At 39.5% G+C, this 144,179-nt stretch overlaps 3 protein-coding genes across 4 annotated transcripts in view; 1 reads left to right on the top strand and 2 right to left on the bottom strand.

Annotated features, from left to right (window-relative positions):
• The window catches only part of TLK1 (tousled like kinase 1), a 67,957-nt gene extending 22,542 nt beyond the window's left edge, over window positions 1–45,415 (top strand). For both annotated transcript variants that reach the window (XM_041473179.1, XM_041473177.1), the window contains exons 2-21: window positions 3,359–3,477; window positions 6,612–6,683; window positions 11,060–11,135; window positions 13,672–13,718; window positions 14,097–14,183; window positions 15,262–15,351; window positions 16,188–16,280; window positions 17,479–17,589; window positions 19,264–19,400; window positions 20,713–20,901; window positions 28,186–28,252; window positions 31,827–31,924; window positions 34,998–35,079; window positions 35,340–35,431; window positions 35,518–35,607; window positions 36,225–36,394; window positions 37,681–37,816; window positions 40,255–40,366; window positions 40,644–40,751; window positions 43,669–45,415. In XM_041473179.1, coding sequence (XP_041329113.1) covers window positions 3,364–3,477; window positions 6,612–6,683; window positions 11,060–11,135; window positions 13,672–13,718; window positions 14,097–14,183; window positions 15,262–15,351; window positions 16,188–16,280; window positions 17,479–17,589; window positions 19,264–19,400; window positions 20,713–20,901; window positions 28,186–28,252; window positions 31,827–31,924; window positions 34,998–35,079; window positions 35,340–35,431; window positions 35,518–35,607; window positions 36,225–36,394; window positions 37,681–37,816; window positions 40,255–40,366; window positions 40,644–40,751; window positions 43,669–43,845 — 2,148 coding nt within the window. In that variant the 5' untranslated portion in view covers window positions 3,359–3,363 and the 3' untranslated portion in view covers window positions 43,846–45,415. The remainder of the gene's footprint in view (window positions 1–3,358; window positions 3,478–6,611; window positions 6,684–11,059; window positions 11,136–13,671; window positions 13,719–14,096; window positions 14,184–15,261; window positions 15,352–16,187; window positions 16,281–17,478; window positions 17,590–19,263; window positions 19,401–20,712; window positions 20,902–28,185; window positions 28,253–31,826; window positions 31,925–34,997; window positions 35,080–35,339; window positions 35,432–35,517; window positions 35,608–36,224; window positions 36,395–37,680; window positions 37,817–40,254; window positions 40,367–40,643; window positions 40,752–43,668) is intronic.
• Window positions 45,416–61,130: 15,715 nt separating this feature from the next.
• GORASP2 (golgi reassembly stacking protein 2) lies at window positions 61,131–76,333 on the bottom strand. Its single transcript, XM_041473350.1, has 10 exons — window positions 76,204–76,333; window positions 68,302–68,382; window positions 67,383–67,586; window positions 66,821–66,907; window positions 66,238–66,368; window positions 65,512–65,644; window positions 65,263–65,386; window positions 64,814–64,900; window positions 62,857–62,952; window positions 61,131–62,177 (listed from the first exon to the last, which is right to left on the bottom strand). The coding sequence occupies exons 1-10, from the start codon at window positions 76,264–76,266 to the stop codon at window positions 61,858–61,860; spliced, it is 1,326 nt and encodes a 441-aa protein (XP_041329284.1). The 5' UTR covers window positions 76,267–76,333; the 3' UTR covers window positions 61,131–61,857.
• Window positions 76,334–97,272: 20,939 nt separating this feature from the next.
• On the bottom strand, window positions 97,273–125,409 carry GAD1 (glutamate decarboxylase 1). The gene is made up of 16 exons (XM_041473055.1): window positions 125,283–125,409; window positions 123,460–123,522; window positions 118,100–118,258; window positions 117,152–117,394; window positions 114,393–114,483; window positions 109,746–109,858; window positions 108,249–108,364; window positions 108,073–108,152; window positions 107,814–107,868; window positions 106,724–106,840; window positions 106,501–106,565; window positions 103,126–103,204; window positions 101,367–101,516; window positions 99,923–100,030; window positions 99,162–99,251; window positions 97,273–97,705 (listed from the first exon to the last, which is right to left on the bottom strand). The coding sequence occupies exons 1-16, from the start codon at window positions 125,350–125,352 to the stop codon at window positions 97,532–97,534; spliced, it is 1,773 nt and encodes a 590-aa protein (XP_041328989.1). The 5' UTR covers window positions 125,353–125,409; the 3' UTR covers window positions 97,273–97,531.
• Between the last annotated feature and the right edge of the window lie 18,770 nt (window positions 125,410–144,179).

Raw genomic sequence — 144,179 nt, 5'->3', positions numbered from 1 at the left:
TAGAGAAGAGGCTGTCTATCAGTCTGATGAAATAATGTGGTGGATATCACAATGTTGGCAGTTAAAAAAACTATCAGAAGAAGCATTCAGAATCTGTGGTTACAAGAAATAAAGGAATATAGTTTTTTAGGACTCTCTCATGAATTTCAGGTGGCCCTCCAGGTGTTCTTTGGAAGATAGTACATGTTTGAATGGCAGTGGGTGGTAGCATGCCAGTCTTTCCTTCAGCATCATGGTAAATATGCTGTAAGTACTTGTGTAATGTGATTGGATGTCCCTTGAGTTAGTGAGTTGGCCTTCAGGTGTAGGAAGGTGTAGGACATTAGGTAAAATAAGAAGTCTGGGTATATTTTCAGGACTGTAAGTCTTGTTGGTAGCAAGGCATTCTGTGAGCAGGAGAATTTATAAGGTCTAATGCTTAAAAAAAGTTACATGTCCCTTAAATTTAATATGTAATTTTTATAATTTTAAAAAATTGTCCCTCACATGAAATGCTTTAAAACTGTCAGTACCTTTAAAAGCAGGTAACTTGTGCTGAGAACTGAAGGTACAGAGCTGCTTGTTCTTGATGAAACAGCTGTGTGTTTGGATGTGGATGGTGTATTTAAATTACAACATGTATGAGGAAGGCAGTTCTTGGGATCCTTCCTGGGATTTCTCTCAGTGGAAAAAAGGTTTGAATCCAGCTTTTCTGTCTAGTCCTTTAAATCACAAAGATAGCAGAGTGCATATCGCTTTTCGGTTTTGGATATTTAACAACAACAAAACCCACACCAAAATAAACCCTCCTAACATAATAGCAAAAAAACACTTTGGCAGAAATAGTGAAGAGAATGCAGTGCATTCATTAGTGTGTGTAGGCTCCAAAATTTGAGCAGAAAAAGGAAGGATTATATTTTATCTGTGCTGTGGATTGCCCCTTTGCATGCTACATCACCGTTCTGACCAGTGAGTTAACCCAGGGGTACTGATCTCTTTAGTGCCTTGGTATCTAGACACAGTACATGAGACCTGGCAGTACTTCAGATGAGCCTTAGCTGTCCACAGTGATTGTTGCTTTCCCACATTTCATAGAAATGTAAGGTATGGTAGTGTCTGTTTCTGTAATGTACATATGGTTTTGTAATTGCTGGAGTTACATCAGTAATTTTAAGTGATCACTGAACTTCTGCGGGCAGTGACTATCAAATAGGCTAATAAATCAAAATATTGCTAGACCTGCTTCATTAAAGGGTTTACTTTGCTAAACTAAAATGCTTTTTTTTCATAGTGGCATACACTTAGAAACTTCTGCTTTTATAAAGCAAAATAGTAGTAATTTAAACTTTTCTGACAAATCTGTTGTGATTAGTTCCGTATGCTTTTTCAGAGCAATACTTTCTCATTAAGGTAGAGATTATATCCATACATACTGGGAAAGATATGCTGAACATATCTTCTTAAAAAAAATATCCTTACTGCACAGTCCATTAATGTAAGAAATATTTTTTATGCATATGAAAAGTGTTCATTTTATTATAGAAACCCTTGAAAGCAGTACACAAGCACAATTTAGGGAGCAAGAGTTTAAAGAGGATTCCTGATTATTCTGTACTCAGCATACATGTATACACAAACAGTTTTAAAGCCAGGGAGTTTACAATCTAAAGAATGTAGAAATTGGAGAAATTTTTACTAGGCAAGTTCAGTAGCAGAGTTACAACTGCATAGAAGCCAGCTGCAGTTTTAAACTGTGTAATTCCCTTGTGTTGTTGGAAAAGAGTCCTCCAGCTCTATGTATGGCTGTGTTTGGGTGTAGTAACAAAATGTGGTGTCTCCAACCTGCCACTCACTGTTTGATTTATGAAAAGAAGACTCTGCCACAAACACTTTTCCCAAATGTTTCCTTATCAGGTGCTTATGTCGTGGTGTGATTTTCTTCCATTGGAGGAGGTCTGTTACTTGTTCCCGTGGTAAAGGAGTGCTGATGCCTCCCTTGCTATTATCTGCCTTCCTGCAGGAGCAAGGGCAACTTGAATTAGCCAAATAGCAGAAGCAGTGCTTTCCCTACCAGAGGGGTTAGCTCTATGGCCAGGAGTGGCCAAAATGTCAGAAAAATCTGTCTAGGGCTTGAATACTGAAGATTTTGAGATACCCAAGAGTCCCCATAAGAAAGTGTCTTTTGACTTATTAATAGCAAAGGAAGAGCTACATTGATGCATTGGTTAGAATGTTAAGCTGATGGGTAGAGGTTTATCGCAGCAGTTAAACTTGTAAACTAGTTTTCACAAAAACAGAATTTCAAAAGCTTTTTCTCATGGCACCGTTCTTTGCTGAACTGCTGTGTTGTCCTGTGGGACTGAAAAACACCAGCTTGTTGTGTCTTAGTTGGAAAAAATTGAGGCTATTTTACTATGTGGTACTTGAAGGATGTGCTATTACAATAGTGCATTAAGACTTCGATATGAAATATCTTATTTAAAATAAAGCAACTGAAATGTTTCCAATTGAAGATAAACTGAATGTTCAGGTAGTTGAAAAGATAAAAATACAGAATGCAGTTTGTGTAAATACGAAAGACTTATTTGTCTACATCATCTTTCAGACTCATTAAACAGCCATAAGTGATTTAAATATAAATTAGGAAGCTGCACATCATGTTGCAGCCTACTCATGTAGGCTGAGCTCATCAGAAACTCCTTTTGTTCCTCCATTTCCTTCCACCTTACTTTCCCTGCAGATGCCAGCAGCACTGCTTTACTCCATTTACAGGGCTCTGTTGAAGCCATCACCTCTGCAAGGGACTCTGTTATTCTTGGTTCGTTTTTCATTGCTGATCCTGCTCCTTTTTTCTCTGACCTTTGGACCTCCATGTAACACTGCATTCCTGTGCATGAGTTGAGGACTGTGATCTACCTTCTGATTTTCCATTTTTTCCCCTGTAATTCCTGCTTGTTGATCTTTGACATCGATAGTCTAACATTTAAATAATACAGAAAACAGGAGCATTGCAGAATGTATTGCAGAATTGGGAGGTTTTATGCTGGAAAATACTTTGTTCCTGTCAGCTAGTTTTTAATCTATAAATAATTGCCGGGTTGGCGTATTGCATACTGCAGGCTCTATGTCTCTTACATGCCTCAAACAGGTTCTCGTTTTCAGCCAGAATTGACTAGGCTATTCTGATATGCAGAACTTGCCACAAAATTTTTGTAATTCCTTGAGTGCTTTGGTTATTAGGTAACAGATGGTGTGTCATTGTCAAGTTGAGGGTACAAATCCTTCGTTTGTATAGGCCAGTGGTATGTTTGGCTATTTTGTGAAATGTTCCACTGCAAATATTAGGAAATGTAATGAATTTATATATGTATTTTTTTAGGAGCAATGGATGAACTTCATAGCCTGGACCCAAGAAGACAAGAATTGTTAGAGGCAAGATTCACAGGAGTAGTAAGTGGCAGCACTGGGAGTACTGGAAGTTGCAGTGTTGGAGCTAAAGTAAGTCCTAAGAGCAGTCATTCAGATCTGCCATCTTTGAAATACTAATTTATCTCACACCATCTCATTTTCATATTGTCAACGTGATTTACTTGTAAAAGCATTGGGTTGGAAGAGGCTCTCAGAAAAATTCCTGTCCTTTAGTATCTAAGCCATGATGCAAGACTTCAGGAAGAACCTTATGAACACTGAATAATTACGTTCCATATGTTGTATATTTCCTCTCAGTTAATACATCTGCAAAATCATTTTGTCTTTGTTGCATATTCTGTTCAAGTTACTAACTTCAGCTTCCAAGACTGATTTCTGCAATACTGTTGCCTAGCCAGAAGCACTCCATTTTATATTTGTGCATTGGAATGTTTAGTACTTAATAGGCTGATATTAAAAACTTGTCATGATAATTTTTAAGGCACGTTTCCCTCATGACTAAATTACTTCTGAATTCTGTTTCCAAACTGTTTGCAGTGTCCTCATGTTTTAAGTGCTTTACACAAACTTGTAGTATTTTTAGCTTCCTATGCTGTATTTTAGTTACCAGTATAGATTACAGAACCAAATAGTTCCTGGTAGAAGACATTGATGAAATTTCTGAAGACATGTCATGTATTGATGGCTATGAACAAACTACACAGAATGGAAATTATTATATTGTGATCTTGCATCATAATTTGCTTTGGAGAGTGACATGAAGGTAACTGTCACAAAGCTGTAAAAAGTTGACGAACTTGTTACTATCATTTAAACCAAGAAGTGAGTTAAATAGTCAAGGGAAGAAATGAGGTTGGATTGACACAGTGACATTGATGCACTGTCTAATTGTCTTCTCATTATAATTGCAAAATTGTATATTTGCCATATCTCATGCTTAAAATTAGAAAGAGACAAACACAATGATTCTGGCCTGATTTGTTTATTTATTCCTTGGGTTCGCTAGTACTGCTTACTCCCCTAATTAATTAACTCATTTTAATAGCTCAGGTAGTTGCTCATAATTCATATTACTATTTATCCTTTTTTTTTACTAGATCTGTACTTCTAACTTCATTGAACTTTTACTTTTTGATACAGCTGTTTTGGTTCATTGCTTTGTTGCAAATTTTCCCTCGTAATCTGTTGGCTGCTGTATGTGTAATACATTTTTTTCTAAAGGGATTATCGAGTTTCTTGGGGTTCCTCTTCTTTAAAATTTGATTCCTTGTGAGTCAGTGCTTACCATTTCCATAAATCTATTGGAAGTCTTTTTCTTGTTGTCTGTTGTTCAGCTGATTTCAGCTGTTAGCCAAATTGCATTCCACTTTCACTTTCTCAGTTTGTTCATCCAAGTTAGCCAGAAAAAGAAATTTAAAATAACTAATTTCCTTTTTCACTCTGCCATGGAAAAAATACATATCTTGTCCCTGGTGCATTCCAAGATTTGTATCTCATCCAGTTGGTTTCCAAATGGATATCTAGATGGTGTTTTTTTTAATACTGTCAAATGCTTTGATAAATGTTTGCAGAAGATACTGTTACCACTGTTTCTTATAGATGCAGATCCTCATCTAAGACACTGTTGTTCTTACCTTCTAGTCCTGTGATTTGTTACACCATCAGTAAAACCACAATTACATCAGTTTTGTTTGTATTTCTTTTGTTTGTGACCATTCAGTGTATCCATGCAGATAATGTGAAGTGTAGTAGCTGATCTGGGCTGTGTTTGGAAAAAAATGCTTTTTAAAAAGTACAGTCTGTAGTCTTGGTGGGGGATGTTCGGACAGGCTTATCTGATTCTTATTAAAAAAACTGATAAAACATTTTTTATCTGATGTGCAGAGATAACTGGGAAAATATGAAGTATAAATGCAATATCCATTGCTCTGCCTTCACTTCGAAGGCCAAAATGAGAAAACTTCTTTGTGTACAATCCAAAATCCCCTTGTTCCAGATTCTAATTTTCCTAAACTAGCAAGACAGTACAGAGCTTGTAACTTTAATACTTATTTTTTGAAATATTCTGAGTCATTATATTTTTCTAGTAATTAAATTGAAATGGACTCTTATTTATTGGGAATCCTCTTTTGAAAGGCTATCCTTACCATATATGTTGCTGAAGAGTTTTGGAATTTCTAGGGGGGAAAAAAGCCCATCATGTTGAAGCTTTTTCAGGAAGCAAGATTGGAAATACAAGTGTAGGTTACTGATATTATTGTTGTATCTGACTTGGACGACCAGATACTGACACAGGGCAAGGAAGAGCTACAAACAGGCATTTCTGTACTGGAGACTGGCCTGGGGGTGAAACCATACGTGGACATTTTGTGTGTTTAACTAGCATTTCTCTGCACATTGTAATTCAGAGATGATCTGGTTATTCAGATGTCACAGATGAGTGCTGTCCTGCAAACTGATACTGGGCTGGAATTTAATGCTCAGGAGCAAACTGCCTTGGAACTATTTCACTTCAAAGTATTTGTTCTGCCTTCTTATATAGAAGAGACCAGTCCATCAGTATAAGAGTTTTGGTGGGTTTTGTTAATAAAAAGTCACTCAGCTGATGATGACTCATTAAAATGTCCTCGTGACATGGTGTGTTCATAAGATCTCTGAATAAATCAGCCTTAGTAAATTTCTAAAAAAATATTGTAATTTGGGACTGTATCACTACTTGGGGTTGTTGTTGTTGTTTTTTCTTCCCTCACTAATGTAATTTTATTGTGTTGGGGGAAAATTGTTTTAAGAATGTAGAATAATATTGTCAATAGGTTTTCATTTTCTCCAAGACAGACTAGACTATTGCAAAGATTATTTTTTTAAATCTATTCCATGACAGAAAATTAAAACCTATTTTAATTAACACCTCTTTTTCTTCAAAAATTGAATAATTCTAGTAGTCTCTAGAACTTTCTCCAGTGGTTTTGAATATGCCAGGGTTTCACTTGGCTCAAAAGCAATGGAAATTCAGAATTTACTGTGCCCTGTCAGAATATCCACCTGTCAAACTTCTTATCCCCCTTTCCAGTCACAAGTGCTCTATAGTTAATTTTGACATGAGAGCATGAAATGACTGTTAGTGGTTGTAACTCTGAGTGGCAACAGTGGATTATGTTTTATAATTCTGTGTATAATGTTGAGTATTTTATTTGTCTTGGTAGGCCTCAACAAATAACGAGAGTTCAAATCACAGCTTTGGAAGCTTGGGATCTTTAAGTGATAAAGAATCAGAGGTAAGTGTATGGGGCAGATTCATTATTACCTCAGAATTTTAATGCTAACAGGTAATCTATTTTTATTCTACTTTGATGCCTTATTTTGTGTAGAAGCTTTTAAAGTAAAATGCAGACTACTCAGATAGGTAGGAAAGAGCATAAATTACTGAAAGACACTGTACCTTGGAAGAGGAGCCATGACTGGAAGAAGCGAGTTTCTTTGGATTTTTGGTCATGAAACTAGCTGCTTCTGCTACTCTGTTATCTGTGTAGTCATGGTCTGAGGATGCATACAGCTTTTGGAGCTGAAAATGTTTATATAGTTTGCAGTCTTTTGTTTCATAAGTAGTAAGTGTTTCATCAGCACAGGTAGCTTCGACTGATCTTTGGATGAGTCCTTGAAAATACTCTAGAAACTAGTTTACTGTGTTTTCTTTCCAAATATAAATTTATGCCAAGGACAGGCATCCTTAGTAGACATCGTCTTTATTTGTAACAGCTGCAGTTGTCACTGCATATTTTCTTACTTAAATCCAGTTTGTAATCCAAGAAAAGGATTCATGCTTTTATTAGGTTTAAATGTGCAGAGCTCAGACTTCCCTTGAGTAGAATATTTTCCTCTTAATGATGAGCATTGACATAGTTGCAATAATACTACAGCTCTTTGAATGTAACTATTTCGGGGTCAGTGAGTCCCTCCGACAGTTTTGCCTCTGTGTGACACAGATTGTGTGGATACTCTTTGTAACCAAGAGTGGATTTCTGGCCTAGGCTGGACCCTGTGTGACACTGTGTCATGCTGGAGAGATGGTTATTTGGAATGTGCTGTTGGTGTCATTTTCACGTCAGAGCTTTATGTTGGGGCCTAATTGTTCATTTGCTCAGTCACTACAAGATGCTTCTCTGCTGGGCTGTCAGCAAGTGAATTTAATTGGTTCCCAAAGCTGATACCTTACAAATAAAAGTTCTGTATGGGTGATTTGTTTTTCTTGTTGAAAAAACTCTTATGTTTTTTTTTTTTTTTCCCCTCACCTCTCCCAGCTGGATTATGCATCCAACTACATAGACTATTTTCTTAACCAGAAGATTCTGTCTGCCTGTTGTTTTTATTAATGGCTTTTCCTAGAAATACTCTGGGAAGTGATGCAGTTCTGATGTAGCTGTGGGAATGGAAATGTGCTGCAGTAGCCTGAAGGTTATGATGCATTATTGCAATTCCTTGACAGAAAACCATGTCTATGAGTAGTTGGGTGATCTCAGAACACTGACTAGATGTATAATAAGTTTTCGGTGTAGGAAAATGTTATTTTACAGTTCTATACATGAGATATAGAGGCAAAGCTTTTCCAAGGCATGTGAGTTTGAAAGTCTCTGCACAGTGTTTTAACCTCAAGTCTTGCTTCTGAGTAAGGATAATATTTTGTCTTCTAAATATTCTAAGACTTGTATTCTTAAATAGAAACAGACATCTTTTTCAAAAATGTCCCTGCACAGAAGTCCACTATGCTCCATTGCACAGTGAAAGATGAGTCTTAAATGACATTGAGTAGTGAAATACACTTTCTTGATTCTTCTTCAGAAGTTGTTAGTTGTATTCACTCTATTATAATTGTAATAGCAAGTATGTTAATAAATTTTTACAGTTCTTAAAATTACATCCAGTTACTTACATGCTAAAGTACCATAAAAAGTAAGCTCTAGATCTTAGTACTGCAAACAGGTTGTGGAATTGCTTTGTTGTGTTGGTTTTGTTTGTTTTCATAGCATGACCTTGAAGGTTTCATAGTAACAGTGATGGTAGTATGGAAATCAGACTTACTCACTGGGGAGGCACTGCCATCATTTGACGTTGAAAGTGCATTGTTGTATTACAGTAGGTCTTGGGAGAAAAAAAAAAAGTAGTTATGCAAATCTCAGAATCATTGAAATTAATTTCTAGCAAGAGTGTCAATTTCTGATCAAACCCTGATGATGCATTCATGTCATTACTCTGTGCTTTCATCATGAAGTGGCGCATTAAATCTGTGAATGTGAAGGGAGGACTCAGGGGAAGCTCAGTGAAATTGAAGGGAAAACTATGATCAAGACCAAGATGTATGAGGCTCTGCTAGTATGCCAAGCTGTGTATGACTTTAATATAACTTTACAATCTAGCATTGGGTAACCTTAAAAGTATTTTGTCTTGCTTATGAAATAGTAAGATTTTAATCTAAATCTTGGCTATGTGTAAATACTTTGGCAGCTACAGAAAGTAGCTTCAGTCTTCATTTATCAGGGACATACTCCCCAGCCCCATTAGTCTTCAGTTTCTTGTAATTCATAGGACTCCATTCATTAGGAAGGATTTTGGAGTACATTTTCTAGTGATTGATGTGTGCTGTACATTATCATGCGAATTTTGTGCTTAGAAAAGGGGAACATGACCTTGTTGAGTAACCTCATTAATAACCTCATTAGTGTTCTAGTACTTTCTGGTTTGGAAGGTTAAATTAAACACTGAAAGAAATCAGAAGAGCTTAAGGAAATAGACATTTATGAATTACTTGAGTTTTAAAACTATAAACCTCTTTAAATGGCTGGCTTTACAAGCCACAGCAGCTGGAAACTAGTTTTGGTGGGGGAAATCTTATGTGTTTTGTCATTAATTAGGTTTTAAACTTTTTTTTTTCTTGATATGGTAAGTAAAAATTACTACATTAGAATGTAACTGCAGAATTGAAAGTTGGAAAACAAGAATAACATGCCTGTTTAAGTAGTTTCAATTTAGTTTGTGGAAAGGTAGCTTAATGTTGCCTATTTACCTGGCAATAATTCCAAATTATTGAAGTTAAATTTCTAAGCTATGCTTTCTGCTTTTAGAATCAATAGTCTTGAGGTTACTCCATTTCCATGTGTCAGTGTTGCATACTTTGCTAATGTATGATAGACTGTAGAGGATGCAGATGTCAGTTGGATGAGTTTATTTAAAATAAAATATATTTAATTTAAACTTAATTTACAGCCTGCTAATACAACATTTATGGTTGTAAAACTTCCAAAGACATCTTTATGAAGCTACACACAAAGTCAAAACACATAAAAAATACATGGTATAGGTAAGGAAGACCTTTCTTGTCCTGCTTGTTCTTTTATAGACTAATAATTTTCTAGGGATCACAGGTAGCTTGAAGTGGTTGTTGGCAACATAAATACCGTTGGGTATTAGTAGTAAATTCATGTTTGAACACGAAGATTTTGGAATTGAAAGGTCCTTGAAATTATTTTACTGATGGTTGAAATTTGAATGTTGATATAATTTGCTGTGTTAAGAAAGCATACTTGGAGCACCAAATGACAAATACAATAAAATGAGAAAATGATAGTATCGTGAGAGAATGAAGCATCTTGTCGCGGATCTCAGATTTAAGGACCTGAACTATTAAGGACCTTTGGTTTACTGGTAAAATAGTTCATGTAACGTCTTCTATTCTTTCTCCAGCTATGTATGAGGCACCATGAAGAATACACACACACAGAGCTGCAATATGCTGAACAAGAGCCGCTTTTATTATTTAAATTGGGGAGACTAACTGGTTTGAAACCTTAGATCAAAGAGGAGCAGATATAATTTAGGATGCTTCTGATCACAGCCCTTTCTTGTTATCTGTGTTGTACATGGTGATTGTAATTTCCAGGCAACTGTATAGAAAAATTTATTCCAGAAATATTAACAGATCTGTATTTTTTCACTTACCATTGATATTTTCTTTTCCTTGAGATAAAAGTATATGGGGAGGACGACACTTTCTAAGTGGATAGATATTAACATTTTGAGCAATTTTTGCTTTCTACTTTTTCCTCTTTTTCTTTTTTAATTCTCAGCAGATTCTAGAAATCTATACAGTTTTTATTAGTCTGGAAATATCTTCTATACTTATGAAAAAGTGTAATATTATTGGCTTCCTGTTGAAGTACTGGAACTTTGTGTTTATGCTACAGCAGTGTGTAGAAAACACCATAAAAATCAGATTATTTCACTTAAGTATTAAGCTTTAAAACATGCACACTAAAATACAGAGATCTTGGTAAAATATAAACATAAATGAAACAAAAAATGTGTGTTCATAAACCCTGGAATGAATGAAAAGGAGTAATTGCTTAAAAATTAATATGTGGAATTGCCTTTTGGCAAATATTTTAAGAATTACTTCTCACTTTCTTAAATACTTCTTCTAGCTTGTACCTGATTGACCAAAGATCATATTGTCTAATTTAACTACCATCTGAAATTGCATCCCTGCTGAATTGTGAAATCATGTTTTATGGATGAGAATTTAAATTTATTTCATAATAATACAGCAATAATACAAATAAATAGAGCCTATGTTGCATCATGTTCTTTTTGTTGCTTGTAGACTCCAGAGAAGAAACAGTCAGAACCTTCCAGAGGAAGAAAAAGAAAAGCAGACACTCAGAGTGAAAGCAGCCAAGGTAAATTAAAATGTAAATTGACTAGGTAGTGATTGCATGTAATACAGTTTTGACTGTGAGCCTCAAAAGTTCTGTGTTTTCGCTTACAACAGTAAAATGGCTGTTACGTTTTGGATTGTAAGTTATGAATTCTTTTCACCCTCCCATTTGTCACTGGAAGGGATGGGGAAGTAAAACATGAATGGGACTGGTAATTACCCAAAAGAATCATGAGCTACTGCATGTGTAACTCACAGCTATGATACAACTCTGTAATCTTTTTAAGAATTAGAGCAACTCTTCTCATGCAAAATACCTTGTGGTTTGAATTTCTTTTCAGTAGATAAGGGGGAAAAAGGATTACTGATTACAGTATCTGGTGCTTGTTTTACAGGTGTATATATAAGAACTTAATTTTATTCTTCCTTTTTTGTGGAAGATTGTAGTAGTTTAGAGGGGTGAGGAAATAATGATGAGACTGTTTTCTAATTTAATATTTACAAACTTTAGGTTTTGCCATTCCTCTCTTTTGTGTGACTTTTGGGTGAGAACTGGTGGAAATTTAACCTCAAGACAAAAATTCATCAGAAGGGGAGCTGAAATAGTTCTGATAACATCTGTTGCAGCTTTATTCATTCTAACAGCTAGAAAATGTCACTTCAGATATAAAGCAATGCGTTCCATATCTGGAAGTCTTCATGATGCAGCATGCTATTAGTAGAATAATCATGTTGTTTGATTAAAATTAATTTCTTTCTAAGTGTTACTTTGTAGACACCTGCTTTGTTCAAAGAACCTGAATGAATTTTCCTGTTTTCATTGTTCTAGTACTTTATCCTTCCTCTTACTAATGAGTGTTTAAATTAGAGATGATGGAAATTTTTGGGCCTTTTTAATATAGAAAACATGATTATAATATCACAGTTCTACTGTCAGCAGCAGTAAAACTGAGTAGTCTGCACTGCAATATTCTCAAGGAGCTGGCCTAAGAAACTGCAGCCTCTTGGTGTGGTACAGTACAGTTGAAGCACAGCAAAAATTCCTGTTGTATTGGAAAAAAGAAACAGGAAATCAATCTCTTGTAAGTTGCATACCCAGGATATTGACTATGTAATATGTAAATTAATCCATAAATGTTGAAGAAAAGGATTGTTTAGAACATAGAAGTAATTGGAAGGTGGTATAAATCAGTGTAAATCTATTCATAATTGGCTGTGCCAAAATAATTTGACATACTTCTTCAGTGCAGAGCTCTGTAACATGACATCAAATAGATTTTTCTATACTGAAGAGGAATGCAGTCTGTCTCCTTCACCTGCATGAATGCAAATGTGATAAAATGATATATGAGAGTTAAGCATGAGGACAGAAGTCACTAGCAGAATTACAGGGTAGGTAAAGAATTGGCTGGAGGGAAATAGCAGCAATACATGCACTGACTGGGTAACTACTGGAGAAGTTGGCTGTGTGCTGTTCTAGGTCTTGGAATTATTTTATCTAAATTTTTCTGTTAAAAGTCTTGACACAAAAAGGGCTGCCAAATGTTTCTGGTTTTTTATGTTACTTCTTAGTGACACAGCATTATGCAGCAGTGTCAGTACAGAGGTATATTGAACTAGAGAGAATTCATCAGGGCTGAAACAATAGAAAAGCTTGAAAATGTTTGCTAAAAACATTTGGAAATATTTGGAAATCAAATTTATGGATCTATGAGTAATGATCTCCTAATATATTGCAAAAATTTCTTTCTATAAAGTAAAGAGCTTTGAACAGTAGTCCATTTCCAGGATGTTTCCTAACAGGTTGTCTGAGTTCTACAGGAGAAAAGCCTAGTCTTAAGATTTGTTGGTCATCTTAGGGCCAAACAGAAGAAAACAGTTGTGCATTGGATAAGATTTAGGTGCAGTCTCTGGAATGCCAGAGTCTGAGTCAGGTCCTCCTGTTGAAGAAATAGAATTCGTGTTAGTTCTCCTGCAGTCTCAATCCATTTAAGATAAATTCTAATCTCAGTCTCTGGTGTTTTATTTCCCTAGTTAACACTGTGAGTTACCCAATTCATAATCAGGTTAAGAGGACTGAAAATACTTGTCATTCCCTATGCCCTCACTGTTACTGGCACCTAGGAAAATCCTTGGGCAGAATATTTGGGCATAACAACTCACCTGGCATATATAATCTTAGTGGACTTGGTCAATTTGATACTTTGAGGTAGTCCTTGAAAAGGAGAGGGACTTAGAGCTGAAGCTTTGATCTGTAGGATGACAGGTGAGTTTTGTGTTATCTTTAAGAGGTTTAGGGTTTCTGTAAAGTCTACTCTAAACTGGTTTAGGAATTGTGGGTGACTTAATATCTCATTTCTCAATGAATGGAATATGCAAATCCCTTGGTTTTGGCAATCCCTCATTACCTGTAAAGGGACATCACATATTACCACATCAAAGAAAACCAATTAACAAGTGGTAAGATTTTACTATAATTATTTTATAGGTAAAAATGTAAGACACCTCCACAAGTAATTTATTTAACCAATTCTAATGTATTACTGTATTTATTGCAGGAAAGAATATTGGGGGACGTGGTCACAAAATTAGTGACTATTTTGAGGTAAGAGTTTTGTAACATTTACTTTGGTTTTAAGTTTTCTTCTAAAATATGCTTTCAGCTTTTTTTGGATGCTACAGCATTTTTGGTTGTAATGGACAGGCCTCTTGAGAAGTTAGTTTTTTTTTCTTTATGTAACCTGAGTATTAAACCTTGAAGTAGAGATGCAGTCATCTCTTGTTGGAGCCTTAACTAAAATACAAAAACCACTATCTTTCACACTGTTCTTTAAACAGCTAAAGATTGCACTGATAAAAATAATACAATCTGATTTACAAATTCTGTGTACAGACGAGATGTAGAATGTACTGTGTACATTCAGGAGATGTATAATGTATTTTGAGAAGATTGACTAATTGGAGGTCGGTGTGTGCTCTACAGTACCAAGGTGGAAACGGCTCGAGTCCAGTGCGAGGCGTGCCTCCTGCAATCCGCTCTCCTCAGAACTCACATTCCGCTCCTTCTTCTGTAAGTCTGGGAACTTCATAACTGCAGGAGATAGTTTGATAGCCTAAAAATAGCAAAATTGAAAATAAGCTGTATTCAAGGGGGGAGTTTTCAAAGGAACGAGTCCTGGGAAAAAATTTGTTCTTCCAACAGGAAAAAAGAAATCAAATTAAGTATTAAAACTAAATTTTTCTATTAACACTGGGTCATTTTTTCTTAAACTTCTTTTAAAATACAATGTAGTTATATAAAACGTTGAATAAATGTTAAAGTGTTGTGTGTCTATTCATAGGCCTCACACAAAAAAGGGGAGTTTTTTTGTTACAAGGAAACTTGGACCCCTAGCTTGGGGCTTTAAAAACTCCAGTTTTGATAAATTGTAATTTTTTTCAATAATTGATACCTAATCTGCCTCTAAAATTCTCTTTGGTTGTGCTAATTCATTTTTTTCCTTCTCATAAGCACAATTTCAGTGCTCAGCATACCAACACGCTAAATGGCTGAACGAATTTTGCCAGTTACAGAAAAGATTTGTTTTCTCTGAAGGTAGACCTCAGCTTTTATTCCATGTGCTTTCAACTTCAGGCATCCTCTTGGTGTTGCCAGTAATATGGAGTGTAATGCAGATTTTGGAATTCAGCTTGAAAAAGGTCTCATTCACACAAACTACGTTCATTAACAGGATTTGCTTTCTGATTTGCACTAGCTTCCCCTCTCAGGTTCTCCCATGAGAACAAAAGATCCCAAAAATAACTCACATTATTCTTGAGTTGTGAAAACTCAGAATCAGAAAAATAAGTCTTTGTAAGACTAACATCACCTTATGTCAGTCTTGTATTGTCTTAAATCTTTCAGTCTGTTTCCCAAAAGTGACAATCTTAGTTTTCTCAGAGAATATATTGCATCCTTCCTGAACGGCAAGTGGTATGTAACACCATACTGATAGCTCTCAATGCAGTGCTCCAAGTAGCAGCTTGTGTACAAAAATACCTTATTTCTCTGTTTCTTTGAGATGTTCCTGCCAAGAGTTGTACCAAGGCTATGCTCATAATTAAGTACTGCAGCTGTATCTAAAATACTTTGCTTTCATGCCTTTCAGGTTCGACAGAATAGTCCTTCTCCTACTTCATTAGCTTTTGGGGACCACCCTCTCACACAACCAAAGCAGTTATCTATTAAAATTACTCAGGTAACTTTTTGAGTAGATCACTTTAGATTGCATAAAAAAAATAGTTATTTTTATTTCTTTGTCTTTTAACTTCTTATCAACTCTTAAAGACTTTCAAAAGCTTTGCTTTTTAAAATTACCAAAGTATTTTTTGGTTAAGTTCAGCGGCTTGTAATTTAAATATCTCTAGTGAGTTTTGTATTCTGCACTTGCTCAGCTCCCAGCATGGCTCTTCATGATTGCACAGGTGACCATGGCATTGGTAGGTTTTTGCTCAAGATTTTAGCTGTTGTGTGATTTTAGAAGTAGAAGCTGCTTTTTCAGGCACTATTTGAATTGACAGCTGCCATTGTCATACTGCATTTAAAATCCGACATTGAAGAAGAAAAATTAGATGGATGAGATGGCAATCAAAATGATCAACACAATTCTGACATGGCTTTTAAAAGCTGAAATCAACTGTTTCGTTCTCTCTGCCATTTCTGATGTGATCTGTTCTTTCATGTTAGTCAGAAAAAGGCTGCTTCACCTGTTGACCAATACAGAGAAATTAATTAGTTGGTGTTTATGTTCTTGCTCCAATTTTATGCTTTTTTCTGAACAGTAACTTCTCAGTTGGTGATGAAATCTTTTAATACTGTTAATGGTTTGTCCCAACTGTTCACAGTTGTCCTCATGAAGAGAGAAAGTGATTTTTAATAAGAACCTTTAATGACACTTCCAAACACCTGAAAATAAGATTTTTCTGGTCTTGTTGAATGTTTTAAAGTAGTTTATTTCTCTGCCTAATAAGAATACAAAGAATAATGCTGTAGTTGTAAAAGGAAAGGATAAATATTTAAAAATGTTCTTTCTAGACTGATCTCACAATGCTGAAATTAGCTGCACTAGAAAGTAATAAAAATCAAGACTTGGAAAAGAAAGAAGGTCGTATAGATGACTTACTCAGGGTAAGTGTTGGACATAAGTAAAGGTATTCATTCAGAACAGAAGACTGAATAGGAGGACAATTTCTTAGATTTTTAAACAATTACTTAAAAAGCTATAACAAGTTGTAATTTTTTGTAATTTTTTTCTTAAATCTAAGAAGTCTATGTAATGAAATGTATACATTTTTTTCAGCTTTGATTAAATATGTTTCTAGACTTCTGAAGGTGCAAAGAAAGCCAATGCCATTTGCAGGCAGTTGATTAATTCCTTAAATTCCTACTATAATTGACCTAACGGGTGGGTTTTGGGGTTTTTTTTTGGTTCTAATTGTGAATAGCCATTATCTGTGGAACAATTGTTGGCATTTTCAGAATGGAGGTGATTGTGACAGAAATAAATACAGGCAATGAATAGCTACTTTCAATACGAAAACTATGAGACCTATTTTCAGAAAAAAAAAATCTTAATGTTTATGCTCTTGAAGGAAACACTGGAGAAGGGATATACAGAAATATGAAAAATGAAATAAACCTGTATTTCACACTTTGTAGTCTGTTTATTGTTTGTATGTGTACATACATATGTACAATACATAAAAATATTACCCCATGCAATGATGTGCTATGAAATTGTATATGTAGATTGTTTTAACACATGTTCAGCAATATGGGATAGACAAGCCTAAACTATTTTTAAATTTTTTAAAAATCAAAATAATATTGTTGTGGGATTTTTAAGATAATAAGTTAAATATAATTGGATCACAGGGCATTTGTTACATTTCCTGCATAGATCATTGAAACTTTTATAATTGTGAAAGTTTTGCTTTCTTTTAAATTGAAGATGTTAGGATTCACATGACTTGAAAATCATATATAGAGATCTGATGCTAAAATTTTCCAGTTTGAATGTAAGTGGAGCCCTCAGTGGAAAGCTGAACGTGAGAATGGTACAGAGTTTTTATTTATTCTCATTACGCTGAATGCTCTGTAGTACAGAATGCAGGACAATGTAAAGAAAATAAAAAAGAATCAAGGCAACCGTCTATAGATAGGGGTATATCTGTGAAATTAATTTTTTATTTAAATAAGTAGGTGTGTTTACGCATGTATGTTCCTTACTTTAGTTATGTGAAATAAGATACATTTATTTTCTGTGACAGCTGAATTAAAACCAGTATTTCAGTATGTCTCTTCATATTTTGTCTATATTTATTAGGCTAATTGTGATCTTAGAAGACAAATAGATGAACAACAAAAATTACTTGAAAAATACAAAGAAAGGTTAAACAAATGTATTTCAATGAGTAAGAAGCTTCTAATTGAAAAGGTAAGTTTACTGCTCTTAAAATCTTCGTGATAAAAGCTGGGAGATTGCTGTAAAACTCCGTTACGATTCCTTCATTTTGTCTTCAACTTTTTCACATTTGTCACTTGAGATTGAAACTTTGTATCCATGGTCTCTATCTGGCAATATTTTTATGAACCTGAATAAGATAAATCAAACAATTAACCTTTTTCCGATTGTGGGAAATGTACCTTTTTTAATTTAAGGATTTACCCATCATAAGTAATTCAAAATAGCAAATCATGAAAGTTAGTAATTTAATATATGGCATATTTTCTGGAAAAATTGTAAGATCGCAGTGGATAAAAGAATTTTTGAACATAATCTGTTGTGAAGAGGAGATGGATAGTATCTCTTTGTGAGACTCTTAAGTGGCTACAGTAATTTTTAATGTAAAATGATAAAATGCCATGTTAGCTCAGAATTAATTGAAAAAAAGGAAATGAAGATGACTGCCTATTAATGAAATAATCACTTTTTAAAAATTTCACACCAATTATATTTAAACTAGTAGCAATTTATTAGACCACAAGGATATCTTGTTTCTCTCCCTCTTCTTTGAAATAACCTATTTCAGAAAAATCTTTAAAAGTTAATAACAAATCATGTTATTAGAAATTAAGGTACAAAAAAGTTTAAGATAAACAGCCCCAGTGCCTTCCCTAGTGCTAGCTGCTGGATCCTGCTGTCATACACAATGGCACAATGCGAGCCATTGGAGGATTCAGGAGAGTTTTCTCACTAGCATGTCATAAATAAATTATTGCAGATCTTTTAAGTTCCAGCATGAGGGGAGTGCAGGGAATGCATCAGATCTGTTTGGCAGGATAGTAAGTGTGTACCTTCAGACTGAGAATACCACAAGGGATGTTTCCTGTGAAAGGCCCTTCTTCAGTCTAGAAGTCTGTTTGTGAAAAGAGCCTTTATTCTGACAACTTCTCAGTTTTTGTGTGTGTGATTTTGGGCCATAGACATTTGTTATGAAGCAAGCATTTGTAGCAATCAAAAAGGTTTCCTTGCATTAGGTGTTCATAGTGCTCTTTCTCTGAGGGAGAGCAGGCAGGCTCATTTGGTTGTCACATCCCAAGGATGCTTGTGGTGGCAGTGCTGGTTCTAAGAGCATCTGCTTCTGTCACTGCAAGTGAATATCTGAGTGCAGTTAAGCCTGCCCACAGTGTGTTGCCACACAGGGGTCCCTGCCCCAGGTCACTTGGTACAAGTACTAACGTGGATGCTCTGTCAAGGAAGTTTCCAGGCCAAGTATAGGAAGTGCTTTCTTTATGATATCTGAGTCGGTTCATTTGTTGTAGTAGACATGTACAGATAGAATCTTAATTATATCCTCTATGATGCTGATACTCTAAATAAAGTGCTTTTTTTAATGATGAAGAGCAGCAAACTTTATAGGGAAACAGCCAAACTCAGGGGGGTTTTTGGTGCATAAATTGTCCTCTAGTACTGGTTCTGGCAACTGCAGATGCTTGAGTTCTGTAGAAATTAGAATAAATAGGGTAAATACTGCAACATATTTTTGTTGACTCTCCTCTTATTCCTGCCTTAAAAGGCTGTTGGAGGAGAAAAAAACCCTAAGTGTTTTATTGACTTTTTGAACACTTTAGTGTTACTAAATATGAAATTTTTTTGTTGTTTTCTTAGAGCACACAGGAGAAGCTGGCAAGCAGAGAGAAGAGCATGCAAGACAGATTACGCCTGGGGCATTTTACAACAGTTCGTCATGGTGCTTCATTTACTGAACAGTGGACAGATGGCTTTGCATTTCAAAATCTTGTGAAGTTAGTCAATGCTATGTTCTTAAAGTTCTCACTAATTATTACTTCCCTCTAGTGGACTTTTTTTATTACTAATGTTCTAGGATTCAAGCAGCTTTTCATATGTTGTATTTTGCTTTGTCTTTTGAACTGAGAATAAAGTAAAGAACTCCATTAATCAGGTGAGGGAATGCTAAGGTTGTGTGCCTTCAAAAAACAGTTTGGTTCCACTTTGTTTTAACCATCTTTAGAAAAGCATGAATGTAGGCATAATAAATAGGCAGCACATAGTTATTCAACTCAGCTGATAGAATTATAAAGGTGAATCAGAGATTTTTCAGGAAGCTAACCAAGTATCACTGGTGGTTATTGGGACAGATGAGATCTGAGAAGTTCTCACTGATCACATAGGTGCTACCTGCACATCCTCATGGCAGCAGTTTTTTCTGGCATCCAGCTTCTTAGAGCTGTGAAGGATCAGTGATAGATCTGACAGCCTCAGACCGGGTTTAGTGCAAGTGGATGGGGGAGAGCAACCACCTGGAAAAGAGCTGCCATAGCAGGTATTTCAGCAGAGATGGGGCCAGGGAAAAGGGCTCTGCAAGAGTCTCAGAGATGGTCTGGGAAAATAATTATGCAGTGCTTCCAAAGGAGTTCTTTGGTAATGAGTCTGATTGATTTGAGATACAGATAGATTTATAGATAGAAGAATACATATATTTTAAGAAGTAATTCACCAAGAGTTTTGTTTTTGAAGGGCAGTATTTAGTCTTAGCATTATTGGATTGCCTGGGGCACTGTTTTTCTAAACAGTGTTAAAAACAGTCTGTAGGTGTGTTTTGCATAAAAGCTGTAATTGTTTGCCATACAACCAAACTGGTGATTTATTTGGGAATGGCCAGATCAAATTCAGTATTTGACCTATAAAAATCAGGTGCTCTCTATTGATGCTGTCAGGGAGTGGTTTTTATTGTACAAAATGTCTACCAGACCAGCTCAGATAGATTTTTTTTCTTTTTCTAGTGCAGAAGTCATGCATAATACTTTGAAAAACAAAGCAAAAAAAAACCATAACAAAAAACCCCACAAAACCCCAAAACACCTACAAAAAACAATCCCCCTGAAACCATCATATATTTAAAAAGTAAATTGTGCCATAACTTTAGCAAAATTTTTCCACTTGATGAAGAACACTGGTGTTCATTCTCCTAGGAAACATTTTCACATGTTCAGTAAGTTTTTTAAAATTTCTAAATGCCTTATCAGTTAAAAAGATAGTTCTTGAAAAAATGCAAATTGATGAAACTTTAATAAAGCTTTTTTTTGGGGTTTACAGGCAGCAAGAGTGGGTGAATCAACAAAGGGAAGACATTGAAAGGCAGAGAAAGCTCCTGGCCAAGCGAAAGCCTCCAACTACAAATAATTCTCAGGCACCATCTGCCAATTCTGAACCCAAGCAGAGGAAAAATAAAGCTGTGAATGGGGCAGAAAACGATCCCTTTGTTAGACCCAATTTACCACAGCTGTAAGTTTAACATTTCAATCAGTCTTTTACATAAATTCTGAGATATTGTCTGTGTGTGTTCTATTCAAATAACAGCATAAAAAGACACTCGGTATATTCAGCAGCTATATTCTCACCAAGGACTTGCTGATGCTGGGGAAATTTGCACCACTGTCTGTGAAGTTGTTGTACAATTGCACTGTCTATGGAGTTGTTGTATAATTTATTTTTGGTAAAGTCACCAGAGAAGGGCCCCTTCTGGGGATAGGCAATGTTCCTTATGTTATCCTGATCTAGAAGTCTCTTTATCCTGGCTTCTTAGTCTTCTAATGTCACTGACACTGATTGAACTTTCCTTTCTCCACATTGGTTTAAGAGCTTCTCTTTTAGTTGGAGATTATCATTTTCCATATAACAGTATCTAGTTGACAAAAAAAAATCTTTTTTCAGCCTTTAGTATGTGAAGACATGTCTTACAACAACTGGAAATATCTTTTCTCTCCCTCTGAATGCCACATCCTGACACCAACTGTCAGAAGTTACTGATCGCATTTCATGTATTGACAGTGTTGTAATTTTTTGTCATTGAAACATAAAAATTGAAAGTTCTTAAAGAACTCTGTTTTTTCTGGGGACATTCTTTCCTGCAGACAAAAAGGTTATAATTCAAGGCACACGAAGTTGTGTTCTTGACATGTCATTTGAATATTTTATGAAATTGCTGCTTCAAAGTATTGGTTACTGCCCTTTAGGCTAAGATGCTGCAGCTGATAGTGTATCTGTTCCTAGTTTATTTTTAAGTAAAAAGTAAATAATTAGGCTTTAAAAGAGTAGTAAATTAATCTGTGTTACTTTGCAGAAGTAAGCTACCTGTATTAAGCATAGTCACTTGCCACCTCTCACATGTGGAGGCAGTAATTTATACCTGGGGGATGGAGGGTATATAAATTGCTCTGGTTAGATCTGCTGAATAAATACATTTGGACCATCCCTTTGAAGACAGCTGCATGTGTTTTGCATAATGCCTCATTCTTAAAATTCACGTTGTGAAGTTGTTTTACTGTGACAAAAATACCATGAAAATACAGTAGTTAGGCTGGCAATGTAAGCAAATCTTGGTTAGCATTATTCGTATTCTGGTAGAGAGCTGAAGAGACATTGTGACTCATTGTGACTTTTTAGTAATGCTTAGTGCCTGTGTTTCTTCTTAGACCATAATTAATACTTCAGAATAGTACAGTAAATATTGCTGTTGTGTTAAAAATATATTGCTGTGTGTTTGAAAGTAATCCCTCCTGTTATTAAAAGTAACATTTAAGTAATGGAAGATACATGAAAATTTACAGAAATTTTTATTTGCTAACTTTTGGCTGGTTATACTCCCATAATCTTATTGCTCCTTTGAGAGATGATGAAATATAAACTGGGGGAAAATACAGACAACATGTTCTAATTTTTAAGTAGGACAAGATGAATTCCTGGTAATAAACTTCAGAATATTTTCTGGTGTTACATGGTGTTAAATAATTTCCAATTTACTAAAGACTGCAAATTTTCATTTCATCTGGCTTAACCAGTTACATGTTAAATGACACATGAAAATGCTTGCTTGTTAGGGAATCGTCAGGAGAACAATCAAAATTGTCCTTTTGTATCTAATGCTAGCAAAAATATAAGCAGTAATTGAATCAAAACTGTTTTGCATTTAACTATCATAGTTTGATCATTATGTAACCTAGATATGAGATTACTTGCCTGTATCATAAGCTTATAAATTTTGTTTCAGATCTTTGAGGAGATCTGTAGTGCATCCTGAGGTCACAGAGTCATTTAGCCACATTACGCTCTTAAGCCTTTACTTGAAAGGAGTTTTTTGTATTTAGAATTTGTTATAACTCTGAATTGTAGTATTATGTGTTGACTCCTTGCTGCTTCTCAGTACACAATTGTTTTGTGTGTCTTGGTAAGACATTAATTATCCACTTCCATTTTAGAGAAAATTTGTCATGTGCTCTATGTGATTCTCTCCTATTATATTGCTTATCACTGTTTCTGCATTACATTGACTGTAATGATCTTAATTAGTATAGTCAAATGGAAAAGGTTCTGTTTTTATGAGGCATGAGGAAATGCAGAGCTGCTTGAGATTAATGAGCTAAACCAGTAGTGGATTAATACAACATACATGCAAGTGATCAAGCAAGTTTATTTAAAACATACAAACAACTTGATAGGGTTTGTTACCAATAGGTGTCTTTACCACTGCATTGTTTGCTTTAAAAAATATATCCAGCTTCTGGAACTGATGAGACAAAATGATTTACAGCTTTGTAACAATCAGGAGTATTGAAGCTTTGTCTGCCAACAGGTGTCAACTATTTTGAAACAGACTGAAGGTGTTCCCTGAGGCATTCTTAATAAGGACATTTTTTTAGTTTAGCTGAGTTTACGGTGGTCTCTCATAGGAATGTAAAAGCAGACTTTTTGCTCTGAAGTTATTGTTATAAAAGTGGCCAGTTTGCCAGTGTCTTGCGAGTGAATGGTGGCTTGGTGCTTCCAGTAACATGGAACACACAAGTCTAAACACTGTCCTGGCTTTCCATCATTCTTCTCCTTTTTGTGGCCTAAGCCAAAACTAAAAAGCAGTTTCAATTTTGAGAGTTCTGATTTCTACTGAACAAAGTAAATTTATTAGTCTTACGTGAAAGGAATAAATTTAAATATATTCAAAGAAAAAAAATTATTTGAAGTAGAGGTTGCCTTTATAGCCCTGGAAAAAAATCTGTTTGAAAACTCTCTTCTAAATTTTTTGGAGATGTGAGAGAGGATTCTTTAAGAGTATAATGCAAGTCCCCACCTTTTGGAGCGTCTCTTATTTCATGAGACAGCAGTTTGTAGGAGCAATGTTTTATTTGGTTTAGGTGGTGGAATCCTTCTTCTGCAGCTTCAGCCATTTCAGTTGTATTCACTTCCCTGTCATCTCTTCAAGTGCTTCCCAGTTCCTCCATGGTGGCCTGCATGCGTCCTTGTCCAAGCGTGCAGTTTGGAGTAGGAGAGCAGAGAGAGCTGGCAGGGTTTGTTACTGTGGCTGAACAAACGCATCATAGCAGGAGCATTCTGTTCTGTATGGAACAAATAAATATACACTTCTTCAGGCTGAAGTGCCAACAATGTGTCTGGGCTTTACGGGATGACTAAAGACAGCTCCTTTCCTGAGGCAGTCTATTTCTAAGGCAAACATGGAAACAATGAGTGAAAAGGCATCATGAAAGTTTTTGACTTGGTTGGAGTTTATTCATCCTTGTAGAAATTTAGGGAACTGGAGTGAGAATAAGCTTGGACCAAAAGGGAAGAGCTTCAGCAATTGTAGCCAGAAAACTTGTATTGGATGTGTATATGGCTGTTTGGGAGCACGGCTGCATTCTGCTGTGCCTGTGTATCCAGGATGATTTTCCAGCAGGGCAGCGGTGGGAAGAGAGATGCTTGTAAACTAAATGGCTTGATCATGGTGAAAACCAAGGAACACGTGGCTAGTTTGGGTTTTTTGTCTTGTCTGTACCCACTAGTAAAAGAATTTTGATTGTAGAAGGTTTTGCCTGCACTTGTGAGGAAGACGTGAAGAGAAGACTAGTTATGTCAATGGATGTATATTGTGTCAAAGCCTTTGAAATTTGGTGGTGAAAACATAAGCTCTGAAAGGCTTATTCTTTCTAATTTAAAAAAAAGTTTAATTGGTAATCAAGTCTTTCAGGCCAAGAAATCTATCAACTTTCTTCCAGCAACTAGTAAGAGAGGTGCATCGTGGACCTTTATGTCACGGAAGAATCATGCTACATACACAGAAGATGTCCAGTGCATTTTGGGGAATTTCCAGAATTTATTGCATGTGTTTCAGAGTTTATTTGGCTGCAAAAAGCAGCCAAATTAAAATTACTAAAATACAGCATTTATTGCACAGTAATTTTGTGCAGAAAAGATCATGGTCAGGACCAGACTGTTGCCATATTAATTCATGCTACCTGTTCCCAGCTGCCCTTCTTCCCCAGTGCTCCTCAGATTAGCCCCAGGCCTGACTATCCAGCTTAAAATGGCAGCCTTGTCTCTGGTTGATGTCCCTACCCTGTGCTCCTCAAACTTTCTCCCTCCATGTCTGATGAGACCTGTCTGTCTCAGGTGATTAAATGAGCAACCCCTTCTGCAGGAAACTATGGTGTGTAGTAGGTGCCTTGGATGGTGCTCTGAGCAACCAGATCTAGTAGATGGCAGCCCTGCCCATGACAGGAGGGTTGGAACCGGATGATCTTTAAGGTCCCTTCCAACTCAGACATTGTGTGATTCTGTAATTCTGTTTTCAAAAGGTGCCTCCAGCATGCCACTGCCCTGCAAAAGGTGTGGTGAGTGGATGCAGGTAGAAAGTGGTGGGCTGATGGGGGCCAGTCTGTAGGCTGGTAGGATGTTTTCAGACTGTGCAGTGAGCTGGTCGCCTACAGCCAGAAAACAGACACTGTTATCGGCTTACTGCTCTTAGTTGTGTGCTATTTTAATACAAAGTACACTGTATTTTTAGATAAAGACTAATAGACTCCTAAAAAAAAGTGTTTCTGAGTATGAGAGAATAAGGTTTTGTTTTTGAGAAGTAAATGAACAAAATCTAAAGTGACTATATGTATGTACAGCTCTGTATTTTATATGCCTTTCTCCAAAATGTGGTGGTCAGTAATGACAGTTTCAGATTGCTGTGAAACATGCTGTGCTTCTAATAGTGTTAGATTTGTAAGGAAATAGAAAAATGGAAAACAATCATTTATTGGGTTGTGGCATAGAGACATGGAAAGAGTGACTTTGAATCTTAATGTTTTCAATATGACATCCAAAGTTGTGCTCTGTGCTCAAGGGGGCTGTTTCAGGACTTTCTGAAAGGCGATACTTGCTAGAGCGGTCTAGGCGCTTTGTAACTCTCTGTGGACACCTCAGGTTTTATAAAAAGGACCAAATTTTCCATATTATGTTAGTTTTTAAGGGGAGCTGTGGTTTTAGGGCTCTCAGTGTTCACTGAAAGTTCTGATAAGTCATGTCACAAACTTCATATTTTGAGTGTGTTTTACTGGTGATTCAGCTTTGCAAAGCCACCTAAAATACTCTTTTTCTTGAGGAAGACAAACTTTACTATCAGTATTTCTGGAAACCTGTAATTTATAGTGTAGACAAGAATCTGGAAGCGACAGTACTCAACCTTGTAAACATTGGCATTGGTCTTTTTTGACTGAGAAATTAATCCACATTAGATTAGTTTGCTGTTTAATGGAAATACTGAAAAAGTGTTGGGGATATTGTTTTCACTCATGTAGCATGGTCTGCATTTCTTTGACAGTGCTAGTAGATGTATTACAGCAGGAATTGGAGCATTTGTTTCTTATGTTTCATGCTGCTGCTTGGACTGTACTAAGTCCAAGTACATTGCCAGCTTTCCTAGCTATGGAGACAGCCCATTTTACATTTGCTTTAATGCCTCTTCTTTTAATATGTAGCATACGTTGTCTAAACCCAGAGGAGATTCTGCTAGGAAAAGAATTTAAATGTTAGGTCTCAAAATCTGGTAGTAAGAGACCTTTTGCCTTTCTCGGAGAGGCAAATTTCCTCCCTCCATTGCCTTCAGAGTGTTTGGGGGTGTCTATTGACTGTAATACAAGATTGCTTTGAATTCCAGTAAGAAAAAAAAAAAAAGGCAGGGTAACTTTGTATGACATGTCTTAAAAGAAACGATTGCTTGCCTCTCACATTCTGACAGGATGTGATGATGGGTGCTTTTGTCACCTGATCTGAGTGTTTCCTATATGTTACAGACCCAGGAGGCTGATGAAATAACTACAGTCTTGTGAGGCTCTTTCCAATTTTTTGAAAATTTAGATGGTGTGGTCAAAAAAACCCTCAATAATTTCACTGAGATGTGGTTGAATCAGTTTTCTGTTCTGGTCAAATAAGAAAATGGGCAGCAAAATTCGGTATTCATAATAACAGGAATGGAAAGGGCTCTAGGAAAGCTTCAGAACCACCAGATTTTGTCTGAAAAAGATGCACTCCTTTATCAACAACTTTTGAGATGGGATAAGAATACAGGTGTTGGAATTCTGAAAACTGTGGTGAACTTGAAGTTTAAAAGGGAGGAAGAAGTCTCATAGTCTATAAGATTTCTGCAAATTTTGTTGAAGTTGGTTGTTATTAGCTGTAAGAGAAATCTGAATTAGTGTCCCTCATCTCTGGGAAGACTGCTGGTGATTCTCAAGACATTCTAGTCCTTAGACTTGCAATATAAACAGCATGTATAGCCTTCTAACCACCTTGCATAACGATCTGCCCAGCTGATAGTTAAACCCACAGAAATACGGACCTTGTGAGGACATATTATACTGGGAGTTTTAGCTTTATATCATGCAACAAGTGTTAGGTCTAGGCAAAACAATAAAAAGTGTAATTCTAATTTCTTTTGTAGGGATTTATGTGAACCCTTTCAAGGAGGCCATACCTCTTTCTGCTTCCACATCCCCTGTTTCTCTTCCTCATATGTGCATGGTTTCCTATCTGGAACTTTAGTCTCTTGGGTTTATTTTTTGGGTGGTTTGTCTTTTTTGTTCATCAGATGGATACTGCATGCAATCAGTTTGCAGGTCTGTGCAAACAGTCCAGATTCACTGCATGGTAACTGACTTTATGTCAGTATGTATGTTGAGCAAGTCTATAGACAATGAGGGACTACTGAATTATTTGTAGCCAGAAATTGCTGAGAAAAGGAAGATGCAAAGAGAACAAGCAGGAGAATCACGTGTTAATTCAAAGCTGAATTTATGGTTTCATGCAAAATGTAGTGCCAATGAACTTGAAGTGTATGGTTTTGCACTACTGTCTGTAAATCACAGCTCAGAAATCCAGTGTTATCATTCTTGTCTAATTTCAGAATGCATTAGAGTTGAGAACCAAGCAGTGGAATAGCATCAGCTAAAATCTAGGATGGTGATATGATTCAAGATGCAGCTAGGTAATTAACAGGCTGTCTGGAAGAAGCAAAATGATTCAGTGGGAGAGGCAGTTAATATTGCAGAATACCAAATATAGGCATTCTGCAATATTATCTGTAGGTATGTTTTGACCCTGAAATGACAATCCAAGAGGTTCAGATGGTTCAAAAATGTACTTCTAGTGACTTCTAAATAACAAGATACTGGATATACGGCAGTTTTAAAGTAAAAATGCTATTGTTTTGTTTACCACTGTATAAAGTTATAATTACATGATTGTTTCATTTTTCAGTTTGACTCTAGCAGAGTACCATGAACAGGAAGAAATTTTCAAGCTTCGATTAGGACATCTCAAAAAGGTATGTTTTTTAAATCATGGCCAAACCCATAAAAATTAGTACTGTCAAAATGAAGAGATAGGTCATTGGGAGCTGTCTGATTAAAAAACCTAGTGCTGAAATTGCTGTACTACTTTATACCTAATAGTGGCCTACCTTTTGTTTCTGTTTATTTAACTTTTCATAAACACTGGGATTACAGGGGAGCAATAATGAGTCCATCCAGTGTAACATTGTCCTGGCTCCTTAAATCCTTCTAAGAGTGCTAACAGTGATGATGCCACCAGTCCTGCTCTTCCCCTTCCACTTTCTGAGCTCGTTTCACAGTTCAGTGAGCCAGCCAAGTTTGATGCATGGACTCTTTATTTTTGTTTTGTGGCCTTTAGAAAGGTACAATTCACAGCATTCTGTTTCTGAATTAACATAACATTTTCATTGTCTGCAGTGTTCATTTCAGTTGTTATCAGGTAGCATGTTACCTATCACAAGAGAATATAATTTTCCTACTTTTATGGAAAATCTCTTCTAAATTATTTCTGCAGTCAGATATTTTATTCTTGTTTTTGACTTCTGAAAAAACTTTTTCTTGAATCCCATCATTCTAATAAATCTGTGTAGTGAGATTATTATATGAAGAAACTGTTGTTCATTCAAGCAAAGATTTAGAGGAATAACCTGTAAAATGGAATGGCAGTTGATGCAGACAGAAATATTTCAACAAAAATGAAAGAAAAGGACTTCTGTGTGCTGAGTAGTAGTTCCTGAGTTGTTGGGTCAAAACAGGTCATAGTGTTTTCCCCTTGAAATGTTGCAAGTCTGTTTCAGGCCTGTTCTCTTCAAATGTACAAGCCACCTGTTATAAATCCTACTGTAATAAACTGAACTGGGCCCCTTGAGAAAGCTGCAGCTGTTTCTAAAGAATATGACAGGAAAGTACTTGAATCTGTAGTAGGAAATCTGCATATAATTTGCTAGCACTGGTGAAGTAGACTGCTCGCATTGTTCTTCATTGTTAATGGTTTAGAAGCTCCAGCTTCACATAAATTCTGTTAGGAAATTCTGTAGGTTTATTTTCCATGCTTTAACTTTATGGAAGTCTAATGGCAATTTCAAATGATAGATGAAATAAACTGTTACAGGATTATAAAATACCAGAATTTTGGTTTCACCTTGAGCATCAATGCTGGAGTACTTTGCAAAAGATGGAAATTCCTTGACTAAATGCCAGGGGAAAAACAAATGTTATTCTTAAAAAATCATACTTGACTATATCTGAAGAAAATAATAAAAATACATTATAATTCTTATGTGTGGTACATGTTTTGTCATTAACTAAGAACATTGGTTTTGTTACCTTCATTTTACATGGCTGTATTTCTTCCCTGAGCTTCTTTGCTATTTACATTTCTTTTCTTCATTCCTTCAGCATATGCTGTTTTGCTGACTGCTCCTCTTCCTTTTCACTTTTGAGATGCTTTCCTGATGCTCTTATTTTTGGTGCCCTGTACATGCTGCCACCACCAGTTTTCTTTTCCTACTGCTACCCAGGAAATTCTTTTCCAGCTAGTTGCTTTGGTCCTGGAGAGAGGCTCTTGTTTTCTCACTTCCTTTTATATAGCAGTGACCTGAGGCAGCTAAGCTGGTTTATTCTTGCTTAAAGGTATTCACAGCCTGAGTGTCCTAAATAACAGCTGGAAACAATGCAAGCAGCCAGTTCTCTTTGGACTAACATTGGCCTATGAACCACATTTTGAGAACCACTGAATTGCATAATATATGAACAAAAAGGTCCAAAAGAGGCATAACTGATGGATTTTTTTTTGTTAGCCTTTGGGAAGAACATAGACAATTGTGTGTATAAGTGTGTGGCCTTTTGTGAGGGGAGAAGGACTGAAATTCTTTATAAAGGACTAGTGGGTTATGAGGAACTGCCTGTCATTTCAGGGTATTTAGCAGAGTACTGCAGGGATATGTGCAAATATAGAAAAAAGGAGTTTAACATTATATAAAAAGTCAAAAAACAACTCTTGACATTGTATCTTAGGAAAATGGTCCACCCAGATCTGCTGGCAGATCAGTGCTACTTAGTACAGTTTTTAAATTATTAGGAATTTGATTTTCATTTCCTCCGTGGAGGTTCATCTCATGTCTTGTTTTTGGATGAGAAGTTTTTTCCATCTCTTATGGGGATGGTTTCAGGGTATTCACTGAAATCATCTAGTCCAGGCTCCTCAATTCATTGGATAGGTAGTCATTTAATATGTGTTTTAGATCATACAAATACAGTTGTTGCTTCAGTATATGGGTTTATGAACGCTATATCATTACAGCATTTACTCTGTACCTTGCTGACTTGTGCCTCCATTCCCTTGTGCCATGGCTTGTTGCCCTCTTGCTTTTACCAGCACCACTGGGTTGTACAGTCAGAGAATAAATTGGATTGGAAAACTGATCTGGCTTCTTTCAAAAAACAAATATATAAATTTTTTGTGTGATGCTTATTTCTTTTTTTCTTTTCTTTCTTCTGATTTTTTTTCTTAAAGAAATGATTGATTAGTATTCCAGTTTGGTATACCATGTGGCTGTGCAAAAGGCAGTGCCAAAATAACAAGAGGTGGTGATGGGTGCTGCTACTGAAAAAATATGTATCAGATGCCAGGCCTTTTTCCTTTTCAGCTGAAATAATTCCATAATTATGAGCTTTCTGATATGGACTAATTTTGTCTCCCCTTTCCTCAAATTTTCAAGTTCTAGAGGTGCTAACTCTGAAATCAATATAACCCTGTCTACAGTATCTTTCAATGAGTATGTTTCTCAGTTTGAGTATAGATACATAAGTTTCCACAAATTAGGCATCATGAAATCTTTATGATTTTAGAGGACCTGAATAAATAATTATTTCATTGTTTCCTAATGCATAGAATAAAGATGAGATAAAATTAAGTGCTGAAATTAGTTAAGGAATGTGCTCCTACCTGATACGCTTCTTTTGAAGTTGCACTTAAAATCTTATGCAATACACATTCTTCATTTGTAATTTTAATAAGATACAAATGGAAAAATCTTTTCTAATTAGATTGGTTTTGGTGTCTTGTATCAGCACCTTAAGCATGTTTCTGCTGTAATGATGTGCTCTTTTATTCTTTTACTTGATTTGCACTTCAGCCTTAAAATCTTTTACGTGTCTTTTCTTTATCTGTTGGTTGGTACAGAATCTATAATTGCCCATATCTCAGTTTTTTTCCTTTTTTTTTGTACATCAATTTCAGACCGCTTCCCAGATAATTTATCTCCTTGGCTGAGGTACAAAACCCAGCTGCCTCTCATTTCAAATAGCATCCCTGCAGTGCAGAACAAAACCATGAACATCCCATTACCTGTAGGTTCATGAACAGAAAAATTTCTTGAAACAGGCTTTTGCCTTATCTTTCTGAATTTTTCTGACTTTAAGAGAAAAGCAGTGCTTTCTTCTAGTTCAGCAGGGTTTTGTAATGTAATGTTCCTCCATCACCACTAGTATTGATGCAGGGGTAAAAATACCCTTTTCAAATGGGAAGTAAATGAGCTTTTTATATTTCCTTCTTTTCATTTGCAGGAGGAAGCTGAAATACAAGCAGAACTTGAACGTTTGGAAAGAGTTAGGAATCTTCACATTAGAGAACTGAAAAGAATAAATAATGAAGATAATTCACAGTAAGAGTCCTTACTGTCTTAATTTTGCATGTCTATTTTTAAAGTAATTCTCTAGTATCACATTTTACCTATAGAAGAGACTTGTTCATCATTTTCTTTTGCTTTTCTATGTTTATATGTGTATTTTAAACACCAATTTATTTAACCTTAACTAAAATTTCTTATAATTTGGTAAATTTATTATTCTTTTTGTTGAATATATAAGAAAAAACATACCTACACAGCCTATAATGAAGAGCTGAAACTTGCTAGACCACATTACTAAGCTGAAAAAAGCCACTTGTGAGATAACTTAATGCAGTTCACTTAGTTGATAATAATGCAGGAGGTTTGATGCACCACCAGCAATTTTGTGCTGCACTTAAAATTAGATTTGTGTTTATGGCTCTGTGATTTCATTCCTACTAGGTATAGGTACCTAGCAGGAGAAAGCCATATTATGTTGTTAGTTTGTATTTCACCTTGAATGGCAGTGTATCACAATGTTAAATTGCTACATAATATGAACTGCTACTGTGTAGTTTTGAAAGTAATAATTACATAACTTCATTAAGTCTGTTTTCCATCCTGACAAATTCAGGCACTACAGTTTCACCAACACTTTCAGCTGGCACTGTTGATTGAAAGGAACTGGTTCTGCCTCTCCCTGGCTACATAGCCCTGTTTTCTTTCACATGCTTGCAATGGCATTTCTTTACTGAACCAATGCTGGAAATCAATCCAAATTAAAAACAGCTCCTGTGGTTTATTTTTCTGGATTAATTTTAATCCAGGATCAATTTCCTGGTCTAGTTCTTTGCCCAGTTGCAAAAATGTTTATACTGCCATGAGGAGAGAGGGCAGTGCAAGGGTGGAATGAGCCAAGGGGAAGGATGTGATGGGACTCGACTTCTCACTTTCTGCACTAGAAAATGTTTATGAAGCAGTAGCCTTAAACCTTCAGTATTTATTTTTTACTTTTTGGACACAATAGAATTGTGCGTAGACTAAGGCTTTTAAATATGAAAAAGGTGTGAAATTGTGTCTAACTGTTCTGATGGTACCTTCCATGCAGTAATACAGAAATTATTTGTTACCATGTGGCTTTAGTGATAATTGATAGCTAAATTGTTCTGTGTTTTGGGTATGAAGAATAATGGGTGTTGATACTTACATATTGATGGCAGAGTATTTTCTTTTTTAAAAAATCTATATTTTAAAATAAAAAATACAATATTATTTTAAAATAAATGTCCTACAACAAATAAACAAGCATGTTAAATGACAACCTTTATAAATCTTCAGTGTTTGCATTAGAACAGGTTTAGTTTTTTTCAAAAAGGATCCTTCAACAATAAGGAATAAATGGCACAGAAAAATTACAGGATTTGACTATGAAAATACTGCATATGTGGGGCAAAGAATGTCCAAATTACAATCACAGTTGAAAGCAGTCACAGGACATGGACAAGCTTCAGTCCATGGTGCAGCTTCACTGCTCATCATCTGCAGTCAATGCTGACCCATTTTATGGTACAGAATGAAAAGCTTTAAACTGTGTGTTCATGTTTTTGTGGGAGTTTAGACAAGTATTTACCAAGTGGCCAAGGCACAGCTCCTAGTCCTCATGTAGGGGAGAGAAGCAATGGAGAAATAATTTAGGTCTGTAGCCCCTGCTGTCTTTCCTAACATGTCTTGGTGATGTGGCTGTTTGGTAAGGGAGAGAGTTCTCAGCCAAAGCAGCTGCTGGATTCTGACTCAAATCCTGTTGGGATTTCCACTTCCATCTGTGGTGTAAAGCTAAGCCCATTTTCTGGTTCTAGCAACGAGTCCATCTACTCTTGGGTAAACGTGTATGTCTACAGCTGCACTGGAATAATGGGACAAGTTGGGAATGCAGGTTAGGGCTTCCCTGCCTTCGGAGCCCACATGGTGTTGGGGTGCAGGTTCTGAGCCATGGAGAGCCACACAGAGTAGCAAAAGCCATGGAGAGGGAAGGTGGTAAGATTCACAAGATGGGCCTACTAGAGGAGAAAGACTATAGAAAAAGAATTGGGCTACTGGTCACATGACATCAAATGCCTAATGATGCTGCTTCTAAATTTGTTTTTCTTCTACACTGAATACATTATTTACTGTCTATGGTTTCTTTAAAAAATATTTAGCATTGAAGTGTGCATCTTTATAGTGAAGAAAAAAGGAAAGTTTTATTTCTAAAAGGGGTACAGTAGGCAAGAATATGCATCTTTTCTCAAATGCTTGACTACCTATGACCATACTTCCAAAACTGTAGAGAATATGGAAGGATGGGATGAGCTATTGGCAGACTGGCCCTAAATTCTTCTTTAAAGTTTTCTATGGAATATAACTGGCTGCTTGCCTTAGATTTTGTCCTTGTCTCATTGCTGTACTAAGAATGTGATGAATATTCAGATCCCTCTGATTGGATGGAAGCATGTATTTTGTCTCCTATATATTTTAGAAGAGAGGGTATGGTCCTTTTTCTTGGTCTGGCAGTATCATTTTATATTTAGAAGAAGTGTTTTCATTTTGCTTTTGCTTAGGTGTGAGCAGATAGTCAGTTCTTTTGTGTGTTTTCCCCATATTGCTGTTTCTGATTTAACTTCCTAGTGTTATATAAAATCCATTTTTTTTTTAAAAAGAGGTAGTAATATCTAGTCATGTTTTGTGTGAAATTGGAAGAATGTCCTTGTTGTCTGTTCCAGAAAGTTGAAATGGAGTCTTCTCTAAAATTCGGCACAACAAAGAGAGACCTATGTATCACATGTTTAAATTTAAGCATGCTTTTCTTATCCTCAAAAAAACCCCAGAGAAAAATAACAAAACGTTTGCCAGGGTTGATTGTTTGTTTGGATGTTAGTGTTGTGGTAGTATGTGTAAACTAAATAATCAAAAGGTATTGATCATGTTGTACAGTTTTGTCGTAAGATTTCATGTGGTGTAATATTGCTCAGCATATTGTATGTTATTTCTAAAAAGAGAACTTTATTTTATGAGTAATACTTAGAAATTTGCATTTTAGATGCTACTTGTCTACCTTAAACAGAATAAAACAATTTTTTTTTCTTTCCAGATTTAAAGATCACCCCACATTGAATGAACGGTATTTGCTACTCCATTTACTTGGCCGAGGTGGCTTCAGTGAAGTATACAAGGTAGGGTTTGTTGAGTCTGATAAATACAATTTTTGAGCCATGTACATTTAATTTGGGGGGAACAAAATGGGATCTTATTAAGTAGAAAGACTGTAATGGGCTGACCAGGCTTCGATTAACCTGTGGAGGAGAGGTAGCATGACAGTAGCCTTGTCAATAGATTTGTGAATTACATGCCTTCTTTTTTCCTCACTTTACTGGGTGTTATTTTTATCACCTTTGGTTATAACTTTGCCATATTCATGCATTTCTTTTTTTAGGCTTTTGATCTTTATGAACAAAGATATGCTGCTGTGAAGATTCACCAGCTTAACAAAAGCTGGAGGGATGAAAAGAAAGAAAACTACCACAAGTAAATACTAATTACTTATGCTTCATATGTTAAGCTTAATAGCATTTTGTTGATTGTAGAAGGCTAATGTATCCATCTTCTTTTAGACATGCCTGCAGAGAGTATAGAATACACAAAGAACTGGATCACCCCCGAATAGTTAAACTGTATGACTACTTCTCCCTGGATACAGATACGTAAGTAGAACTTGGCGAGGATTTTAGTGCTGTATATTAGATAAACAGAAATGAAGAGTATTTGAACAAAAATAACGTATGCTCTTGCTTTCAGCCAAAACATTTTAAAAAACCCCAGACTAGTTGCAGAATTTTGTCTGCTAAATATTGCAGGCTTTCTATAAGGTGATGAAGAGAGTGTTTTGCAATGCCTGACTGGCATTAAAAGGCTGCCATACCTTAGACAATTTTCCAAGACTAAATGGCATCAGGAGCATTACTAGCCTAGGTATAGCCCCTGGTGACTGGGCTGTACGTCTTTGCATGAAATTGTGACATCTTAAGGGATAGTTAAGGCATTTTGATTTTGAGAAATGTGTCTACTATAAATAAAGAGGCTTTTCTTAATTTCTCATCCATATGGATGCATTTTATCTTTTAGTGTGAATGTTCTGATTTATTTAAGTTTTCATAAGCTAATAGTTACACCATGTGTTCTATGAACAATTTCATTCATGTATTTTAATATTCAGACAGCCATTCTTAAACTTGTCAGAATGAAACTAGGTTGTCATGTCTGTTTCTGATTGTGCAGTATGATACATTCTTTCATTTTGTGTCTCTGAATTCTATCCAAGGTTTTGCACGGTTTTAGAATACTGTGAAGGCAATGACTTGGATTTCTATCTCAAGCAACATAAATTGATGTCAGAGAAAGAAGCTAGGTCCATTGTAATGCAAATAGTAAATGCACTACGGTATCTCAATGAGATCAAGCCTCCTATTATACACTATGATCTTAAACCAGGTAACTGAGAAATGTTATGATTGAAAATGTAATTTATTTTTTATCCTTTATTTTGTTTGTAATTCATGCCTGAAAATGCCAGAGTTATCTTCTGTGTGTCAGGGTTATTGCAAACAACTGGAAGAAGTATGTACTTTTCTTCAGAATTTCATTGCCAGAATCATCTGCCTTTTCTGTGGAAAGTGTTTGTTACCACTTTTCTACTTTGCATTATTTTGATTTGAATTTGTAGGAAAAAATCATATAGCTAATAGATACATGCATTGGTAGTTAGCAGTATAAACAGATAAGATCATTAGTAGGCTCAGTCCTGTCTGGTAATTGTGGAATGCTGATGTGTAATTAATTTTTCCCTTTTTTTTTTTTTTAAACCTGTAAATATGTAATCAGTCACTTTCAGCATCCCAGTATAAGCATTCCAAAACAAGTCTTTACAGAGAGTTTTCTTTACAATGAATAATAAGTATGTTTATAAACAGTATTTGTCTTGATGCCATTGTCTTTGTTTTACCATCTTGCATGAATGAAGCTTATATTCTTCATGTGCTTTAATCTGCTACACTTCCAAGTATGGGGTTTGTAAAGTAATTCTTAGTGCCAGGCTGTTTGCTTTCTGTTCTGTAATAAACTGTTCACACAGGTTTATTTTGTCTTATGAAATTGTACAGAATGTATTCTTAGTCTCATTATATTTTTGTTCTCAGAGGAATTTCATAAAATAATTTTTATATCAAGAAATTATTGTACAACTTTAACACATGGAGTAAGATTTGTAGGATTGCAGCAATTTTTTGGCACAATTTTGTGACATATGCAGACCCTGAAAACTGTAGTGTAGGGTTTGTTCTGGCAGAAAAATAATGAAAGAAACTTATTTGTAACTAATATACAGCTGCATTCTGATATTTCCTCCCTCCATTTTGGTGTTTCTTTGCTGGCCAACCAGCTCCCAAATGAGAGAGCCATTTCAGATCATCATGGTAACCTAAAGAGTTGCTGAAACTGCACAGAAACTTGTCATACTCAAGTTACTCCAGACTTGAGGATGTAAAGATTATGTAAATGTATCTCAGTATCAAGCGTGGTGCTAATAACACCAGGGCTGTGGGTCTGGTCATGGATCCATTTTAACCCAGGCTGGTTTATGGTTCTGAGTCTTTGGTTCTGTAAAATTGTCACTTACCCTTATGAAGTTAGATGTTCTTGAAAATTGAACCTGGTTTTGAAAATAAAGCATTCTGTTAGCTTTTTTGAAGTAATTTTTCTTTTCTTTTCCCCCTGAATAGGTAATATCCTTCTTGTAGATGGAACAGCATGTGGAGAAATAAAAATTACTGATTTTGGTCTGTCCAAAATAATGGATGATGATAGCTATGGGGTGGATGGAATGGATTTAACTTCACAGGGAGCAGGAACTTACTGGTAAGCCCTGATTGGATTTTGCTGTTTACACTTTGGATCATTGTTCGTATTTTATAAATGTAGCCTTATAAAGCCAATTTGGAGAGACAACTAGGACTGAAAACATTAACATGGATGGCAGACAAAGGTCTTTGTGCAGTACTGTGATGTTCATATTCCCAAATGTTAGAAGAATCTAACTTAACAAGTAAAATAAGAGAGTGTGTGTGTGTGTGTTATTTATTTATAAGTATGTATAAGTAAATGTGGAGATGATCACTGATTTAGAAACATGGTAACCTCTGAAGAGGAAGGTATTGTTTCTTTGGCTGCTGGAGGTTGAAGACATTTGACAGGGACATTTGATGATTAAGTGTGGGTGCTTAGTACTTGGAAATTGTAGAACAGGTATTACCAGCAGGTAATGTCCTTACGACAAAAGAGTATTCACTCTTCCTTCCTAAACATTAATGACAGCGCAGCAGCTGTGATTTATTTTTTGTGTATTTGCATGCTTATCCAAAACACTGGAGTTTTACAGCTGCCAAAGCATAGGTATGACAATAAGCATTTCATTGCTTACAGAAAATCTGTTTTTAGAATCCCTAAAGATGCAGATTCTTCATGGCACTGTAGCTCTTTCAGCCTGGGTATGTGATGGCTGTGTCAGGGTGGGTGGATTAGAAATCCTGTACTGGGCAGGTTGTTACAAGTCATTTGCTCTACAGAGAAGTCAGTGTCATTCCCATTTGCTTTGCACCTCTTCCCATATTCAGGAGTTGTATGTAATAAAGTTTTTGCCTTTTCCTTCAGAGGTTTTAGAAAAAGAAACACATACTCTTCCACAAATGCCACTGCACACATGCTGTGAGATAATGATTACTCAAGTTGAAGCATTTTAGAAGTGTTAGGTTTTTGCTGCTCTTTTGAATGCTTTACCTATTTAAACACCAGTTTAAATGTTTTATTTTAAGAATATATATCAGAAAAAATTTGGCTTTTGGATTTCATCTAGAATGCCTCAGGCACTAGTGATGCTGCAAACTTAAAAGTAAAAAAAGATCTGTAATCATTATAGATTCATGATGAATCTCTGCATTTCCAATTTATGCTTTCTCTGAGCCCAAAATCTTCATTAGGGAGGGAAAAACTTAGAGTGAGTTTGAGGTTGGGAATGAGTCTGTTCAGAGTACATTGCACAAACTGTCAGCAGCATAGCCCTGGAAGGGATTTCCTCAGTCACTGGCTTCAGTTACCTGCCTTCCCAGGCAGTTAGGTTATATAATCTCTTTGGTAAACTTCTAGATGTTTATATTAAATTTAGTTCATGTTTTGGCCCCAGTAATCTAATTTGAAATGTCTTCTGTAACCTCAGTCCTCTGATCATTAGAAACCTAATCCTCTAATTTGCAGACTGTGTATGTTTGTGGCCAGTTTATACTTGTTTGTTCCTGTGCTATCATTGTCCTCCCTCATGTAAGTTGTGGCCCCTTCCTAGTACTTGCACCTTGGTGGTTTTGTAGCCTGCACTTTTTTCCCTCTAAACTGTAGGCTATCCATTGTTCAGATCATTTTAGTAACCTTCTTTGCATTTGTGTCACTTTAAGATCAGTTGTCTTGATTGTTGTAATCAGAATTGTAGACAAGTATTCCAGAAGAAAGTTTGTGATACTGTTTAAAATTGTTGCATTTTCATCTCAAATTTCTGCCTATCTCCATTTCTACAAATATTTCTTCAAAGTTTCTCTTTAAGTCTTATATGTTGTTGATGACAGAGTGCCTGTTCTGTAGTTGCCCTAGTAGTTTTTTTGCCTTTTTCAATTTTAAGTATTACAGTCAATAATACGTGACTGCCCTTAAATTAATACATATGGAAGGTTTTGTTTGCTTTTTAAAGGAAGTTCCATTTCATCAGTTATTCTGTAATTCAGGAATGGCATGGGAACTTCCTCAACTTCCATTAAGCAAAGTTCTCTTTCTGCAAAATATAGATACAGAAATAACAATCACCTTTATCTATTATATACACGTCTGGGTAATGTTACCATTTTTACTAAAAACTTGGGTAAAGGGTCTTTAAGCTATATCTGCATTTTCTTTGATTCCTAACCAGATCTTGCTGTAAAATACCCTATTTGGCTTTCATGTTTTCTTGCTTTGATAGATGGCTTCATATTTAACCTGGGGTCCCAATTTAAAAAGAGGTGATAATTGGCAGTTTAGGTAAAAAATGTTTGTATTTGTGCTTGTGTTAGACCCCTCTATTTGACTAACTGTATAGAAACTGTAATATCAGTTTTGATGGGTTGCAAGGTGTTGGAATGCAGATTTTAGGACGGGTGTACAATTGTCAAAAGCTCAGACCTGTGTAGGTGAGGTGTTTGTACACTTTGATAATTGAGCACTATAGCATCTATGATGCCATACTTACAGACTGAAATGCCTGTTTTGTTTTCCAGGTACTTGCCTCCAGAGTGTTTTGTAGTTGGCAAAGAGCCACCAAAGATTTCTAATAAGGTTGATGTGTGGTCAGTTGGAGTAATTTTTTTCCAATGCCTTTATGGTAGAAAGGTAAGGAAAGCTTTAGAAAATCTAAAGAGTTTTAGTGTAGGTGCCTGTTCTCACTAGACTGTAAAGACATGAATCCACATGGAAAATTACTTGTGTTACTTTTTGGCGGTGTACATTGATTTTACAAAAAATTATAAAATCTTGCCTGTAACCTTTTTATTTGCAGAATAGTTGGCAGTTTGTATTAACACTGAAACAACTTACTATAGGATAAATATTTATGAAATCAAAGTAATTGGATAAATCTCCTGAAAAAAAACATGTGCTTGTTTTGCAGCCATTTGGCCACAATCAATCACAGCAAGATATCCTACAAGAAAATACAATATTAAAAGCCACAGAAGTTCAATTCCCTGTCAAACCTGTTGTAAGCAATGAAGCCAAGGTAACTTTTACTCTAATCTCTGAGTAAAACATTCATCTTAAAGGATTCAGCTGTAAAATTGTTGTTAACCCAAGAATGCTGTGAGACATAATAACTAAGTATGTAGAAAAACGTACTTGAGCGCTAGTATTTGGATGTTTTTATTTAAGCAACCTTATTCTGGGACTTCTTAAAATCACATAATTCAAAGCAAAACTATATATATATGTATGTATATATACACTCCAGAAATTTGCAAGTGGCTTTTAAGTAGGCCACCTCAAAAATCGTCTGCTTTACTTTTTCTCAGAGGACCTTATGTGTCTCATTCAGGCTGTCTTACTAGAAGTTCTTGTGAAATGCTGCTGCTAACAGTAGCAAGCTCTTTCTGAAAATAGTGGATGTAATTCTCTGCAGCCTTATTGGCTAGAACTACTTGACTACCAGGTACCTGAAGGATATGACCTCTAATACTCTTCCCTTTGAAAGGTCGTACTATGTGTGTATTAACTTAAATCTGAGTTTAGAAACATGAATTCTTGAGAATAAGAATCTAGAAGACATTTTGATGCTGATTCAGGAAATAAGACTGCCAAAATAGTTGCTCTGACACAAAGGTGTCAGTTCCTCCGCACAGACTGGCTGTTCAGAAACAGATTAAGGTGGTTTCCCAAATGATTACTGCTGTGAGCATCTGTAACACAAATCCAATTCTGTGAAAGTGGAAGAAAATATTGTATGTTGCTTGCTTGTAAAATCTCTCCCAGTTTTTGAAAGATATATTCATGACCAGATGCAATTGATGTGCTCTTTGAGAAAAAAATGCCTAGATAGTAGAATGCTTATTCAAGTTTCAGCAACTAATTAAACATACTTAGATTAGGGACACACCAAAAATTTAGGAATGTTAAGACTCACCTTCTAAAGATTAAAAGGAAAGGAAACATATTTCTAGAGGCAGTAACTTCCCAACAAAATAAGTCTTTTGGGTACAATAAGTCTTTTGCTGTTACAAGTGGGCCATATTTTTGTTAATTGTATTTTCTAAAAGTGTGAGAGAGTTGCAGTTAATGTTATGAAAAACTGTTTGAAGAATTGTAGTTAGAGTTGGGGGGGGAGGGGCGGGTTTTGATTGAAGTTTTTGTTTGCTGTTGATTTTTCACTGGCATTTGAAAAAACTATCCCTTGAATGCAGTTGACAAGCATGCATCATGTTGCTGATACCTTTATATAGTGAGAGTTTATATCTGTGTCTTTTAACTTTGCATTTCTTGTCATTAATAGTTTTTATACAGAGGATGTTAGGAAGGAGTAGACAGTTCAGCATGGAGAATTGGCAGCTTTTTGTATTTTCTGTGTATTTGCATGCTCTGTTTGTTTGAAAGACTAAAACTTCCAGTATTCTCCACTTACATTAACCATTGTCATGATAGCTATGAGAGAGAGGGAGAAATTATTCTCTGGTGGAAATGCTATAAAACAATTTCAGACTAACTTCTTAATGTAGACCATTTACAATGACTGTGTAGAATCCAAGTTGTTTTTCAGATTTATAGGCCTGGCAGTTGGAAAAGAACAGCTTGTAAGCTGAAATTCTGATTTGGAAAGCACAGAGATTAAATAAATATGGAACCTCAAATGACATTGTTAGTTAGTTTTCAGACTGTAACTGTCCTTTGATCCTCCTCACTGTTTCCTGTTTTGTGCAGTGGTCTCCTTTGCTTCACACTAGTGTGGCTACAGTGCCACAAACTGTGAAGTGTTTTAAAAACATTTCAGACACAAACTGTTACTCTGAGGATCTTGAGAATAACTGTTTTACAGTTCATTGGTTTTGAAGGATTTACTGTGAAGAATTTGATTAAAATCTGTAATATCCAAGAACATGTGAATATCTACTAACAGATGTGCATGATTTTTATATTGTACCTTGTTCATGCTGGATATGCAAATGTTAGAGGTAAATTCTAGCATGATTCTTTGGAACTTGTATCACAGATTTTCTCCTTTTATCTCCAGTTTTAATTGGAACAAAGAACAAACAGCTGAACAGATTTATCAAAGAAGACATATGTAATTCTTTTAAATTAAGTTCTAAATTAAGTAATGATGTGCTAATCAGTTCTGTAGCAATAATAAGGATTTTCTATCATTAAATGTTGAAGCCCAGGCTCTCAGGAGACCAAATGTTCTGTGTGTGCTAGACATAAAACTTGACAGAAACTTTCAGCACAAAATGATTGGCATAGGTCATATGGACCTAAATGTAGGGATGACAAAGTGAATTTAGCTACAGAGTTTTTAAATTCATTAGGTAATTTTAAGCAGATGTGATTGAGTTTTTCATGGGAAGAGAGTTTCAGCAAGGTAGTGGTTTCCTAAATGTTCTTTATGTAATGCCTACTGAGAATGGCAACGACCAATGTCAGTTTCACGTTTTGCTATACCCTGTCATGGCACATGTGGAAATGCTTGTTTTCAAAAGTCAGCTAAAGCATTGAAATTCTGTCTCTGCATCATCCACCTATTCTTCCCCATTCAGTGGTTTTAGAAGCTCATTGGAGAAAGTAGAAAGGTCTCCTTTTTCAATCCTCTGACACTTGCTCCTGGTTTTTGTTTGTTGAGGCATAAAACATGCAAAAATCTGATCAGGTGAGGTGCTAATGTTTTACTTGTAAATATAGTTCCTAAACATGGAAATAAATATTTGAAGTGTGATTATTTGAAGCCAATTAATTTGCTGATTTTTTTCTTTCTGCCATGATGTTACATTATTCACTGGGCTCAGCAGCAAAACGTTACATTGTCATTTGAATTGAATTATTTAAGAAAAATAATTTGTTTAGAAGCTAGTTTATCCAGGAGGACTTGCCTATTTGCCTGAAAGCAAATATAAATATTTGGAATGTTACTGTAACTTTGTACATTTCTTTCCTAGGCCTTTATCAGACGCTGTTTAGCATACCGAAAAGAGGATAGATTTGATGTCCACCAGCTGGCTAATGATCCTTATCTTCTCCCTCATATGAGGAGATCAAATTCTTCAGGAAACTTGCATATGACTGGCCTAGCAGCATCCCCTACACCACCTACTTCAAGCATTATTTCGTACTGAAATTTCTCCAGCTGAGGAATGGGATGATATCTTTGTTTAGTTTTCAGATGCAGACTTGAGCTTGAAAGCATTTGAGTGTTTTTACACAGGACGAGTTTGATAACTGTGTTTTCAGACTGAAGTCCTCCTACATAGTGTCATTTGTATGATTGGAGTGGATCATGGACTGTGAATAAATGTGCCCTTCTGAGAAACACCGTTAAACATTGAAGGATGAAGGATGACACTTCCTGTTACAAACTAACAGGTATACTGTGTTTAAGACTGAAGAAAAGGTTTTTAGTTTTTTCTGGGGAACATTGTAAATAATCTTTTTAATACTTTAAAGTACATTTGGTGGATACTGGAAAGTTCTAACATGAAGGGTAGTTTTTCATTATTTAAATAAAAAAGGGTAGTGAGCAAATTTGAAAACACAGGAAAAATTTTGTGCCTGGTTATGAAGTAAATGAACTGCCATCTTTCCAAGACATTGATCTTTCAAAACCAAAGTAAGGAATGTGAGATGGTGAAAGATAATGTTCAGCATCAGATTTCTCAAATAAAATTGGAGTATTTTATTTGGCTACTCAGGCTTGTACCTCCAAAAATGTGGTGGTGTTCCACTGAATTTAGATTGGAAGGGTGATATGGAATTCCTGGTACTTACTTCTCAAGTAGATTGCTAATTTTGAAATCCATTCAGTTTTTTTAAAATACTATACTTGCTGTAGTATTGAAACTTGTGAAACCTTCCAGGCTTCTAATAAAAGCAAGCAACAGTATGAAACCAAATGCAAACAGGTCATGTATAATGTTCTATGCAGGAATAATGATAAATTCCCTTCTAGCTCTACTGTAAATTGTTGTACAGATGTCACATTTTCAGTTAAATTTCAGCAACTTATTCCTGTACAAATGTTTAAAGTATGGCTTTTTCTAATTGGATATTGTATTTTTTTTAAGTCTCCCTCAAGGCGCTTTTAATTGCTGCTAAATGACGTTGCTTTTACTTTTACAAGAGTCAAATGACCTCCTTAAGGTGCGAGTCAACTGTAGAGAGATGGAGCACAGGCAATCTGTTAACAATCAAGGCATGTAAGGCAGATCTGTGTTGGCAATTTACAGTTCTTTCAGTCAGTTTATTGCGTTCTCGTCCTGCAGAGCGCATGGATAGTAGATGTAGAAGTTGCTCATGGTTATTCTCTATTTCTGGAAGTTCCTATCAACAAGGAAATGTTTCTTGTGGCTTGTACAGATATTTTAAAATGTGAAACATTTTCTAACTGCCTTGTATGGTAGAAACTTATTTTTCAGAACAGTGTATCTCTCTCCTGTTCACTATTCTTTTTACTATCCCATTCTTGATGCTGAATACCTATATGTAATTTTGTCCATGTTGCAGAAAGAGGAGGCTGTATTACCACAGGTTTTCATTTAGTATTGTACAGTTAAACTGTTGCTCTTGTTTCTGATGTTGCAAGCCATTTTGTTTTCATTGTATATAAAGAAATGTTAACTGTCTCTTTAAAATGCTGCTGAAATTGTAGAGAATGTAGCCAAAACAGTAATAAACAACAGGCAGTTGAAATTTCAAGGTTTTCATTGTGTGTTTTTGCATTTCAGCACAGGGCAAATCACATAACCGTATCAGTGAGCAACACAAAAATATTTAAAGCAAACTCTTCTTAATTACAAACAAAAGGCCAATAATACAATAATTAATTTAAGTAACATTGGAGGTGAAAGGGGAAGATTAATGAAACTTTAAAAATCTGTCATGATGAGGTAACGAAAACTTAATTTGATTGAACAGACTGCACAGTAACAACTTGTAAGTATTTCAGTGGTTCTTTTTAAAATACTGATCTGTGGGATAACATTAGCTCATAGAATTATTAGAAAATTAGACTCAAACAGAATACTGGGACTCCATCCTTTCCACTCTCTACAGCACAAGACCGAGTGCAGAGTTCAAGGAGAATGTGCTATAGCTCTAAGTTCACATTAAATTTCATTCCTTCTTATTCTGCATGTTGATAACTGAAATTGAATTGATGGTTTTACCACATGAAAATACGCTGGATAGTGGGAACTGTTTTGTTTTGTGGAGGCTGGTCAGTCTTTTGACTTTCTGAAAAGAGCCTTTGACGCTTTTGGCGGGAAGTCGGGAAATGCGTGGAGGCACTGGAGCAGCACGGCCCGGGGAGCTCCGCGCTGCTGCTGCCCGCCTGGCAGCCTGAGCAGGAGAATGCGTGGTTTAAAATCAGCAGCCCCGAAAAGGAAAGCACGTTTTGGAATGTAAAGCACCCTGCGTGTTCCTGCTCCAGCTTTGATGTCTTCCGGATTGTAGGAAAACCACAGGTCTGAGGCGGGGTCCCCAGCCTGGCCAGGCAGGACACGGCACATCCAGCCTGGGGAGGGGATGCAGGACCCCAGCAGCGTTGCAGCTTCAGCCGTGCCCTGCATTCCGGCCCGGCTGGGGCTGGGGCTGTGGGGACACAGGGGCTGTGGGGGGCACAGGGGGCTGTGGTGCACAGGGGCTGTGGGGGGGCACAGGGGCTGCGGTGACACAGGGGCTGTGGGCGCACAGGGGCTGCAGTGGCGCAGGGGCTGTGGGTGGCGCAGGGGCTGCGGTGACACAGGGGCTGTGGGCGCACAGGGGCTGCGGCCCGCGGGGCCTCTTGGGCAGGTGCAGCACCGCCCCTGCTGCCCTGTTGTGTGGAGGAACGGTTCGGCGAGGGAGGGGAGTTGCCAGCAAGGTGAGAAGGGTCTTTTGCTCTTTTATTATTCTTCAAAGAGCGCTCAGGACTTGGTGCTCTTCTCCAGAAGTGGGATATTGCATTGGGAAGGGAGACTGGAGAGCCTGGCCTGGCGAGGTAGGGACCTGGGCAGTGTATCAGGACAGGGGGGCCTCAAAATTTGAAGCCAATGTGGTAGTGAGTGTCCCTGTATCGATGTCTAAAATACTTGAGTCTCACAATTGCTATTGCATTTTTTAAAACTTTTTTTTTCTCTGTGTCAGCTACAGCCAGAGTGAGGACTCTGGTGTCGGAGCTGAGGGCTGCAGGCAGCAGGGACTGGCGCTGTTGGCCCTGCACAGCCTCACGCTGGTGAGCCAGCCAGCCCAGCGTGTCCATCTGCCACCACATCACAGGGACCAGGGCGCTATCGGGTCCCAGCACCAGCCTGCCATGGGCCTCAGGGTGTAAATACCCTTCCTGAGGCCTGGACCATACCTCCAGGCAGCCATGGACTGTAGAGTTGAGGACTGTGTTGCCTTTGTAGGAAAGGTAAGGCTGCACATTTTTCAGAGAAATAATGAAAGATCCAGAAATCTCGTGTCTTTGTGATCGCAGATTGGTGAAAGGAGTCCAATGAGATATACATAGAGCTCCCCAAGTCACCATCCTGGGGGTCTGTCTGGCATTGCATACCTGCCACCTGAGGCCAGTGTGTTTCTAAGCACCCCTTCCACAAACAAAGCAGGTTTTACTCAGTCCTTAAAGCTTCCTAGGCAAGGATCCCTGACAAACTCTCTGACCTCTTCCAATACCTAAGTTTGCTTCAAGTTTATTTATATCCTGACAAATTTGTCCATCTTATTCTTAAAGATGCCTCTCAGTGGTGGCTGCATTACTTATCCAAGTGATCTATTATATTCTAGTTTTTCCTAGCATCCTGTCTTACTGCTCTTTAAGCCTATTATTTCCAGTCCTGGGCACTGTGGCACAAAAACCAGTTTCCTGCCATGTATATTGCGTGAGCTTTGCTTTCTATACAGTCACCATGTATTTAATTTTGAACTTCATGTGTATCTTTTGAAATTAAGATTATTATCCTCTGAATAAGTGAGGTTCTTGCAGAATAATTTCAGGTATTCAACTCCTAACAGAATGTTTGAGAAACTTGCTGTTGGAGAAATTTGATTTTTCTTTTTTCTGGAAGAAATCAAGTCACCTTGCAAGTCACCTTTTCATTGTGCTATGTTTCCCAAGCTAGTAAAATTCTGTGTGTAAATCAAGGAAAAATGCTTTCCCTAGAAATCTTATTTTGTATCTAGTGTCTCGAGAGCTAATTGGGTATCATTAAGAAATTACAGGATGTTTAAATTTCAGAATCCCCTTGTACCAATCTGTGGGTATCATTTTCTCATACAAGGCACCATTCAAACACACCCAGAGACTTCCTCTCTGAACAGTGAAGGACATCAAAGCCACGTTTGCTGTGTCCTCAGAAGATGTGCAGACTGCAGGTCAGCCAGCAAAGTGAAACGTTTCCTTGCTCTTGTATGAAAGTTATGCCATGGTATTCAGCAGAGCACAGCTCTGCAGACCAGTGGAACAAGTGGCATGGCCTCATTCCTGTTTCTGTAGTTTTGCAGTTGTACTTCCAGTGTGAAAACCAAGCAGTCCCTGGGCATCACCCTCGTGTCTGCTGTTACTCCTGGGAAACCTGTTCACCCATATGCAAAGTTTGAATCGTTCTGCAGGTGGCCTAGGGTTGTGGCTTCCTGTTATTTGTAGTATTGATGTCCAGGGGGGTTGTGCAATTTCTCCCTTCTCCAAATCTGGAAGGACAATCCTTAGCAGAGTTATTGTCTTCAGTAAGGTCTGGGAGCAGCCATAGCTCAAAGAGGTGTAAGCACTGTCCAGCGTTTCAGTGCCTAGAAGGGCCTGACAGTACCTCACTGAATCAATAGAATATTTTTGATGTTGGAATACTGAAATATTTATAGTTCAGGACAGAAGACATGTTCAAACCAGCTTCTTCTAAATGTTGTTCACTAATAGAGAACTATGGTAGTTTAAAATATCAGTGGTATATGGCTTTGTCAAAGGCAGTGTATTATGTCAAATACCTTGGCTGTATGTACAAGCATGGGGTTATTTTTTTTATGGTTCTAGTTGAAGGGATAAAAATGCCACACACATCTACAAGTTAAGGGCTTTTATATAATGCATGCAAATATCGTATTTCACTTTGTAGTACTCTTAGGTGGGATCTGGCAATATGTGTCTCCTATTGCTCAAATGAATTTTAACTTAAATTTTTATATGGTCTGCACACCTTCCACTGCAATGGAATAGTGGGAACTGGGGCTTGTAGAGAAAGCTGTGATCCTGTGATACTTCAATATATATCTTCCAGCCCTCAGACACTGGCCTTGCAGCTCCTAGAGCAGCTGGTGCTGTGTCCAGCAGTGCTGCACTATGTCACCATGCAGCCATGGTACATCATGTGGGGAATGAAATGAAAAATTCTCCTGAAATGTGCAGTGGTTAACAAATGGATGGATGGCAGAGAGTCCTGTAAAAATCAGTGTAATAGTGAGGTGATGTGGGCAGGGCCTTCAGAAACACTATTTTAATACACAGAAATGTATTTTACAGCATGAGTTCTTTCCTATTCATATCCCACTAATGCTTCCAGAAAAGAGTTGTCAAAATGCAAGACAAAGACAGGAGAGATGGTTACTTGTGTTTTGTGTCTAAACTTGTTGGGACACTCATGGGTTTAGCAGGCCTGGAATGAAAGCTGGAAAAATGAGCTGATAGTCTGTTGGCATTGTCAAAATCTTTCAGGGAAAGAGCACCTGCTTTCCTCTGTGCATTTGTGAGCAGATCCAGTAGATCTTTGCTTGCCTTCATTGGTAGAACAGCAGTTTCCACTGAAACTGATAGAACTAGCAAAAATTTATAGGACTCAGAGAAGCAGAACAGGCCCCATGCTCCCAGAATTCTGGCATCTACCTCCTCTGCCCTTGGGCCGAGCACGGCAGAGGAACAGGACTTGCCAAACAGTCGCATACACAGGGCTGACCTAGCGAGATGCTGCAGCTTCTTTCATTCCCCTACATTTGTCCCTATAAAAAGCCACATGAAGAGCTGTTGCACAGCTTTGTATATTTGCATAATGTACAACTTCCTTCATGGCAGACGTAATCACCCGAACCGCCACACAAATTGGTTCAGGCTTGCAGCTGTGGCTCATTGGCTGCTGGCTGAGCTCTCCTCACTGATTTGAGCACTGCAGTACCCTCCCTGCATGCCCTTCTATTGCAAAGACAATAAGTACCCCATTAGTTGGCAAACTGTGGATTTGGAGCATCTGTTCCATTGGTTAAATGTCAATTCATATACATTTATATGATACCACAAAATCCTCATGCTTCTTGTAAGGGTTACATAAGAATATATCAGGTGCTGAGCTGATCTCATAAATTGTCTTCTTAGAGCTGTCAGGTTATTTTATTACTGAGCCCAAATGCATTCCAATCTAACAAATTACCATGTCCTAAAGGTTATAGTCCTATCACTCAATTGACAAAACCTTTACATGTAAAATAGAAGAATTATTCCTTTGTCATCCTTTATCATCTGTCAGGATTCCTGTGTTTTTAATGACCCTCATCCTTTTCCACTTAAATCAATACTTTCATATATTGCTAAAAGGAAAATCTTAATATGTAGGTAGTACATTCAACAAGACATGGTCCTAATGGTGAAAACTAAAGATTTGATGTCTTTTCTCCTTATCTCAGAGGCCACTGAGAGGAGTTCAGCTGAGTTATGTTGCAATAGCTCTTTCTATGTGGAGGAATGTTTGACGCGCTCTGTTAACATGAGGCATCACGTTAACATGATGTGTTAACGGGAAGTGGGAGTGAGTGCTGGGGCCATGGGGAGCAGGGGGGAGACACTTCTGGAAGTGACAGCATCTTAGCTTAGTGCAGGACAGGTCTTCCCTTTCATGGCAGGCTGTGCTCCTCTGGAGGCCCTGGAGGAGGAAGGGCTTCCCCTGAGGCAGGCCTACCCCCACAGCTGGGCTTGGCTCGCTGGCTCTCACTCATGAGGAGCACCTCTCCTAATGGGGACACTTGGCTGGCTGTCCTACCAGTATTCTCAAATTTTCAGTGTGTGGACATCTTGCCAGAGATGCACAGATTATTTCCTTCTCCAGGCATGAGAGTCCAACCAAAATTTCCAAGAAACAACAACAATCACAGCAGCCACCACAGAGGTTTAGGAGCTTACCAGCATATAAGCCCTCAGTGCCATTTCTGCCTGATTGTCTCCAGGGGGTAGGAGTTATGAAAACCCACCATCCTTTTTGAGCATTCCTTGACCAAACAAATGCAGGAAGAACCTGGTGTTCTAATTATTCCACATCCCAGGTTTACTGTTAAAGTGTAGTTCCTCTACGTGCTGCATGAATTCAAGCATCTGAAGCTCAAATCTAATACTGCATCTATGTTCATTATCCTTTGGACACACAAATCTGAGGTGACACCGAGCATCAAATGCCTTTCACTCTGTGACTAAGCAATGACATCTGTTCTTGGAAGATACATACCAATTGAGGATGCAAGTGTAAAATGCTTTCATAAGTGCAATAAACTTTAGTTTTGAGGGCAGTAAAATTCTCATTCAATAGTTTTTATATGTGGTTTGATTAATAGTATTTCTGAGTGAAACAGAACCACTGATAAAGGATTAGCAAAAACTGAGGCCATGGTAAGAGACCATGTTTGCACTCTGCTTTTAGAAATGTTGATGATGTTTTCAAATCTTTGTCTTTTTACATGTAGCTTCTTAACTGAATTTTTAAGCAGACCTAGAAGGAAAACAGGTGTTTGCATCTTTCCTCCCCGCCCCATTCCTTCCTTTTAGAACAGCTGGTGCAGAAGTGCTTGTTTAAACCCCACCTTTCTCAAATGGAAGACATCCTCATTGACATTTTGGACAGTACTCTGCACATGGACTAAGAATAGGCTCCTTCTCAGTGAGCAGAGATCTGTCTCTGGGGGCATTTTCTTCAGGGAGTAGGGGAGTGGGTCTCCTCTCTTTCTCAGCTGAATCCCTGGGTAGAAGTCACAGATTGCTGTAGTTTATTGTGGGAGTGGGAAGCTTCTGGAGCTGTGTTGTGGCCTGTGTGACAGCACCTTTGATGGATTTGCTGTGGGAGTTGAGAACTTATTGAAGTGTACAAATTGAAGGGCTTGTGTAGCCAACACCTTTGTGGAAGTATATTGCAATTTAAGGGTTTGTTAGCCAATACCTTTTTAGTCTGAACAGTGGTGTGGTTGCTACAGTTATGGCAACTGTACAATAAAATGTTCCTGACACCTGGTCCAGTGCCTTTGTTCAGCGTGATGAGTTTATAATGAACATCATGATAGGTCACAACAAGAAGCATATGGAAAATATACTGCCTCTGCTTTGTTAAGAATATAGAAACCTGTAGCAGGCACTCTCTCCACAAGTACACACAGACCCAGCACAGGAAGCTAAGTCACTTGAGACCTCTGGGCTCTCACAGCAGTGCAAATATAAAACATAAGCCATTGCTTAACCAACATTTTTCACTTGTAAGGGATGAAGCGTCAGCATCTTTTCTATTTATGACTCAAGCAGACAGGTCCTTAAAACTGTTGATCTCATAGGAGAGAGGAGTATTAGATGTGAAGAGGATTACAACAGGGGAAGCAAACACTTGCCCTTGTGAATTTGTATGAACTATATTTAGAATTTAAATCCAAGCATAATTAAACAGTGCTAATGAGACAGAGGGACTTATCTTCATTTGGTGTATAATTGGTATCACTGATTTCCTCATTCATTTTTTCCTAGTTTTAAAGCCTTCTTGTTCCAGTGAGATTAGATGGTAAAAGCTACCCTGCAGAGAGAAAGTATGTGGCCTGGAGCTAAAGTTCAGTTGGAAGCCTTTTAAAAGATGATGCTTTCTTGATAGCATCGATAACTGACAGCAAAGACACCTGTGAACATGTAGCCAACAGTCAAGCAAGGCAATCTTTGTGCAGTGTACCCTTGAAAAAAATGCACACAATTTTACAAAGACCATAATGGGGAAGAAAAGTTCACCCTTTCCAGTGAGGGAAACAAAATGCAGTAAGAGTTTTAATAGTTGTAGGTATATAATCCACCACTATTAACTGAACTTTTAATTCCTTCTCAAGAATATGCTCCAATTCATCCAGGAATGTGAAGCTTGCATAGGAACTTTTGGTGACATTTTGTGGCGGGCACACTGCAGCAGGTCTGGGTGGAAGATGGTAATGATCTTGCCCAGCTTAAGTAGCTCTGAGCCCAAAACCAGAACAGCAGCCTCTGTTTCAGCAACTCTGTGCCAGTAGCTGATTATATTTCTGAGCAAAGGACAATAGCTACCTGCAGCTGCAGGGGCTTGACTTTTTTTTTTTTTTTTAAGCTAGTCAAAGCCAGTAAAGAAGTGGGTGCAATAGGCAAAGTCAGGTTACCAAAGTTCCATTTTTGCTTTTCAGTTTTGTCTTTGGTTGGATTCAGGCTCCTTTTAATTATGCCTCAAAGGGACACCAATTTTTTTGAGGGTTTAAGCCACATGTGTTGTTTCAAGCCATTTCCTGAGGGGTAGCACAACAATGACTATGCCTGTACATTTCAGTGCTGCCATGCGTGCCAGGGTGCTTGTGTTTATTGGCTGACAGAGGTGCTCAGGAGCATGAGACTTTGCTGTGCATCACATCCTAGTGGGAGTACTTGCAGCCAGCTGGAATCTGTTCTCAGTGACTGCCTGTAAAGATTCTTCAAACCCTCCTCCCTCCAAAGTGACCACCACTAACCAAATGCCTGTCCACCCGCTGAGCCAAAGAGTTCAAAGAGGAGCACTACAGTGTCTCTGAGTAAGCTCTGCTGGATAGGAAGAGGATAGAGTGAGATGAATCCCACAAAAACAACAAATGTTTTTCATCATAGTCCAGTAATTCAGCACAGACTTATCCTTTGGACTGCTGAACCCAAGACTTTGTTTTGTCCTTTTCTGGAAGGGGATTTGAACACTTCCCTGCTAAGACTGCTATGCAGATTAATCTGAAACATAGGAATTGTTACGAACATTTGGTCTCAATTTCCCTTTGCTCAGTTTCACTGGACCACTCTGACTATGTCACCCTCTTAAATACCCCTCTTTCTTTTGGAGTCTGTCTCTTTTTACTACTTAGTGCCCTGTTTGCTGTTCTATAAGGTGGGATTTGCAGCTGTACTTCCTGTTCCTCGTTGCCTATCTAGGCTATTCAGTCAGCCCTCTGGCTACTTACTGACAGCCAGTAATACTGGGTTTAACTTTCCAGGGGAACACATCATTTTATAAGTTTTCTGCACCCCAAAAATACCTTCATCTGCTTATATATTTCACAGAATGGCATGTCTGCTCTTGCTGCTTTTTCACAGTAACAGTCCAAGTGCCCAAGCTCTTAACGCTGCCTTGTGGTTGAACAGCATTGAGAAAACACCACTGGTAACCAGAACTGAGAGCAGCAGCAAGTACAGCTGCTCCACTTGTGAGCAGTCAAGAGCCACAGCCACTTGTCCACTGACTCCTGCTGAAAAGATGGCCTTTTTTAAAAGCAGGATTTCTTTCTGACTGAACTGTGAAACAGAGGTCCTGACTGTCTACAGTCATGAAAAATCCCATGACTCTCAAAGTGTCAGAGACTGGAAACTTAAAAAAATTGAGGTCTTATCACTGCTTTCTGCTGCCTTAAACATAATTTTCAATTATATTCCTTCTGAACCATCTTAGCTTAACTGCTGAGGAGTCCCACTGTCAGGGTTAAATAGATGTTTTATTTACTGCTGAAGGTGGATGAAATAATATTCACCAGCTCTGCCTCATTGGCAACCATGTGGTGTCAAAAGGTGCCATATGCCCAGCACTCAGACTGCTGCAGACAGGAGGCTGGGGGCATTATTTATTATTTGCCTAATCAATTTAAATACTGTATTTCTTTCAGAAAGCACATTTCTAGTCTTTATAAGGAGATATGTACCAGACTCATCAAGCAGCTTTCTCTAGTGAAGTGCATCTTCTGTTTAAACAGCCAGTACTCTGCTTGCACAGCATATGGGGCTAGAAGCAAAGACCTTGCACTTGGAGTGCACTGTGCTCATGAGCTTCTCTCAGCATCACAAACTGTTGTAAAGGTTGTTCAAGTTCAACCCCAATAACAACAATTTTCATTTAATACTTTTGAAGAGTTCTCCTTGGAGGGAGTGTGGTGCCTCTCCTCCGGCACGCATAACAGTGTGGGCAGAGCCTCTGGAAAACTGCTGCTGTGCCTTCACAGTGACAACACGTGGTGTCTCAGGTGGCCGGCGTGGACAGTGCCTCTCTCCCACCGACTGACTTGGGATCCCCTGGCAGGCCAGCCCACATCTTCCACAGAAGGGCCCTGAGGTAAGCACAGGCTGGGGCTGGATGGGTGGTGACCAGAGTGTGCAGAACATGCCAGGCACTGGATGTGGGTGGCAGCTTCTTTCTCGGGAGTTCCAAGGAGAAGCAGTTGAAAATGCACGGGCACTCCTTATACGAGGATGGTAAATGAGGAATCCCCCTAAGAGGTGACAGTAGGACCCCTCTGCTCCATGGAGTAGCCAAGCAGAGTGCCAAATGCAGTGATTAGTGAGAAGACAGCCATCTGGCTTCTGTCCTTTAACAGCTCTTTCACCATCTCTCTTCCTATACACCACAAGAAATTTTCCTGTATTTTTGGCAACCCATTGTAGCCTGTGTGAATCATACTTCAAGGTCCAATCTACAAATGACAGGTAGAGTAAGGTGAAGAGAGAAAAAGGGGAGGAAGATGATAAAGTGGGCGAGAATCTGAGAAGCCTTCAGGCCTTCTCTTGAAGTATTACCTCGGTAGTGCTGGTTATGGCAGCAACCACCAAGGCTGCAAGTCTTTAGAGCAGGAGCTAGTAATGTCCTTACTGAGGGAGGGTGTTGAGTTGTCAGAGGCAGAGGTTTGTAGACTGACAAGTAGGCATTGCAAAGACAGGAATAAAGGCTGACACAAGTCCTTCTGCAAATTGATGAGGGTTTGGGGAGCAGCCTATACTGAACTCCAGCAGTGCATATGTGCAGGTAAGGATGCATGAGTACTGCCATATGTCAGTGACATATGGCAGCTTTCATGGAGTGTTTGAAAAATATTTGGTTCAGTTCCCCACAGTCCTTAATATTTTACCCTGAATTCCTCCAAGTCTTTCTATTCCTTTTTGATGCATACTTTTAGGCTAAAAATATTGTGAAGCACAACGCAATCCATAAGTACATTATTTTTGTTACTCTTAGTAGTCAGGGATGAAAACAGTCAGGAACTGGGTTAGGAACAGTAAAGTCCTTTTAATTACTTAACAGTTAGTGCCCAGACAAGTGTGGTTTTGGATTGGGGGCTTTTTTGTCTTCTCTCTGAAGAGGTATTAACAGTAAGATAGGTAAGAAACCTGTTTCAAATAAAAATGCAGCTTTGAAACAACGGTAACTGTTTCACAAATTCAGTAATTTCTAGTACATGGCATGTTATTTGGCAATACAAATACTTCCAGTTGCTTTCTTTTTTTTAGAAGTTGTAGTTGCTCTGTTAAAGGATTTACCCAAGTACTGTTTATATTTAGAAAAACATCTCCTATTGTCAGGCTTCTGAGTCTTAGTAAAGCATGTCACTGCCTGAGACCACACTTTTTCTGTTCCCCATTTCATGTGAACACATATTTATTTACCTGAGGGCATAAGCGGTGTTGTGAAATAGCTCTTCATATCTTTTCTTACACTTCTAGCTTTTAGTGTCATAGCTGATAATAATTGACTGATGACTCAGTTAATACTGAGCTGCTGTTTGCACAAATGGCAACTTTTGTTTACAAGTTCTGATGTTTCTTAAAGAAGTTGCACTATTCCTCTGAGCCGCCTTCAGTTCCCTGATTCTTTCTTTCATGTGTGTAAGCACTGCTGTACGGTATGTGCACAGCTCCAAGCCCATGCAATGTGTAGGTGCTTTGAAATGCCTGGATGGGATGTTTAAAATCTTCAGTTTGATTTTGAAGACCATTTTGAGATGGCAGCAAAAGGGTCACTGAGAAGTCTTAGCTATTGAAGTGTCTGTCTTCTCTCTGTGTACAGTACCAAGAACTGGAAGCTATTTCTATTATGGAAACTGAGAATGTAGTGGGCTTTCCTGAAGATTGGCTATTTGTCTCCATCATTCATTTAGGAGCAAGATCACTGGAATGAACGGTTTTTTCTTGAAACCTGCCAGCAGAGGATGTTTGCAGATGAACTCTGAGGGGTGGGAAAAGATGTGTTCAGGAAGCAGGACCTGGGCATTGCTATAATGTCCTTTCTGCACATCAGAAGGTCCAGATGAGCCAATCCTCAGTGAGTCCCATTACCTCCAGTGCCCCTCATCAAACACAAAGCTCATGGGTTTTGCAGCTTGAGTTCACTCATGTTTCCTATGTTTTCAGCTTCTCTTGGGGTTTCATAGCTCACCTAACCTGCAAGGGCCATGAACAAAGTATGTGAATATGCAACCACTTGCTGGCAGAGCAAACAGCTCTCAGACAAGAGGATTGTTATTAAAACGTTGTTTTGTTGGCAGAATAGGCTTTCGTGGTTGCCCAAGGTGAGCCTGACCTCTGTGGTTGTTGAAGATCTCTCTTGAGGGTGAGCTGAGCAATGCTGGAGTGCAGCTTCTAAGATGGATTAACTGTGAACCTAACAAAGGAAACAGTTCAAAGAGAGTAAAAACTTTACATTGCACAACTAAGGATGAAACATAACTTTTGATCCTGTAGGACAAAATTTCCAAGACTGAGAATATGATTATTTGATAGGGTCACAGTCATCTTGTCAGTGCAGAGCAATGTCTGCAGCCTCCTCCTAGGATAGAATTCTTTCTTTCCAGGTGCAAGAAGGGCAGCAGAGAGGCAGGCATGTGGCCAGTGGACAGAGACTGCACTCCCCTGCTGTGAGTAAAGTAACAAAATCACATACACCACCTCACCCCTTCCACCCAAAGCAGGACCCCACATGACATATTCTAGCCTTTGAACTCAGTCTTGATGCAGTTTCACATGCACAAACCCAGAACTTTGTTACTAAACGGAAATCATGTGCACAGGCTGTTCCTAAGAAATACCAGTCATCTACCCAAGTAAAATTCTGAATTGCTAACTGCTCACTGGCCTAAGCATAAACATGAATTGAGGTTCAGGAAGAGGTGTTTGTTCCTGGCTCAGCTCAGTAGCTTCTAGCCACCATCTGCAAATCTCTTAGATATTCCATAAAATAGCAGATTCCTATCCTTTAACTCTTTTGCCAGGACTGCAGGGCAGAAGTGCTGGAGATTCACATGACCTAAATGAAGTTTTCTCTTTGATTGAGGCCACGGATTTGGGTTTGTTTATTTTGAGATTAGTTCTTGCACTTTAGGTGTTTAACTTTAAAACTGTGCTGTGACAGGTGTTGGCTCTGACTGCAGCTAAAAAAAACCCAGTTTCTCCATGGATATTACAGGGAAATCAGTTTGAAGATTTCCATTTTTTGACCGATACAGGTTTTTACTAGGAGGCGCAGCACAGTGCAAGACGCTGTGCTGGACTACACAAATATATATTAAGCCTTGGAACTACCATGAAGAATGTACAGAATAGGACTACAAGAAATAGTTATGAACCACAGACACTTAAAAATGAAAAAACACTGCTGCAGTCTAATTCTTGCCTAACATTACAGGATTCAAATCTAAAATGAAACAGATTCTAGGTGTCTAAGCTAAGTGAAGAACCAAAAATCTGAGCTTGGTGCCAGCTAGGCCTCTATGCTACAAAGTGATTGTGTACACTTGTTTGACTAGTATAGACAAAACCTGTGTATAATCAGGGAAGACACAGTGCCACAATCAAACATCCCAGATCCTTATCTTGCCCCCTTCAACTTAATTCCATAATTAGCACTTAGATCACAGAGAGGTTGGAACTATTATCCAGGCCTCTCCTTCAGCATTACAGGATCTCAAACAAGTCCCTGCCTGTAAGGATTTGCTTTCTTCAAAACTTTCACCCAGTCCCATGGTTAACTTAAGTCAGCAAACTGCCAACAAAACTCTGAAATTTAGAAATAGCTTAAGCTCAGCCCATTTCTGCCTTCAGATCAGTTGGTTTACAGTTCCCAAGTGCCATCATTCTGCATCCAGCTGGCATCCATTTGACTACAGTTGCTGCTGCTGGGGGGGCAGGAACCAACCACCCTCGTTGCTGAGTCTTAGCCTGTAAATTCAGCTAAAACAAACTAGTGCACGCCATCTCGTGGCCCTGCACAGCTATTTCCCGGGAACGAAGGGAGCTCCAATTGCGGTGAGGTTTGATGCGGACAGGATTTAAAAGATGGCTTTCAGAGGTTCAGACACAGCCCCACCTTCTGACCCGCCCTCCCCCAGCTAAGAAACGTTCACCATTAGTGCTTTGTCCACACTCCTGCCTTGACCTTGCAGCCCGAGCAGCTGTTTTCTGGAGCAGCAGCAGAGCATCAGACTGCAGAAGGCACTTCTTCAGCACATGCTGACATGGCTGTCACGGCAACCTCACAACAAATCCAGGGTGCCAGTGAACACAGCCCCCAGACCAGCTTTTGGTGGAGCAGGAAATTACCATATTCATTTTAGAGTAGGTCACACACATGTAAATAATTTTTAATTACATGCAAGGTTGGGGATGTTCATAGTACATTCATTTCATTTGCTGTCAGGACTTGTTAAAAAACTCCATGTGTCAGTGCTTTAAATAAAGCTAATGTGCCTTTTCCTAATTGTTCATTAACAGCTGAATATATGCCCTCATGAAAATAAGGTTACATCAGCTGTCAGTCCTTTGGTGTATCTTAAGTTCCTATTCCTCCTTACTCTCTCTTTTTGGTGGGAAAATCAAGTCATTAAGAGACCCTTGCCAGAAGTGATTAAGGTACAATTTCATCACATCAAGCTGAGGGAATTAGATAAAGAGGGACAGAGTACAACAGTATGACTTCAAGGCCTCTGTTTATATTTTAAGTAATAAATGTTCAACTTTGCAATGTTTATGACTTTTTAGCTGAGAGATTACAGCTTAAATCTGCACCACTGAATCATTTCCAAATCTGAAGTCATATTTTCTTCAGCAGAATTGCTGATGGTAACACTGCCTTACTTCCACTGCTCTCGTAGCTGTCAAAAGGCTGGATTTATAGTCAGCAGCAAGGGACTTAAAATAGCTAACAGAAATGTTAAACTTCAGACTAAGCATCTTCTTTTGTCTGCTACTAGAGACAAGTGCACAAGACCTATGAAAGTTTGCAGCTTGCTGTTGCAAAGCACAGAATCATGCCAGAGAACACTGTGCCATACTGCAAGAACAAAAACTTCTACCCAAGGACTCTAGTTAAAAACATCTGATCACAATCAGCAACTGCTCTAAATTTGGTTTGTGATAAACATTTTCACTCTTCTTGCGTTGGAAGTGTGTTGGAACAAAGTTGCAGGAAAGGCTGTTAGACCTGTGAGGCTCAATGAAGTTTGATACCAACATACTTTCTCCGTTAGAGGAAAGAAAAGAGGGAACATCCTTCTTCTCATATCAAGGTTTAATTCTGAGGTATACGACACTGGATTTACAAAGGTAAATAAAAATACATTCTGAGAAACAACAAGTGCCCTACTTAGCAAGGCAGAGGGATTTCACACTCCAAGCAGCTGAGAAAAGAAACTGCTTACAGTATGAAAAAGTATTTGGGGTCTGTCTTTGATGTGGGCTTTTGCCATAACAGATGATGAGAAATGCACAGCAGCGGGGCAGAGGAAAGACAAAGACTTAGGTGATAAAGATAAGACAGGACAACAGGTATTAGATAAGGCTTCCACTTGAACAAATTATTTGAGACATTATCATTATGATCAGAAGTCAGATGCAACTACTGTTCCAAACACTGCTCAGGCAAGCTACATTGCCAAAATTAATTACACAGCTGTTGAGACAGACTTCAGCTCGAGCCTGCTGATGATATGGGTAAGTTTGCATATGCTTGTAGCAACCACATACAAATGAAATCTCAGTAACACAGAAGGACTGGAGTGGTACAGAAGAGTTTTCCACATCAACTGCACCTAATAACAAAAGTGAATGCTATCACCTGGAGTACAGTGCACATAACAGTTTCTACAAGTGCATCATCTACAGTTAATATGCAATTTTTGTCCTAAATATGAATTTAAAAAGCCAAGTATGAATCATATGCAGGCAGATTTAATGACTCATTGCCGCAATGGATTTAAGCACAAGTGCTGATCCTGCCTGCCATTAAGTTGTCTGGCATTCCCCCTTGGAACCACTCCTCTGGAAGCGGGCCCTTTCACAGATCTGTGCTCCGGAGAGCTAAGCTAAGAAGTTAAATGAGATTTAAAGAATTAAAAAAAAAATATTTTGTCACACAAAGAATAAAATTCCAGGAATTTATTGCTATATGTATGCTTATTCCATTAATTCATCTTACAGTAGTCATGAAGTGCCAAATTGTGTGCTACATTTAACATTCCATGTATTCCCTTCCAAATGCTGTTTTACAGTGGGCGTATGAAACAACTCAGCAGTGGTCACGAAACATGGCTTGAGCATCTCTCAAGAGCTTAAAGACAAAGATTTGTGTACAAGCTGAATAACAACATATCATTTAACAGGCCACTCAGCAATTTTAACAGAAATATCTTTAGGTGGAAGTTTTGCAGCATTAAAATTCACAACTCAGACTAAACATTCTCATCCCCACTGTAGAAACAAGATACTTGCAAAGAACAAGAACTATGGTACGTAAATGTCACACGCAGGACCCGCTTCATTTCTGTCAGAAGCAAAAATTGCTAATTATAAGAAGGACAAGCCTAGCAGGGTAAAGCTGTCAGCCTGTATTAAAAACATACACCTCAGAGTTTGGCAGTGGAACTCTGTTTACCACCTTGACTTTTTTTTGGTAACATACAAGTTTTTCCCCCCCCCCCCCCCCCCCCAACTTTATAAATCCCCTTTTATTTTTATTATACCTCCATATTATTTACAGGACTTCTAAAGATTAAGTACAAACTAGTATGAAATTAATGATAGCTTGCTTTTCAAATATGTATCCCATGGCTAAATAAATACCAAGCCAATCCAACAGAGTGATTTGGAGTTATGATTCAGAAGCTTGTGTATCTGTGATTCCAGTTGTTTTTTCATTAGCTGCAGAGGATTCATTTGATCTGTCAACAACAGTTGCCCTGGAGATTGGAGTAGCACTATCCAAGGTGAGTGCAGAGGTCTCCTCTACATTTTCAGGACTGCCAGGGTTGATGGAAAAGCTTCCAGCTTGAGTGATAGAGGGAAGCAAATCTGTAGGCACTGTAGATGCCTCTGTGACCAAAGGAAGCATAGGAACACACTTGGGTGGCACTGATAGAGGTGTTATTCCCATTAGATGCAGAGGTGGCAAGGGGGGAAGGGGTTGCAAACCTGAAGAGAAAAAAGGGGAAAAAAGAAGGCAGTGAGCTGCTGCACAGCAAGGACAGCTCAAATGGTGTTTGTGCAGCACTGACTCAGCAGGCTCATTTTCAATTTTCAGATTTCAGAATTGAAGAATCAGAGTAAATTCAAGGTGGCTTGTACCTCCCCAGAAGACTAGGTATTTAATGCATTAGCACTGATGACTAGGTTTTTCTGGCCTTCACTGAAACTGTCAGAAACAAGAAGTTTAAAAAAACCATATTCTACACAAGCTTCCAATATATTTTTGCTTGCTCCATGAGCACCTTCAGCAGTTTTGCTGAATTCAAAACTATAAATCTAATATTGGTTCATAATTCTGGCATTTAGTTCAGGGAGCTCCAATCCCCTCATCTATCTTACAAGGAAACACTTCATATTTTTTTTTACCCAAAAATAATATACTTTTACTTTTGGCACAATCTCTTCTGAGATATAAATCGAGTAATAAAAAAATGAAACACCTAAACACAGACACAGGTTTAGAATTAGTTTATCTAAAGACATATTCCTCATCTACCAGATCTGGGCACTAACATCCACCCCCATCTCAGGTAAACATTTAATTTATCCCCTTTTCAGGACTCCCCTAAATGGGTCTAAATTAGATAACTCTAATTACAGGGTTTCAGTTTGCAGAAGTACATACCAGGCTGTATCATTTCTGGAACAATCTGTGGTGCAGGTAAATTAAGTTTGGACAGATCAGTCAGGTTAGGAAGCCCTGCTGGTAATGGCATCAGACCTAAGAGAAGAGTGGAACAATTACAGCTGAAAACTTAAAATTGTCTTTTTCTAACTATTTCTTAGATCTTGTTGATAATTTAAAATGTGCTTTAAATCTTGATTATAATTTTTACATGGAAGAATGCCAATTCACCTGAATTTCAGCTTTTAAGCTGCACAATGAGAACAGATACCTACTGCAGGAAATCTGGACTAGCAAATACATAATCCCAAATCTTTCAGATTTTTCTGAGGAAAGCAGAATCTTACTTCAGAATTAGAAGGTTTGCATTCCAAGTTCAACTTTCAACAAAGGTGGTTGTTTCACCACAGCACTATACCAGAAGTTCTCCATTCCCAATTTGAGTGGCAAACAGTAATAATATGATTACATAGACAGTACTCCCTGATCCCTAATATTGATCACTCTATTATTAGTCTTTTCTACTTAGTTCATGACTAGAGTTAATTACAAAAATGTATATCAAAAGGCAAGACAAAGGAACTTTCAAAGTCAGAAAGGACTGAAAGTAGAAGAGAAACATACAATGAATGTGACACATGCCCTTCCATCACTGTGTTTGCTAGGGAACATCCTTCTGCTCCTGAATTTTCCACTTTAGAAGAGCTTTATTTCTGGGACAAGGGCTCTATTTGTACTTTGCGTTAATTTCAGAAGAGGCTAATTCAGAAATAAACTGTTGTTACTACAGTATCAAGACAGAGACGAGAAAAGTCTTAAAGCAAGGCCACGGTATAGAGATTTTGATTAAAACCCAGCCATCTTCACCTACCCATGAAGGCTGACATAATCTGATTCAAAGAGCTTTCAGGTCAGCTATATGCAAATTTTTTTTTTTTTTAATCTGAAAAAAGCTGAACTTCAAACAAATTCACTTGAACTTTAAGCCTCCAGTATATTTAGTAAGAACAATTTCACTAGAATATCCATGCAAATTGCAAGAAATATTCTAATTTGCTTTTAAAAAAGCCATGATCCTCTTCAGAGAAAAAGGTGAACAGAAACCTTGTATTTGCAGAGCTTAGGGAAGCGGTGGATTAGGCAGCTGGGGAAGAAAAGGACGGTAATCTTTTTCTTCCTAGATAAAATAGAAAACTACTAACAAGTTCAGCTGCTGTGAGAGTTCTCTGCCCTTGTTTGCATGCACTGAGCTCTAGCGCACATCCTTAGAGGCTGTCCCTCCGAGCTTATGTAATGGATACATCTTTATCTACTTGTCTTGTAACAAGCAAAACATAAAATACAGCTCCTTCGGTGTCCTGGAAGGCACAATTGAGTCCTGTACCAGCACACCAATGCCACAGCAAAATCCTATACAATCCTTATTTTACCCCTTGTGAATACTTCTGGAATAGTAGTGTTTGAAATGTTCATTATTATCAGGAAACAACCATGCTGTAGAAAGACTCTTACTTGTATTATACCAGTTTAAATTCCTATATAATTCAGAAACAGTAACTGCAACATAAATTCTATACTGTTAGCCCTGTATTTATACTAGAACAGTGATCAAGCTGAGTATTTAAGATGGGTTTCCTAAAATGTTGCAAATAGCAAAGCAAAACCTTCCTGAGAAATCCTGAATACTACATCCACTGTGCAGGGAACTCTAAAAGGTAAACTTGTAACTCTTGTTGCCAGGTCCCCCCTCTGTGCTACAGACATGCTGTGAACATACTGCAAGAAAAATAGTTCTTTCTTCACAGCGTAGAGGTTGCACAGAGAGAGATCTTACATGAAATGAATAAGCTGTATCAAGTTACACCTTCCCCAAAAAGCAGTGGAAAAGGCAGCTCTCTTCCCTTGCTCCCATAAGATTTTTGTTTCCGAAATGTTTTAAGATACTTTACCTACTCACCTGGTAATGTAGTTGCTGGGTTAACTGGTGGCACAGAGGTAAGGGACTGACTGACTTGTGGTGGTAATAATGGAACTGTTGGAACACCTGGTGGGGTACACAGGGAAACAACATTGATTTTAAGCATACAACACTTCCTCTTCTTTCCCTAAGGAGTACAAATAAATAATTGCTCATAGGAGTATTACTATTAGCCTTAATATTAAAATGCTGATAAGCCAAATAGTATTCTAAGTAATACACATGGTATTTTTAATAGAAGCTGTTTGCAACTACTTTGCGAGCAAGTAAGGCACAAATCCAGTACATTAGCCTTTTTTGTTGAGAAAAATTTAGGAGAAAGTTTTATTCTCTCTTCAATTCTGTCTATTCAATTAATTAGAAACATCTGTGAGAAGAAGAAAGTCAGAAAAGCCATGCACTTCAGGTCAGTTCCTTTCAATACCAACCTGTGCTGAGAACATTACTGACAGTAGTTGAAGGTGAGCTAATAGAAAGTCCTGACAGACTCTGCTCAAGGCCTGCTGACCCAGGAGGGAGGGTGGTTGAGGGATTAACTGATGATAGCTGAACCTTATTGATAGAGAAAAGAAAGTTCCATCATTAGGGTTTGTTTCTACACAAACCAAGAGAGGCAGAAAAGCAATAAACGTCACCATCCATTTTTACCAAGCCGAAGGAGAGGGACCACAACTTACCTCTGTGAAACCATCTTTGAGGGGACTGAGAGATGCACTAGGCAACTGTCCTGGGAGAGAAATTTTCTTTCCCTCTTCAAATGGGCGAGTAGGTATCCTATGCAAATATCCATAACCAATGCCACATCCTAGGCTTTTAAAATATGAAGATTTTTAAGTCAGGTAAGTGACTTTACAGCTACAGACTATAGCAAGCAATGCATGAACAACTCAAGACACCAACAAGTTTCGAGGTAAATGCTGTACAACCTTCCCCTCCTGCCCCCACACTGCCTCACTTTCTATGGAGAAATAAATAATACAAAACATTGAAAGGAAATTCTGTAGCTTTAGCAATAAATACTCAGCACAAAATAAAATTTATTACTATTTAAACCAAGCAGCTATACAGCTTGAAATTGAACTCTCAGTTCTTACTTGCAATGCTGTGTTCTGGCTACTCACAATACTTCAAGGATATACCACAAGCTAATGACTATTTGGAATTTAATGCAGAAAGAACCATTGCACTTTATGCACTTCTGCACTAGCTAATTTACTGATTTACACCCCTCTTATTAGTAAGTGTGTCTGAATTTCAAGTAAATACATAATTTATTAGAGGAGAAACACTTTTGATATAACAACATCCTTTCCTTATCTTTGTGGAAAAGTTAAACCCAGCAGTTTTCAGGATGGTGCTGTAAGAAAGTTGCCCCATCTCCCTGTAACACTATGTCTCCTTACCTGCCTTCTCCACCCCAGGCAGAATTTGGAGTAATCACCACTTCCCGACAATTATCTGTGTCTGTGTTGTACACATAAAGTTTCAATGGCTTTGCTTCATGTGTTTCAATAAGGGAAAAGAGATCTTCAGACTGCAAAAAGATAAAAATGAGTAAGGGCTTTCTTGTCCTTATTTTATCATTTGGCATTAGATCGATCATCCTAGTCCTGACTTTCTGTAATGGACTCTGGTAACAGCCACGGTGCAGTTTTTGCGGTGCTGCTGTTTTATCAAAAGGCCAACTTTAAAATGTGTTCTGCTAGCACAACTCAGAAGACGTGGCACAACCCAGATTTGAAATCTGCTATTCAAAAAATTAATTTTAGAGTACAGAAGCTTGTATCTGACTTCATGAAGACATTTAAGAGCCGTTCTTATCTCCAGGACTGCCTTTAAGAAGAGGCACCATGCCAGAGCTCCTTCCTCTTTGCACCTGATTTCCATTCACACTGAAGAGCGACAGAGCCAGGGATGTTTCAAACTGCCCTGGTACAATTGTGGTTTTAGTTTTTAAAAAATAAAGACCTTATTTTTTATACTTACCTCATTCATGACAGTATCTGCTCCAATGATATAGTCACTATGAGGTCTAAGTCCAGCTAATGCAGCAGGAGAATTTGGCTCCACTTCCTAGTTTTAGGATGGAAAGTTACGAAACACTATGTAAGTGTAAGGGTATAGCAGAACAGACAGATATGCACTTCACACAGGCTCTGTGTCAGACAAACTGGTCAAGTTTGCAACACAGTAACGAGCTAATGAAACGCTGGCTCCATGGCAGTCCCTTTCCATATGGTTCTGGTGTTGTACCAAATACAGCACCTCTGAGTATTGTACACACCCATTCATTTAAATACAAGACTCGACAATACAGTCACAAATATACATCCATGTGGGAAATGAATTTGTAGAGAATTCTCAAAGCCTGACAGAACGCTCAAAGAAGGTTCAAAAGTCTACCCAAACCCCAATTCAATCAAAGCCAGTCTGATCAATGGGACCAGTTTGATCTCATGCTTTGTTACATTGAACATCCCGTGCAAGTTACTTTTCAACAGGAAGGCAGAAACACCAGTAATGAGAATACTTCCAAGTCCATACGTACCAAGACATGCCAGACGTTTTCATTAGCCCCATCAAAGCTGCAGAAGCGAATGCTCACTCCCAGCAGGCCCTGCCCACCCCACATGTTGCTGGGGGTTACGGATGTTTCTCTCAGTTCTAGTGTTTTGCTACTGTACACAAGCATTTTTACAGGTTTTTCAACGTTTGCTTTCAGCAGGTCCTTGAGAGTGTCATTGTCTTTATTCTGCAAATATTTAAAAAAGAGCTTGGGTAAGTGTTTGACAGAACAAGCATCCAGTTCTACAGCAACACTTGTATTCCAAAGGTGCTACACTGCACAGTTACCAGAACATGTACTAACAGCTGCTTTGTAACCAGCTTCCAGTCCCTTCACAATTCTACAATACAACTATGGAAAACCCCTGGGACTTCACAGTAACAGGTGATACTTTCCAAAAATGAAAACACTTCCGACTGGTTCAGAGGCTTTCTTAAATCCAGGGATACTGGCACAGAGCTTCCCACAGCTGGTTTTTTCCACTGCTATTATGGTCTGTTGTTTGACAATAGCTCTGCTTGGAAGCTCCCCCTGTGCCTCCTGCCCAGCCAACAGCTCTGACAGCAGCTTTTCATCAACCTGTTTGGTCTGTGTGAAGTTTGTGAGTTCTTGTGGAAGCAAACAGAACTAGGAGGGCACTAGCATAAACCATGAGGGGCGAATCAGCAGGCTTGGTACAGATGTCTGCAGAGAGCATGTCTGTCTTATCCTCCAGCTGAACTCAACTGTTCCTACAGGGTGAAGGAAATCAATTCCTGGTGCAGTTTGCCTTCCTCACTTTTAAAGTAAGAAGAAATATTTTATATATATTTAAATAAAACAAATCAGTTGTTTTACCTATAAATATCCAATTCTCAACACATTGTTTCTATTAACAGTTATAAAATAGCAATGCACTTACCAATCTTGAACCATTAATGGACACAATAAAATCAAAGAATGGCTCCAATCCAGCTCTATGCCCCGGTGAGTTTTCTTGTACCTAACAAATTTAAACAAGAATTTAGTAAAAGTGTTCCAATGCTAATTCATAAATTAGAATTATATTTCTGCTTTTGCCAGGTGTGGTTCTAGAAGCTACTAATGTTTGTGTATATAATTTTAAAATATTCAAATACAATCATATAATCTATAGAACCAAAAAATCCCTCCCTTAAAAAAATAAAATACAGATATTTCAAAAGAATTATCATTTATAAATTGAGGAATGACACAGCAGTAGCCACTCCCTGGGAAAAGCAGTGCTTAACAGTTGCATCAGATAAGTTTTAAGCATTTGTTTCAAGAAAGAAGATTATAGTGAAAGGACGAGGTTAGTGAATTCTGAAAAGGTTGGTTAATAAGTTCTGTCTTTCCACTCTAGTACCAACACTAGACCTTGTTTTTTATCTTATGCTTACTAAAGGAATAGGAGAGTCACATCTGTAAATAGCACAGGCTGTTATCTCGTGATTAAACATCACCTGGTGACATTCTTGAGACACAGAGGGCATCTGTACAACCAGTGATTTCATTAATAAAACTTCAGGATGCAGGAAAAGAGACATGCAATTTTGCAGCCGTGGCTGCTCAAGTCAGACAAGGCCCACTAAGACAAGGCCTAAGTTTTGGATACACACTACTCACAGAAGCTAAAAGTATGCTTTTAATTCCAAATGGAATAACTGAGAGACATTTTGCCAATGTCATTTTTTCACTATTGCTTGCATTGCTGACAATGAAAAGTAACTCTAAACATGGCTGTCAGATTTTTCCTACAGCTTTTTTGGTGAGTACACTCTTCTTCTGAGTGGAAGCTGATTCATTTTACCCACTGCCTTTTTCTTTTGTGTACTACAATCACCTTCCAAAAAGATCTAAAAAACCATTACCCTTTACAGTGCGGTTCCTTACATTACATATTATTCTACCTGACAGAAGTGGTAAAAATGTATTTGATTGTTCAACACTGGCCTGATTCTGCAGGAACTGAATTTTCTTAATATGACTTATCTAAAACAAAATATTCTAAAATGGAATTTGAAAAGTGCTTGATTACTAATAAAACTGTTCTTCTAGAATTTTATTTATCTCGGCCCAACACGTTCACAAAATCAGAGCTTGGAAAAAAACTCAGATTACTTGTGGGTAACAGATGCCCAAAGCTTAGAACATTAGTCACATAATCTACAGCTGGAATTAGTGATTCCAGAGTCACATCACACACATACAGATTGCTGTCCAAGATTTGTAAGCCAGCAAAAAGTATGAAATCAACAACATCCCAAAGTAATAAGAATCACTGAGGCAACAATAACATCCCCAAAGTCCACATTTATAATTTCTAACTAGGACTTGAAGTGTGTCTGTAAAAGTGTCTCTTCGAGGTATCTGTAGGATCCTTGGAAATAATTTCCCACAGCTGAGGTACAGGTATTCTCCCTCTCCAAGTATTAAGTATGTGGAACCACATCTCCCAGTCACAAATATCCTGCAGTCCCTCTACGAGATCCAAACTACTGTCTTACACAACCTGTCTGTTCCTGATGCCTCTCACCAAGCACAGCCAGAGATCAGACACCAAACTGTGCACCAGGTAATAAGGTAAAAGTATAAGCTAAGCTGCATGGGGCAGACACCCTGGTTCCAGCTGCACAGAAACTCCCAGCACATTGTGGACGTGGCTCTGGCACTTGTGGACTGTTTCCAGAGCTCATTTAACTGTAGATATTCAAACTTGCAATAATGTATGGTTACCTGAGGAGAGCCTCCACAAACAGAAACTTTAGCTTAGGACAAAAGCCACAGAGAGGCTAAAATTCACTATATGAATTATTCTTCCCAAATGTAGAAGCATTTACTTACATTGAATACTCGAGACCTCCCCGTCAAAGAGAGGTTAAACAGTTTTGTGAAAGGAGAATCAAAAGACTGCTTTCCTATAGAGATGATCCATAATGGTATTCTCAGACTTGCAGTTTCTCTTGTAATCAAATCATTCAAAACATCCTCTCCTTTCCTGGGTTTGAGTAGCGATTGTAGGACGAGTTTACACTGTTGTTCCCTCAGTTTAGGGAAGTGACAGGAAAATAACCTCTTAATCAAATCATTCAAAACATCCTCTCCTTTCCTGGGTTTGAGTAGTGATTGTAGGACGAGTTTATGCTGTTGTTCTTCCCTCAGTTTAGGGAAGTGACATGAAAATAACCTCTCTCTCTCTCTCTTATTTCACCATCTATTGCATAGGTCATACAGGAACTTACAGTTTGTGTTTTTAATGAACCTGATATGCATGCTTTATACCAAAATTAAATAAATCAGCGTATGGTTCCAGAACTTTCTGGGGAAACAGATTTAAAGACATAACATGTGTTAGTTAAACCTCAGCATTAAAAATCAGTACATCCAGCATAACGCATCAGATTTTTGGGACTGGATATATGTCATGGCCTTGAAATTATGAAAGGCCAGACTTCATCTCATTCAGAGATTTTCCTCCATTTCTAAATTAACTTCTCTGAAATAAAAAACCAAATCATACCGAAATCACAACAAGCCTCCTGCATTCTGACAATATCCCTCCCTAATGACCTCCAAGGGATTATATCCTGAACACTGTGAGCCAAGAGTGGCCAGTATTCCATAGAGCAACTTTTTGAAGTAAGACGGAGTACATACAATAAACGAGAACTACATATGTTCAGCATCCATCAATGGCAAGCTCACTGACACCTGGGATGGATAAATAATTTACTCAGAATTTGTGTTCTGCCCCAAACTGATGAAGGGACTGAGAGAGTTTACAAGTTCCAAATGATTCGTTTGCAGAAAGTATCTTCAGATGTTGAACTCCTTGTCCCAAACCCATCACAATCCTGAACACCTCTGCATGGTTTGTTTCTAAGTGGGCACGTAAAAACTACCAGGAAGCTGTAGCTGAAAGGAATCAAACCCTTATAGTTGTGCCAATCACGCCTCAGAAGCAGGTATGCGCATTCCTTCTGTCATCCTGCTGTGCACAGGTTGTCACAAAGTTTCCTATTTCCTTGGCCTACCTTCACTGATGGAAAAGCACCTGGCAGTCCCAGAAATGTCACCCAGAAATTCTGAGTTCATTCCCCATGAAAAGTCTCCTCCTTAAAGAAGTGATACACTCAGCCCTGCACAACAATGGCACTGACCCCATGCTGGTTTTGTCACATTGTCTTACTTTCAGTCATTACCTGCTCAATTCATCACCACCACACAGTGCCAAATGCACAATACAGCTCTCTGCTCCCAGCTCTGTGGCCAGGATTCTCTTCCAGGAGCTACAGTAACAAAGGATAACCAGGGACCTTAGCAAATACAAGGACACAAATTATTCCACCTCTACTAAGGATGAAGATAATAAAGATTCCATGGATCCATACATAAACTCTGTGCCTCCTGAGCAATTTGGCTTTATGCAGCTTTGCTGGGTGCCCCAAGTAGCTATTTAGTAACTTGCCTTTGTAATTGAATAATTGCTGAGAAATAACCAAGTAATGCCATTTACAACAGATGCTACTGCAGGCAAGGTACCATCCCCAGCAGCCTGGGAAGCCTGATTCTCTCAAAGCCAGCTGTTATTTCAGAAATGCAAGTCACAGACCCATATGGGTAAATGCCATGATTTTCTAACAATAGAGACAAACAGTGGCACAGAAAATACAAAGAGACTGTAGCAATGCAATGCCAGAGCTTTTTAAGAGCAGATTAAGAAAACCTCTATGAAATGCTGAATATCAGAGGGCAGAAAAGGGCCTCACACAGTGCTGCAGGGTTTCAGTTTCTCACCAAGATGACAGCAGGGCTGCTGAGTACATAGATCACACACTGATTTCACTTTTAATTCACTGTCAAGAATTAAACAGGAAAAGGGCTTCAAGGTCAATACACCAATTTTAATTTCTAGTACTGAAAAGACTTTCCTGTCTTTCCACATAAATACACGAAAGTTTTTCTTTGCTGAACACTGTTCCCAACACTACCATTCTATGCCTACACAGTACACATTACATATTTTAAGTTTTAAGTCTGCTCAGCAGCAAAGTGGTCACAATTTGAAGCCCCAAGAGAGCAGTGCAACTGCAAATGAAATTAGGCACTGAAATGTGCATTTTTCAGAGGCAGATGAAGGTTCTGACCACTTCTGAAAGCCAGCTACCTTATATTAGTTTGTAAACTTCCAGAAGCTTAACTTCAAGCATTAAATACACAACTTCCAAGGCTTTCTTTTTTCCCCACATAAGAAACTCTTCCCAGTATTCTACTTTATTCGCAAAGAAATACTGAAAGATTTTTTTGTAGTTCTTCCACCCACTCCATAACTGGCAGTAAAATTTCATTATGTATCATATATAAGCAATTACTTCTAGAGCTCTAGAATCTCTTTGATTTCTGTCAGTTATTTTAATACATTACATTGTATACCTGTATTTAATTTCTTGATGAAACACCATCAAAAGAAAAAGCTTTGTAAGTTTTCAGTAAGAAAACAGATTCTATTTATGTATATAACCTTTTATTTTAGCACAGAGAATTTAACTCGAGCTTTTAAAATGTGAACCTCCCTTAAAAGATCATTTCATGCAACACATTTATATCACTATTAAAAGAAACCAAATCCCATAAACAAGAGAGGGAAATCTAAACTTTGGGCACTGCTGCTTAGTATCTTTTAGGGAGAATGCCACGTAACATGGCAGCATACAAATTTCTCACACATAAGAATTCTTACATAGAATCTTACAATAATTAAGTTTGAAAAAGACCTGTATGATCATCGAGGCCAACCACTAACCCAGCATTGTCAAGTTCAGCATTAAATCTAACCCAAAGGCCACATCTACACATGTTCTGAATGTTTTCAGAGATAGTGATTAAACCACTCCCCTGGGCAGTCTATTCCAATACCTGGCCATCCTTTCCTAAAATCCAGTCTCTAAATCTCTCCTGGTGTAACTTGAGGCTCTTTCCTCACTTGTTACCTAAGAGAAGAGGCTGACCCCCACTTTGCTGCACCCTCCTCTCAGGGAGCTGTGGAGAGCCATGAGGTCTTCCCGGAGCTCCTCTTCTCCAGGCTAAACACCCCCTGCTCCTTCAGCTGTCCCTCACAGCTCTGGAGTTATGCTCCAGAGCTTTTTTGGATCTGGGCCAGAGCCTTCAATGTCTGTCTTGTACTGAGGGGCCCAGAACTGGGCACAGCACTCGAGGTGTGACCTCACCAGTGCCCAGTACAGGAGGACAGTCACTCTCCTGTCCCTGATGGCCACATTATTCCTGATCCAGGTCAGGATGCCACCAGCCATGGCCACCTGGGCACACACTGGCTCATGTTCAGCTGCTGTCAACCAGCATCCCTGGACCTTTTCCACTGGGCCACTTTCCAGCCACTCTGCCCCCAGCCATTGGGATGTTGTGATGTCATCTACTAGCTGAAGAAACTGTATCAGCCTGGGCAAACTACAGCAGTTTCACACTGCTGAGCAAGAAAATTACTCAAAATTTTCCTTCATTCTGTTTTGAAGAGCAGAAACAAACACATACTGAGTAATACACAGAGTCAGCCAGTTGGTCTAATCAGCCACACACCTTATGTTAAAGGAAACTTGAGGAGAATTGCTTCAAACAAATGACTCATTACTAGGTCTACTTATGAAGAGACTTGGGCCACAGAACACTTGGCAACTTTTTCTCCCTCTTACCAAAAAAAAACCCAAAAAACCCACAATAACCACCTACATTTGAATGTCTAGAAACCAACAACGCAACCCAAAGCAACTTCTGCTGTCAAGTATGCATATGATGAAATTCTTTTCCTTTGACAGCACCTCAGCCCTGGAGGGTTCCTAATTCCCCTTCCAACTGCACTGCTGATAAAGCTCACAATGAAAGCAATATGGCACTGAATATCAGCAGAAGTAACCAAAAGAATTAAGTAATCTGCAAATCTTACACTGAAAATTAATGATAGTAGTGTTCACTTGTTGCATGTATTTCTGTTCCTGTTTGAAGTGAGCAGAGAGAGAGACTTTTTACTAGTTTGGTGGGGAGACAGCATGTACAGTCTACAAGTCTCACTGTAAAAAACCTGTAACTCACACAGTCTCAGTCTGCTTATCCCTCTGGCAACTTGTGCTTGGCTCCTACAGTCACACTGAACAACGTAATCTCTTTGTTTCATGGCCATTTAACACATATTTTCATTTATCTGCCTTACCCAATTTCTTCCAGTAATTGAAAAATTTTTCTGACATTTCTCTAATTTTCCCACATGTAATGAAATCTTTTAAACAATCACTTTACATTATTTACAGAAGTTTGGTGTTATCAAAGAAATCTGATCGTACTCGGATTAGATCTGTAACACTGGAAGACTACTGCTGTTTTCCTTCTACCATTCCCATTTACTTAAAGTACTGAGCTCAGAAGGAAAATGTACTTGAGAGTAAATCAGAACAAAACAGTTTTGCTTGACCCCATGTTCTACTGAAGGTCAAACCACGCAGACAGAGCACTTGTAGAGCTCCTCTAACAGTGCGAGCCCAACGCTGTCTGTAACAAACTTACTACAGCATGGCAACTGGAAAATCAAACTTGGAAAAACTACAGAGAGAAATTCTAGTCACATTGATGCATGCCACATGCATTTCAATAAAATCATCCCAAATTATAACTGTAAGGCTGGGATCATGATGCAGCTTAAGAAGCCTGTCCACAGACAAATAGTGATCACTCATTATTGTGGCATCTCAGTATATCAGTAAGAAGACAAGGCAGTGAAAAACAGAGATATCAGTCTTTTTATGACAGCAGGCAGGTCCTTTCCTGCATTTAATATAAATAAGGATGTCTTCTTGGAAATCAACTCCTTTAATGTGCACCTCTCAATTACATTTACAAAGACTGGCAATCAAACACTGTAATTTTGGGTCATAGCAAAAACATTACAACAAAAAAGTGCCTAAATGAAAACAAAAGGCACCAGATCCAAGCAAGATTACAAGAAAAAGGCAAAGGCACCGTGCTGCGGGCAGGGACTGACTCCAGCAAGGTCCCTGTACCCCAGCACAGCCTCAGATTCCACGGCACGACCTGGGAGCCATTCTGTTCACTGAAAGCAAAAGGAAGGACTTTCAAAAGGCTGTTCACAGAACCTCAAGAGAGCAGCCTAATAAGGTATTTTGTATTTCACAAACAAAGTTTTGTGGCCACAACGTGAACAAAACCAGTGTACCTATGAAAAGCAGTACTTTCAGTGGAGTTGCAGCCCTCAGTTGTAGCTGCCCTGTGAGCACCGACAGCCCCGAACTGCTGCGGGTGCCAGCAGCTACAGCCCAGTCCAGCCCATGATGCAGCGACCAGGACGAGCCTGACGCGTTATCCCGGGAGCGCCCGAGCGCAGCCCGGACCCGCGGCAGGGCTGTGAGCAGCGGCTGCTGCAGGAGAGGCCGCCTCGCCCTCAGAGCTTTGCTGCCCAAACCCGGCATCGCCTCCCATGCGCCAGCCCCGGCCTGCTCGTACGGAGGCACAACCTGGCGGCACGACCCGGCCCGGGATTTGTTTATTCTGGACCAATTCTTTCTCCAGACTTCCCCAATCCGGGAGCGGCAGCGCGGGCCCGGCGCACCTCAGCGCTCCCACGAGCGGCGGCGGAGCGCGGGCGGCCCCGCTGTCCAAGCGCGTCCCCGGGGCCGAGCGGGGAGCCCCCGGGCCGCTCCAGCGCGGCCCCACGACGGGATAGGCCCCGCGCCCACGGGCTGAGTGTCCGGGGCGCCCGGCCGGGCCGCGCCGCCCTTACCCGCAGGACGTGGTAGCCCTCGGTGCCGCCGCCGGGGATGTCGATGCTCTGCGAGGCGCCCATGGCCGCAAACGCGCCGCGACGGGGACGTGGCACCGCGCGCTGCCCCCGCCCGGCGCCGGGCGGGCCCTACGGCGGCCGCGAGGGGCCAGGCCGCGCGCCCCTGTCTGCAGCCGTGCCGCCCCCTGGCGGCCCAGTGCGGCGGCGCCATGCGTGGGGCGGGGGCGCCCGACGGTGCCAGGCAGGAAGAGTCAATGGATTGATTCGTGTCAGTACATGAACAAGGTGTGCTGGGTGTGTGCACAGAGCATAAAGGTGGCAGGTCACAACCTACGCTTCCTTCTCTACTCCCACAGCTCCGAGCGCCGCTGCCCCTGCGGGGCCGAGCCGGGCGGGGCTGCGGGGCGCGCCGGGAGCGCAGGAACCGTCTGGGAGCGGGAGCGGCAGGAGCGGCGGCAGCGGCGGCAGCGGCAGGAGCGGCGCGCCGGCTCAGAGCAACGAGAAATGCTGCCCAAGGGCCGAATTTTGAATTAACCCGTTCCAGGCACGCACCGCACACTTCAGCGCAATAACGGGGCCGATCCTCGCTGCCGACCTGTTGGAGCGGGAGAGCCGCGGGCTGCCGGCCGCGCCCCACGCCGGCAGTGACATCCTGGCCGGAGCCAGCCATGACATCCTGGCCGGAGCCCCACGCCTGCAGTGACATCCTGCCCGGAGCCAGCCATGGCATCCTGCCCGCAGCCAGCGGGATGCCTCGGGGCAGCCGGAGAAGGCGGACTATCAGGGAGCACTCGGTGGCTATCAGGGAGCACTACGAATGTCAGATTCAGATCTTCCCTCTCCCAGTTCTTTGTTCCTTTCTCACAGCTTGCCCATGCAGACCAGTGCGTCCTGGTTCCGATCCTGCGGAGGTTCAGATAAGTGACCTCTTTAAGGAATGCTGGTGTCACCGGTGTTTTAGTGATGCAGAAACACTAGTTATTAGTGAACTGCAACACAGCGTTAAAGATTCTTAATGGAATATGGAAAGGATATTCAGATTAGCGTACTTCACTTCTTTTGGACTCATCTCCCCTCTGTATTATCATAGTGCTTCACTGCTTAGTATTAAAAGCCTCTGTTCACTTGGGATTGACCCAAGTGCTGCCTGCAGAGGTGAGCGACCCCTTTCCACCCTTAACCAGCTCACTGTGCTCAGCTTTCCACTGGAGCAGACAGACAGTGTTTCTCCAGGCACTCTCATCAGGCATGGCCAGTTCTGGACTCCACAAAATAGACACTGCAAAATACCTATTAGAAACCATGTCATTGAAAACTGTAGAGAAAATGTCTAAAATTTTACTTTGGAAAAATAGAAAGACCTTTATAGTTCTGCCCAGCAACACCAGGACCAAAAAGAGTATCAGTGTTCTGCCATTAAAAAGTTGTCACTTTGATGAATATGCATTTGAAAATCTATGATGTGAATACTAGCATTTCACACACTTACATTTCGCCTCTGAACATGTAAACAGCCTTAAAACTGGGACTGGCCAAATTACACAGTGCTGATTTTATGAACTTATCATCTAATTACACGGTTCCCAGTAAGTAGCAAAGCCAAACCCACCACATTCAAACTCAAAGGAGAAAAACACCCTGTCTTTGGCAGTAACACTTGTATGGCTGAACTCTGCTCCTGTGACCATTGAGAGGTGTCTGAGGGGCTGAGGAAGAGCACTCTGGCAGTTTGCAGCAGCTATTGCATCCAGCTGTTTGTGAAAGGAAATACAAATTATATCTACTCTGACTGCAATTGCAAGAGTGAAATGCTATCAGAGGGGGAATGCCCTTCACATTTCCTGAAGGGGCTGGTGGTGAAGCAAGGTAACAGATATTTCAGCTCCTTGAGTCTGCTCAGACATTACACCCTGAGATCCAGTCAGCACCATTGCACCAGCAGCCAGTTTGTCTTATTTTCACAGCAACAAAGAAATTCTGTTTCCCTCTTCCTCAGGAGGTCTGTAGACATTTCATGCCTGCATGTGATGAACTCAAAAATAGGCAGCTATGTTTTGTTTTAACCATCCACCAAGAAAAAAATTAACTCTATCCCAGCCAAACTGGGACAACCGCTCAAGTCAACCCTACAGAGAAATCTGAACCTGGCCCCTCCCTGGAGACATAAGCCACATACATCACGGCAAAACCTGGAATTCTTTTCCTTAAAAACTTTTGCCTTACCACAGCATCTCAGCTCTCTATCAAAGTGCTGTGACCCTTTCTGGGATGGTTCCACTCCAGCAAAGAAAGATGCTACCTAGTTGTCCATCAATTCCCATTAAGGGCTCAACTGAAGTACACAGGTTTATTTGAAGAAATATCTTTGAATTTGATCCAATGTTCTGTGGCAAAAGACTAGTCTAAAAAAAACCAAATTTTAGAACCCTCTTAGATAAAAAAGACAAATCTTACCTAAGAAATAGGGAACAAGATTGCCTGAATGTATCACTTAAGACCTAATGACAACAAACCCCATTTGCAGAAATTAACTAACAAATATAACCTACCTGTTCTTTTACATTTGTATCTCAGCAGCTGCATTTCAAAAGTAATTAAAGTTAATGAGCTGTGCTTTATGGTAGAATCATGAAAACTTAATTGGAATAATTAGTTGTGAGATAGCAAGTGCATCTTCCTGGCTAACAACATGTCATCATTTGATAAGAATAATAATGAATTTAATAAATAAAGCAGGGCCCTTCTAATATGCTAATAAAATAACAAAGTAGAAGGCACACATGTGCAAATGATGAATTATTAGTTTGGAGACTGCTCACAATTGTCTGAGGAAGATGGATGGGGAAGTGGCCTTCTTGAAACTGTCAGCTACAGCTGCTGGCTAAAATCCAGTTTGCAATAGATGAAGCAGCCACGCTGACCTTTGCAGAGGATGTGCTGCAGATGCCTCCAGCGGGGCCAGCATCCTTCTGCAGAGCAGGATATGCAGTGGATGAAGAAAAGCAACTGTGCTTTCTTTTCTTCTCCTTTAACCCTTCTGTATTATTGGTGCTGGGCAAACAGGAATGAAAATGGACAGAAACCCAGGCATGTGTGGCAGGAAGGGAGCTACAGTGAACAAATCAGTCTATTTGACCCAAATCACTTAGAGGCTAAGACAGGCAGAAAATTATGATTTATTGCAGAAACGGTTTTAAGCTCAAACATAGACATGCACACCACAACAAAAGCTTCTGAGGAATTATTAAGAATCAGTAAATAGAATAATTTTAATTAATGGGTGCCTTTAAAATTAAATTAAGTGAATACTGCCAGAGTCATGGGAAGGCCTACAGTAATAAAAGGGATTGTCCCAGTACACAAACACTAAAGGAAGGCTACGGTTTCAGGTGGAAATAGAGAAGCAGTGTGCAGTGACTAAGAAGCAGATGGGTCATAACATAACTCTTAGTTTTATCCCCTAATCAATACATTACCTCATTAGTTTCAGCTCTTAATGAATTGCCCGATATGAGGAGCTGCAGTTCAGAATAGCTGCTTGTTGACTCCAGTCCCAGCAGAGCAGGACTGGGCTTGGTAGGAGCCATAAAGAGTCTATTCTATGTCTAACAGCAACTCATATGTTAGCAGTTCCCAAGGAGACATTATCTCCTTTGCAAGCACATGGGGAACAGCCTGCTGCTGCTTGGGAGGCATCCACCTGCCTGTGCACCCACAACACTTAGAACTTCATAGTAACAAAAGACCTAAAGCACAGGCCCTTCAGCTGTACAAAACCAAAAACGTAGCTCTAGATCACACAAATGGCTGGTAAAAGCCTGCTGACACAGAGAAGCCATACACCCATCCACTGGCTGCAGGAGTATTCACAAACACTCCCCATAGTTTTAGACGATGGAGACCAGGGGCAGTAGATGCTTTGGAACTGAGGCAATCTGAGGAGAAATAAGATATCAATGGTCAGTGTACATGCAAATATCAGGGGGTGCGAGACTGAACCTGTTCTTGACCTGCTGCTGGGAACAGCTGTGAAAAGATCAGACCATGTGTGAATGTTAAGATAAATTAACAGTGAAGCACTTTGAAAGGAAGCCAAGCATTAGTGAGTCTCTGACCAAACAAGAAACCCTGAAACTCAGCAGGCTGTGGTTAAATACTACAGTCTGATGTTCTAAAAGTTAATTAAGTACAGAAGTAATATGGGGCTTTTGTAAAGCTGGTTTCATGGTCATTAGTTGCTATGCAGCTAAACAGGGAATGAAGAAGGCACTAGCTGGACAAATTGCTCTTAGGCAGTTTTTCCAGTGAGAATGCTGCAGGGCTGGTTCTCCCTGGTGCTCCACAAGGCAAAAAGACCATGCCAAACTCCAAGAGCCTAGTCTTGACTACTTGACATTTTTTACCACTCTAAATATCTATCAATTTCCATTGCATTATGGCAGATTTACAGTAATGCACAAGGGAGGGGAAGCAGTTTCACTGAGACAATTAAGAGCGACTTGTATCCAGCAAGGAAGGAGCTGGAGCTCATAAACCTTCAGCTGAAAACTCTACATTGGTGCTATTGCAACACGCAGCAATCTCTTCTGCACTGGGAGGGAAGGGCCACAATGTCTCAGGATCAGCCTGAGCACACACATCTCTGTGAGGGGAGTGCTCTGTGGCACATAGCTGCCAGAATTGCTCTCTGCTTTTTCCCCAGAGCTCCCAGCATGGGCACATGTTAGAGCTGTAGTCAGTGTTGTCATGCTCTGGTTATTATCAGGAACAGTTCCTCTGGCTGCTGTAATTTGCACCAAGGACTGCAGATGCCATCAACGGATCAGAGAATTGTAAAGGTAATCTACAGCTCTCTTCCCCAAGTCAGCTGAGACCAGAATCAAGGCTTTTGTTTCAGAAACCAGAAACTCAGCAAAACTAATTTGTGGAGGTCCTATTAATAGGACACAGGAAATTACCTAAAGCCTTCATTACTGTAACTCGTAAAAGCAATTGACTTGGCTGTAATACAGTTAAACTCTGTCTTCCCAAAGCTGCTGAAGACCCAGTAGCTCTGAGTTAGACACTGGTAAGTACTTTTCCCACAGATCTGAATGGCACAGCTTTGACTATTAAAGATATTATAGCCATAGGTTTCTGACAGAATGGCTTGTTATACAGTTTTTGCTTGCTACAGGGGTTTCATCTGAGACCTTAAGACTGATTAAGCTCAAAAATAGCCATCTTCTGCTACTAAAAAGCTTTGAAAATGTGTGCCTGAATATTGGAATAAGCTTAGTAAAATCAATATCCTCTCTTTGTTGCCTCCATAATTACTTTAAACTCAGAACCCTTACTCTAGCTTGTTGTCCCATTTCATACAGACATCAGCCACCAAAATCTGGCCTGAAGCATAGTTAAGAATTTTTACAGATTGTGTTATGAAGAGGACACATAATAGAGGAGAATAACCTTTAAACAGATGTATTCACAGTAAAATATGTGCTGGTGAATGGTTAAGAGAGGGCACAGAGTTTATGACAAATGTCAGAATGTTTCAAAGATGCACTTCATTATTAACCAGGAAATAACACAATGTATGTGAAAGCACTGCTAAAAAAGAAATGCAGTCTGTTTAAAATGTATTGAGCTGAAAACAGGGTTCATTATAGAAACACAGATAGAATCTTAATTATAGAAGCAATTGCATAGACTAAGGTTCTGGCCACCCAATTTAGGAATCACAATGCAAGTATTTAAGAGGCTTAATGTGCCTGCTACTATTCAGCTGTAGCTAGCAGCTGGCTTTGGGAGTACTGCAGCTAGGGACGTTGTGAAGAAAGGTTCATAATGAAGGATCAATTAAGTAATTTCCAACCAATTCATTACATGATACTTACATGTGTTGTCAGTCATTTTTGACCCAAGTGGTTAGCCTAAAATCTGGAGTTTTGGAAACTGCTTATACTAAGAGAGTTTGTTGGTAGTCAGAGATTTGCTGCTGCTCTCCTTTTTATTTACTGAGGATGTTTAAAATCCTCAGTAAATAAATCTAAATACAACAAATCAAATGAGAATTTCTTTTGCTCACAGAATCCATTCTGCAGTGTCTTGGGCGCTCAGTACTTTGTATAGTGATGTGTACTATTTCAGCTTTAGTTCTATAAAGCATTTTAAATTATTTTATCATTAATTAAGAAGTCAGCTAACATTTTGCTTTATCTAGTTTCTCTAGAGCCCTTTATCTAAAGTACAGACTGAAACATTAATGACAGATGTTGGTCCATGTAAAAAACCCCAAAACAAAAAATTTACTTAGGAGTTTCCCAACTCAAATTTTACAGTTTAAGATAAAAGAGCAGTAAGACAGAAAAGCAAATTTACAGCTTGACAGTACTACCAATCTGCCAGAGTCCACTGAGGGATGTTAGAACAGCTGTTGATGAAGACTCTTCTAGAAGAAATCAGTACTGGAGAAAGTCTTACAATACAACCCCCCTGTATTTAAAAATGCATCACATATTAAATCCTTAAGTGTCCTGTCCTGAACAGGGTTACACTTATTGAGCCTGACACAAAGGTCCTTCTTGGAAAAAAGTCCAGACCTTTTCTGTAGGCTTTACAGAGTTATTGCAAACACATTGAACATTAAAAAGAGAAATTACACCTGCCCTGACAGATTGGACCGAGCAGAAATGCCAAATATAGTTCTTGAATATCAGGGATAAAAGAAATTCCTGTGATGGTTTCATCCACAGTATTTGATTTTATAGCTTTGGCCTTCAGTAGGTTTGGTTGTCAGAGTACAGGAGCAGTTCTAAAAGCTGTGAGAAACGGAATCCACCTTTGTACCAAGGCAGAGTTACCAGAGTTGCCTCTCCCAGAAGCTCTGTCATTTTCTCCTGCATGCCTAAGTCCAGAACAGGGGCCTTCTGAAACCAGGCAGTCTTTAAACACTGTCTTGTGCTGCACATGTGCTCTTACTGGGCTACTACTCTTTTGGCTAACCTGTGACATGTGAATAGGGTAAAAGAGGAAGACATACAAAGGTCCTAGAAGGTCCTTCTTCACAGAAAGAAGGAATAAAACAAATATTATCACTGGGAATTTGAGATAAACAGGACAAAGACTGCACTTGGACTCTGACACAAGGATGATCTGGCCCCAAGGGCTAGACATGTTCACAATACTCCTCTTTCCTGCCCACAGAGCTCCAGCTCTCTGACAGCCCTCCTAAGTGCATTCATTAGTCACAGAAGGGCACATTCCTCCATCTTCTGGACAGCTACAAACTAAGCACCATTAGCCTCTTTCCAGCCCTACTGAAAACAATACATTGCCCACTCAGTGAAAGCTCAGTCTGCTTTAGCCTCAGGGAAAGGCCCTTTTAGTCTTTGTTACATTTTTGAATTGTTTTCATCCTGACATGTAATATGAAAGGCTCCACAATTATGCATTTCTTAAGTTATTTTTAATCCCCCCTTCAGAAAAAAACCAACAAAACCCCCCAACAAAACCAACCTTCAACTCTCTGTCGTTTATCTTTTCTTGCTCTGAGAAGTCTTTTGTGATTAATTTTCTTCTGCCTCAAGAGCTGATAACTTCTTTTCCTGCAAGTCTTAAGGAGAAGGATTCTATCTTCCACAACAAGGAAATGTATTTTTTGAGCTTCTGCTGGTATTTATCACATCCCTGAGAAAGCAGGAGGCCTCTCCTTGTGAACATTATTTATTTTTAGATTAGGTTTGGGAGCTTGAATACAATAAATCAAACTGGTAATGTAATACATGCCATGGGAGTGGCAATCCTCAAATAATGGCCTTAAAATCCTAGGAAGAATACTACTGGGTAGAATTATTCTGTAGGTGGAGTTTGTTAAAGCCAGATGACCATTCTCTTAATGAGCTCTTGCTGGAGGGAGCAAATAAAATTGATTAAGACAGCAAAATCCTAGGATATAATCAGATCCTATAAGCCTAGTCAGAAAGCAGTGTCAACGCAATGCAGCAACCAACCATTCTCCAAAAAAAACCTGGATTTTCTGTTTTCTCATATGTACTAATGAGAACATACTAATTAGGTTAATCCTTTCTTCCTGGCTATATGAGTGCTCTTGGCACCACTTCCATAGAGGAAATGCTAAACAACTTCCTGGGTGAATTAGCAAAACCAATGAGTTATAGCATGAGAAAAAGTGCCAGAAGTAATTTTCACAGCTACCTAGATACGTTAAACTAAGTTAAAGTGCAGTTTGTGACAAGAATCGCTGTCCCTGGCCAAGCATCTGTTTGATGTGGTTTCCATTTCACTGCAGGCAGATGGAGCTCTCCCTGCTTTCTGCAGTGTCCCGAAGGCAGCAACTGAGGATGTCACCCATGTGTTGAGCTTAAAAATCAAATGAGCAGTTTGTCATCTGAAATCACTGCACTGAAAGCCAAGTGACACAGAACAACCATGCTTTCCCATACTGCTGACAAGAATGATTCAATGGCCCTTGCTAATGCCACCTGATCAGATTCATTTCTCAGCAAGCACAAAGTTTGGGAAACAAGAGCTGGTGGGCCCAGCTAGATGTGCTGGAATAGCTTTTATTTATTCTGAGATGGGATCTGCAGGTGTCAGTGCAATTGACAGGACTGGTGATATAGCACCACTTGGAAAGACCCAGCCAGTTTCTGGAGCTGCCTCTTTATTCCTGCTGGCACTGACTCCTCCTCTAGCTGTTCTGGGTATATCACTACTGGAGCCAAGTTTGAGTCCAGCACTACCTCCTTGAATGTATGGACATGCTTTTATTCTACAACACACTGTGAAGAGTGTGGTGTTATTCACAAAAATGACTGAACCTTAACCATGAGGCCTTCCTTCCTTCTGACTTATGGGATAGCGTTAGAGTGTGACTATAGAGAGAAGGGATGTACAAGGCATTAGGAGGACTTTCAAAGATGTTTCTGGAAGATGTTTCATTTGTTTTCAGGGACAGACATCACCTACCAATTGTATTTCTTTGAGAGTCTTTTCTTGATGTGGTGTCAGATTCAGTGAACTGTGTGATGTTACACAGGGCTTTTAACCTCCAACACAAACTTGGATGTTGTCCTAGGACCAGACACTCCTGGAACAGGAATTTGGGCCAATAATCTGCTAAGCAAAACAACATTTTGGATAGAAAGAGTTAAATGGCTGAAGAAAATTGAGAACAGATGATAATTTGAAATTTTTTCCTACTTAAGTCAGCATGAAGGGGAAAAATTGCGGTCACCATAAAGAGACTAACAAACAGAAGCACAGAGGAAATTGCTGCAGCCAAAAACGAGCAGAGGAAAGGCAGTTTACCCAGTGGCTTTGATGGAAGCCACAGAACTGCTTAGAAAAGGAACATGAGTGCTGCAAGAAGCAGAAATTGCAGGCTAGGGCCCAGATCCAGCAGGAGCTGGAAGAAGCACAGGCTTACAGCCACAGGCTACCTACAGGCAATTCTCAGATCCAGGTCTTGAGGTGAGACCTGTGCTCACCTGAACACCTGTGTGCTCAGTTTTGCTCCCCTGGCCTTCTCTCCAGCTGCTTCTTACTGCTTCTCTTCAATCACTACTGAAAGCCCAGTGGGAAACAGAAAATCTACTGACTGGGGGCTCCTGACACAAGCTTTAGAGTTGTACTTTTTCATATTAGACTATCAAAGGTAGTGGGTCTATTTCCAATATATCTCCATTTTGTACAAGCCCATTTTGTCTTTTAAAATATACAGTGTAAGATTTGTAGGGGGTTTCTAGCTCATCTCAGTTTAACCTTGTTTTATCTCCTTGTACCTTCCCTGGTAAAACTAGCTACTCCCTTTTGCTCAATCTTTAAAATGTCCTTTATACAGGACTAAGCTGGGAAAATGTGAACTGGAAAAATCTACTGGAAAGTAGAAATTTTAGTCTGATCAGTGCAAAATGCAGTCAAAATGCAAAATTACACAGACATCTTGGAACAGTGACTCTTATTTGTTACAGTTGTTTCTTTTTTTTTTTAATACACAATTCATGACCTAACTCTGTCATAATGAGAAACAGATATTAGAGAGCTTTTGAATTAATTACTGTAGTATGGGTAACAGCTTAGATAATCCCACTCAGTTAAAAAGCAAACAAAAGAAAAATACAGGTTAGTTTCTAGTTGCCTCAAAAAGTTGTGATTGAAAATTGTTTAATGCAATGTGTTAGCAAAACTGTTGAAACAGATCCAAACACAACTAATTTGAGAACACCAACACAATTTTGGAAGACTGTCTCAGTCAATACCAGTCACTCATGAAGAAGTCCAAGCACATCAGGCACAGAGGACCCCATCTCTTTCCTCTTCAATATTTTCTCTGTTCTTAGTGGAGCCCCTGACTCTGTATAAGAGTTTTCCAGTAGTTAACCCTAATCAAAAATATTAAGATGATCAAGGGGAATGATTTTATTTCTCCATTGTAAATACACAATACAACTCTTTATCACCTGTGAGATATTTCCAGCATGTTTAGTATTATATTTGTTCAGGCCAAATAAATAGAAAATATTAATAGATCTAAACCTTGAAATTTGATTCTTCTGATATCTGGAAAGGAGATGAAAATATTTAATCTCCTTTTACACTGGATCTCTTATTGTTGGTTAGGGGCTGGGGGATGTTTGTTTGTTTGTCTGTTTGGGTGGGGGGAGGACTGTTTTACTTTAATTTTTTGTAGGTCTCTAGATTTTAAGGTAGTTTAGGTTTTGTTACTTTTCCAGTCAGGTCTCCCTCCAAACTGCAAGTGGAATAATCTACTCTCACTTCCAGGTATGTGCTCAGGTTTCACCATCACATACTGAAGGAAAATAGAAGACACCAGATATCAGATTCATCCTCATTCTTCCTCCTTAGAGATACTCAAAAGAAATCTGGACATGATCCTGAATAGGGGTCTTGGACAATATAACCTGAGTAGTGACAGAGGAATTACAGTGCCCACCATTCTTACACCATTACGTGCAGCTGTACCACAACAGCAAACTCTGGCAGGTTAAAGTTGTTTGATGTTCACCCATGAAATATGACCCTGAAATTGTAGCTGGAAACCAAGGTGCAGGCTGACAAAAGGGATGCAGAGCATCTCTCGTGATCACCCTGACCTTATTTTTTTCCCTAAACTACTTTTTTCTTCTACTATAGTCACATCCCTTTTAGAACCAGGGCAGTACACCTGGTTCTAGTTCATTCAGTTTCACTTTAATTTTCCTGTGTGTAACTGCACTAAAATTCAATAGCATTACGCCAGGGTGAAGTCACTTTTTTTTTAATGTTAGGTTCTAAACTACCTCTTTATTTATGCTGTTAAGTCTTGATCTGTTAGAGAGCCATCAACAGATTACAATATAACTGCATAAATTAGAAATGTAATTTATCAATGGTTCCCTGTTTTGTTGTTGTTGTTGTTTTTAAATAACAAACCAACTAAATCCCAGGAACTACAGTCAACTGCAAAACAATTGCAACTATTACTGAACCAGCTAAAAGCAGTTCAACAGCTGCATCTTATAAAATGTTACCAAGTCCAGAGACCTACAAAAGATGCAGGCTCATAAAACTAGCTACAATTACAATGTGGCTTATAGAGCACGGATAAATACGAAAGAAATTATAAAGACCCTCAATTTATAAGGTAGCTTAAAAGCTATTTGTAGGATGAGGTGTATAACAAAAGAATGTAAAATCAAAATGCTCTGGGTAAAATATTTCTAACATTTTATATATTTTATATGCATGCTTTAAATCTATTATTTTATTTTATTTTGTTTTCTTCATTTCTTATATAGTAACTGATTAAGATATTTGTCTGATTTAGAGATATGCATCCAGTTTTCCATGAGAAGATTCTGCAAATTTACTATGTAAAAGATTTTCAAACAGTGATTGATTTATTTTTTAGAATTGTCGAAGTCTGAATATGACTTGGTTTTAGTTGACAAGAACCTACCAAATCTCTAATTCACAACTAGAGATAAAAGCCTGATTTTACAGTGTAATAGGCAAATGGGCCTCAATTTTTCTAAATCCTTGGTATTCTTTGTTGTAACTGCTGAACAGCTGCTCAGATTGCTGAATCTGCATTTCAGAGAGCACATCAGACTCAAATCACATAGAGACAGAATAATCTGTTAGCTCACATTACTTGCTTCTACACATCTGTTTCTATGCAGTTTATTTTTCACTGTTTAACTTTGCCCTTTGCCATTTCAAATTTTAATAATGAAACAGGTATTATTTAGCCTAGGAAACGAACACCCAATTTGATAGACATCAACACTATTAGCAAATTAACCTGACTTAACACAGATAAACACAAGTTAAAAAAGTGTGTAGAAGCTTTACCTCTCTACATAATTCCTCTTAGTGCCCTTTGCTGAGTGATGCAGATGGTAAAAAAGGTTCCTAGTGCCTGTGGATGTAATGAAAAGATATTACTGCCAGAAAAACCTTATGCATCTAAAACTATAGAAATAAGCAATTAGGACTGGTAGATATTAATCTACATTTCTATTTATTCCTACAAAATAACACACTCTATGCTGGTGTCTATTTCAAACTATATGCAAGCAGCATCACTTAAGTGGTATCAAATTATTTCTTGGCTTCTTCTGATGTTTTACCACTTTGTAAATTATTCAGCCAGAAGTGTACTGTACATTTCCTTTCTGCCTGCTGGACAACTTTACTAGTTTGAAATTAGCCCTGTGTGACTGTCCTTTGGTACCAGTTCTCTTTCCCTTTTAATTTGTACCCAAGAAAACCTGGTGGTTTTTTCTTTTTCTTGTGTTAGAACAACCTCACAATCTGGTGTTCCATTCAAAGATGGTGTAAGGGACTGGTTTGGCAGCCTGGCACAGAAGCTTTCCTTGTACACTCTCTCTCCACTCACATTTGAGAGGATATATTGATCCATCCACTGGAAGGATGAGAAATATGGAATTCTGGGAAGTCAGATAATAGATAAAATATTATTTACTTCTAAAATTTTGTGGATGTCCTGTATTTACAGAATAATTTGTTGTCACAAGCCTAGAGACTGTTCTGGTTTAAGGCAAATTTGAGAGAAAACCTCCAAAGGGGCTCCTCTAGAAAAGCAGATTCAAGCAGCCTCTCCCCCAGCTGGTTCAGGAAAAGATTTCCTTAGAGAAAAGTGAAAAAATCTATTTATTTAACAGGCAAAGCATACACCAGCACAAAAAAATGAACAATATTGAACAATAAAACCTCCCACTGCCCCAAGGAGATGACAAACTCAGCAAGTTCCCTTCGTGGGCTGTAGCTCAGCTTGCTCAGTCTGTTATCAGTTGCTCCAGTGCTGGAATGCAGCATCCCAGACCCTGGGGGCCACAGGTGTGAGCTCCTGGTGCTCTTCTGGGTTTTTAGTCCAGAGCAGATTTGAACAGTTCCAAGAAAATGAAACATTGCAGTCCAGGGAAATTCACTGCCTCAGCTAGCTAAAAACTGACTAAAAGCACAGGAGAGCTCTCTCTCACTGTCTGTGCTGCAGACAGCACAGTCCAGGAGTAGGATGCAGGGGAGCAAGTGCAGCTCCTGATAACAAATTCTGAGCTGCTTCTCCCCCACTTTGCTCTCAGAACCAGTCTTAAGGGTGCAAAACTTATTTCTGGGCTAAACAGATGGATGGGGTACAAGCATCATAAAAGTCACCCCAGGACAAAATGTACACTTGTATTTTGCCTTTTTAGAAATTACCTAGGTAGATAGATTAATTAGTAGCTCACTACATAAACTCTAAACGGAGGGCGTGGTCCCAAGTAAGGGTCCCATGTTTGTAGAAGCTCTTTTAACTTAAATGTATTTGCTAAAAGACTAGAGGGGAACAGGAATTCCTGCTGGAAATTCAAGCCATGTACATTTCTCTGAGAATCCAACCAATTCTCTATTGTATAATCCAGTGATTTCAATTCCTTTTTTTGACCACTTTGCCAGCTTAATGGAGACAGCTCTGGTCTGAGCTACGGAATAAATGAGAGAGCCTTCAAACACCCCTGAGAACCTCTATTCCACCTCTGGCCTGCTTCCAGTACAGCAGTAATTGTACAATTATAGCAGCATTACATACAGAAAATTAACATGAGTTCTTAAGTCGTTCAACAATAGCTAAACATAATTATTTACACTGTAGTCACAGAATTTCTGAGAGGAAAAAAACGCTAGGCTTTTAGGGAAGGAAAATTGTAGCAATTACTGGCCTAGTAGTTGTTTTTAAAGTAATGTTGATGTATTTGAAAGGAAGAAATTTTTTTAAACTTCTTTAAAGAGCTTGCAACACAAGCTGTAATGCTGGAATCAGTCTGCACACACTCACTTCAGGAAGCAGAGGGAGCTGTGTGATGGCAATTACAGTTCTTACTGCCAGGGAGCCAGGTCACAATTAGCAATCTGGGACTTCACATCATAGCTTGCAAAAAGACAGGCCTCATATTCTTGGGAAGACAAAAGAAGATGCATCACGTTATACTATAAGATAATGCTGGTATTTAATTTATACCTACAGAATAATTACATCTACATTTGCTATGACTGAGTAAATATTAACAACTACTCACTGATATGGGGTATTTACGGCATGGAAATGAAACTTGGTTCTTTTGTTGTGGGAAAATCCCCCACACCTCTTCTTGAAAAATTGTAGACTAATAGAAGAGCCAAGATGTTCAAAACAGTATGAAGAAATACAGTACCCCTGAAACATAACTGAGTCAGGTACAAGTAATAGATTTCAAAGTGCAACCAAGATAAGTGAACACAGTGAATTATTGTAGCAGCACAACTTCTGGCAAATTTAAAACAATGACTTATTAAGAGTTGTGGTTATAACAAATTAGTAAAAATATTTTTTTTTTCACAAATAGGAAATCCTGCTGTAATCAAAGCAACTGTGGTTCTTTAGTTCAGCACTGTTAAACCCAGCATGTGGAGATTTCATCCTGCTGCCCAGTGAAGCTGTTCTCCTCAAAATAATCAAGAGCTGTGCTAGTGTGCTTAGTGATGGCCAGTGCTGTGAGTGTGGCAGGAGAGTGAATCACCTGAGAGAGACAGTCAATAAGGGCCCTGGCTTCAGAGGGTGCTCACAGCCAGAAAATGCAACAAGGAACCACAAAAAGCCTCAAACTAATGGAAATAAAGAATTTATCTAGTGAAAAGACTGGATGTATATCCACGAGAACAAATGTCAGTCTTACCCTGTGGGCAACCTTCCCAAAAGTAAAGGAAGAAGCTTAATTGAGATTAATGGCCTTTTTCTGAGGCCCTTGGGAAGTCCTAATAAGGCAATGTGTTAAACAGTGAATGTAATTTATAATACATGCAAACTTTAGAAAATATAAATAGCATTTGACACCGAATGAGAAATGTCTTATGCCTTTCTCACATTGCTTTTTAGAGACATTTTCGCCTGTTGGATTTAAAGTAGCATTCAAGTTTCTGTTTTTGGGAAGGCCAACATACCTGCTTTATGCACCAGCATAATTAAAATTGTTAATGATGTCACACCGAGTAGAACCAGCTTACACTGTGGTCACAGATGATAGACTTCTATAATCTAAGCTAAAATAATTGTACTTACATGTCTTGATTTTGCTTGTAGTGACATTTTTTCTTGGTTTTCTTGAATGTTAAACTTAGTTTTTTTTTTCATTTCCTATCATCTGCATTGATCTTACATATTTGTGCTCACACAGTTGTGACACAACACCTTTCCACAAAAAACAAGGCCATACATTTTTATACAGTAATTCCTGCATCAAACCAGCCATTCATAGATGCACCAGACTGGTATCCTGTTAAAAGGTACGTAATTTGAGAATTTCATATGATAGAGATTTAACCATTTATATAAATATCCACATTTTTAAGGGTAGGGGAAAATAATTGACTGTTTCCTTCACTGTATACTTGTTCAATATTATACTTCCACTGTCCTGAAAAATCCTACACAAAACAGTCATCATCGTGCAAAACTTAATTTTTTCTGATACACACTGAGAATGTAAGGCATGTACACATTCTTCTCATTTATACCAATGCATATAAATACACTCACAAATATACATCTCAAGTATACTTATCCAATCTGAAATAATTACATTCAGGTGCTGAACAGAGTACTTATACATAGCAGAAATAACTCAAGGTCTTCAGCTTTTTCTGTTATCATCATTACTAAACAAAGCTCCATTTTTCCACAGTAGGTAGATCAATTAAAGCAGACAACCAGAACTTTTCTCAGTCTTTACCAGGTCTAAATAAAATACCCTTCTTGTATCTTACCTTTTCTTTTAACCAAAATTTTAATTTTGCTTTGTCCAAAAGTCTGATTCTTTCAAATACTCAAAGGAAACAGAAATCCTTCTGTGTTTTGCAGCCATCCTTCCTTCCATCTTTTGCTTTCAGACAGTGCTTGCATCTTCTCATCTCCTCCTCACTTAGTTGCTGTTTGAGTGAACAGTGCTCCCAATTCATGTATCATCACCCTCAGCATAACTGTCATGACTTGCAAATTATAGAACACTGCAGAAGAAATCCAGGCAGGTGTAATTCTGTTGACCACAGAGAGCTGTGCTAACTACACACAGCCTTGTTGTGGTCCTAACACTTCACTGACCAGTCTGTGAGTAAGCTGAACATTCCTTAATACTCACACCATACAATCATCCTCCATAATTTTTAGTGCTTTACATGATGGCATTTGTATGCTACACTAATTGACTTATAAGTTTTTGCATATATTTTTCTCGTGACTAATTTGCTTCATGAAATATTTAACTTGGAAATAAAACTGTTCTTAAGAAATCTCATCCTACTTGAAGGATGTTCATCCTCCCCTAAAGCAATAAAAATAAAGTTTCCTATATACCGTTAAAATCAGTGACAGTTCTATAGATAATGCATAGAGCAGCAATTAATCAGAATTTATCTACACCATGAAAAAAAGAATTTTATACTTTAATTAATTCAAAATGTACTCTTATTTTTCAATCTCTTTGGTGTAAAAAAATAAAATTATTTAATCTCCTACAAGAGAACAGTGGGTTACCCCAAACGTGGTCTAGAATCCAAGATTTTAAAGCACTTTTTTCATATTACACACATTAGTAATGTCTCAACAATCCTGTCCAAACCGACCAAGGTTCTGTGCTTGTGGTTCTTCCTCGGTCTCTGTTGCTACAAGCTCACATTCAATCCACAATTAAAATTAAATAGTTGCCTTAATATTTGCCTTACTATTTTTAAGGCAAAGGATAATGTTGCATAGCTTTTGTCTCATATTCTTAAGAAACAAAATATCTCACAAAAATTATGAGACAAATTAGTAATTTTTAAGATAAACTTTTATTGAAAAATTAAAACTGCATTGCATAACTTCTTTATAACTTCAACATTTCTTAAACCACAAAACAGAGATTCTGTTTAAAAAATCTCTTCATATTTGTCACCATTCAAAAAACAGATTATGAGCTAACTTCATGATGATTTTAAAATTCTGGATTATTCCCAAGGCCCCTGCTTCTGGCTCTCTGCCATTAATGGTATAATCTATCTTTTCTAAAAATTACCTTTAACAACACAATCAGAATTTTTATCATTCAAAATCACCAGCTGCTCTTGATTTTTGTCCAGTGGTCAGTCTTTTCCAAATAAATTATATCAGTTCATAAGCACTGCAGCTACCTGTTCAGCTAAGATTTTGCCTATTGTTTAATTGATCTGAATTCACCCATGCAAAGTTACAGTGATTGTCCCTGTGATTTTAAAGGTAAAATTGCTAGCTCAGAGTGTATTTTAAACCTCAGAAAAACAAAGTTGCTCACCTGGAATTAAAATGCTTTACATTAGTCAATAATCCTGTATATCCATACATCCTAATCTCTCACAGTCAATAGTATATGGATTTAAAAGAAGGAAAGTTCCAGGTCAGCATTAATCTGAGAAGCTGTGGCATGTTATTCAGATGGAAATGACCTAATAAGAAAAGAGATGAGTTTTCTCAATAATGACTGTAACTGCTCTGTTAAAATCAGTTAACCAAGTCAGAAATTAATACGAGCACGACGCCTGTTAAACACAGTATATGTGATAGGAAAACACCCCAGAGTCTGATATTAGAATCAAAAGCTTTGCAAAAATCCAATTGTGGTCATCTGTGTCAAGACACAACACTGCAGAAAAGCAAGATAAATGCAGAGGGTAGGAAGATAAATCTAAGCCCTCTATCTTTAGAGACAACACCTATGCATTAACTGTCTTGCTTCCAAAGAAAGCAGGAGGAACTCCATTATTCCCACTTAACTGCAAACCATCAATGGCAATAGGAAGAACCTCTGATGCTTTTTCAAAACACAAAATACTCCATAAAAGGAAGAAGCAGACATTTTGGTGAGCAAAACATGATATGTGCACTGAGGAGCTCTAGATCTGTCTCTGACTCCATCCCAGAAGTGTCAGGGGCATGCTGTATAAATGCCATCAGCTGTACCACGGTCCTCCCTACAGCTTCATGGTCAGGATGAAGATGGTTCTCTTCACCTCGTTTATATGCTTCAAGGAGAATTAACATCTCAGATACATTAAACTACTATTAGAATATTGAGATGGTGATTTGGTTACACGAGGTTAAAATATTAAGGTTAGAGGACTGAGGGGAAGATAGAGCTTTAGTAATACTGTTATTGGCAAGGGAGGTGAAGGAAATCAGAAATTCCCACCTAAGAATTCATAATGGAATTCATAAGAACCATGGTGTTTGTGTGGAAGACATAAAATCCTCTAGTGAAACTAAGTCACCAGTTATATGTCTTTGGATTAATTATATTAGCTCTTATTGTTTCTCATGAACAAGAAGGACTGAAAGAATTTTTTCAATCTTCTGTAGCTGCCCTTTGAATAAAGTAAAACTGAGACCAGATTTCAGACAGAAGCCTGAAATAAAAATGTGACATTGTGCTTCTTCAAAACAAACTTCTCTCTGTACTCTAAGAACAGCTCTCAATGAGAGGTCCTCTAGTTTTGATGAATAGCTGGTATCTATAAAGAATGGCATTCAATATCATGGAAGTTAGTACTGAAGTCAATGTTTATGCCAACTACATCTGTACTGCAGGCCTCAGGTCATACAGCATGGATGTTTATATCAGGAAATGTCAAGTATTGAATACACAGTAATACAATAGTCTTGTAAATGAGGAAGATTGAGGTTTAAGATCAAGAAGGCATGAAACCAACTACACTGTCTTGAAAAAAACCTAATGAAAGAAATAGTGTATTGGTAAGATTACTAGGGGGTTTAATGATATGAAGTAACAATGCAGATCTATTTTGAGTCATACTCATAAGTCTAAAGGTCAGTGACAATTTTTATATTCAACTCAATTTGAAGAAAAGATGTTACAGAAGATTATGAAAGAGGAATAAGCAAGAGTCCTATGAAAAGCTGGAAAGGCTGTGCTGTAGGACACAGCATTTACCATAACTGCTTCTTCCTTCTCCCTGTGCTGACACAGCCACAAACATGAGACACCATCCTCAAAAGACAGCCAGTGGGACCTGCAGGATGGAAATCTCTCTTGCCTGTAGGTGTCCTTCCACAGGATTGACAGGGGCCAGAGAGACTGCAAAAACTGCATGGCATGACTGTATTTCACTGAAAGTTCCTAAAATAATTGAATTTTTTTACTGAGGTGGAGGGGAGGGAGAAAAAGCAATTAATTACTGCTTTGCAAAGAATCATGTATGAAAACACTTGAAATTAGCATATTCCATTTATCACCATGACACTAACTCAGTGAACAGAGGATTATTGAATCTCCATTTTGTTCCACTACTCTGTTTCCAGTATGGACTTTTCCACTCAGTAATATTGATTATCTAATGATTAAAATTGATCAAGCTGCAGATGAATCTGGTGTCTATACTTTGAAAAGACTAACCAGTTGAAATTATTGGGACAAGCTAGTTGTATTAAAAGATACTGAGATTACTTTTGGTTTTATTTATTTTATAAGCTCCAAACAGATAGTGAATTACATTTCACTAAAAGAATGATGCTGGTTAAAACTCCCACAGAATTTAGTTAAAATGGTCACAGAGGTCAGTTCTGAAATAAAACTCAAAAACAGGGGCCTTGGTTAGCAATCAATATTCACCAGAAAAGCATTCAGAACACTGAACAGTCTGACATTACAATAAATAAAATGGAAATTTCTAATAATTCTAATAGATTAAAGGGATCCCATAATTTCATAGTCTATACACAAGGTCAGAATTCCTTATCTTCAGTAAAATTATCTGTAAGTTATTACTTTAAGGGCACTAGGATTTAAACAAAAGTGTCAACTAATATTTTCATATTTGTTCTTTGGCTCACAAAGACACTAAAATACCATAAACATTATTTAGAACTTCAATAATATATAAATAGGTTACATTACAAACGGAAGAAAATACAAGACAACTCTTCAGCATGGTAAATCTCTGCATATAAATAAGCAAATATTTCAGATACCTACAATTAAACAGTTATCTTGCTGTAAAACTATTACATTAAATCCTTTTACACAAAGTAATTTAACAATAATATACACAATCTACACAAATTAACCTCTAAAAATACAGCAATAATATACCTGTTACAATGACTCTGCTACTGTGATCCCCTGATTTGACACTAAAGGGCAAGTACAACTATTTTACTCAAAGGTGCTCTTAGAGATTGCTGTTTTGTATGTGAGAAAAGCACCAACAATAAGATCTAATACTGTTATACATTTTCTTTAGCTCCTAAGAATCTACATTTTAGAAATGTTTCTATATGTCCATTTCTGTCTGGCAGAAAAACTTGTAGCACATTATCCACATCAAAGTTGTTGAAGGAAAACTTAATTTTCTTAAAGTGGAAAACATGCTGTGGCTTTGATCTAAGTTTATAACCACTTTATATATATATATATATGTATGTATATATATAATTATATATATTTATTTATACTGTACATATATACTGTCAGAGTTCTTAATTTGCTATTTTAATACCTATTAATTTTCTGCTGTCTACAATAAACAAGACCAATGTAAGAGTCAATAGTAATTCAACTTCAAGATAATACATTTTCCCTCAATAATATGATCTACCAATACATATATATTTCAGTAGCCTATAGTTGTTTAAGGATGTCTTAGGAGATTGCAACTTACAGAAAGAGAATTTCCTTTAAACATGTTCTGCAGAACCGGGTTTAAAAAATAGCCAGTGCTGGAAAACAGTGAATTCAAGAAATAAATCATTCAACCACTACAGCTCCTGCCCCAATCTCTCAATTTCCTCAATGAGGAAGTCAATGTCAGACTTAGTTGCTGCTGGGTTGGAGATGACCATTCGGAAGAAGTTGACTTTATCGCCCTGAGGCTGATAGCCAACCATGGTGGTACCTGACTCCATCATCAATGCCTTGATTTTTGGTGCCACCTTTATCATAAAAAAAAAAAAAAAGACAAAGAAAGAAGAAAAAATTATTCTTTCCTTGTATATCACAGCATTTCTTAATTCAGAAAACATAAATTGACAGGCATTTGTTTTAATAAGAATTGTCTGTAACAAGAAAAAGCTTGAAAAACTAAATATATAAGATTGGCTATTTAAACGAAAATTGACAACAATAATATCCATCTTTTTGATTTACAAATTAATAGTATCCTAGAGTATTCACTATGCAATAATTTTATATATTAAATATATATCTCATTTCTTTGTGCTGAAGATTTTTGTCATGATGAAACATTTTCTGCTTCTGTATGAATGTCCTCTCCAGACCTTTTTGAGGGTAGTGGATGTTTTCCATGAGAATATTATGTATTCTCAAAGCATTTTGTATGTGGGGACAACAATGGAAATTTTTCAACAAGATCTATGTCACAAAGAATATTTTTTGTTAGGATAAGCCATGGAAACCTTCCAATAGTTTTGCAGTACTGTGCATTTACCACAATCTCACTTCCTTGGTTTAATTTACAAGGAATAATGTTCTGACAGTCTTAATATTTGGTATTGACTAAGCCCAGTTTTTCCATCCAGACCTTCATTCTCCTGCTCTGCTCTCTGCCAGGCAAGGTCAGATGTCTGGCTCTTTTTCTGTTTTGTAGAATGCTTTATGATGTCCTCTAGCATTTAACAGGGTTAAATCAAATATTTCATCCCTCTTGCTGTTTCTTACTTCTTACCTCTATCTTCCTCTATTCTCTCTTTTTTTGGCAATTTCTTTATCAAACATGGGACTGGCTTGACCCAGGAATTTTACCCAAGAATTTCTATTCTCTTCCATTCTCTTTCCCCATTGTGATGCAGTCATTAAATCCTCTACAAAATCTCCCAAGTTTGCTCATTCTTCTCCCTTCCTTAACACACACACACACACGAAAGAGCAATTACTGTATTTGGCTTCCCTCAAGTCCTGCATAACATCATATCTTTTCTGGTGGTGCTTCTATGACACCTTCACTTTCCTCTACCACTTCAAATAAATGTATCCCAAAGTCCTCCAAAGGGTATTAATTTTCACTGAAATGCATTAACGCATTGGCATTTAAAATCAAAATAAGTACCTGAGAAGGAACTTACAGGTTTTCATGTCCTTTACCTGTCCAAGCATTTTCAAACAATTACCCTTCTGTTCCTCTTGTTGATAAGCTGTCCTATCCAAAGACCCTGATGTCTGTAGGCCTAGCTACTTTTTGAAGGCTTGTAACACTTGTGAGGACAGGATAACTGAATATGTTCTGAATCTGCTTCTATAGGGAAAACATTACTTGAGCATCAATATAAATAAAAGACAAAAATGAACAAATATCAAGGTCATAACAAGCAATGGAGAACTGATGTCTCAGAATTTAGAATTATCTTTTTACATTTGACCAAAAATACTTACCCTGTGTAATTTTTCTCTTCTCTCATCAGAGTCTGGCATGCCCCTGAGACTTGGAGGAATATACCAAAAACATACATTTGTATGCTCTGGCTGCAAAAAGAACCAAGCATATGCATCAATTAAAAAAATTATACAGATCAGTCCCACACTAAAGGCTAGTCAGTAGCATATTTTATCACAGACATGAAAGACAAAATACAGTATTAACTTTCCTAGTCCTTCATGTTAAACAGACAGAAATAGATTACAGTACTGCTGCTTGCCTCTGCCGCCTTAGACTCCCTATACATTGTCCCATTTGCAATATTTAGGTTGCTAATGAAGTGCAAATGCTTTTCACCCTTATGCAGTTCCATAAGTAACAGTTTTTCAGGATCACATCAAGGGCAACCCAATTTTGCTTTCCTTAGCAAAGAGGGAAATGAAATTTATACTATGATCCAAAGGTTTATGTACTGGCACTTGCAAAAGAATGTACAGTAAAAACAGCAGATTCTCAGTTGTGTACTAATGATCTCAGTATGAGTAGGTAGTATTAAGGTAATCTTCATGCCCTAAACTGAGGAGGCCTCTGCAGAAGAGGAGGAGATAAACCTGACATTTATAGTACAAAACCACATGTATTTGACAAAAAAATCTGCCCAGATCCCAATAGTCATGTAGTTCTTTAGAAAATCAGAGCAGTTATGCATAGTTGTCTTGAAGAACTGTGAGAAGCATGAAGACAGATTTGGCTCATACATATGTGAAAACAAACTTACCTGCCCTTCAAAAACCATCTCAAATTCTTCTCTGTTTTTGATTTTAGTGTAGAGATATTCTGCCAGCTCCAGGCATTTATTGATCTGATTTTCAAATCCTACTGTACCCTATTTTAATAAGAAAGTAGGTATTCGTTATATGGTCATTTTTTTTCCTGCTGTAAAGCAATCACCTTTTCAGATAGGTTTCACTCTTAAATATTTTCAGGCAGAACACATTTAGCAGTATTACTTCTTTTAACTTAAAAATAGTGTTAATCAATGGTAAAAAAGTGGCTAATGGTGGCCCAATTGTAAGTCACTATTTGGTTTGTCTCATTTTAAGACAATTTATTATGAAAATAACAAGGACTTTCACTATTTTTAGTAAATTATTTTAGGCCTTTTATATTTTTCGGGTTTCCAAAAATATTATGGATATTATGACCTGGCTTCACAGCTGCTGCTGAAAGACCAGAAACTTGGAATGGGAACCCAGTTGAAAGTGTAAGAATTAGACAGTAAAATATTACCTCTGAACAGTTTGTTAGAAATGTGCATTTAATCAGCAAGCAAAAGTCTGCAATATATTTACTAGAAGTCACTTGCCTACCCACTGATATCTTGTCAAGGTCATAATCCCAGAAAAAGTATATAAATACTGATAATAAATAGTTGGGGCTTTTTTTTAAGTACACTTTGTACATGAATGAAGAAGCAAGCATTTTCTCCCAAAGTAAAAATTGGTTTATGATTTTAGAGTTTATCATTAGATTTAATATCAGTTATATTTTTAAAATTAGACTCTGGACAGGTCACCCAACTGAATTCCCATTTTGCCAGCAGAAGATCAAGAATAACATTAATGAGATGACTGCAGATAAAGCAATAAAAATTGAATGTGTTTTCTTGACTACATGAGCCCTCATCTTGTGAGCATGCGAGCCTGGACAAAAGCCCATGCTTAAATTCAGCCATCCAGGCACACCACAGTAGTACCAGGTAATCATCTGTGGAATTGTCACTTGGGCAATGCTTCCTCAGAAAAAGGCTTTGTTTTAAGCTAAAAAGTTGCTTATAAAATCCATGCATTGAAATGTCATGTTCAAAGTTCCCTTGTAAGTCATCAAGGCTGCTCTGCTGTTACAAGTAATCTGTCACAAAACACGTATCCAAGTGTAGAACATCACAACAAGACATCATTTTGGTGCCCTGCACTCAGTGGCTTTTCTGCAGGACTCATCTAGTGACTTAAATCTTTCTTCTAATTGCCAGCTAAATTTACTGACAGCTAGCATTGTTCCACAATTCAGATAGTTCCTTTCTGAGTCAATACTTGGATATTTGTGTGTTTAGAGATGGTAATGACACAAGGATTTATGTTAAAATGAAGTATTCCATTACATGACACTTAGAAATTAAATAAGTGCATTTCTGGTTTTTGAGCTAAGCTTTTGTTATTTACCTTTGCTTTCCACATCAACCAGAATTTGAAAATGTCTACATGTCGACCACACTGTATTGCCTTATCTCCAGTGTCATAGGAGACGTCATACTGTTTGTCTGGCTGGAAGAGATAGCCTGCACACATTTGATTGCAGCCTTGAAGAATACCCTACAACAAAAAACATGTATGCTTATATGACTTACCTGGCATTTGTGCATGAGAGAATGTACACATTAATAATGTATAAAAATGTATTTCAAACGTGTACAGGAGGATTGTTCTTTGATGGGACATATTATAACATACTGACCTTGTTTTGCAAACCTGAGCCACAAAATTAATTTCATTAACCTAAGGTGGTTCTCTTAGAAGTCTCTGAGTAGCCATATGATTTTACACACACAAACAACCCGCTGAGAAAACATTCACAGATTAATTTGGATACTTAGTTTGTGATATTAGCTTTACCCACTTCAATTTATAAGGCTATGTTCTTTAAACTTAAATTTATGATTTGTTAAATTACACATGAGAATAAAGCTGTGGTCTCTCAGTGCAACAGATTGCTACACAAAAAGGAGTTTAAAAACTTAATTGAAGGTTTAAACTTTGTATGTTGTTCAGCTTTATGATACTTAACATTAGTGATAAGTATAAGCACAAATGACATAGACTGGACATTTTTTGCATATAAATAAATATGGTTCACAGAATAACAGAAATCTAGGGAATACTGGTAAAAACGTCTGGTGGAAACACCGAGCAGCAAATTCCTGTATGTTACACAGAGATCTTACATGTGACATTTCTAAAATGGTTTGCATTTCCTTTAGAGTTTATAACTGTTTTTTGCAAGAAACTTGAAGACACCAGTGTGTCTCATAAATACAAAAACATCTATCAAAGTTCTCATATAGAGAACAAAAACTCTAGCCAAAATCCTGCAATAGCTGGCACATGCATGCATGCCACTAAACAAAGGCTTGTGCTTCGCTCTGATAGATGTGTTTTATGAAGGGAAACTAATGCTGCGCTCCTCAGTTTAGAGATGGATTGGTTGGAAGAGCAATGGCAGACCTAGGGCTGCAACTTCCAACTCTCCATCCCAGTTCTATACACAGGGATTACTTCTTCAACTAAGTGCTTCTAGTAGCAATTGGCATACAAGAGGTTAGTAGACAACATCATTAGTCCTACCCACATATGATACCACACATGATATGATTTTCTTTTATTATCATTTAATAAAAATATGTATTTCTTAAAAGATACAAGACACAAGGTTTTCCTTTAATTGATGGCAACTAAGAATCTAGATGCCAGTCCTCAAAGAGTCATAATAAGACCAGCATGTTTTCTTTTCAACAGAACTGGGAAACTTCTAAACCACTATGTAAGGTAAAAACTTGCTTCTTACTTAAGCAGTTTAGACTGTGACCAAGTACTGAGACTGAGGCCCTATGTTCCATATATCATAGAAACAATGGGGCAGGTGCTCAGATGAAGTACGTTAGCATGTCTCTATTGTTGCTATCAGAATATGCAAAGATCCAACAGGTGAGGATCTGACCCATGCTGTCTACAACTTTAATTAAAAAAAGCCAAACCCCACAGGACAGATAAAACAACTTCCAAAATGCAGTGTAAATCCACACAATTATTCCTTCCAAAAGAAGTTTTGAAATTAAACAAATTTTGCAGTACCCTCTTTAAAAGTAGGGCTTGATATTTACTTTTGTTTTCTTTGTAATGTTTAATTATTAAATATAAGGCAGACCTTCTCCCGGACAAGAATGGCAGAACATTGTAACAACACTCCCATCATCTTGTGTGGATTCCAAGTGACTGAGTTGGCTCTGCAAAAAAATTACACATTCAGATAGGTCTGGTAAACAGAAACTTAATCTGAAGCAGTCACCTTTGTTTTCTGCTTTCAGCTGGAAATATATGGAGTTTTGACCATGATGATATCACTATGGGTATTATTGTTGTCTTAAGTGTCTTCTTTCCCAGCTATGCTGTCCAGGCAAGGAAATTTTTTTCATGCTAGCATTGCAATGTCAGACTTGTGATTATTTTATATTATTACTAATATCAGCTAATTAGTATCAGACTGATTAGCTGATACAGTAATATCATCCCCAGAAGAGTTCTCTTCTAGAAATAGCACTAATAAAAATAACAAAACCACTGTGATATGTTCTATCGATTCAAGGTACTGATGGGGAATGTGGGGATGTCAGACAATTAAGGGACTAATATGAATTGTGGGAGAATACAGTTCTTTACTGAACAGCTGCTGGAAAAATAGAAAGGAAATAAAAAGATGTTCTGCATGCTTCCCTGCTTTCCCAGTTAGAGCCACAGCCCTTGCTTGTCAAGCCCAGGGACTGTTAAAAGGCTCTAAAACTGTACATCTTATCCTACCATACTCTATGTAAAGCTTAACATTTCTTACATGTAAACACAATTCCATGCAAAAGATCACCTAATTTACATGTCAAACAGATGTTCTGTATTTTAACATACTATCCTCGACAGTTTAATGGTGACACTGAAATAAATGTGCCAACGTTGCACATCCATTGACCTTTTCACCCCAAGTAATTAATTACCAAGCGTCCCCTTGATTCACTGCATGTTCCAGAGAAGCAAAGTGCATAATTGTATTTCACAGACTGTGCATGTGTTTTCACAATGTGGTTGAAAGAAAACTAAAAGGTATTTCCTCCTCTTCTACACCCTGCTCTCAGAGGACACAGACACAACCACAGGTTCGCTGTTTTGAGCAACACAGTGATGTCTTCACCCCAGTCTGGGGAGCACTGATTTCTAGATACAATTCCAATCCCTGTGGGTGCTAGGTTAGACTGTAGCACCCTCAGCTGAAAGAACAGTTCAGCCTGTGCTGTACCTGGGGAGCTCACCATCCATCTAACATTGGCTGCTTATGCAGTGCAAACCAGCAGATAAATAGCTCAAACTTATCTTTTAGAAAAACTTCACTAATAGTTCAGATGAAGCAGTCAGGAAAAAGTAATTTACATAACAACTTATTTCCTTTTGAAAGCACCATGCCTTGAGTTTAGCACAATCATTTAACTTTCAGGGTTTCAAACAAAGACAATTTCAAGTCATTCCTCGCAAGGAGCATTAGGTTTATTTTAACATGAAGCTGTCACTCTCTCCTCAGTGCAGCCCCAGCCAGAGGCTGTCCTACCACAGGCAACCCCAGCTCTGTGCCATGGCAGCATGCCAGTCCTCCATGCCAGTGTGTCCAAGCAGGCCAAGAACAACCTGTGTTATCAACAGACCCCAGCTGGGCCCGTGACAGGCCATTACCCCGTACACGTGGGCCCCATCCCATGTTTGAAATCTGTATAGCTGACTGGGAAAGAAATAATTTCACGCTTCATGGCCTGCTGCTTTCTGTATTTGCTTAAAATTATGGCCTTAATTAGCACCTCAGGGTTGACCTCAGGTCAAAAGGGGTGTGCCAAACTCCTGCGACCAAACCTCTGTATCTTAAGAAAATTATTTTGCAATGATGACTTATGTCAACTCATGTTGCCATGAGTCACAAGTAAATTGGACTGGGCAAAGGTTGATAGGATTCTCCTGCTTCAGAGTACTCCACACCACATGCTGCTGCCCTTGTGACAGAAAGGTCCCCATGGTTTTGCTGCCAGTCCTTCCATACACTATCCTTGGTGTTGTACTTATTCTTCACTTACTGTATGAGGTGCCCAAACCTAGGATAGTTTGTTTTCCCTAAGGAAGAGCATTGCTCACTGTACTCATTTTACAATTTTACATGGTGCCCATACTCAGAATGGCCAACTCAAGGAAGCAATTTGGTGCTAATTTAAAAGTACATGGATAGAACTTGCTTCAAATATTTTTTTGCTTCCCTGAAGGCTAATACCTGCAATGATGGAAAAGATCTAAGGTTTGTGATTCTTCCTTGCTTTTCTGATTTTTCTCAGATGGGCACCATTTTATGGTAGAGTGCTTTCAGAGGAAATGTAGAGATCAACACACCCATGGGATTATAAATATAGCATCTTCTACAGACTTGTCATCATTGGATATGGCTACAACTGTGCCAAAGACCACGCCTGGAATGACTCCTGAGTCAACATTGTAAGAACCAGTGGGAGGGTCACATTCTCACTCTGCTGTCACTACCAACACAAATATTTTGCCTCTTTAAATTTGATTCAATCAAAGGCTGGCTTCTGGTCTCAGTGAGCATCTTGGCAAGCTGGGTTATGTAAATAGGGGTACACACATGCTCTTTTCTGCAGACTTCACTCTGACCTCAACAACAACTTCCTGCTTGATTCATGTAATCCCCACATGGCACCAGCATATGGGCCCCTGTGCCCTGAGACAGGTGACATCCTTTATGGCCTCTCTGTAAATGACCTCAGTCTTCTCCCTGGTACAGCAGAAGTGTAGCAGCTCTGTCTATCATAGTCCTTTCAAGCCTTAAAGGTACTGAAACTTGCTCCCGAAAATTGCTGCTAATTCAGTCTCTGACTCCTCTCATTGTTGTATAAACCCATATGTTTTTGTGTGTGTATGTATAAATAAAAGTGATATAAGACTAAGCATATGTATGTGTTCCATTTATAGAACACTCATGAACATACACTCTTCATTTTCCAGAAAACCTGCAAACATCTTTCAGGAGAGAACCTCTACAAATTCCCAGTGTGGGTATTCATGCTCAAACACCTTTCCTGGATCCCTCATTTATTACTGGTATTCTCAAAGCCCTACATTTCAGAGATTGTCTAGCTCTCACACTTCATTTTTTACTTCAAATACTTCTCCATCCATTCCCAGACTTATGATCCCTTCAAAGCTATGCATAGAACAATCTCCCTTCCTTTTTGCCAAGTAATATCCTTGTCTTCCTTCAAATCTGCGGAAAACGTATCTCTCACTCAATGGTACATCGCACATTTCTCCTGTAGTATTGTTTGCATCTCCCCAGTCGGAACCTTTCCCTTTTGCCTCGCCATTGTTTAATTTAGTGTTTGAACTCCTCACCGTAGCAAAGTAATAGTTTCACAAATTGTTGAAGTGTCATGTACCTTATGAAAGTACTTTAAGAACAGTGTTACAAAGAAGCACTGTGTAGTACCTTTCTATTCCGTTCAATTTGTGACGGTGCTTTCGGGACATTAAGAGTCCACCCCCCCAGGCAGCCTGCAAGAGACAGAAAAAAAGAGAAGACTAATTTTTTTGAAAAAGCTCAACAGATTTTAGTTTACTCAGGGTCGAGTAATAAATATTTCAATTCAAGGACAATATGTGTAAGCTAAGATCCTCTTTTGCCTGACTAGCACCATGTTTTTGTTACTTACATCTACATGGAGCCAGAGGTTGTATTTCTCACATATATCTGCAATCTCCTGTATTGGATCAAAGGCTCCATATACTGTTGTGCCTGCAGTTGCATTTACAAAAAGAGGAACATATCCCTACAAAAAAAAAAAAAAGAAAATAATTCTGAAAATATTATCTCATTTTGTAACCTAAAAACGTTTTTCTTCCCATGTGGAAAGCACAACATAAACAACAGTAGAAACAACTAATCATATACATGGTAAGAACAAACTGGTTTTTTCTTTATTTTCTTGAAACTTCACAAAATTAACTAGTTAGAAGATAAACAATATTATTTTGTCTAATCTCTTTCAGTGGGGCGATTCAAACAATGTAGTGGAAGATGAGCAATATTCAAGCAAATTTGGGACTTTTACAGCAATAAAAACAAAAATTAATTAAATACGATTTGTAAGTCATGATTTGAAGGCTTGAAATTGTTCCTTTAGTATTTATCTACTAATAAACAGAACAAAGCAGAACAAAGCAATCTAAAACAAAAGCAATAAATGAGAAACTATCCGATGAAAGAGAGACAATTTTGAATTAGATGAAATAAATGTGAACTGCTATTTCATAGAGTTCCCAAATGTAAAGAAGTTAAGAAATAAAAAAAATAAATAAATCTTGATCTCTCTTTGGTTTCATTAAAAATTCATGAGTTTTTTCCACTGCACTGCTTCAAGAAATAGCAATTAATACCTAAAATTTAATCTTACTGTCTATATTTAACAAATATATATGCTACCTACATGAAATCTATAGGATTTTTAAGGGCTCTGTAGAATCTTTTATGGGTTTGGGTAAACTTAAAAGTTTAAATAAAAGATTTTTATGTTTCCATATATTTCCAAACAGTCTTTTAGTTTTAAACAGAAAATGGAAACCTTACCAAGACATATGGATAATTCTGTAAACAAGACATGAATTAATAATTAAGCATATAAAAATACTGCTATTGTATTTATATCATTATAATGTTCTCTTTTATGTCAACACTCTGGCTTCGAAGGAAGAAGCAATTTTACTAAGCCAAGCATTTAAGCACTAATGTTTAAAAACACAAACCTTTTCTTTTGCTTCCAGAATTTTTGCCTCCAAATCAGCTGGTATTATTTTGCCTCTGTAATTATCACAGAAACAGGAAGACAAAAAAAGTTAAAGAATGTATATGTAAATAATAGCTGCAGTTGAAATAATTTAATAGGATTTTCTCAACAGGCCATTAGCAACTTGACACACTGTACTGAATCAGTCCTTAAACACAATAGAACAAATTTAACAGATGAACACATTTAATCTATCAAACCTTTAGTATTCATCCTACCTTTCATTGCATTTTATCAAAATAACATTGTCTGTTCCAAATCCAAGTGCAGCTCCAGCCTTCTTTATTGAGTAGTGACTCTGCAGCAAACGAACATGAAATGGAGTGGTTGTTTAATGGCAAAGCATTTTCACAACATGTCAGTAAACTAAGAATTAGCAGTGTGTTAAACTCACATGCTCTGAAGTAAAGAGAACCAGTTTAGGCACTGCAGCCATGCCTTTGGTTTTAACTTCAGGGAAATACTTGTAGCGTGCAGCCATTATGCTGTACATGTTGGAGATCGCGCCTCCTGTGAATGAACAAATAAATGAATAATAAAATAGTGATAATGAAAACAAAAAGCATATTATACCACAGACACTTGTGTCTCATTTGCATAATGCAGTGAAAGTGGCAGTGAACTATGAAAAAGCATTTCTCTGAAATGCACTGGCATCTGTCTAAATAGCACAGGACAGACTCTCGAGAAAACCAGAGTGATAATCAGAATTTCCTAAATGCCATCTCTTTCAATTGCTACCATTTTGTAACATATTCCTAAGAAGTTCAGCTTTTGTTGTGCTGCTTTTACATGAACTTCTTGTTAGCAAGAACAACAGGAACTTATTAACTTGTCTGAGATTGAAGAAATGTCACATATTGGGTGGATTTATCCCAGCTTACTGTAGGCGTAGAAGTAGATGCTTAAATGCAGATTTCTACAGATGAGCTACTTTGTCTAAACTCTCTCAGAGTCATTTATGGGAAAGAGGCACATCACAGGCTATGATTCACCTAATTTATTTTCATATATTTAATTTTGAAGAATTTGAATACAGGGAAAGCACCTATTTCTCTTGGTTTGCTGCTAAAAAGAGCCCTGAACCATTAGCTCAGTTCTTTGGTGCAGACCTCAAGCTTTAATAAGATCAATCTCACCCCTAAGCCTAGGATGGCTTCTTTCTCTGAAATTTTGTCATTGATGAGAACACAGAAAGATCTGCATTTTTCTAGCAGACAGGACTGGAGTGTGCACTTTATGTGGGCTGTTCCAAAAGGAGGTGGTTTTGTCCTTTATGCTCTGTGACAGGATGATGTTCCCTCATGCCAAACCCAGAAAAATCCTGCTGGGCACCCACATTGTCCACACGTTGGCCCAGGACCTCCACACGTTTCAGCACCAGTCCTTTCTGTCACTGCCCACTGCCGTTATGTTCCTTGCATGGGAGGACACATTGTCTTGCTCTTTATTCTGGAGTCATACTTGTGAATCCAATCAGATTATATCCCAGATAACGAGTCCCAGAAAGCGACAGACAAAAATCACCTGACTGTGAGTCCAAATCCTCGCTGACCACCAAAGAAAGCAGCACCAAAGAAAGCATGATTTTTGAGAACTTCTAGTCAAAAGGAGCTGTGGTTGCTCAGCACTGCCAGAAGCTCATAAAAGGGGTGTTTAAATGCCTAACTGTGTATTGTAGTCAAGTTTTAAATGCCACAGTACATAGCCATACACAGAGATAATTTTTTGCCCCAACTATTCTGTGGGATGTTTAAACAAAGCATTCCTACTTCTAAATATCTGACACATTGCTTTGTGTTGGAGATATTGTGACTATTCAGACACAGCCTATGTTTATTTTAACTTTTGAAGTTTTAATCAAACCACTAGAACAGAGAAGAAAACTCACCAGGTGAGAATATTCCATCACCATCTTTGTTTGACCATCCAATAATCTCCCTCATCTTTCGAAGTGTTATTTGTTCCATGAGGACAAAAACAGGAGCAATTTCATAGGTAAACCTGCACAGATAAAACAAAAATACCAAATAAGCACAATACAGATACAGATTCTAAAAACACATGATAAATTCCCGGACTGTGATGCTTTGTTAAAATGTTCGAGGTTTCTAAAAGTTTTCCTGTAACTTGAGGTCCTAATCCTGAAACTTTACCCAAGCAAAAATCCTATTAGAAGTATTAGAAGACAATATTAGATGTACTGATGAATAAAAACTGCAGTATTAGATATTTTGCAACTTTCTATATAGTGAATGTAAGATCTAACATTCAACATCATAGCACTGCTGACTTCTGTACAAGGTTGTCCTTCAAAACAACTCTTTCCCAAAGTGCCAATTCCACACTTGTGGAATAACATACTGCTAAATCCTTATGAAAACAGTGAACTCCACTGAGCTAAACAAAACCATAATTAGAAGTATTGAGCCAGGGTTTCAAAGTCTAAATATAATTAATTATGTGGATTTATTCTGTTGATGATCTCCAAGGACAACTTACTTCTACAATACAATGTGATCAATAACTGTCAAGAGTAATTACAAATGATGATTTTCTAATTACCAGTTACCAAAACCAAGTCAGCAGTCAACTATTGTATCCATTTAATGAGGGTAAAAAACATTACATATCCTGGCATGCCCTGATGTCAGAGTCAGATATGTGGATGGAAATTGACAACCATACAACTATTTTTGTGATCAAGGTAGATGGACAAATTACTACTGCTGTAAACAAATTCTGCTTGCTGTGTGTGGGGAAAAAATAAGAGAGGGGGGAAAGGAAGCAGAGAGAAATGAAGAAATCAGCCTCTCATTGCCAAAGGAATCTATAAGAGTATGACACCCTGACACTTCGGATTTGACTGATATTCTCCACTTGAATAATTTTGTCAAAACGTATGTGTTGTCTCTCTAATACTAGAATGATATTTTGAGAATAGGCACAGCAAACTTGAATGAGACATGATATTAAGAAGGGAACAAGTGTCTGAAAGAGCTTGTCTTTTATTTACCGCTACACTGGTTGCTTCCACTGTTAATATTCTCTTCAATTTTTATGTGTCCTTGTCCATTATTTTTAAAATATTCTCTTAATATTAAAGGTTTCAAATTTGTTTAATTATTGTGATTGCTATTTTTCAGAAGTCAAAATAATACTTGTTTTTATTATCATTAGAACTGGCAGAGACAGTTCTATACTGATCTGAAGTTTGGGTGCTGCCACTATTTACAAATGAACAAAATTAATAAACCAGTGTCTGCTAACAGTGGTTTGGGGTTGTTTTGCTTTTAAGCACTGCAAGTCTAGAATACATTCCAATTTTTATTTAGGCAGAATGATCAACTGATGTCCACAGCAACTCAGCAGTCTATAGATCACTGTAGCTCAATACAAGCTACTCTTAAGTCAATGTGGTTATTTTTTTCTCCACCAGTTCAAACACATTTTGGGTTTTGTCCTGAGACCTTGCACACTGAATTTTGAATATATTTAAACACAAAGAAAATACTACTTATTTATTCTATTCTGTAGTTATTTTCTGAGTCTCCAAGAACTGACAAGAAATAAATTACAGTAGATGTTTATAAATTATAAGGCAAATGAAGCTACATTAGATGATGGCTATGAATTTATAAATCACGTCTTGTTAAAGTTCATTCCACCTTACTTGTTTTAAACTTAAATTATTTTGAAAAAATCCATAAAACTCAAAAAATGGGTTTGGCTTAAAAGGAACCATCAAATTTTAGAATCAATCTCCTAAAAAAACGCTGATTAGGTTTTCCTATAGTTACAGTACTTACATACTTACAGGTATTTCTGTGAATTAACTATCGCAGTTATGAGTATCAGTTCTTTACTAACAGAATGCACTGTTTTTTTGGTAGAAGCCAGTGCTGGCTTAATTCTGCTCTCACATAAAGACAAATCACTTTATCAGGCCAAATCATTCTAGCTACCGTTCTCTTGTTGGCCAGTATGTAAAAAGCAATCTGAGAATAAGCACAGAACATTTTACATCCATTTTCTATTCATAAGCATATCTGCACAATACTGAAAACACCAATATATTCCCTTGTCTCAGCTAGCAGCAGGCATAAACAAAACTTCCAGATAATATTTATTTTTAACCTCAGTTGGCTGCTGCATGGTGACAGAGTGCCCTGTGCTACAGAACTGGATGAATAATGAAATTCTGAAATTTCCCTGCTGAAGGTCTCATGATTAGAGATTGAGCTATGAATAGCACATTGACACATTATTTCCAAGTCAATAGGGAAAGGTTATTATGTTTATTTTTATATATTATCTTCACAGTGACACTTAAGTAATATTTCCTAATGTTAATTTAAAATTTTAAGGCAGTGCAGATGTTTAGATTACTTAAAATTCATCTGCAAAAGAAAACACATACTTTTAATTGTTCATAAATATTGTAAGTATTGTTTATCTGTAGAAAAGAAAAAATGGCATATGAAAAACATTCCCTACTATAATTCAATGTTACTGTTGCTTTTGTATTATGTGTCCATGTAGCTGTAATAGGTTGGAACAGTTTCTAGGTAAAGGTCAAAACCTGTTCTGGTGTGCTGGAACACTGCTCAAAACAAATACTATGCTCCCCAGAGCTCACAGAGGTGATTTGGTTATTTTTAATAACTTTCTCTGTCAGTTCCTTGAATCATATTTTACAAACATCTTGCTTTAACCTTATTTGCAATTACTGTGTTACTTGAAAGCACACCGTGTTGGTTTTCTGAAAAAAAGGGCACACTGAGCCTCATGCTAACAAATAGATAATAAATTTTCATGTTCACAGAGCAGTATTTTCAAGATACGTTCTTTTTTAAAGCACAAACAGTTGAGAAACTAGCTATTTAACAGCTTACTTTTCAAAAAAAAAAGGAAAACATCAATTAAAAAGAGTTACTCTTTAAGAAGTGACTAAATGAGTGCAATGTTATTAATAATGATGTCAATACTTCTTTATCCTGTCACAGTCTGCCACAGAGCTGAATTCTTTTATGTCTTATCAGATTTGTGTAATTTCACTGATTACAGAAGGATAACTAAACTGGGATAACTAAGTTAGCCAAATGGGCTTGGAAAAAGTGACACTGAAATACTGGTCACAGAGAAACAGCCTTTAAGCAAAGTTTTTTTAGAAATGTGATCAGAACTGTTTTCACTTTTAATTGTGCTGCTAAAAAGGCACCTCAAAGCTCTTTAAAGCTTTTATAATACTTGTTTAATAATTAAAATATATATTGCTGGGTTTTCTTCCCAACCAGCTTTAAATCTGAATGTCTCATACCAATTTTCAGCAAACAGAACTAACTGAGATGATTATTACAAAGAGAAGGCTGGCTTTGGCTCGAGCACCTTAGGTTTTTATTTTACTGTTAATGTCACAAAACAGGCACAGCTCTAATATACACAGAGCTGCTAGTCATCAGGTATATTTAATGAACCATATACTCACAGATGGCCAGTGAAAATATTGTTCATTTTCCAATCTGAAAATCTGATTTCATATGTTATGACAATTAGCAACAAACTCCCCAAAGCAGAGGTCCCCTTACAGTTAAAACACATTCAGGACTAAAAGAGAGCAATCTTACCTGCTGAATATGTGGACTCTCTTCACGTTTTTGACATATAGAAATCAAAATATAAATAAAAACTGACTAGAAGGTTGGGTGGGTTTTTAGCGGTTTGGAAGGTTTTTTGGTTGGTTTGGGGTTGGGGTTTTTTGGGTTTTTTTGTGGATGTTTTTGTTTAGTGTTATTTTTTTGGGGGTTTTTTTCATGAATTTTACTCTACTACAAAAATTCATCGTAATACCTTACAATGACATTTAGCTTTCATTAACTTTGAGGTCAAGAAAAATTAGGAAAATTTTCTTATTTGATGAATTCAGATGTCAAATTTTACTTTTTTTATACTTACCTTTATTTATTTACACACAACTTTATTAATCTTAAACTAATTCCTTCGTTAGCATAAAATTATTTTTCAGTGTTACATTTTTAATAACTGAAGCTATCCAGAAGCCACTTCTTTACTAGCACATGAACAAAAGGTATTGCCTCAAGCCTGTTATTTCTGAAGTCAACAGTACAGAAGAAAATAAATTTTTCCACATCTTGTGTTCTAGTGTTAACGTGTGGATAGCTGCAGACCTGTTCAGTCTAGAGACAAGGCTTTTTTTTAAAAAAAATATAGAGAATATTGGTCCGAAAGAAGAAAAGTAATTTCATGTTATTATGTTAGAATAATCATGTTTTACTTACCATGTGCTCTCAGATATTTGCATTTCTATTTATAAGAAACCTAAAACTTTTCAGTTTTATGTAATTATTTTCATTGTATTACTGACACATTAAGAAAAACATGAGACATTTTTCTGGAAGATGTAACATTCATCATTTAAAAATGAAAATTATTCATCAGTGACAATACCTATCTACCATGATACATGGCAGCCCGTGTAAGCACCAGTCCCAGACTCTGGTGACAAGACACTGCTTACATGTTTGTGTTAGCAGTAGATGTCAGCCACTCCCCAGCCAAGCCAATAATGTCCAGTCCTGTGGACAGCTGATTGAAAAAGCGAGGGTGACCTGAAAAGAGAATTGAGACAAACTTAGAACAAACTCTACCGGTATCTCTCAGGTTTCAGAATTAAACCATCCACCTTTTCTGACACAAATCACAGGTTTGTACTCAGAATACCTGCAGCAAAGTTTTCAAAGCAAGTCCTGCTTATGGGGAGACGGATGTCTTATTACAAACTTGAAAAAATGCTTCGGATGGGAGCCTCTGTATGGAATCATTTGCCTTTAAAAGAGAACCTCAGAATCGACTGAGCCTGTAAACACCTCCGGGACCTGCCCAAGGGCCTGGGCTACCCATTTCCAGGGCCCTCTTCTGACTTCTGCCGGGCTGTGAGCTCGGGAGAGGAGTACAGGCTGGGGAACACCCCCTCGGCAGTAACAACCTCCAGGTGCCGGGGCTATTTGCATTCGAATCGAGGAACAGAGGGAGGCTCAGGCACTTGAACTGGGGCTGCAAGAGTGAGACAGGGCTACGGAGGAGCCAGTCTCTTCCCGAGCTACAAGGACACGGGAGAGACGTTTTGCGGGGTCTCGGCAGGAATGTCCCAGCTCTGCAGAGGGGACAGGGCCCCGCAAGAGCTCCTCGACTCGGGCCCTTTCCCCACACGGTTTATAAGCGAGAATTCACCTCCTTAAACAGAGTTTGCTATTGAACGGAAGTAAAGCACATCCCTGTATTTCAGCCCAAGTTGCTTTAACTACTTTCATAAGCAATAATCCCGAGTCTTGGGGACCTACTTTTCTAGCATGAAGAGAGGAAATTCCTAACAACTGGTATCGGGCGCTGAGGGGAGGTGGGAGGTGTCATGATTTAGACCTCTCTGCTCTCGGAGAAGGACACGCAGACAGCACACTGGGGACAGCCCGGCCCTAGAAGAGAGGTCAGCTCTCGACGCCTGGAGGGGACCCTGTCACGTCGGATTCGGTTCAACACTAGGAACATCAGCATCTTTTGACATGAAGAAATAAATGCGATTCTGCCCCGAGCGATGTCAGCAGAAATCTTTTGGAGGCGTGAGCCTGCCGGCGCTGCCACATAGCGACACTTCGTGAAGAGGATACGTCGCACCCGGGCTGCTCCCGCCCGAGGAACCCACGGCTCGGGGCTAGAGCCCAGAAATACCACCGTGGTTAGCTGTTTGCTTTACAAATCAGCACTTCTCTCCCTTTCCAGGGCACACTGACTGGCAAGTTATCTTCAGGGACATCTCGCTGACCTCCCATAGCTGTGAACGAGCCTGCGATCTCCTAAGGCTGGGCTGCAGATTCAGACCCGGTGACTTTGAAGGGAGCTTGAGAGAGAATGGGCCCCAGGAGCCCACAGCAGAATGCATGTCCTGGGCAGTCAGGCGATCCGAGCAGCACTTTAAAGCTGCACCAGACACCGCTTTGAACAGAGCTTGTGTCCGGTCGGATACCTGCCTGGGGACACGTCCTGCTGGCTCCACAGAAGCTCCAGGGGAGGTCGGGGTGAGGGAAGGAGGCTGCACGACTTGGGCACAATGAATAGCGGAATAATGGTGCAAGCATACAGAGCGAAGGCACTCTGACTTAACCTCAGGCCACCTGTCCAACAACCCACGCGTTTGGGAGTGAAACGCTCTCCCCATTGATTAAGAGTACAAAAATCAAAGTATGCTCCTGACTCCACTGAATCGATAAAACCATCATGTAAATAGGAAAAAGGGCAGAACGCTACCCGCCACATCTGTTGTCAAGATTTTGCTCCTTGAATGCACTGCACTGGGTTTTCACGGCTACAAAACTAGCCACCGCAGAAAGCTGCGTCCCGTCCTTCAGGAGCCACGGCCCGCAGCTGCCCAGCCGGAGCCCGCCGGGAAACAGCCTCCCGGCCTGAGCTCCGCCGCTCCGGCTCCGCGGGGAGATTGCCGCCCGCTGCGGCCGAGCCGAGCCGAGCCGTGCCGAAGAGGGCAGCTGGCCAGGCAGAGCTCAGCAGCCCTGAAACGCTGGAGCAAGGCTGGAGACAGGAAACTCGGCACGCTCCATTACCGCTCCAGTTCCTGACCCGCTTGGGTACGTACAGCAGTCAGGGCTAGTTGCCAGCCAAGATTCTTGTGGATCCTATATAAAACATTTCAGGCCAAATAGCCTGAAAGAGCATTGACTTTGCTCTAGAGCCTACCTACAGCTGACCCAGTAAAATAAGTGATTACAAACTGGGATTTCTGTCTCATTCAGAAGGACCTGGACAGGCAGGGCTCCTGGGTAATGGGCTGAAATCCACAGGGTTCCTTTATTGATTCCTAGGATTTCAGTCTCTTTTTCATTAAACGTTTGATGAACATAAAAAAGAAAAATTGCAAATTCCGTGTCATTTATGCCCTCATTTACCTAATGATATTGCTCCCCAGAGATACAGACAGCTCGCGTTTCATCAAGTGAAAGAGATTACGTCTTAAAAACTTGTTTCTGTGCTCTAAAAACAGCACTGAGCCCTACCCGGCAGGGACGGATGGTCATCAATAAATGAAGTTTCTGTGCAGAAATATTTCCAGTGCCTGCAGCCAGCCCTGGAGCCGAGCCTGCACGGAGGCACAGTCACGGGCATAGAGAGGGTGTGAGCTTACCTCCTTGAGCTGTCAAGCTCTCTTCACCGTGAGCCCGAGAAAAGTCCCAGGAGAGACTCGCCACAGAGTAGTGTGCAAAAACCTACCTGTTCTCACTCCGTATTTCAGTGTGTCCCGACAATCCACCAGAATCTGCTCCAGGGACTCAGGGTTGTCTGAAAGCTCCAGGTTGAAGCCCTCCATGCCTTCCAGGAGCTGATGTGGGTGGTGGAAGTCCAGCACTTTGGTGGATCTGTCAAAAGTCTTCCTCACGTAGTTGAGGAGGATGTCCACAACCTCCAGCAGAAACTGCATGGTCTGCTCCTCACCATTCTTGGAGGGCAACAAATCTGTGGGGCAAACCAGCAGTCAGTGCATGCTTTGGGAGAGAGAAGCAGAGATGAACCAGCTTCAGCTGCCCACAGCATTCCAAGGAGCTGGAAGCCGTGGTCCCAGTGCTGCCTGGCTGCAGCTGGGCAGACTCCCGGTCCCTCTCGCCCCATGGAGGAGGGTGAGCCTGGGTCACCCATGGCAGCAGCAGAGGTACCTCCAAGGCACCCCGGCCTAAGAGCATGCCCTGCAATGCAAAGGTTGTGCGGCGCGAGGCACTCGCCTCCCGTGGGCCAAAAGCACCCAAAATCCACACCTGCCCTTACCTTGCAGCATCCCACCTCTGCCCCACAAAGGGATTGCTGTCCCTTTTCCACTCCTCTTGCAATGGCCCCATACCAGCAATCACAGGCTGCTTCATTACTACTTTACTAAGGAGGATAAAAACATAGAATTACTCTCCTCCCAGATACTGGATGTGGAGAAACCCCTGCAAACCCTGAAGCTGAGCTGCAGATGATTAGCCCAAAGTACATAAAACTGCTTTTCAGGCAGCTTGCATACATCACCAGTGCAGCTCCCAAAAAACACAGACACAGAGCTCCCTTCAAAAACAGCCAAGGAAAAACACAGCCTAAACATGGCTGCACTTCCAGGGGAGATGAGGGCAAGACTACTAAGGGACATGCCTGAGCTGGAGCAAGGAAAAACTGTAAAGTGTTTACCTCTGGCATACAGATTGGAAAAGTCTGTCTCGGTGCGCCGGAACCTGGATCCCTTCTCACTGTTCTCGCATGCCAGCATGCTCTTGGAGGACTGCTTTTCCTTCAGAGAGCTGACGATCCGGCCCTTGTCTTCCAGGCTGTTGGTCCTTTGCAGGAATCCTGCATTATTATTGCAAGGTGCACAGGTCAGAGCTTTCTCACTTCCCAACATGTTTAGAAATAACTAAAGCAGCTCTCTAGACAACAGTTAAAAGCAGTGTTGGCTCTAGATCTGACTAATGAGGTCAGGAATAAGGGTATTTATGGGGATTATTTGCCTCCAGGAGGGAGAGTTCAAAATGCCATCAACTGCAAAAACGCAGCCATGCAAAAAACAAAATTTCGTCATTTAGTGCACTGGTAAATTCTTATTAAGTCGATCAGACAGATTCCACTTCAGTAATCAGCTGAAGAGAGTTCAGGATGAGTCAATGCTATTTCAGCCTGCAGGCGAAGTTTATGGACCTAGCAGACAGGGGCAATGATGTACGATTAAAATCAGGGCCATTTTCAGCTCTCCTCGTGGTGCTCTCACGCACAAAAGGCATGAGAACAAGCAGCCATTCTGGAGCATCCGTCCTGAGAGTGCTAGAGCTCTGAGGATACCAGTAGCACATATACAACCCCACTTTCCTATTATCATTAAGTACTGAAGCGGATTTTCCACCTGAAAAGATGCTTTGATGCTAACAGTAATCATTCCCCGGAGGTCTTAAGAGCTCCGCTCTCACCGGAAACGCATCTTTGGCACCCAGAACCCGAACACAACTGCTGCTGTTATATGTCACGGCAATAATAAACCCACTCACCCCAAGAATTATTGGGGCGGGAGCCATGCAGAGTCCGCAGCGAGTAGTGAGGTCTACTTTAACAAGGCAGGGGGAACAATTAAGTTTCTGGATTTAATATATTAAATCTATGATGCCCACTAAAACACGCATAGTGTCGGGCTTTTTGTCTTTGAGGACTGCATAGGATTTTGACCTTCCGGGTTGCACGGAGTGTGCCTGTATGTTTGGAAGAGGCACTACAGTGGCGCCGGTCTCCTTTATTCTTTATTTTCTTTTAAAACAAGCAACAATCGAATGCAAGGCTCGTCGCGGCTGGGGATATCCGCCAGAGGGCTCAGCAGGGAGGAAAACGAATGTCCTGAGTTCGCTCACCCACGTTCCCCGACGCCGCTTCTCTTCAGCGCCCTCCGCTTTCCGGCCAGATGTCCCTGCTCTCCGGAGCCGAGACGGCGGACCGGGACTGTGGGCACCTCCCATCTCCCGATGGCCCACCGCCGGCCCATTCGGGACCCCTGCACCTTGGGCAGGCATAGGGGCTGAACGTCGCGGGAGAAAAGCGAGCGACAGTGAGCTGCTTGGCCAATTGCTCCCGGCGCGGTACCTGTGCCTCGGACCTTGCTGCCAGCCAGGCGGTCACAAAAAAGCCATCGAAAACGGAGCACTCGGCTGGCAGGCCCTTCTGCATCAGTCGGGTACCCAGACGAGTCTCCAGGAGGGTCACTCACAGGTAAGTTTGTCAGAGCCATACTTTCAGTGAACATCGCACGTTCTGCCTTTTAATTCTGATCTTCTACTGATTAGTCTTTTTCTGTGATGCTTTTACGAATGAGACAAAGACTATTTAAGGGAAACTCTCTTCATGCATAAGTTCAGAGTAGCCGTCCATATATACACATATATATATGTAATACATACATATATATGTATATATATGTACTGCTTCTAATGGCTCTTGCAGGGATCATTATCTCCTGCAACAGCTAGTGCTATTTTCCTGCTCATTAGGAGGAGCAGCAGATATCAAAGCAGGTGCAGTCTAATCTGAATTATGGATCCTCTTTTACCAGGTCCTGGGATTTGATTTTGCTTTGTTTTCCCTCCACCCGTCTTTTTTTCAGGCTCTCAGTAGCGATGCTCAGGTGGGACGGGTTCCGTGAGAAGAGACGCCCGCAGGAGCAGCCGCGTTCCGCTTGCCCCGAGAGCCGTGCTCCTGGCACAGCTGGCGCTCCCCTCGGCGCGCAGACGAGGGCTGGGAAGGAGGCAGCACCGCTCCAGTAACAGAGGAAGGCTGCAGTCGCCTCCAGTTCAACTCTCATCGGGCCTAGCGAGGCCGTGCCATCGCTGAAGGGTCTGACCTAACTAGACGCTGCGGACAGGGAGCTCAGTCCTTGCCCGAACGACTCTGGGCTGTTGTTCCCCGCGGAGGCTCCCCGGCCCCGTCGTGTCCCGCAGCCGGCGACGGGGATCAGCTGGGGCTCGGAGCGGCCGCGGGCGGGGCCTGTCACCCTGCGCCTCGTGGCGACCCGGGGCTCGGGAGGCTCGAGGGCGGAGATTAGAGGACGAAAAAAAGCCTGAAGGCCAGGATCGCGCTGTCGGTCGACATCAGCCCGCCCGGCTGTAGGTGACATGCCGTTCCCTCCAGTCCCTCGGCTACGGCAGTGTCTGGTGGACCTGGAGGCTCGGTATAAGGGAGAGCCCGTGGGACAGGGGCAGCCCCCGCTCTGCAGCTGCCGGACCATTTCGTTTGCCGAGCCCCTCTCTGGGAGGGTGTGGGACGTTCCCCAGCACCGTCGCTGTCTGCAGAGAAGCGTAACAGCCGGCCCTCGAAGGCTCCTTCCGCTCCCGGGGAGAAGCGCATGACTGTAGCCGACCTTTCATCTGTATCCTGCCTGAAAAGCGACGCCGGTGTAGGACACTTCCAGCAAGTAGCAGAGTATGAAATAGTGTCCGCGCTGCTTCTCCCGGAGCAGCGGAGAGCGCAGCCTCTTTCAGCAGTAGATCCGTTTCGCAGGTGCATTTTCACCGATGTGCTTTAAGAGACCGAGTTTCCAAGAGCCCAGTGACACCGGACTGGTGAGGGAGTACCTCGGTGCGCAACGCCACCACAAATTCAGCGTGATTTCACATCAGGCCTCGCACAAGGCAGGTGTTGAGCCCCCCTCGGCGCCGCAGCCCTGGGTGGACACTCGTCTTCGGGGACAGTCCTGCCGGGTCCCGGCGCCACCGCAGCCATCGGGGGTGCACGGCGGTGGCGGCTGCAGGAGATCCTGGACCCCGCCGCCGTCGGGGCGTTTAGCACCACCCACGTAAATTATGCTTGGCAGCATAAATCCCACGGACTCCGGAGACAAGCCCAGTTTCTAGCATGCATGGTTGCTTTGGAAGCTCCACTCTCCCACGTTGCTCACTGGGTTTGGAATCATCAGCTGGCCGAGGCCAAAGAGGAGACGCACCGGAGCAGTTTTACTACGGTGAACATTCCACTGGTGCCAAATGTTAACAGGATCAGTCTCAGCAGTAACAATTGCCATGGTGGGAGTGTAGCATACAAATCCAGATACAGGGGGAAATCTGCCCATATTTTGGCCGCCGTGACAGTTCATTAAACCTCTTAAAATAGGGGGTTGGGTTTTGGAGGGTTTTTTTTTTGTTTGAGTTAGGTTTTTTGGGGGTTTGGGTTTTTTTTTTTTTTTTTTTTGGTTTGGTTTTTTTAGGTGGATATGTGCAGAGATGAAGGGGGGGGAAGGGGTCGGGAGGGGTGGGGGTGGTGGTAGCAGCAGCGCTCTTTTCAGGTGGTGGCTTTCAACCAGAAAAGGAAAAAAAGCTAATCCTTAAATCGCTCAGTTATTTAAGAAGAAATTACGTACATCTTGGATACGTAATTATTGAAAATGTCAAACCCATAATACACAACTCAGATGGAAGAACCAACTCATTGTTCAAGACCTGCCTTTTCTCTGAGGTCAACCCTTATTTAAAGTTTGCATTCAAAATTAATCGATTTCAGTGCGATACACACAAAAGGAACAATTCCAAGGCGCCTTTGTGACTATACAATATTTAGCATCCGGAATGACATCTTGTGAAAGGTAAGGACAAGGAGGTATCACCTGCAACAGTCAAATGTCAGTTCGTTTAGCATGTTTAATTAGGATTCTTGGCAACCTTAATACTTCACTGTGTTTACCATAGGCAACCTTCCCTGTATGTCTTTGTGAAGGTGTTCGATTCGAATGGGAGGGCTCATACAAGCAAAAACAGCGGTCGTGATCAAATCTGAGTATTCCAAAATGGCATCACTCACTATTCAGAGTATATTTTTCATGTAAAACAGAAAAGAGCCAGTAAAGGAAAACAGCACCAAACCACAACCAGAAATACAGCTTGTCTTGAACTCCCTTCACAAAGCCTTCACTACGCTCTCTTATGCCCTTCTCAAATCCAAAATGGTGGGATATTTCATTTTCAAGCGTATTTGATCTCATTGAGAGAAGCTGCGCTGTCCTTCTCTAACCCCCACAGTCTAGCAACACGGAGCAAGCCTAAATGCGTTACTTTATCAGTTCTGCTTGCCGGGCTTAATTAAAATGATGGTGAAAATGCCCATCGCTCCAGCCACTGAGGGGACTGGTAGGGAAATGGTCCATTAAACCCAGATCAGGAGCTATTTATAGAACTAAGCGACTACTCGTTAATGTCGCCAGCGGCTACCACTGAAATCTCTCACAGACACGAGGCTAAACATTTGCACCCCGATTCTTTTCCCGTTCCAACTTCCATGTGACAAAACGCTTAATGAATGAACTTCGACTCGAGCAAGCAGGGAAAGAGGTTTAAAGAGGTTTAAATGTCCCTTTGCATCGAAAAAAAGGTTCGTTTCTCCCACGACATATTTCCCATCCCCCCCCCAAGAGACAGAGGGGAAAAGGGGAAATAATTTCTATGCGTCAGGGGTATGGGCTAAACGGAATGATTCCCTCATCAGAATATGAAGATTTGACTGTTAGCCTCTGAAAGCGAAGGCGCTACTGAGATATCTAGAGAAGGAAGACAGCTTGTTATCTGCAAATGAATCTCTTGCTATAATGTTGCGATCTGATTGTGCATTTGTTTCCCTTCTGCATTTCATGTGCCTGCGCGCTGACTGGCTGCCAGCGCTATCTTACCAGCACAGCAAGCTGACGAATTGCTCTTTAATAAGGCTCTCGTTAATCTTTTTTTCCCCAGGAGATCCGTATTTTCTAGTCAGATAAGGTTGAAAAATTTCAGACAGTGAGAGGCGGCGAACCGGTCCCCCGCCCCCAGCTTTTCCTCCCCACGGGTCTCCCCGGCGGGTCCTGCGCTTTTTTCACCCGGAGCGCCCGGCGCCGGCACCCACCGAGTGCGGCAGGAGGGGCAGCGGGGCCGCCGCCGTCCCTCCCGCGGCGAACACACCGCGGCCCCAGCCCGCGGCAGGGCACGGCGGGGGCGGCCGCGTACTTCACGCGTGGGTGCGCGGGGTGCCGTACCGGGAGGCACGGCCGCACTTACCGCATATCTTCAGCCCGATCTTCCTGGTGCACCCGTGAGCCACGCCGCACCACGAGTCGTAAGCTGGAAGAGAGAGCAGAGTTGTTCCCCTGGGGCGGCGGGGCTGTCCGGCCGCCGCGCCCCCCACCCCGGACCCCCGCACGGCTGCATCGCGGTGAGAAACGGCTGACTACGAGCCCGGCGGCGCTAGGCGCGGGGCAGCTGAGGCTCGGATGACAGCGAGGTGACATGCTGGCCTGCCCAGAGGAGAGGAGAAGGCACCCGGGACCCGACATCTCATCATTTACTGGCGGGGCTCCAGGGAAGTAGCAGCTTAAAATAAAGTGGCGTGAAATGGGGTCACAAAAGAGTTCAGGAATTAATTGGGTGAAAAATAGTATTTGACTAGATGATCGGACTCGCATCATTGAGCCTCGGACGGACTGACGGGCGCCGACGGCTCTACTGGGACCGCACCCTCAGAGGGAAAAAGCTGCTTCCCAGCCCCTCGAGTCGTGGCTCACGTGGCCCCAGCTGAGCCCACGGGAAGCGGGGAACGAAGCCCAGGACCGAGGTGGAGGGTGCGCCAGCCGCGGCCACGGGCACTAGCGAGCCTCTCCCGTCCGTCGCTCGCGGCACGGGGCAGCCGCAAGTCCGGTAGCGATGGACCCCAGAGGGCGACCGGGGGCTGGGCTGGCTGACCCGGCGTTGGGGCGTGAGGGGAGAAGGTTTCAGAGGAACCAGGACGAGCACGGCTCACCGAAGCACGGAGGGCAGCGGCCTGACTCCCGGGGCAGGGAAAGCGGGGGAAAGGCCACGGCGCTCCCGACCGGGCGGAAGAGCCCGCTCGGCGGGGGCGCTGCCAGGGCCCGGGGGCGGGGAGCCCGTGTGGGCAGGGCAGGATGCCGCTGCCAGCGGTTATCTTTGTTTTAGCCGTGTTGCCCATTAATTCGATTTCTGCGAGTGACACCTCGGTCGAAGGCAGCAGTGCCTGCCACGCGCGCCTGAAACAAGACCCAGTGCTGCCGTTCGCCCCCTTCCCCGTTTTCTCCAGTTTCAGAATAATGACAATAATGACTCTGATTCTCGTAGCTCTTTCAGAGTAAAAGCTATTACCCGCTCTGCTGTCCCTGACAACCTTTCATTTCTTACTGTTGCCCGCTCTTTGTCTCTGATGCTTCATAGCATCGAGCCTCTTATTGTTTGGGTTTTTAATTTTTTTTTTCCTGTAGGGGATGGTCTGAACTGCCTGGCAGGGTTATAAACTGATTCTCTATCCACCTGCAGCAGCCTTTGCTTCCCACTCACACCTCAATAACTCAAGGCGAATTCAGAGCAATTAGGAACATAACGCTTTGAAAAGCTGCAATTAGCATCCAAATTTCGCTTGATTACAGGCTTCAGTGTAGGCTGAAAGAAGCTGCAGCATTAGCATTTATAAAATGTAGCTGGGAGACACCTGCTTTAATACCCTGGTGTAACTTCGCCCTTTAACTGATTCGTTTTCTCTGCACCCCTTCCAACATCCCGATTTTTTTTTTTTTTTTTTTTTGTCCATCTGGGAGGTCAGTTTATTGTCTGTATCTCTCAAACGTGGCTGGAAGATAAAGACAACGTTGGTCGGTAAGGTGGGCTTTTCCCCACAGCGTTTTATTTGCCACGGACCGACCTCTCCTGTTCCCAGTAGGAAGATGGTTTCTTTGTGTAGAGCACTTTCCGCACCTTGCTTAATGGCGTGGAACAGGGCTTCATAGATGTATAATTTCGTTTCGAAACTGGTCTTTCTGAGCCTAAATGGAGAAAGCCTCCAAAACAGTTAAAACGAGGAAAATATTAAAACCTACTTGTAGGTCGCAGATTAGGTGGGGTGGGGTCCGGAGCATCGTTGGAGGACGAGGGAGCGGAGGAAGCCATCCTTTCAGAAAAGCCCTAGTCCCCGGAGCTCGTATTTCCTCGATATTCCTCTGAGGGGTGGGCAGCAAGGAATTTGCTGGAAGGAAGAACAGGCTGGTTTAGTAGTCTCCTAGAGCACCGCACCGGAGTCCCGTCCAGACGCCAGCGGGCGGCAGCCGCGCAGGTCCCGAGGCGGCGGCAGGACCGGCCGAACCGGGAAAATGCCTCAACAGACTGAAGAGCAAAATCTTCCCTTCGCTAGATTCCAGGGCGCTACCCCCCGCCCCTGAATGACGGATTTAGCAGAGCATGAAGCCTAGAGCAATTATATCGGTGGCCACTGAGCAGGGCAGTTATACGGTTCGCATCAAATGGAGACCAACGTGCAAAGCGGGCTTCGAAATCACCAGCCCAAACGACCTACAATCCCAGACACAGCCCGCTTCTAGGCTTTACCAAACACACGTCAGGCTAAGCATTCAAGAAAGACTGACAGACAAAACCCCGCCACCACAAAGGTGCGTTTTGCCCAGGTCCAATGGCAGGCGCCACATACATGCGTATTTGCACACACATGTTTCAGCAAACCGGGGCCACTCTGTGCTCCAGCACTAACCAGCGATCTCCCTTGCCCGTGCTCGCTTTAGCGGCGCAAATGGCAGGAGAGGCACGTCTGTCTGGGGAAAGGAAGGTGCAGGATCAGCCCTCGCTCCTCGCCAGATGTTCAACTCTTTCCTGGCGGACACGGCGTTCCGATAACCAATACAGGGTCGCTGATCGAGAATTGCCGGGTCACTGCCCAGCTCGTCTCTTTGTCCCCACGTCTACCTGCGATTTATTTTCTTCCCCTTGTAAAGAAAATGAAGGTCGCGGTAACGAAAGAACGCTTTCTTTGTTAGAGGCTTTTTTCAAATCGGTAGCTACCGATTTATTTCCACTGCTGGGTGGATTTACACCCGCGTGTAAACGCAACGGATCAATGATTTCAATGCAAAACAGGTATTTAAATTTTTTAAGACGAGAAAGAAAACAGCCATAAGCAGAAGATATTTTCTAGACAATGCCTAGAAGTGAAGTAACAGGTTAACACTATGTCTAGGGCTGTAGCTGTATCAAAAAAGCCGTTATTCCTCTATTCATACGACAGCGACCAAAACGGATTTTTGGGAGAAAAAATGCTCCAGAGGTTCGCAAAGGCTTGGAAAAAAATAGGATGCTGTTTAGAGGACACTTACCGAGGGGCGAGCGGACACTCTTATTGCCGTAGTCCAGGTTGGCAGGGCGACTCTAGCCTGGGAGCGACCCGCCGCTTATAAACTCTGCCAGAAACGACGTCGGAATACCAATCGCGCCGCGGAATTTAATGCGAGATGACCTTTTTTTCCAGAAGTGCTCGGATTTGCTTTTTTAAAAGCGTGAATCGCCGGTTGATCTGCTTCGACGCAGGCATGAGTCACAGGACTGCCGCCACCGCCTCCGCGCCGCTCCGCACGGGGGCTGGGGACGGCTGGGGCGGGGACGGGCGGCCCACCGGCCCCGGCTGCTGCCGCTGCTTTGCTTCGCCCCGGGGCGGCGGGGCTGACTCCCGCTGCGGGTGGGGCTGTCCAGCAGCGGCAGGAGCGGCACTCCCCGGCAGGCGGTTGTGCCGTGCGAGCCCCTCGGTGAGCCCCTCGTGCGGACGGAGCCAGAGGCTTTCCCTAGACAGCGCCGGCTTGACCCGAGGTCGCCAGCTGTGCCAATAGGCACCGAACACATCGGCGCACCGGTGAGGCGATCCCTGTGGCCCCGGCCCTCCCCTGAGCCTGGTGCGGGACTCAAATGAGCCAGGCGGGGTTCGTGTGAATTGTAGCTTAGCAACACCCCCTGTCCCGTCCCCCCCGCGCCGTGCCGAGGGTCTGATGTGACCCGCTGGCTCAGCCCGCTGTTCCCGCGGCTCGCCCCGCTCCTCCCCGCCAGAGGGTGGCAGAGGCACGGGTACCGCTGCAGCGGAACACCTGGATGCCTGTGACTTGCCCTCAGTGTTGCCATTAGATTACGATTTTATCCAGACATCCCTTTGCTAAAACCAGAAGCACCAAAACAACAAGATTTTTGTACCCCGACAACCCCATATCTGCGTTACTCCATCCCACACCCCGAACATGCTTAGCTAACATTTTGTGGTTGTGACAGCGGTGCTGTATTTCAGCATGTCACGGTAACTACGCAGATGCCTAAACCAAACCCTTCAAAAAGATGTCACGTAAGGGGCCGGGAGGAATCCGCAATGAGAAGAGAGGGGCGGAAATAGCCGACAGAGCCAGAGAATTTCATGCTGTGCAGGAGATGCTGGGCAGTACAACGAGCAGCAGGGCTGTGTCCTTTCTGAAGGACTCGAGGGAAAAGCAAAAACTTACAAGCCAGCTTGGTAAAGGAAACCGTCCGACTGACAGCATTAAGTAGCCAAGACGAGTGCTTTGCCGAGCACACTTACTCTCTAGGAACTAGATGTGTAACAAAAACAGCGACAGCACAAAGGCCAGTTTTTAAACATACCTTTACAGATATTAATGGCCCTAGCTAACACGACCTTTTATCATATCTAGACTATAATTTTAAAGCTGGTTTCAACCAATTGAGCAAGACATTTGCTCAGTGCAGAGTGTAATAAATATAACTGTAACTAACCGTCTTTATAAATGTAAACAAACGTTCAAAGGAAGTCTTGGCAGGACTGCAGCACAAAGAGTCAACGAAAGACCACACAAAGGACCCCTAAACCATCAGTCACTGTGAGGCGCGACCCGGCCGGGTGGATGCCCGACACGCTTATTCCTTTCCTTCTGGCTTTCCAGAAGTGCGTGTGTCTCGAGTAAACAGACATGGTTTAACATAAATATTTACATCCTCGTAGAATCTGAGGCCAGCGAGGGGAAGGAGCCAGACAATGAAGTCAGCGAGCCTTCCGCGGCACGCTGGAGATACGACTCTTGCCAGCACCTCGAGGAGCCCGGCGGCGCGGCGCTCCCGGCTCTCCGCTCAGCACCGCGGACAGCGCCCGCTGCGGCCCGGCCCCGCAGCCCCGGCAGGGCGAGCGGCACGGGGCGCGGGCAGCAGCCGCGCACAGCCCGGGCGGGCGTGCGGAGCGCTCGCTCCCTCCCGGCCGCGCAGGAGGAAGCCGAGAGCGAGCCCCGCCGAGCCCGGCCCCGCCGCCCGCCTCACGGCCCCTCTGGGCGGCGCTGCATCTCAAGCCCAGACGCTCCGCTAAGCCCTGGCAGAGCCCGCCCGGCCGCCGCTGCGGCTGCTCCGAGCCCGGGACCACCACAGCTATTCGTCCTGGCCCCGGCGGCGGCAAGGGGAAAGCAGCAAACCCTGGCGCTCCGCGGGTCCCGCCCTCGCTCCTCTGCAGCGTGGCTGTACAGCACGCCTAGAAACGCTTGCCAACTTTTATTTGCAAAGGACACGCTTGAAAATCCGACTTAAACCCAAACCACTCCAGTTCAGCGGCTTCATTCAGAACTTGCCACACCAACTGAAATCTTTGAAACACCCTTGCCAGGTGTACACGCCCAGGCTAGGGCATTCAGAGATGTGCCGATTTCACCAAGAGAGTTCAAAGTCTTCCCCTCCAGCTGTGCTGCTCAAGCAATCAACTATTTTCTCCTTGCATGTGACTGTCCCTTCCCTGAGGCTACTGCTCGAGTGTACTCTAGGCACAGGTTACAGAAAATATCTTCGCAGCTGGGGACCCAGAAGACTTGGGCTTTGCTTTGAATCCAAATGTTTACCGAGGATGTGAAACACACAGGCAAAACCATTGATGCACAGTATCAGCAAGGCAGTAGGATGAAGATATATAATTCCCTTAGCTGAAGCTTGTAAGCAGCACATCAGTTAGAAGTCAATTTAAAAGCCAGACAATAGGGTATTTCTTGAATTCACCTCCATCCACAAACTGCACTAAATATAAATGCTAAAATATGAATCTTGAATACTCTGAGTGGGCAAATGAATGAACGTGATGAAATAAATATCTTTAGCAACAAAGACTACTCAATAATTATAACATTTTTATAGATGTGGACATATAAACAATGCAGATAAACCCCACTATTTGTACTGCAACCTGTAGATTTGAATAGCCCCTGCATTTGGAGCTGCATACAATATTTCAAGAGAGAGATGAGCGCCTCCTGCCTACCCTGGAAGGAGGTCACAAGCTACATGAAATAGAGAGGAAAATAGAAAAAAGTCCCTGTGCCATAACACTTATTTCTTCATATTCCGAACTACAGTCATGTTATACATGCATTTATCTGCAGGCAGGACAGCACATTTGACTTCTGGTGATTATTATTATTATGGGGGGGGGGTTCCCTCCATGAATGCTCTGTGTTGCCTTTTAATTGCCATTTTGTGTGGATTATGAATATTTTAGCTGGCTGGGATTAGACAAATTCTTTCCTTTAAACTGTATACAACAATAAGTACAGAGAACATCTAGGATGGTTCTGGACTTGTGGGTTTGTATTTTTGTCTTTGCAGCCTGTGATTTTTTTTTTCTTTTTATAGTAATACAGCTATAATTTGTAATCCAGTACATTATTACAAAATATATTTATTGCATCCAGTATCTGTTTCTTTTCCTACAATTTCTGGTATACAAAAATGTCTACTTTACCTGTATCTTAAATGGAATAATTTAAGTAATAAATTTCATTAACTCCTGACATAGAAAAATTGGAAAATTGTTCAAAACTAAGTGTTTCAGACCTTTTCTGGCTATCATCTTCAGTACTTAAAAATACAGATACTAAATTCCTGTATATCCATAATGAAAAAAATGAACATGCTGAGAGAAAAAATAACATATTAGTGCTTTGATTATTTGGATTATTTGGCCCTGTCCAGAAAATTCTACAAATGGAAATTTGGTGAAGACTGTGGATTTATACTCCTAATCTACAGACAACTTTTGGTGTTTTCTGTAACTTGACAAAAACTAATCAAAGATGAATGATATGTTTGCTTTGGGTTTTATGAACAGCCAGTACTGATGTACCCAACTGGCCCATATTTAAGGATCATGTACATCACTCGAATTTCAAAGACAGCTCAATATGAACTGCCAGACAACATTCAGCACTGCTGTGATGAAGGGCATTTAGAAAAGTCTAATCTGAAGCACATTGTTTTACATACTTTGTGGCTTCTTGTTTCAGGATGTCCCCTTCCTGATCCATGCTGGCATGTCTTGTTGTCCATTTTGATCTGCTTCATCTGAAAAACATCCCAAAGAACAACCAACATCCTGAAACAACAGCAGCAGAAAATCCCAACTCCCAACACCCCCAAACAAACATGGAAAGAAACAAACAATCACCTTACTTCCAAGTTGTAACAAAATAAAACCTTTTTTATCTAGATGGATCAAACAAAATTACTTGAGTCAGGTAACTGTGATTGCAACTTGAAAGAATAGCAGAAGTGACAGTATACCAGTAAGTCCACTCTCTACCAGTTTTAGGAGATTGCACTTTTACCCTGTGTCTGAAAGGAAATTTATTTCCCACCTCCCCCAGTAACCCTGTAGAGCCAAGACAGCTAATGCCTGGATATATTTCCCCTTATGATATTATAATTGATACATATCACTGAATTATATCTTTTTATCCCATAGGAGGGCATCAGTTTACAATGAGAACATTCAGCAGTTTCAGGAATGCTGCTGCAGAAGATTGTGCAGTTTGACTCTCCAATCTCAGAACAGATGTGGAGAGCTGGATTTTGGGATTTTTTAACATACGATTGTTTAAATTAAGCATATTTAACAAATAATCCTCAGGAAACAAGAAGCATGGGCTTTTCTGTTACTTAAAAACCCCCAAACCACTTCTCAAATCATAACTGAATTTCAGGTATGGGCTTTGCAAGTCTCAAAAGTTTTCAGGATCATTAGAGTTGTGATCTTAGCTAGGATTTTTTTATTGTTGTTTTGGTTAGTTGCCTTGGGTTTTTTGTTTTCGTTGTGTTTTCTGTTTGTTTAGTTTTATTTTTTCCCCCTTTCCCCGCTCCTTGCTTTCTGGTGGATAAGTCAGGTTTTGCCCTGATGAGCTGATTAGTTTGCCCTGGATAGCTATCAGTCCTAGTGAAATAGCAGACTTCCCCCAGCACTGCATTTGAAACCCTTCCTTCCTCTGGTTTCTTTTTAGCTACAATATTACAGAAATGGAAACAAAAATTGTTTCCAAAATGGAAGGTTAAGTGCACCTGACTGAAATACAGAGTTTACACAAAGCACCCACCAATACTTACATTTTTTAACACGGTGCAATCAAAGCACAGAAACACAAACAGGATTGTAGGAACAGCTACAAAGATGGACAGCTGGCACGCTGTACTCTGAAAAGTACAGTGGTATGTGCTTGTCTACCAAGACCTGTTTGTCCACCAGAAAAAACATGAACAGGTAAGAAAAACATCCCTTCTCTCTGTTAGACTGAGTAGTTAATCTTCCCTATTCCAAGTGGATTTCAATAGCATTTTTACAACTAACAGACTCCTATTTGGAGGTAATTACACAGGCTTCTCTACTCAGTACAAGTATGGAAGATTATGAAAATATTCAGGGGCACTTTTAAGGACAAAGCCACTTCTCCCAGATAAAGAGAGAGGTAATTCAAATTGAAGACCTCTCCCAGACAGAAAAATCGGATTAGAGTTGACTTGTAACAGACACATATTCCAATCTATTTATGTAATAAAATCTTATCTACTTTGGCCTTTCAAAACTTCTCTGCAAGCACACCCTTACCTAATGCTCTTGACTCTTGATGGCATTGTGATAGTTGCACTTGAAGAAGACAACCACAGGAAAAAACAGAGCTGCTGTCATCTGGGACAGCGTTAGCAACTCAGCACTAGAACAAGAGACAGAACTTAGCCATGCTATCTTTCACAGCTTAGCCACAACAAAGTTTTTAAAAGCAAATAGACAGGAGATGAAGAGCAGCACTGCTCTGAGCAGTGAATCAAGCATAACTTCTCTCTTTGTCACCTTAAGAGATACTTAATATTTGCTAGGTTTTAAAGGAGCTGTCTGGGAAGGGATTCAAGAGAGTACAATGGATCATGCTCTGGTTTCTGACTGCTCTGTTCTCCCCAGGACAGGTAACAAGGCTGCTTGCATTCCTCTCCAGCTACAGAGAGAACACCAACGATGGAACACCATCCTGGGACTTCACTCCTTGGCATTCTTCTAAGAGTCATCTTTTTTCCTCAGACATTATTAATCTGTTTAAACAAATGTCTCAACTCCACTGAAAGTAACGTGAGCTAGCAAAAATGCTGAAAGGTTTGTCAGATATCCACACTCAAGCTAGTCATGCCATATAGAAAAGTTTACAGATGTTCCACTGTTACAGAGGAATTACTGTAATTCTGTTACAGAGGCTTTAGGGATCTGAAGAACTGCAAGAATGAACAACATGTACCTTTTCTAGAAGGTTGAAGAGTCCAGAATTTCCTTCTCCAGAATCTGAAATGTTAGACATGGAATCTGGCTTGTGTATTGGTGTAAATTAGCCCTAAATGTCGTCAGCTATTAACATAACCACTGCTTGCTAGAGACAGGCTGGATAAAATGCTACAACAGACTTCAGCTGCAGTAAGCAGGACTGCATTCTGCTTACTGGGTTTTAACATGTTGAAAAAAATCACTGTTTTAGTGAGTGAATAGACTCTTCCTAAGACACAGCCTGGGATCCAGGTGGGTGAAGGAGTACCCCTGAGAAATTTAAGAAATTCTTGTTCAAGTAAAGGCATTACAGATTGATCTGCTATTTTAAAATATTTTTTGGTCGAGTTGAAAAATGCATAGTTTAAACAACCAGCCAGCCAGCAAACTAAGTGAGCACAAAAGATGCAAAATCCTTTCAAAAACCATTTAACACCCAACAATCATCCTTAAATTTCACATTGCATTAATTCTCTACAGAAGAACACGAATACACTGGTAATGACAGGGACTCCAGGAATGGCCTGAGATGCCACGGGGATACCAAGATATTGTACCTTGGACCAAGATAAAGTACTGGAGACCTGCAAAGGCACTTCTGCAACACAGGAAGATCTCTTTGAGTAATTAATCTCCAAACCTGTGAGTTCATGCTCTTTATGATGCTGGGGTTAAACAAAGAAACAGACCCTGCAAAGCTAAGTCCTGTTAAGGAGCACAAGTGTTTGATCAGCATTCTCTGTCATGTTTATCCTATTATTCCTGCATCAAGAATTACTGAAAGGAAAATAGCACAACACAGAGATATTGCTTTGGCTAAAGGCAGGAAAAAACCCGTGGAAGTTCTTTTTATGGGCACACCTATCTAAGCATGAAAATACTAACCTATTCTTTCTCCAAGACTTACAAACTTCATTAAATATCATTTAGACACATAATTGATAAACAGAGATTTTTTTTCTTATGCTAAGGCAAAAGAAAGATACACACTTAAAATTATAGCATGAAATGGTTATTATGTAGTCCTAAATACTAATACCAGGCCTAGAATTTCTGCAGTGAAAAGCAAGACTAAATTTCAATGTACTCATGTGTTAAATAAAATATGCTTATTATACATATAATATATTTTCTTCTGCCAACCCCAGAACAGCATGCTAGCTGTGTTTGGTTTTCATTAACTTTACTGAATGTGATTACACTCAGTCCAGTTCTCCACACCCATATAACTGCAGGTTTTGTACAGTAAAATTATTAATATCTAAAAAAAACTCCCCTGTAAATAAAGTAGGAGTTGGGTACAAGCCTTACCTGCAGTAGCGTGGCTCAATCAAAGTACTTTTTCACCACCTTAAAACCAGAGAGTAGCACTATCTGTCAAGTTAGATGCATACCTTTTTACAGGAATGCCAGCCAATGTATATCCAAACTTCTAAAAATATTTTAACTTATCTATTTCTTCCTGCACTGTAACATGGTTCACTTAGTCCTCACCATGTGGACACCAACTGATTTGAGGCAATACATATGGCACACATCCCACATAGATGTCTGCATTAAAAATGGCAAAGATATTAGTATAAAATGTAAACCATCTTGAGTTTATATATATGATCTATTCTTGAGATACTCTACTAAAGGGGAATTTGATTCTTAAGAGCATACCTGAATAATTTTCATGTTTTAATGCCAGTCCAGAAAAATAAGCATATTTATAAAGTAAGAAGAATGACTCCCAGCCCACGTTTTTCCCCTGCCATTAGTAAAAGCATTCATATGAATTCACTTAGTTTTTCAGCAAATTGTTTTCTCTTAGAAAAAAATGCAAATTCAAAAGCAAGCAATGATGTGGACACTAAAATGAATATTAGTAATTCAGGAATCACAACTGCAAAGAAGTTGATAATTTTCACTCCTTTCAATTTAATTCCACTTCTCTCTGGAAAGCAGCTGGCTACTTATTGCTTATCCATGTCTAGAAAAGAATCCTTTTGTCCTTTCTAAAGCCTAGCTGTGTCCAGAGAAACAATTAAATATCTGTGGTAAATCTGCTCAAGGAGTCTGTCTTATAATCTCTTATGCAGATCAAACTCCTCAGGAGTGTAAATTCAAACCTTCCCAGCTGATTATGAATATTTCATACCACAGTGACAGCTACTACTGTAGTTCATACCATCTCAGCCTATAACTTTTATAAATGTTAACAATAAATTAATATTAAATTGGCACAAGTCACAATCTTATCAGTTATGTAGATTTTCTGATCATTTTACAATTGGCATGTATTCAACAGTGCCGTTTGGTTTATCTCCAAATCTAGACAAGAGACTGCCATTGAAGCTAAGTATTTTTCCAAAGATGTCAGGCAAGGCTTTTCAGCTAAAATACTCTTAAGACCTATTTCACTAATGTCAAGGCTACAGAAATCACAAGACTTTTCAGCAAGCATTGTTTTTATTTTAAGGCAGCATTTCTGCCACTCAAAGCTACAACACTGCTTTGCAGATTACAGAGTTGTATACAACCATGCTGTTTTTCCCCTGTTCAAGTGGTGCAAAGGAAGATATCAAGTCCAATACTCCTAAAATACTGTTTTGCTCAACTGATGACCTGTGTCACAGTTTCCATGTAACTTGTTGATCCAGCAAGAAAACACTTTATCAATTACTTCTGCACATATCAAGTTTGCATGTGTCATCAGGTTATAAAACAAGATAATTCTTACAGTTATAAAATTGAAAATATTGCAAGGACTACAAAAATTCTAAGATCTGATATTAATTTCAGTAAAGAACACTGAAATTTCTAATAATAATTATGATTAAACAGCGTACTTCAACAGTGTATGTTGAAGATTGTTGGAGAATCAAAATCATCAATGAAATACCATACTATCTCCACACTAATTTTCTTCAGAGTTTTCTTCATCATTACCATTTGAACAGCTAGGGTTTTATTTTTTGTTTTGCTATTGCTGCTTTCATCACTTGTTTCTGCATCATCTTCACTCTCCCCACTGATGAATTTCTGTGCTGCTTCTGCCATAAAAACACACACAGCTCAAAGCAGCTCTAAAATTAGCACAGCTGGTCACCAGAAAAGCATTCATTTATGGGGGAATGTTTGAACTGTGCCACCAGGCCACTTTGCTGTTCCTGTTTCCAGTAGCTACACAGTGGCAAGAGAATGGAATCCTGCCCCAGGTATCCTTATATCCTAAACTGATACAGGACTAGGAAGACTCAATCACAAATGAGCAGTGTTAGCTAAAGTGAATGTGGGAGAGAAGAAAATACTCATCTAAACCAAGTTTGGCAGTATTTCAAAGATGGATTAAGCTGATATTTGCAATCCTTTCCTTCTCATTACTTCTTTCTCATATAACAGAATTCAAAGGGACTTCTTGAGGTTAATATCTTTCAGACTAACATTCATTTCGTAGTAAATGTGGCTTATGTTTTGGCACAATTCAATTGCTGTGATCACAGGTAACACCTCAGAACACTGTCAGAAGTAATTTTGTGAATAAGGGACAGTTTAAAATTTATTTCCTTTACTAATTTTTACATATTGTCTGCTGAAAATTTCCTGCTAGAAGAGTTCTCTTCAGCATTTGTCTTCTGCTTCAGTGCAGGGTGAGCTTTATGGAAGTGAGGTTTTTATTGATGCTTTAGTTAATATTATATTGAGACAGTTGATGTGAACTCACATGGGCTACTTGTTCTGAATTTAGAAGACTGTTTCTAAATTTGTAGGATTTCTGACTTTTTTCTTTCTCTCTTAATGTACTGTAAAATGAATGCTTGTAATTGAACATTAACAAATGGAGAATGTTTACTTTGACATTTTATAGACCAAGGCAGAATATTTAAGATATAGAAACACCAGATACAATGGAAGTATTTTCTCAATTGCTGGCTTTTACAATACAAAGTCAAGTTCCCGTTAATAGAGTAATTCTCATTGTGAAAGGCAAGACTATCTGTACAATGAATATTGTAGTTGGGATTCTCAAACTTACCCACCACCTTTTCTTCAATAAGTGGAAAAACTGCTTGGCCTTAGTATTTTCTGGTTCATAAATCAGAACTGCAAGCTGACAACATAATACACTATAAACAAGTATGGTGACAAAATAAACAGAAAAACCACTCCAGAGATAAGTCTGCCTCTTATGGTTCATGAAAGTGTAAATCATGTAAACCAATGAAAAACTTTACAAGTACACAGATCAGAAATGGATGTCCATAGCCTGAAGAATATCATGCTCTTGGGTAATGTAATACTTTTGAGTAAGTGGCTGCAATGCAATGCAATGCAAAAAAAAAAAAAAAAAGCATCAATAATTTTAGGATTAGGATAGAAAGCTGACAAATTACTTTTAAGAGCAGCAAGATAATAAAGATCTTAAATAAAGATTGCACTTATGATATAATGATCATATCAATCAAGAAAAATAGATATAGAAAATTCAGACACCAGGTTAAGCCTGAGAGAATCTCCACAATAGCAAAACATTAAAATCTCATATTATTTGGCATACCACTTGCACATATGCACTATAAAGTGAGAAAAACTGAATTCAAAAATCTCACAGAGAAGAATAATTTTGAAGACAAAAACTGCCCTAATTACATCCTTCAAGATTCTGTCAGACAATGGCTGTGCAATTGTAATTTTTCAAAAGCTAACACAAATTTTGTTAGTTTTGTTATAGCAAAGTGACAGTATTTTGGGGTTTGCCATCCTACCTCCTTTTATCCATCTTTCTTCTCTATTGCATTTTCTACAAAAAACAGCTACAGTAGTTGAAATGAAGGTTCCCTTCCCCACCCTAAAAAACAAGGCATGCAGGAGCTTGTGACCAGATAATGAACAGGGAGCCAGGAGAAATCAGCTGAAGTCACTTGGAGGCAACAACAGCAACAGAGATCAAAGAATAAAATACCAAAGCTAACCATTAAATTAAGTGACAGCAGACAGGTAGGTGAAAGAGAAACTATTATAACCCTGATAATCATGTATTTAGGGCCTCCAAAGTTGCACTGTTTTGCAAACATAGCAAAATCTAGAAATATATTTCTCATCAGGAGTTGTCACTGGGAAATCATAGGAATAACACACACAATGTAGCATGGACATTTCTCACTATAAACCAAAATAATGTGTAAATCTAGGTCTGTGAATGAAAAGCTGTCTAAACAACCTGGTCTAGTGAAAGGTGTCCCTACCCATGGCAGGGGGGTGGAACCAGATGATGTTTAAGGTCCCTCCCAACTGAAACTATCCTATGATTCTATTGTATTATTCCACAATTCATACACCTCTTTTCAAAATTACCAAAATCTGAGTCAGCATTTGCTGTGCACACAAGGGCAGAAATTCTGGAAATTAGGTCTCAGTACATTGCCTATATTGAAATTTCTCTTACACTGTGAGTCCCCAGGAGGAGCAGAACCTTGTAATGAAGCTGCATTCTGATGCACTGAAATAACAGAACATATACACATATGACTTCAAGACCAGAAGAATAAAAGACCAGAGAGTACCTGGTTTATACTTGACATGCCCATAGTTTCTCTTAGCCTTATATAAGAATTTTAGCTCCAGTGCTTAAGTTTTCCAAGTTGTAAAGGAAATACAGTTCAGAAGTCCACACACATTCATGCTCCTGATATGCTTTCTGTTGTTGCTGGGGCACAGAATGGTCCCTGGAGAAACATTATCATAAATGTTTTTTCAACTACTGGTTCTAATTGCAATGAATTTAAACATTCTACACGAAACAAAGGCATGCAATATTTATTTATCTATATGTTCACCTATAGTTAAAACAGAAGTAGAAAAACAGATTAAAGGACAAGTCACAGAACACGAAGATGTTGAGTTCCCATAATGTAGCTTACCCAATACTATGATTTATTTGATCTAAATTACAATGGTGCCAAGTGAACCACAGGTTAAACAGTTCATCCATGCATTTCCAGTCTTTCAAAATTAATTGGGTGACAAATTGTTGCATTATTGAGCTCTAATTGCTTTAAAAAAGCATGTAATAGGTCAGCTGCAAAACTGAAGACATATTACCATGGTACTGCTTGAACTGCCACTTCTGAAAAGCAAATTCAATACAGTTGTTTCACATTCTGGCTCACCTGATGGAGTTTTGTTCCTCAACTTGAATATTTCTTTGACTTGAAGCTTATGGTGAAATTTTTTGAAGTTCCACTTCAAATATACATTATCAAATTGTTCAACCCCATGCTTTGTTCAATTTCCCTGATTAAGTAATGAGTATTTTAAAGCAAATAGTATTATAAAAGTTACCAACTGTTAAATAATTTATCTTTTGGCCCCGAAACGCATAATTTTTGATTTTGTTTGTTTGCTCCCAAAGTAGAGAGAGGAACTTTACAAAACATTAATTTTATATTAATGGTATTACTTAATTCTGAGGTAGTGAAAATTTTCACCAGTTTCAACACAAATCCACATAAGGATAACCTGAAATTTTGGAATTACTTTATGTACTGCATAAATACATAAAGCAATGGAATGTAAAATATAATTCAATAATCTATTGCTACAAAGGAGGTGTATATTAGATTCCGGACTAAGCTGATGCTTACCTTTTTGGTCTCTGTCCTTTTTAAACAACTGTCCCTAGTAGAAAATGAAATGACAAAACAAAACAAAAGACCAACCATGTCTTTTTCTTTAGAGCAGACCATCAGAATTTGTCTGAAAAGACACTGAACACCACAACAAACAGAATACCCTTTTTATTTTCCTTTAAAGAAGTCTTGGGACAGCACATTTTTATGTCAGTTACTGAAACAATTAATGCATATTGACTTAAAGAAAAAATCCAACAAACAAAAAGTAAGGAAACCAGTGAGGACTTGAACAGGGTTTCCTCTCCTACAAGTTCTTGTGGTGGGCTCCTCACTGGGGTCTCCATCACTATTATAAGTCATCTATCCAGCAAAACACTGATATACAGCTCATGATCAACCTGATTATGTAAACATCCACAGTTTGTCCTTACATCCTACTGAGGTCACTAAAACTTACATGTGTGCTTAAATGAATTTCTCTGGGGATTCTTCAGTAAGCAAACCACACGAATGCAACAATTATGCTCTTTAGCATTTAAGATTTTCTAGAATTTGTGATTATAATTTTTGATGGCCTTGCTTTTCCACTGTTATTAAACCCTCACCACTACAGTTTGATTTTATAGTCCTAGCAGATCACCACAACAAAGCAACATGGAACAAACATGCAGAGATTTTTAAAATGTGTCTAATGTCCACTCTTTGTCATTAGAGAAGCAAAAAATCAAGCTTCTATTTTTAATAGCCAGACATCTTACTCCAGAGTAATGTAAAACTCTTATTTGGTATGTCTTATTAAAATAATGTTGAAGATTTACCAGTTATTTAACCCCTTGCAAACAACAGGCCCACCCCTTGGATAATAGGAGTTAAAAAGCTTACCTGGGAGTGAACAGCCAGGACACAGCCCCTCCTGATTCACTGAGATACTGCTGGCATTCAAGGAGAGCAAGCTGGAACAAGACAGCTCTAGAGGCAGAGTGAAGCTGTAAGCCATGCAGCCCCTTTTCCTCTGTCTAGCAGATGTCAAACCATGACTAGGAAGGGTTATTTGACATGATATGACTGTACAATGGTGAAGTTCTCCAGCATGAGGGGCGACAACAGTATCTAGGATTGTACTTCCAGAAAGGAGTGTGAATTCCAAGAGATGTATTGCACTTTCACAAGTACCTAACCTAAAAACAGGAGCTACAAACCCCTACGTTTTCCCTCAACTGTAGCTACAGCATGACCTTCATAACTACATAAAATCAAAGTACAAAATTTGAATGTAGAAGTTGGAATAAAAAAGCTTAAATTTTGACACATCACAAAAATTATGCCCAGTGCAGTAAGTACCATACTTAACCTACTCTGCCCTTCAGAATGTGCACTATTTATTATAATTCTAGCTTAGTCCACTGGGTGGATTGCTCCTTTTTTTATCCACTAGGCCTGTTCAAATCAGTGCAATAGAAGAACTGCTGATGCATGAAATGATAGGTCAATGTAACCTTGTCATGCAGTAATATCCCTGCAAATCACAGTAAACAAATAAAACAATTCATTTTTATTTGCTGTAGGTATTAGGCAAGGCATAAATTATCAAAATCTAAAGCAGGAACATTTTAACTGCAAATATAATATACTGCCCCATATTACTGTACAAAAACCCAATTTAAATAACAACACACAATATATATGGGGGAAAAGCTTTTACAAATAAATGCTGGTTTTAGTCAGACTACCATCTACCACGGGACTTTCCCAAATCAGTATTACCAATGGCCTTCATACAATGAAAGCTTTCTAAAAGCTTGTCATCAGGTGTCTTTCTTTTCTTGCCTTGTCAGTTATAAATGTCTCTGGAATAAGTTCATCTAAACAACTGGCACAGTATATTTAACATAATTTTACATATACATTACATATATGTTCTCTTATTTGCCATTTTTATTTCTCATTTTAATTAGTTTGCAAAAATAAAGTTAGAACTGAATTCTTATAGTTTCAATGTACTTAATTTTTTTTTTTTTTTCTATGAGATGATTCATGATCATATAAGAAAATACTTTGGAAGGTAAGTGTAAAGGTGGTAAAAATTGAGCTACTACCCCAGTGGTCACATGCTAAGATATCATCCTATAAAACATACTGGAAACATTAATGCATGATATTATTCCTTACAACATGATATGTTCTATATGGACCTCTGCTGTGCAGTGCTATCAATAAAAATATTTTTAAAAACCCTTTTAGAATAAATGACATATATGTTTGTGTAAGCATATACACACATTTATAGAGATTATGGTTAGTAAATACAATTTACAGGAGCTTACAAGGCTGGTGTTGTGCAATTCTCAGAGTACATGCTCATAATTGTTTCATGTAGCAACAGTAAATTGTGATATAAAAAAAATTTAAATGGTATTTAAACTGGAGACTCCAATCTTGAATGGTTTGTTACATGTGACAACTGTATAGAGAATAAATTACATATACTACTGAGAATCTAATGTGTACTGAATTTTTAAGGTGGGTGGGTTTTATTTTGTTTCCTAAACATCCTCAGGAAAAAATGTTCAACTTTACAAAGAAACACAGATAAACTCTTTTAAATGTTAGAGATTAGTGAATGTGAAAAAAATACACAATTATCTTATGTGAGACAATAAAAGTTTAAAAGGCATAGTTTAACATAAATAAACAGTGCAAAGTCATTCAAAAGTCTGAAATATAGTATTTGTAATTATACATTTAACATGAGAAGGAGGTGTTGGAATGAGGTCTTGAAAAAATTTCATTTTTTATTTGGGACATGAGTGGGAACACATGTGTTATCATGACAGATATCTCATGTAGAATACCCTTGGCAGAGCAATTTTCCAGCAAGTGGAGATGTCAGCTCATTATAAACCCCACATACTACACACAATGCCACTATTAATTTTAAGCAGGGTCTGCCCGGCCACACAAAAAACAAGATACAAATATCAATAATATTTCTTTAAAAACTGATTAAAAAGTCAAAATAAAATCATTAGGTACTAAAAGATATTACTGATGCTATAATAGCAAACACACTTTCCAAGATTTTAATAATAGACTTGGAAATTAGAAACTCTTACTAAAAATACTGCCACATTATTTGTAATCACAGATAATTCATAAGAAAATACAACCGGAATGATATCTTCTGGCATTCCAAACCCCTGAAAAATAAAATTAAACATAAAGAAATAATTTTAAAACAAGTTTCACAACCATATCCACATAAAATCTAGTCAAGATCTGAAGGCTCCTATAAACAGAATCAGCTGTTTTCCCTTTAATCTTAGGCTGAAAGGGTCTGTGACACAGTAGCCATATGCCAAACAACCCCTAGGAACACTAAACAAAAAGATCTGCAACTTTTCTGGTCAGTCTTAAGGATATGTTCATTTTTTTCTATAGCATACAAATTAGAAGTTCAGAAGCTCAATCACAAAAAGCAGAATTCCTGGACACACAGTAGTTGCTGATCCTTGAAAGCAACAGACCAACATCTCCCTGCTCTCCTTGCCAGTACTGGCATTTATAAATGTTTTCCCCTTGCTGCTCTCTCACTTTGAAGCAGCTACAGCAAGCTGTATTGTGTTGCTGGGTTTTGGGCTCCCCTCACAGAAGGCACACAGCTGTCAGGAAGGCACAATGTTTTATGTTTGAATTCCACTGCAGGGCCAGACCCTGCTCCCTTAAAAGTCAGAGAAAGTTATCCCTTTAAGTTAATGAGAAGCAGAAAGAGGGCTTGAATAGCAAGTTTCTTCAGTATTGTGTGTATTTATAGAAACATATAAAGGTTTGGATTGAAAGGGACATTAAAGATTATCTAGTTCCAAAGCCTCTGCCATTAGCAGGGACATTTTCCCCTAGACCAGGGAGTTCAAAGCTCCCTCCAGCCTGGCCTTGAACACTTCCAGGGATGGGACAGCCACAACTTCTCTGGGCAATCAGTTCCACTGCCTCACCACCCTCATAGTAAAGAATTTATTCCTAATATCTGATCTAAACCTACTCTCTTTTAGTTTGAACCTATTACCTCTTGCCCTGTCCCTCCTTGGCCTTGCAAGAAGTTCCTCTCCAACTCTGTACCCTTTGGGTACTGGGAGGGGCTCTGAGGTCTCCCTTGGAGCCTTCTCTTCCCTAGGCAGGGCAACTCCAACTCTCTCAGCCCTTCCTCATAGGAGAGATGCTCCAGCCCTCTGATCATCTTTGTGGCCTCCTCTGAATTTGCTCCAAAGGTTCACTTCATTCTTATGTTGGAGGCACAAAGCTGGACACAGCTCTCTCAGGTGGGGAGCAGAGGGGATTTCAAGGGGGTGAAATAACAGGCAGAAAACAATGCTACTGCCTGAGGAAATGGCTGAACTTCAGGTAGCTCATCAATGCCCCGTGCGTGATCCTACTCACTCTTCTGACAACGGAGACAAGAGGCCACTGAAATAAGGTGGCAGCACTGCACAGGTGGTTTGCAGACTTAGTGCAACTCTGCCTATACTTAAGGGCTGTCCCAAGAGCTGGCAGCACCACCACACAGCTGCTGCTTCTACCCTCGCCTTATTCTCACCTGCTTCTTCTTTTTGTAGCTTGGGCACTGATGAGACTCAGTGTTCCCTCCTGCTCCTCCAGGTAGGTTATTTTACAGTCAGCTCATACTAGCTAGATCTGGTTAAAAGACACTTTGCATGGGCTAATTCAAGAGCAGGAGCAAA

The sequence above is a fragment of the Pyrgilauda ruficollis genome, unplaced genomic scaffold (assembly GCF_017590135.1).
Source record: "Pyrgilauda ruficollis isolate IOZ18807 unplaced genomic scaffold, ASM1759013v1 scaffold3, whole genome shotgun sequence".
NCBI classification, from domain to species: domain Eukaryota; kingdom Metazoa; phylum Chordata; class Aves; order Passeriformes; family Passeridae; genus Pyrgilauda; species Pyrgilauda ruficollis.
Note: the sequence above shows the minus strand (reverse complement) of the source record. Positions and strands in the feature narration are given on the sequence as shown.

Coding starts and splice junctions, on each gene's coding strand:
- GORASP2 (XM_041473350.1), bottom strand. CDS start 76,266: ATGGGCGCCTCGCAGAGCATCGACATCCCCGGCGGCGGCACCGAGGGC. Junction 66,369..66,820: donor CAGATACTGTCATGAATGAG/GTAAGTATAAAA, acceptor ATCTTTTTGCAG/TCTGAAGATCTCTTTTCCCT. Junction 65,387..65,511: donor TCAAAGATGGTTTCACAGAG/GTAAGTTGTGGT, acceptor TCTATCAATAAG/GTTCAGCTATCATCAGTTAA.
- GAD1 (XM_041473055.1), bottom strand. CDS start 125,352: ATGGCTTCCTCCGCTCCCTCGTCCTCCAACGATGCTCCGGACCCCACC. Junction 106,841..107,813: donor TTCTGGAAGCAAAAGAAAAG/GTTTGTGTTTTT, acceptor TTTTTTTTGTAG/GGATATGTTCCTCTTTTTGT. Junction 101,517..103,125: donor CCATTCTTGTCCGGGAGAAG/GTCTGCCTTATA, acceptor TTTTTGTTGTAG/GGTATTCTTCAAGGCTGCAA.